This window comes from Schistocerca cancellata, chromosome 5, assembly GCF_023864275.1.
Source record: "Schistocerca cancellata isolate TAMUIC-IGC-003103 chromosome 5, iqSchCanc2.1, whole genome shotgun sequence".
NCBI lineage: Eukaryota > Metazoa > Arthropoda > Insecta > Orthoptera > Acrididae > Schistocerca > Schistocerca cancellata.
The window spans coordinates 86,663,052-86,807,230 of NC_064630.1; the positions used below are offsets into that span (position 1 = coordinate 86,663,052).

The 144,179-nt window shown below is 44.1% G+C and overlaps 1 protein-coding gene across 1 annotated transcript; it reads left to right on the forward strand.

The window, feature by feature from the left end:
* The first annotated feature begins 2,101 nt into the window (after positions 1–2,101).
* On the forward strand, positions 2,102–80,452 carry LOC126188378 (trypsin-1-like). The gene is made up of 3 exons (XM_049929977.1): positions 2,102–2,214; positions 62,927–63,074; positions 80,252–80,452. Exons 1-3 carry the CDS (start codon positions 2,102–2,104, stop codon positions 80,450–80,452), a joined length of 462 nt encoding a protein of 153 aa, XP_049785934.1.
* The last annotated feature ends 63,727 nt before the right edge of the window (positions 80,453–144,179 follow it).

Sequence of the window (144,179 nt, forward strand, 5' to 3'; positions counted from 1 at the left end):
AGACATCGGAGCTTCTACAGAAAGATTTAAGTGTTCGTTTTTCTCGCGTGCTGCTCGAGAGTGGAACGGTAGAGAACTAGCTTGATAGTGGTACGATGAAATCTCTGCCAGGCATTTAATTGTGAATTGCAGAGTAATGATGTAGATGTAGATGACGACAGAATAGGCCTAGAAAGCTAGTGCAGGCATTTTTCGGGGCACATTGTGCAGCGTACGTTGTTGACATTTGATGTCACCTACCAAGCACTTGTCGAATACATACAGAGCAGAATCGTAACTGTATTGCGTTCCAAAGGTCGATCAACACGCTGTTAAGGAGCGGGTAATAATATTTTGATTGATTAATGTAACTCTACGATTAACATTTTGGAGCAAGCTGCAGAAGAAATTCAGTGACAAGAGCGAACATCTGTGTAACGCTAGCGTAAAAGTACGAACACCCATACTTTTTTGCCTACTTCAGTTTGCTTGCGTCATCGCCGACAACACGCCCACCATTCAAATAATACTATCTGAGTATCACAGTTTTGCATCTTTGTATAGAATGAAATATATGTTCTGATGACTTAAGCACAAGAAAAGCATGCAGAATTTGTATTGCTCGCGTGCTTTATTCCTCGCCGTTATGTTCTCTTCCATTTCTTAAAGGATAAACGTTTGATCGTAAACGTTAAACTTCATTCGTTTCCGGGATAAATGAGGGTTTAGATACGCTTGTGTGTGTATCTAATGAAGAGCGCGCACGTCAGTATTCTATGAAGTCTACGTGGTAACCTTGCTAATCGTGTGCTATACACTATGTGATCAAAAATATCCGGACACCTGGCTGAAAATGTCTTTTAAGTTCGTGGCGCCCTCCATTGGTAACGCTCGAATTCAGTTTGGTGTTGGCCCACCCTTAGTCTTGGTGACAGCTTGCAGTCTCGCAGACATACGTTAAATCAGGTGCTGCAAGGTGTTTTGGGGTATGGCATCCCATTCTTCACGGAGTGCAGCACTGAGAAGAGGTATCGATGTTGGTCGGTGAGAGCAGGCACGAAGTAGGGGTTCCAAAACATCCCAAAGGTGTTCTATATGGTTCAGGTCAGGTCTCCGTTCAGGCCAGTCCATTACAGGGATGTTGTTGTCGTGTAACCACTCCGCCACAGGCTATACACTATCAACAGGTGTTCGATCGTGTTGAAAGATGCAATCGCCATCCCCTAATTACTCTTCAACAGTGGGAAGCAAGTAGGAGCTTAAAACATCAATGTAGGCCTGTGCTGTGATAGTGCCACGCAAAACAAGGGTGCAAGCCCCATCCATAAAATACAAGACCACACCATAACACCACCACCTCTGAATTTTACTGTAGCCGCTACACACATTGGCAGATGATGTTCACCGGGCATTCGCCATACCCACACCCTGTCATCGGATGGCAACACTGTGTACCGTGATTCGTCACTCTGCACAACGTTTTTCCACTGTTCAATTGTCCAGTGTTTACGCTCCTTACACCAAGCGAGGCATCGTTTGGCATTTACCGGCGTGATGTGTGGCTTATGAGCAGCCGCTCGACCATGAAATCCAAGTTTTCTCACCTAACTGTCATAGTACTTGCAATGCATCCGGATGCACTTTGGAATTCCTATGTGATGGTCTGGATAGATGTCTGCCTATTACATATTACGACCCTCTTCAACTGTCGGCGGTCTCTGTCAGTCAACAGACTAGGTCGGCCTGTACGCTTTTGTGTTGTACGTGTTCCTTCACGTTTCCACTTCACTATCACATCGGAAACGGTGGACCTAGGGATGTTTAGGAGTGTGAAAATCTCACGTACAGTCGTATGACACAAATGACACCAATCACCTGACCACTTTCTAAGTCCGTGAGTTCCGCAGAGCGCCACATTCTGCTCTCTCACGATGTCCAATGGCTACTGAGGTCGCTGATATGGAGTACCTGGCAGTAGGTGACTGCACAATGCACCTAATATGAAAAAGTATGCTTTTTGGGGGTGTCCGGATACTTTTGATCACATAATGTAGGTTGCCGCTCCATTCGGATAGGGATGCGTTACTGGAACAGTGGGGTACGGCTAGGTAGGTGAGTGTACATGAGGCATCTCCTTCTGCTGCAGGTGTCCGTGTGGTACCGCGGGGCCTTCAACTGTGGCGGCTCGCTGCTCAGTTCCAGCTGGGTGCTCAGCGCAGCTCACTGCATGGCGGGGTGAGTGATCACACACTACACAAAAATCTTCTTCTTTGGCATACCTGTCTTAACGAAAAATTTCGACTGGACGCTCTCGACTTTCCCCTATTGTTTGCCTCACCCTTAATCTGTTCCCCTGTTCTTTGTCTCTTCCTTAATCTGCTGATAATTTTTCCAGCAGTTCAAATCTCTTTCTTCCTCTCTCTCTCTTTTCTATGCAGTCTTCCCATAAATTATTCTCAGCTGCAGGCAATTTCTTCGTAATATACAGGTTGTTAGGTGTAAGTCAAGATGCTGTGATCTTTGGTACCATAATATGTACCCACTTCAGAGTGTTGGTTTTTCGTGCTTCTAAGTGTCTTCCCGCAAACACGCCACATATGTTACTACCTGATGTTTTCTGCACTGTCGTAACTGTGCCAGTAAAGGTACGTTGTCCAAGACGCGACGCACACTAGCGACTGCGACGGGTCGCTATGTGACGTCAGAAGTTGCCTGCTGGCGCATGCGCAGTTCGAGTTTGGGATGCGACGCACGACTGTTGCGGCAGCTGCCGCAGCACTGCACCAGTGAGCAGTGTTGCGACGGAAGTCGGACGACACAAAGACGTGCGGCTGCCAGAAAGATGTCGAGCCAGTCAAGGAAAACTGAAATGAGCCACTCACAGGGTGTGATGCTCTGTGGGCTGGTCTCGCAACATCCTTGCCTTTACGATTTGAAGAACCCTAAATATAGAGACACTATGTTCAGAGACAGAATTTGGGAAGAAATTGGTGCACAGTTGAAACTGGCAGGTGAGTGAAATATATAATATTTTCCCATTAATGCAAATTTTTCAGGCCTGTTATGAAAATCAGTATAATCCATGCAGATGTAGAATTAAAATGATGAAAATGAACTTGAAGGTCAATTTTAGCATTACTCTTTTTTGTGACGATAAAAATTGAAAACGGCAAGTACATTATAAAATGAACAATCTAAAGTACAACGAGAAAGTTACATTTTACAATACCTTCACTTTGAAAGTAAATGGTAGATTGGTGTCTTGATGATACCTTCTAGTTGTGAAAAACCACCACCAGATTGTTGTACAGCTTTCTGTAATCAATAAATGTTCGTTTTTGAGGAAGGCGTTTCTCAACAGATTGCGCAAACAGTATGTTGCAATAAGTAATTTGTCACATTCACTTCAATTCATTGGTAGAAGATGGTGCTCAAAAAACTTGTGCCAAAAGTGCACTACTGTTTTACAAGGCCCTTCTGGTCTGACACAGTTCACAATTGAAATTCGTCTTTTGTAAATCCTGGAGTCATCTTTTGACTGCAGCTTGGCAAGACTAAATGTTCATGTCATCCATAACGATGTATGCTGTCAGAATATAAGAATATGGAAGTTCATTTGGATGGGAATAAAGAGTCAGTCGGCTATGAAAGTTGCCTTAGCTTGTTCCAAAAGTTTCTGCATGGGAGAAACTGACAAGTATAATTTAGGGAAATTTTGTGAACAAGCACGGACATTATTTCTTCCACATTTCTGCCAGTGTATACTGTAGACGTTCAGAATGAAAATTCTAGAGATGTTTAAGGTGTAACCCTATCTTGTTGTCAAGAACCTGAAACAATGCAATGACGCTAGCGTGCGATTATTGTTAATAAACTTATCTTTCATTGGAATGTTAGGTGAAATGTGCAAAAACAGATGGAGGAATATTCGGGACTCGTATCAGAGAATTAAACGAGAAAGAAAGATTGGAACAGGTTCAGATGCCTCAGCAAAACCAAGAAAATGGGTTCTGCTTGATCACTTGGCTTTAAGAAACCTACATTTCGTGGCATTTTAAATGAAATTGTCAAGAGCATATGGAGAAATATTAGTAACTCATACCGGAGAAATATATGACATGAAATGGTTTCATTAGGTCCAAATGTGTCAGCGAAACAAAACAAATGCATTCTCTATCGTGTGATGACCGCACGATTCTCGTTGCGCGACGACAGAACTGGCGGCTAGTCGCAACGCTCCCAGAGATATATGAGTCCAAATCTCGGAAACGGAGATCGATATCATTCTGATCTCAACTTTAAAAATAATTTCGATATGTTAGCTTCTTTTCATCGGCAACGATGTATGACCTAACTTGAACCATACGTACAGTAGCCAGCGACCACATTTTTCACTGTACACAATTCAAATTTTATGCAGTAGGTTACTTGTAAATTAAGTATCGGAATAACTGTGACGAATATCGGAAAAATAGACACCTCATTAACAAGCTGTGATGTGAAACTGTAAGATACGCAAACATCAATTTTTTGTGCCTTTTACTTTCCTCACAATTGATAGAGAAGTAATATACAGCGGAAAAAAAAACACGCAAAACCGGAAGAGAAAATTTTCAATTTTTTAAAGTAAAAGGAGAATCTGTATCGAAAAACTAACTCTGGGAGCCGATGTAACTTTGTTGCATTAACATACAGTATTTTTTACAGCAAGAAAATCGGATTTCATATTTTTCTTATGTATTTGAATCCTCCGCCGCCGACCGGAGCTTGGGAAACGGCGACGTCTCCAGTCGTGTTGCGGCCGTGTCGCCGTCTGCCAGGGTGGGAAAAGAGGAGGGGGCAGCGTCGCAGTCGCAGGCAAATGCCGCGTCTTGCACAACGTAACTTAAGCGGACTATGTCTGTCAATTTAGGCTGTCAGCTTTGCGTCCATGTGCCAGACATTAACCTCTGACGTGCTCCCATGGGAAAATAGGTATTATTGGCTTGCCCTTGCCACATGTACTCGGATGTACCAACCAACTTAAAAACATGCTACTGCTAATAGCAGTAATTATTAATCTACGAAATAAGTAAATAATGATGTAATGTCGCTCACCAATAAACAATATCTGCATTTACACTCCTAACACTTTGTGTACCTCGACCAACACCTTTCTCTTTCTTATTTTTTTGTTTTTGTTTGGGGTTTAAGGGCGCTCAACTACAGAGGTCATTAGCGCCCAGTCACAATTGTTAGAGCACATAGAATCTAATAAAACTCAAGGGGGGGGGACACCAGAAAGTTCTTACAAAGAGGCAGATAAAATAAGTGAAAGAGTTAAATGTCTTTGGACAATCCAGTCAAAGTAATGAAACGGAGAACACGAGCAGCTGCTCGAGCGTCATCCGCTAAAATATCCTGTAAAGTAGATGGCAGAGACAGGACAACACGGAATTGACTAAAACGGGGCACAACAATAAAACATGGCGCACTGTTAATGCATGACCACAAGGGCACTGCGGGGCTGGGTCACTGGAGAGCAGGTAGCGGTGGCTAAACCGGCAATGCCCAATCTGCAACCTGGTCAGAAGGACCTCTTCTCGCCGAGATGGTCGGGAGGAGGTTGTCCAAGCAGTTGGGAACGGTTTGACTGCTCGGAGCTTGTTTCCTTGAAGTGAGGACCAAGTATCCCACCACAAGGACACAAGCCCCTTACAAACAACCCCACTAACATCAGATGACGGGACACAATGGGAGGCTGGCCGAGGCAGGAGGACTGCAGCCTTGGCTGCAGCATCAGCAGCCTCATTCCCAGGCACTCCTACATGACCGGGAACCCACAGAAAGCTGACAGGAGAGCCACCCTCAGCGAAAGAATGGAGGGACTGCTGGATCCGTTGCACCAAGGGATGGACTGGATATGGAGCTCCAAGGCTCTGAAGAGCACTAAGTGAATCAGAGCAGAGTACATACGATGAATGGCGGTGGCGGCGAGCATATTGAACGGCCTGATGGAGAGCAAAAAGCTCGGCCATAAAGCTGGAACATTGGTCGAGGAGCCGGTATTTAAAGGTGACGGCCCCGACGACAAAGGCACAGCCAACACCATCGTCAGTTTTGGAGCCATCAGTATAAATAAAGGTGTGACTGGCAAGTCGCGAGGAGCCGGTATTTAAAGGTGACGGCCCCGACGACAAAGGCACAGCCAACACCATCGTCAGTTTTGGAGCCATCAGTATAAATAAAGGTGTGACTGGCAAGTCGCGCACGAAGTTCGACAAACCGTGAGCAATACACTGCAGCCGGAGTACCCTGCTTCGGGAGCGAACTGAGGTCCAGATAAACATGAACCGGAGCCTGGAGCCAAGGTGGTGTTGGGCTCTCACCCTCTCTGAAGGTGGTAAGGAGGGCAAAATCCAATTGTCGAAGCAGGCGACGAAAGCGGTCTCCAGGAGGCAGCAGGGCAGATACATACAACCCATACTTGACGGTCGAGAGAATCGGCGAAGAAGGACTGATAAGAGGGGTGGTCGGGCATTGACAACAGCCGGCAGGCATACCGACAAAGCAGTACGTCGTGCCGGTAGGTCAATGGTAATTCGGCAGCTTCAGCATAAAGACTCTCGACGGGACTAGTGTAGAAAGCTCCGGTCGCAAGACGTAACCCCCTATGGTGGATGGAGTTGAGACGGCGTAAGAGAGATAGCCGAGCAGACGAGTAGACGAGGCTCCCATAATCCAGCTTTGATCGGACTATGGACCGATACAAGCAAAGCAGGACAGTGCGATCCGCTCCCCAAGATGAACCACTAAGAACTCTGAGGACATTAAGGGAACGTGTACAAAGAGCAGCCAAATAAGAGATGTGCGGAGACCAACAAAGTTTCCTGTCCAGTGTGAGCCCTAGAAACTTAGTTGTTTCCATGAATAGGAGAACAACGGGACCGAGATGTAAGGATGGCGGAAGGAACACTTTATATCGCCAAAAGTTGATGCAAACCATCTTCTCTTCAGAGAACCGGAAGCCATTTGCCACACTCCATGAGTATAGGCTGTCTAGACAACGCTAAAGGCAGCGCTCCAGGAGGCATGTTCGCTGGGCACTGCAGTAGATCGCGAAGTCATCGACAAAAAGAGAGCCTGAGAAATTAGGTGGAATGCAATCCATAATTGGATTGATCGCTATGGCAAAAAGGGCTACGCTCAAGACGGAGCCCTGAGGCACTCCGTTCTCCTGGAGGAAGACGTCGGACAATACGGAACCCACACATACCCTAAAATTTCGATCTGTTAAAAAGGAATCAATAAAAAGGTGCAGGCGACCGCGTAGACCCCACCTGTGCATAGTGTGGAGGATACCTCCTCTCCAACAGGTATCATAAGCCTTCTCCAAATCGAAGAAAACAGCGACCGTTTGGCGCTTTCGCAAAAAGTTGTTCATGATGAATGTCGACAAGGTCACAAGATGGTCAACAGCGGAGCGGCGGCGACGAAAACCGCATGAACATTGGTAAGTAGCCGTCGAGATTCAAGAATCCAAACTAACCGAGCGTTAACCATGCGCTCCATCACCTTACAGACACAGCTTGTAAGAGAAATGGGGCGGTAACTAGAAGGAAGGTCTCTATCCTTCCCGGGTTTGGGTATAGGAACAACGACGGCGTCACGCCAACGCATGGGGACTTGACCTTCGGTCCAGATGCGATTGTAGGTACGAAGAAGGAAGCTTTTTCCTGCCGGAGAAAGGTGTGCCAGCATCTGAACGTGAATGGCATCTGGCCCCAGAGCAGAGGACCGGGACAGTGCAAGTGCACGTTCGAGTTCCCGCATAGTAAAGGGGGCATTATAATTTTCCAGATTCAGCGAGTGGAAGGAAGGTCGCTGAGCCACTTCTGCCTCTTTCCTGGGAAGGAAGGCAGGGTGGTAATGGGCGGAGCTTGAAACCTCAGCGAAAAAGCAGCCGAAGGCGTTGGAGATATCCACAGGATCAACAAGGACCTCACCATCTGAAGTCAGGCCAGGTACCGAGGAGTGGGCCTTAATGCCCGACAGCCGGCGCAGGCCACCCCAGACGACAGAAGATGGAGTAAAACTGTTGGTTGGTTGGTTGTTTTCGGGGAAGGAGACCAGACAGCGAGGTCATCGGTCCCATCGGATTAGGGAAGGATGGGGAAGGAAGTCGGCCATGCCCTTTGAAAGGAACCATCCCGGCATTTGCCTGGAGCGATTTAGGGAAATCACAGAAAACCTAAATCAGGATGGCCGGACGCGGGATTGAACCGTCGTCCTCCCGAATGCGAGTCCAGTGTCTAACCACTGCGCCACCCCGAGTAAAACTGTTAAAGGAGCTGGTGAAAGAGGCCCAACAAGCTTTTTTGCTGTCTTTGATGACTCTACGGCATTGGGCTCGGAGTCGTTTGTATCCAATACAATTCGCCAACGTAGGATGGCGGCGAAAGGTGCGTAAAGCATGTCGTCGAGCATGGATAGTGTCTCGACAAGCCTCATTCCATCAAGGGACGGAAACGCGACGTCAAGAAGAGGCAGTACGAGGAATGGAACGTTTGGTAGCATTGATGATAACAGCCGTGAGGTATTCGACCTTACTGTCACAACTGAGAAAATCGTGGTCCGGAAATGTCGCCAGGGAGGAGTAAAGTCCCCAGTCAGCTTTCGGTATGTTCCAGCTCGAAGGACGTGGGGAGGGGGGTGTGGTGCAGGAGACGAACGACACAGTGATCGCTCGAATAGGTGTCAGAAAGGACATACTACTCGAACCGATGGGCAAGACTGGTAGAACAGATCGAGAGGTCCAAGTGGGAGGAAAGTCGGGGCGCCGGTATTGAGGCAGACGAGATTGAGATGGTTGAAGACATCCGCCAAGAGGGAGCCTCTCTGACAGGATGCAGGAGAGCCCCAAAGGGGATGATGGACATTGAAGTCGCCAAACAATAAAAACGGCGGAGGAAGCTGAACAATCAGGTGCATCATGTCAGCCCGACTAACTGCGGATGACGATGGAGTGTAGACGGTACAAACAGAAAAGGTAAAGGCAGAAAGAGTAATACGGACAGCTATTGCTTGGAGTGGGGTGGTCAATGGGAGGGGATGGTAATAGACATCGTCCCGAACGAGCAACATGACCCCACCATGAGCTGGAATACCATCCACAGGGGGGAGGTCAGACCGCTCCGAGGTATAGTGGGTAAAAGCAATACGGTCAGTTGGGCACAACTTGGTTTCCTGGAGACCAAGGACGAGCAGACAGTGCAGGTGGAGGAACAGTTGTAATTCCTCCCGATTAGATTGAATACCTCTTATGTTCCAATGTAACAAAGCCATCGCTAGTCAGAAAAGAGGGCGAATGAAACGGGTGAAGAGCTGGTCACCTCGACAGCCGTGGAGGGCCAGGTGTCGAGGGAACAACGCTACAACCGGCGGGAGGCGGATCCTGTTCCATCGAATCGTCGCCAGCGGCGGCCGCTTTCCCGGGTTGCGTAGGAGGGGCAGCATCATTCGCCGATGAGGGGCCAGCTGAGCGCCTGGCAGCAGAGCGTCCCGGCGAAACTGAGGACGGCTGGGAGCAGCGACTCATGGATGGAGCGTCAGACGAAACGCGCCGGGGTGGAGAGGGGGATAAAGATTTCTTCTTGGAGGCCTTCTTGGAAGGCCGATGAGGCACGGGGATGGTGGGCTGGATCCGAAGAAGGTCCTCACGTGCGGGGTCCGTTTTGACACGTCGGACCTCGGAAGCTGGGGTCTGGAACGTTTCCCCGATGGATGCCTGAGAAGAGGATCGCTTCTCAGGCGGCGGAGGGGGAGGAGGAGGAAGGGTGGCCCCTGGGGCAGAGGGGGCAGGGGCCGCGAGGGAGGAGTATTTGGAACGGAGGGATTTGGGAGGTGGAGGCATAGACCCCGGATGGGGTGAGGAGGTGGAGGGGGGACAGGATAGGGGTGAGGATACTGTGGAAGGAGTGGACACGACGGAGGCAAACGAAGTTGTCAACGTCATAGGATGGAGGCGGTCATACTTCTTCCTGGCCTCAGAATAAGAGAGACGATCCAAAGTTTTTAATTCTTGAATCTTCTTCTCCTTCTTCTCCTTCTGAGGCGGGATGTAAGGTCGCACGTCGCATCGGTAGCACATCATGTTTACCTTCTCTGTGAGAACGGCACCCTCGAAGGCGAGGATAAAGGCTCCGGTGTCTATGCGACGGTCTTTGGGGCCGCGCTGATCTCGCCAGACGAAATGCACGCCTCGGCGCTCCAGGTTGGCCCTGAGCTCCTCATCAGATTGCAGCAGGAGGTCCTGATGAAAAATAACCCCCTGCGTCCTATTCAGAGCCAGATGCGGCACAATAGACACTGGGATGTCCCCTAGTTGGTCGCACGCCTGGAGCGCCGCCGACTGTGTGGCGGAGGTGGTCTTTATAAGAATGGACCCCGAACGCATTTTACTGAGAGCCTCGATTTCCCCAAAGATGTCCTCGATGTGCTGGACAAAGAACATGGGCTTGGAGGTGGCGAACGTCCCCCCATCGGTCCGAGAACAGACTAAAAAGCGGGGGAAGTACTTCGCCCCAAGCCGGCGGGCCTGTCCTTCCTCCCAGGGAGTGGCCAAGGGGGAAAGGGCAGGAGAACCAGAACCAGAGACAGTACCTTTCTTTTTAAAAGACTCGGCCGCAGGGCGACCTGATACATGTTGACGTTTCATGTGCGAAACGTCCGCCCCGATACCACCCACTCCGACCAGGGGCTCTCCCCACGGGCGCCACCCAGCCTCAGCAAGGGCCACCTGGCAGGATGACCGTTGCCGGGAGTCCCGATGCCCCAAGGAGACGGGCAACTACTCCTTGGCCGACGTGGGGAGGGTGCAGCTCAGGTATTGGCAATACGATCCCTGTGTTGACAGGGGGCTACAACCTAGAGGGTACATGACGACCCCACCACAATGGGCTGGCTACCGTGCTGGATTTCGGGTGCCATGGAAAGTCCATCATGATTGTAGGTGCAGATGGGAACGCACTATGGGCGTAACTCGTGCAACCCATCAGGGGTTTAGGCCCAATTTGAGGAACAATGGGAGTGGTTACAACGCCGTTACAATGCTGAGTGCCAAGGTCTAAGTGCACTGAGGACCAATGATACACCACGTAAGGCGTCCTTCCCCAAAAGGCTCGTACTTCTGTAGAATTTTGAAAAAAGGAGGTCAAACCCCAAGGGGGACCATCACATGGAAGGCCGAAACGGTTGAAACTCCTTTTAGTCGCCTCTTACGACAGGCAGGAATACCTCGGGCCTATTCTTATCCCCGAACCCCCAGGGGGGATTCTCTTTCTTAAGATTTCCACTAGTCAGTGCGAGAACTATCGCACAATCAGATAAATGGCTAATGCATACAACTTACGGACAACTATAAGGTACAGAAGAATGGGAAACAAAACTGAGGATCTCCTAAATGACGATTAGTTTGACTTTCAAGAAGGGCAGGAAACCAGAAAGGCAGTTCTGATGTTGCCCTTCAGATTGAAAGGAAGACTTAAGAGAAATGAACACACATTCATTTGATTTATATACCTGAAGAAAGCATACGAGAGTGTAAAATGGTGCAAATTGATGGAAATTCTGAAAAAATTGGGAGTAAGCTGTAGGGAATGACGGATAATATACAATAGGCACAAGAGCCGTGAGGGAACAATAAGACTGAAAGAACAACAATGGAATGCTCGAATTAAAAAGGGAGTGTAAGAGGAACATTGTCTTCTGCTCTACTGTTCAGTTTACACGTAGAAAAAGCAATGCTGAAAAAAAAAATGAAATGAAATGATCGTATGGCATTGTTGGCCGGGAGGCTCCATTCATTGGAGTTCGCCCGCCGTATTGCAAGTCCTTTTTAGGTGACGCCACATCGGCGACTTGCGAGTCAATGATGATGAGAATGATGATGGACACACAACACCCAGTCCCCTGCCGGGAATCGAACCCGGGCCCCCTGCGTGGTAGGCGGTAACGTTACCGCTACGCTACGGAGGCGGACAAAAGAAATATTAAAGAGTGTGATTAAAATTGTGGGTGAAAGGATATCAATGATAAAATTCTATGATGACAATGCTATCCTCAGTGTAGGTGACGAAGAATTATGGTATCTGTTGAATGGAATGAACAGTCTAAAAACACAGATAATGGACTTAGCGTAAACTGAAGAAAGACGTAAGTAAGGAGAAGTAGCAGAAATGAGACCAGCAAGAAGCTTAACACCAAAATTGGTGATAACGAAGTAGACGAGGTTAAAGAATTCAGCCACCTTGGAAGTAAAATAAGCCATGACGGATGAAGCAAGGAGAACATAAAAACAGACGAGCACACGCAAAGAGGACATCCCTAGTCAAAATAAGCCTACTAGTATCAAATATAGGCCTCCGTTTAAGGAAGAAATTTATGAAAACGTATGTTTGGAGCACGGAATTGTATGGTATGGATCACGGACTGTTTGAAAGTCAGAAAAGATTTGGTGTTATAGAAGGGCGCTGAAAATTAGCTCTATTGATAAGGTAAGCAATGGGGGGGTTCACCGCAGAATAGGCGACGAAAGGAACGTATGGAAAACACTGACAATAAGAAGGGACAGGATTATTGGACACATCAGAGAATAACGACCATGTACTGGAGGGGGCTATAGACGATTAAAACTGTTGGGGAAAACACACACTGGAATGTATCCAGCAAATAACTGAAGACGTGGGGTGCAAATGCTGTTCTGAGATGAAAAGTTTGGCACGAGAGCGGAATTAAGAAGAAGCATCAAACCAATCCGAAGTATGACGACTGAAATAAATAAATAAGTAAATAAATAATTAAATAAATACACAAACAAACAGCGCGCACCTCGCGAACACCTTGCAATAGAAAAAATGAATTTGCCGAATGGAATGGGCTACGGTATCTGCCCCAACCAGTTCAAACATACAGTGCATCGTTGTAGAAACCGTCGTCACACACTGGCTGACCACAAGAGGATTGCCTTGAAGAGGCCAGAGTAACATGTCTCGAATACCTTGTGGACGACATATCAAGGACTGTCCCAAGCATGCTAACAATGCCTGGGGTGGAGCAATACGTTACTGGCTTTTGAAATGAAATCATTGACGCGACTGGACTGTAAGAATTTGTTATTGATTATTTGTCGATGCTGTGCAGAAGTGACTAACTGCACTGCGTTTTTTATTGTTAGCAGTATGGGTTAAAATCTTCACTGACACTATGTGGAGGCGTCTATAATAACGCTGTGTATTTTGGCGTTTTTTCCACATGTGTATGTCCTCTCTTTCACGTATATTAACCGAAGCAGAATTGATCGGGATTTTATACCAGGACAATTAGCTTATTTCAGAAAGATTATGTTAATCACAGAGGACACAGAGGATGCATTTTATGGATTGGGTTTCTTTGAGATGCTTGTATGATTATTAATTTATAAGTGTGTGTCTAATAATACCAGGTGGAATAAACAACATGTTCCCCCTTCCTCAATATGGCTCTGGCACTCAGACTATGTAGCTCAACCAGTGGTTGTTCCCTGGATAATAATCTCTGAAATAGTGCAGAGGATTATCAATGTTGAAACTTCCTGACAAATTAAAACTGTGTGCCGGACCGAGACTCGAAATTCAGGACCTTTGCCTTCTGCGGGCAAGTGCTCTACCATCTGAGCAACCCAAGCACGACTCACGCCCCGTCCTCACACCTTTACTTCCGCCAGTACCTCGTCTCTTACATTCTTACCTCCCCCATTTTGTGGCAAGCTATGTCTCCGCCATATGCTTTCTTCCAGGAGTGCTAGTTCTGCAGTATCTCAGGAGAGCTTCTGTGAAGCTTGGAAGGCAGGAGACGAGGTACTGGCGGAAGTAAAGCTATGAGGACGGGACGTGAGTCGTGCTTGGGTAGCTTAGATGGTAGAACACTTGCCCGCGGAAGGCAAAGGTCCCGAAGTTCGAGTCTCGGTCCGGCACACAGTTTTAATCGGCCAGGATGTTTCATATCAGCGCACACTACGCTCGGAGTGAAAATTTTATTCTGGAAATATCAGTGTTTTTTCATGTTTGGACGTGGTTCGTGCTTTCTCCACACTGCATTGGTTAGCATTATCGCAGCACAATGCGTGTAAGTGTGTCTGCCGCATGTAATCCCGGTTTTTAGTTCGCACTCAGATCTGATGATGAGGCCATTGGTATGTATGTCCGCATATGTTTTGTAGTACGCTGGCGACGACATGCCATTCAGACATACGTGATATTTCCTGTCTTTGTAAGCAATGGTCTTTAGATTGTGTTTATCTAAAGTTATCGCATTATGCCTTGCACTTCGTTATGCATACTTTTCATTGATTTTAGGTTTCACCTTCCACCTGAAAATGGTTCTACAGCTGAAATCATCGCAGTGAAACAAATAAATATTAAAAAACTTGCTGTAAAACAACTGAAATGATCCCATTTAAAAAGTATGTTACAACTGTGGTGCGAGCCGGTGTGGCTGAGCGATTCTAGACGCTACAGTCTGGAACCGTGCGACAGCTACGGTCGCAGGTTCGAATCCTGCCTCGGTCATGGATGTGTGTGATGTCCTTAGGAAAGTTAGGTTTAAGTAGTTCTAAGTTCTAGGGGACTGGTGACCTCAGAAGTTGAGTCCCATAGTCCTCAGAGCTATTTGAACCATTTTTGAACAACTGTGGTGCCCAACGAAGGCAAAAACGTATTTACTGTCCAGCAGCAGATTTTGATTTCGCAGATGTGCACTTTCGAACAAACTTCCTTCACTTCTCTGATCGTGTGGTTTTTATTTCACAGTGAAGTCTTTTTATTGTTTCATAAAGCTTGTTCTTTCATTTCGTGCGCCCCTTGAATCTAAGCCCTCATGCGTTCGTACATTTCTTTCGAATAGCTGATTTTGTGACTATAATTACTGTGTCCTTGTTTGTGAAGTGCATGGACGTGTGTGTGTGTGTGTGTGTGTGTGTGTGCAAATGTGCGGACGCGAAAGAGGAAGAGAGAGTTTTGCATCGTTTGAATTCATTTACAATCCCTGATTAATCGACGTTGTTTTGTTGTGTGTTTAATGGTGATGGTTTATTATCTGCTATCAACTTGTCACTGCCAATAGATCTTTTCGATGATTGAACTTTTCGAAATTAGTGGTAAAATTTCGTAATTGGTTGTGTGTTATTTAGTTTTCCACCATACAGCGTCGAGTGCGGTAGTAATCACATAGCATTTTCAATAGTCCGACCGCTGTTTATTACAGTGGAAAGGTCCATTTTGCACCATGACTTGTGTAAATATGCGTATGTGGACAAATTCGTTGAATCAAAGACACGTTGTACACCTAAACTGCTCGGAGTGAGGCGTTGGTCGGCTTTTTACTACACGTGTAAGTTTCGGTGATAGCGCGTCCGTAACTGTATTCGATCTGAATAACAGCAAAGGGCCATTCTGCTGTATACTGCCAGTGCTATGAATGTTCTTCTAGTTGACTGAAGCGTGGCATGGCTGCGGTTTGTATGCTGTGTGTGTTGTCAAGCACTCTGTAGAATACATTAGTCTCCTCCAGAAGACATGGCACTTATATCGTGTAACACCGCATATTACCTTCGTAATTGCCTCAGTTCGGCAAGTAAGAGAGACAAAAAGTTTCTCCAAGCATGTTATATTCAACTGCAACCACTCATTGAAGATCAGAACCTGTGCAGCTCCCAAATTGGGGGAATGATTATTAGTACATTTCACCTCCTGTTCAAATAGTCCAGGAACATTTTCTATGAGATTATGTTCGCATGGCGTAGGATACTCATCACACAGGACAGAACTTGCTCACCGAGAATGTTGAAATAAACATCATGGATCATGTTTACAGTACCCTAAATGAAGGAATTCAAGCCGTGATGCGAAAACTATCTCCCCAAAACATCTCAGAACCACCTTCAGACTGAACTACACGCTCCACACACACACACACACACACACACACACACACACACACACACACACACACACACACACACAGAGCAGAACATTGGGCGTCTTGTACCATTTGAAAAGAGGCATTATCTCTGCTTCCCGGTCCTCATAACACGCATTCAGAAAGTTGCTCCCCAGGTCCTGTGTTTCCCGTCTTATTGAAGATGTGTCAGTCTCTGTGTTGTTTGGCCAGTTGAAGGCATGCACCACTATGTGATGCTGCGAACAATGACCTTTTGCGACTCCAAATTTGCAGTGTTCAGCCGGAAATAGGTTGAGATGCACCTGCGTTCATTGTGTAAGTAGGCTGTTTATATTTTCTTATTGGCAACGTTACGTAGCGCTCTGTATGAAAATCACTGGCTGTGCTGTGTGCAGCCTGTGGCTGGTTTGCATTGTTGTCTGCCATTGTAGTGTTGGGCAGCGGCAGCTGGATGTGAACAGCGCGTAGCGTTGCGCAGTTGGAGGTGAGCCGCCAGCAGTGGTGAATGTGAGGAGAGAGATGGCGGAGTTTTGTAATTTGTCATGAACTGCTATATATATTATGACTATTAAGGTAAATACATTGTTTGTTCTCTATTAATATCTTTCATTTGCTAACTATCCCTATCAGTAGTTAGTGCCTTCCTTAGTTTGAATCTTTTATTTAGCTGGCAGTAGTGGCGCTCGCTGTATTGCAGTAGTTCGAGTAACGAAGATTTTTGTGAGGTAAGTGATTTCTGAAAGGTATAGTTTAATGTTACTCAGGGCCATTCTTTTGTAGGGATTTTTGAAAGTCAGATTGCGTTGCGCTAAATAATATTGTATGTCAGTTTAAGCATAGTCTTGTACAATTGTTAAAAGAGGACGTTTCATAATAGGAAGCTTAAATTCCTGTCGGATTTGAAAGGCGTGATACACGTCGCTGGTCCTTGTCGCTCACAACAGTATTCCGACCTCTGTTCTTAGGCCGTGTTACATGGTTGCGAATCCTTGTAGGCAAATTAGACAGTCCACGTTGATACACCAACAAATCGGACAATTTCATTGACAGCGTGATCAACGCAACGTCGGGAAAGGGCAGCACCTTTTTCCCTTCCCGTCACGTTTCGTCGTCGAGCTTTCTTACTGCGCTGACTCCATACGACCGGCACATCCAGGGTACCTCGGCCCCCTGGTTCCATTTCCATGCCATCTACAGCGCTGCAAAGCATCTGGTGTGTTCACTGAAGGGGCTAACTCATACTTTGTATGGTGAGATTATTTGCATGATAGAACGTCTGTTACAGTATAGTGTCATGGTTGCACCTCAAAAAATGGTTCAAATGGCTCTTAACACCTTGGGACTTAACATCTGAGGTCATCAGTCCCCTAGAATTAGAACTACTTAAACCTAACTGACCTAAGGACAGCACACACATCCATGCCCGAGGCAGGATTCGAACCTGCGACCGTAGCAGCAGCGCGGTTCCAGACTGAACCGCCTAGAACCGCTCGGCTACAACGGGCGGCTCATAGTTGCACCTCCGCTGTTGCTTAATTAATAAGTACTTACTTTATTACTGTTCGCAAGACTGGCAGTTTTCGGCTTTAGAAGCCATTCTCAACTGCTATAGGTTCCCACGGCATATCGTAATATATCCGACTATAATTAGCAGTCGAAACAAGGCCCCGGGAGTAGACAACATTCCATTAGAACTACTGACATCCTTGAGAGAGTCAGTCCTGACAAAACTACACCATCTGGTGAGCAAAATGTATGAGACAGGCGAAATAACCTCAGAATTCAAGAAGAATATAATAATTCCAATCCCAAAGAAAGCAGGTGTTGACAGATGCGAAAATTACCGAACTATCAGTTTAATAAGTCACGGCTGCAAAATGCTAACGCGAATTCTTTACAGACGAATGGAAAAACTGGTAGAAGCCGACCTCGGGGAAGATCAGTGTGGATTCCGTAGAAATATTGGAACACGTGAGGCAATACTGACCCTACGACTTATCTTAGAAAAAAATTAAGGAAAGGCAAACCTACGTTTCTAGCGTTTGTAGATTTAGAGAAAGCTTTTGACATTGTGGACTGGAATACTCTCTTCCAAATTCTGAAGGTGGGAGGTGTAAAATACAGGGAGCGAAAGGCTATTTACAATTTGTACAGAAACGAGATGGCAGTTATAAGAGTCGACGGACATGAAAGGGAAGCAATGGTTGGGAAGGGAATGAGACAGTGTAGTAGCCTATCCCCGATTTTATTCAATCTGTGTACTGAGCAAGCAGTAAAGGAAACAAAAGAAAAATTCGGAGTAGGTATTAAAATCCATGGAGAAGAAATAAAACTTTGAGGTTCACTGATGACGTTGTAATTCTGTCAGAGACAGCAAAGGACTTGGAAGAGCAGTTGAACGGAATGGACAGTGTCTTGAAAGGAGGATATAAGATGAACATCAACAAAAGCAAAACGAGGATAATGGAATGTAGTGGAATTAAATCAGGTGATGCTGAGGGTATTAGATTAGGAAATGAGACACTTAAATGAGTTTTGCTATTTGGAGAGTAAAGTAATTGATGATGGTCAAAGTAGAGGGGATATAAAATGTTCTCTGGAAATGGCAAGGAAATTGTTTCCGAAAAAGAGGAATTTGTTAACATCGAGTATAGATTTAAGAGTCAGGAAATTGTTTCTGAAAGTATTTGTATGGTGTGTAGCCATGTCCTGAAGTGAAACATGCACGATAAATAGTTTGGACAAGAAGAGAATACGAGCTTTCGCTGGCCGCGGTGGTCTTGCGGTTCTGGGGCTGCAGTCCGGAACCGCGGGACTGCTACGCTCACACGTTCGAATCCTGCCTCGGGCATGGATGTGTGTGATCTCCTTAGGTTAGTTAGGTTTAAGTAGTTCTAAGTTCTAGGGGACTGATGACTTAAGATGTTAAGTCCCATAGTGCTCAGAGCCATTTGAACCATTGAACGAGCTTTCGAATGTGGTGCTACAGAAGAAGGCTGAAGATTAGATGGGTAGATCACATGACTAATGAGGAGGTATTGAACAGAACTGGGGAGAAGAGAAGTTTGTGGCACAACTTGACTAGAAGAAGGGATCGGTTGGTAGGACATGTTCTGAGGCATCAAGGGATCACCAATTTGGTATTGGAGGGCAGCGTGGAGGGTAAAAATCGTAGAGGGAGACCAAGAGATGAATACACTAAGCAGATTCAGCAGGATGTAGGCTGCAGTACGTACTGGGAGATGAAGCAGTTTGCACAGGATAGAGTAGCTTGGAGAGCTGCATAAAACCAGTCTCAGGACTGAAGACCAAAACAACAACAATAAGTAGCAGTCGTGGCCCTTCCGAAAGAGAGGGCATACGTGTGCAAGCGTCTAGTAAAAAAAATATTTACTGAATACAGTAAGGGTACCCGTGGTCTATAGGGCAGTCTCCAGAGAATGCCGACGTGAAATACTTAGTTCTTGTGATGCCGGCACGGTAGCTCAGCGTGTTCGGTCAGAGGGTTAGCAGCCCTCTGTAACAAAAAACTGAGTTACTCGATCAACAACGAACTTAAACGGATGTATTACGACGTCCGCCCCGAGCAGATTCAACGAACAAAAGCGAACAAAATGAGATTAAAAAAAAAGGGGTAGCGTCTTTGATTCATAATGAAAACGTCTTCGCTCCCGGGTTCGATCCCCGCCACTGCCTAAATTTTGATAAATAATCAGCATTGGCGGCCGAAGACTTCCGGCATAAGAAGTCAGCCTCATTCTGCCAACGGCCTTGTCAAAGAGGGCGGAGGAGCGGATAGAGGTTCGGGGCACTCTCTTGTCCTAGGGGTGGGAAATTGCCCCTAAAGGCGGAAGAATCAGCAATGATCAACGACATGAGGATGCAGAAGGCAATGGAAACCACTGCATTAAAGACACGTAACGTGTATCCACAGGATATGTGGCCTGTAACTGAAGAAGTGTCATGATGATCTCTCCATTGGCAAAAGATTCCGGAATAGTCCCCCATTCGGATCTCCGGGAGGGGACTGCCAAGGGGGAGGTTACCATGAGAAAAAGATTGAATAATCAACTAAAGGATAACGTTCGACGAGTCGGGGCGTGGAATGTCAGAAGCTTGAACGTGGTAGGGAAACTAGAAAATCTGAAAAGGGAAATGCAAAGGCTCAGTCTAGGTATAGTAGGGGTCAGTGAAGTGAAGTGGAAGGAAGACAAGGATTTCTGGTCAGATGAGTATCGGGTATATCAACACTAGCAGAAAATGGTATAACAGGTGTAGGATTCGTTATGAATAGGAAAGTAGGGCAGAGGGTGTGTTACTGTGAACAGTTCAGTGACCGGGTTGTTCTAATCAGAATCGACAGCAGACCAACACCGACAACGATAGTTCAGGTTTACATGCCGACGTCGCAAGCTGAAGATAAACAGATAGAGAAAGTGTATGAGGATATTGAAAGGGTAATGCAGTATGTAAAGGGGGACGAAAATCTAATAGTCATGGGCGACTGGAATGCAGTTGTAGGGGAAGGAGTAGAAGAAAAGGTTACAGGAGAATATGGGCTTGGGACAAGGAATGAAAGAGGAGAAAGACTAATTGAGTTCTGTAACAAGTTTCAGCTAGTAATAGCGAATTGCCCTATTCAAGAATCACAAGAGGAGGAGGTATACTTGGAAAAGGCCGGGAGATACGGGAAGATTTCAATTAGATTACATCATGGTCAGACAGAGATTCCGAAATCAGATACTGGATTGTAAGGCGTACCCAGGAGCAGATATAGACTCAGATCACAATATAGTATTGATGAAGAGTAGGCTGAAGTTCAAGACATTTGTCAGGAAGCATCAATACGCAAAGAAGTGGGATACAGAAGTACTAAGGAATGACGAGATACGTTTGAAGATCTCTAACGCTATAGATACAGCAATAATGAATAGCACAGTAGGCAGTACAGTTGAAGAGGAATGGACATCTCTACAAAGGGCCATCACAGACGTTGGGAAGGAAAACATAGGTACAAAGAAGGTAGCTGCGAAGAAACCATGGGTAACAGAAGAAATACTTCAGTTGATTGATGAAAGGAGGAAGTACAAACATGTTCCGGGAAAATCAGGAATAAAGAACTACAAGTCGCTGAGGAATGAAATAAATAGGAAGTGCAGGGAAGCTAAGACGAAATGGCTGCAGGATAAATGTGAAGACATCGAAAAAGATATGATTGTCGGAAGGACAGACTCAGCATACAGGAAAGTCAAAACAACCTTTGGTGACATTAAAAGCAACGGTGGTAACATTAAGAGTGCAACGGGAATTCCACTGTTAAATGCAGAGGAGAGAGCATATAGGGGGTAATAATACACTGAAAGCTTCTTGGCCTTAATTTGACGAATAAATTTCTGAGAAAGTACGTTTGGATTGTAGCATTGTATGGTAGTGAAACATGGACTGTGGGAAAACCAGAACAGAAGAGAATCGAAGCATTTGAGATGTGGTGCTATAGACGAATGTTGAAAATTAGGTGGACTGATAAGATTAGGGATGAGGAGGTTCTACGCAGAATCGGAGAGGAAAGGAACATGTGGAAAACACTGGTAAGGAGAAGGGACAGGATGGTAGGACATCTGCTAAGACATGAGGGAATGACTTCCATGATACTAGAGGGAGCTGTAGAGGGCAAAAACTGTAGAGGAAGACAGAGATTGGAATATGTCAAGCAAATAATTGAGTACGTAGGTTGCAAGTGCTACTCTGAGATGAAGAGGTTAGCACAGGAAAGGAATTCGTGGCGGGCCGCATCAAACCAGTCAGTAGACTGATAACCAAAGAAAAAAAAACTGTAATGGTCATTGTTTAATCTATTGGCATGTTCCTAAACGCTGCATGTACTGATTTTCGTAGTGACAAAAAGAAAAAGGAAACGAAATGAGCCAATAGAAACCGATTGAGAATGACTATTGTTCTAGACCAGGAGCAGTGGTATTGTGTTCACGAAATGTACTTACCGTCAAATATGCAAGTGCGGCAGGAAGAGCACCCTGTACCACCGAAAGTGGTTACTGGTGTGAAGTAATGAAGAGGATTGATTGTTCGCGGCAGCTATACAGCCTCAACACAGTGACGAATAGGGTTAGGCAATAGTATGGCGAAAGTGATGGCGACGTAGATGAGCAACAATTTACAATAATTTATAAACAGGAACTTTATAATATATAACTTTAGTGTGAAGAAGTGCGTGGCAATAGTTCGTCATTCATTCGAACAGATCTGTCGCTAGCTCTAGTACTGAATCCACGGAACGATAACCACGAATGTTTGTAGAATGTACAGTTTGTTTCTTCTTGGTGGCGACTATGATTGAGCCTTGGTGTGTCTTAAGATAATCATAATAATGTGCATTACTGCCGCTGTCATTCGAGAGGAGCCATTTGCCGTCTTATATCCACGATTAGTGGATGGATGTTCACTTGTGGACTACTTGTGTGACGTCAGGCAGATGCATGAAATAGTCCTTGCCGTGTGCCACTCTGCCTGGAAGCTGGCCTTAACTCATCTGCACCTGAGTACTAGGCAGCTCGGCGGTCTAGGAGGCAGCAGTGGACACCAGATATGCATTTACACGCTGGAGGAGGAGGAGATTAGTGTTTAACGTCCCGTCGACAACGAGGTCATTAGAGACGGAGCGCAAGCTCGGGTGAGGGAAGGATGGCGAAGGAAATCGGCCGTGCCCTTTCAAAGGAACCATCCCGGCATTTGCCTGAAGCGATTTAGGGAAATCACGGAAAACCTAAATCAGGATGGCCGGAGACGGGATTGAACCGTCGTCCTCCCGAATGCGAGTCCAGTGTGCTAACCACTGCGCCACCTCGCTCGGTTTTACACGCTGGCTGTCAGGGCTGAACCCTAAAGACTTGCGCCACAAACAGGCCCACATGAGAAAAATTTTAAATTATAATTATATTAATAATGCGGTACCGATAGGTTTGTTTATAAATAAATCTTCTGCTACCAGTCACGATTTTTCCTTTATTTATTTTACTTTTCGCACGTCGCGTTTCGGGAAATAATTCCCATTTTAAAGTGCGTTTTTTGTGCGTTTTAAGCCATTTCTATTGATGTTGTCAATGTGTGAGGGACTGCTTCATTTCGTTGACTTTTACTGCAATACATCAGAAACACGCTATTTTTTAGTTGGGTATCGATTCCTTTGGTGAAGTTAGTGGCGAAATTTAGAAGGATTTGTACGTACATTTTTCTAATGGTCCATTTGTGCAGAGTCTCACACACGCTAAACATCACACACAACTCATCGTACATTTTACTCATCGAAAATATCTTATATAAACAAAACAGTTACAAAGATATTCTTACAGGTAGCCCACAGAGATAACATTATTGGTCTTCCACAGATTATGATATGGTTTCGTACAGATGTTATTTACACTACTGGCCATTAAAATTGCTACACCAAGAAGAAATGCAAATGATAAACGGTTATTCATTAGACAAACATATTATACTACAACTGACATATGATTACATTTTCACGCAATTTGGGTGCTTAGATCCTGAGAAATCAGTACCCAAAACAACCACCTCTGGCCGTAATAACGGCCGTGATACGCCTGGGCATTGCGTCAAACAGAGCTTGGATGGCGTGTACATGTACAGCTGCCCATGCAGCTTGAACACGATTCCACAGTTCATCAAGAGTAGTGACTGGCGTATTGTGACGAGTCAGTGGCTCCGCCACATTGAACGGATGTTTTCAATTGGTGAGAGATCTGGAGAAGGTGCTGGCCAGGGCGGCAGTCGAACATTTTCTGTATGTAGAAACGCCCGTACAGGACCTGCAACATGCGGTCGTGCATTATCCTGCTAAAATGTAGGGTTTCGCAGGGTTCGAATGAAGGGTAGAGCCACGGGTCGTAACACATCTGAAATGTAACGTCCACTGTTCAAAGTGTCGTCAATGCGAACAAGAGGTGACCGTCACGCGTAACCAATGGCAACCCATACCATCACGCCGGTTGATACGCCAGTATGGCGATGAATACACGCTTCCAATGTACGTTCACCGCGATGTCGCCAAACACGGATGTGACTATCACGATGCTGTAAACAGAACCTGGATTCATCCTAGAAAATGACGTTTTGCCATTCGTGTACCCAGGTTCGTCGTTGAGTACACCATCGCAGGCGCTCCTGTCTGTGATGCAGCGTCAAGGGTAACCGCAGCCATGGTCTCCGAGCTGATAGTCCACGCTGCTGCAAACGTCGTCGAACTGTTCGTGTAGATGGTTGTTGTATTGCAAACGTCCCCATCTGTTGACTCAGGGATCGAGACATGGCTGCACGATCCGTTACAGCCATGCGGATAAGATGCTTGTCATCTCGACTGCTAGTGATACGAGGCCGTTGGGATCCAGCACGGCGTTCCGTATTATCCTCCTGAACCCACCGATTCCATATTCTGCTAAGAGTCATTGGATCTCGACCAACGCGAGCAGCAATGTCACGAATCGATAAACCGCAATCGCGATAGGCTACAATCCGACCTTTATCATAGTCTGAAACGTGATGGTACGCATTTTCTCCTCCCTACTCGAGGCATCACAACGTTTCAGCAGGCAACGCCGGTGAACTGCTGTTTGTGTATGGGAAATCGATTGGAAACTTTCCTCATGTGAGCGCGTTGTGGGTGTCGCCCACGGCGCCAACCTTGTGTGAATGCACTGAAAAGCTAATCATTTGCATATCACAGCATCTTCTTCCTGTCGGTTAAATTTCGCGTCTGTAACAAGTCATTTTCGTGGTTTAGCAATTTGAATGGTCAGAAGTGTATCTTAACAACTTGGCTCCTAAATTACTTGTATCGATTTTACAATTCAGCTTATTTTATGTTTTACTATTTTTATTTTAGTATACTATCGAAACATCTGAAGAAATTCACTGCTTCACTTTCAATATTTTCGCTTAATATTTTATCTTCATGTTTTCTGTATTGTGAATATATCTCCAGTTCTTCTAGCAAATCCATTTTATGTCCTTTATTTAGTCGGTGGAGTACTTCCAAATTTCGCCACTAACTTCACCAAAAGAATCTATATCCAACTAAAAACTAGCGTGTTTCTGATGTATTGCAGTAAAAGTCAACGAAATGAAGCAGACTCTCACACATTGACAACATCAATAGAAATAGCCCAATACACGCAAAAAATGGGAATTATTTTCCGAAACGCGTCGTGCGAAAAGTAAATAAATAAATAAATAAAGAAAGAAAGAAAGAAAGAAAAATCGTGACTGGTAGCAGAAGATTTATTTATAAACAAACCTATTGTTTCACAGTCGCAGGCTTTCAAAAACGAATTATAATGGATCAAATCAGAATGTGGTACCGGTCCATTTCAAATTGTAATACGAATATGTTGTTTTGTATGGGCTTCTCCGCCTTGATGTATTATCGAAATGAAGTGGAACGAGTTAGGTTTACATTGTACACTGTACATGAATAGTTTTAACAGTAATGAACTTTTTTTTCATTTCTACAAATGCAGATACATTTGAAAACAAGTTTTTTTATTTCTTTTTGTTAGCTAACTGTCTGTAAACAAAAATTCGTCCCTGTAATTGAAGAAGTTGCCCAGAAGATATTATTTTAGGTTACATTTAACAGCTTACTTTCCTCCATGTGAGATGTTAATGTTATTGCGTAAATCATCAAATGGTTTTGTTCACACATATTGAACTTCTTTTGATGGAGTTTAATAGCTTTAAAAATGGGCAATAAAGGTCATTTTTTCTTCTAATCTCGAGGGTATGGACTTCACTACTGGATTGTTGATGACGAATTTCATCAACAAATATACAGGCTGGTCAGAAACAGTGTGAAAAGATTGTAAGGGTGTTCCGGGATAGATCGTACTGAGAAACAATTGCAAACGAAAAAGTTCGTTCCGTTACGCCGTTTCCGATTTAAGGAGCACTGAAGTTAGCCGAAAGGGCCGCCCGCCAGAGACGGTGTCACCAAACAAAATACAAAATCGGTCATGGGACGCCAGTAAGGATCGAACCCCAAGTCGTAGGCTAACCAGTCCCGTTTCCTATCATTTTCGCTACGAGATCAACTGACACTAATTGTATCTCGCGGGCCACTTGTTGCGTAATTGACTAACTTCAGTGCTGGTTAACTCGGAAATGGCGCAACGTATCGAATTTTTTTTCTAACAATTATTTGTCAGCTCGACACCCTTACAGTCTTTTCACACTGTTTCTGGCCACCCTGTATATTTTGTGATCGTGCAGTTAATATCCCTAGCTCCCTGAAGAGTTACCCAAAAGATATCATATACATGATTTTAAGGTTCTTACTGTTCACTTTTGTGCAGTCAATGCTTTCTATCTACATATGAGTCACCCTAGGAAGTTTTTCCGTTCCATATTACCGAATGGGAACACGCAAAATAGTACCACTTCATAACCAGAATCCAGTCCAAAAGCGAAGGCAGGGTCGTCAATGAAGTACAATGCTTAGGACTGAAAGCGTGTACAGTGTGGACGCAAATGTACAGACAGAGCAGAAGTGAAGGGAGAATGTCGTACAGACATGGAATATTCTAGAATATGCAAACATTAACATAAAAAAGTCGAGAACCAAAAAAGGAAAACGCACTACATACCGCCATAAGCAGTTTCCGGCATTTTCTACTGTTTCTGTTGTTGTGAGACATAAGATTCAAATGGCTCTAAGCACTATGGGGCTTAACTTCTGAGGTCATCAGTCCACTAGACTTAGAACTACGTAAATCTAACTAACGTAAGGACATCGCACACATCCATGCCCGAGGTAGGATTCGAACCTGCGACCGTAGCAGCCGCGTGGTTCCGGACTGAAGCGCCTAGAACCGCTCGGCCACAGCGGCCGGCGAGACAAAGTTGTGTCTTGTGCAGCTTCTGCAAATATCACGAGTTCTACATATTTAAGTATAGTATAACATATTAAAGCTATTTGGAGGATACAGTTAATGTCGAGGTAAATGTATCCTTTTCGGATTAGTTACATAACGTGTGGACGATTATGCCATGCTTCGTCGGTCGTGCGCCATCTTTACCTTGAAACAGCTCTTCTACTACGGAACACGTGACATTTGATAATACAATATTCTCAGGTTTCAAGCCACGTCAAGTGGTTACCTGCCCGTGAGCTTTCGGCGGAGATCTCCTCTGCCATTGTCAAGTGTTTGTTAGCCTCGCTTTTATACAGCCGCGCCGCTGCCAGTGACGTCACTTGCGCCTGTCCGAGGCCTACGAGAAAGACAGGTCGCAGCGCGTGCGTCACAAGGGTAGACCTGAACTAGCTTTTTCCCTCATCTGAGCGGAAGAAATGCGTTTTTAATCGTGTTAACTCTTAACTGTGTGTTTACGTACTAACGAGAATTGCATATTTCAATGAAATCTGCTTTCATAGAGTCTTACTGATAACTGGCACCACAACAAAATACGCAACCGTGCAGTAGCTTTAAGATCTATGCTCTGCATAAATGGTATAACAGCTCGCTTATGCCATTTAGTCTCTACTGCTTAACAGTTCTCACTTCATACAAGATGTACTCCCTCATACAACCGATAAAATTTTATTGTACCCAGTACAGCCGTAACAAATTATTAGCAGGCATATGGACTTCCAATTGCTGTAGGACTAATAAACAATAAGACTCCATAATAGGGGATTCCAGTAAGAGACGAAAATTCTCATTTATACGTAAACACTGAATTACGAGTTAACAGGTGCAGAAGCGTAGTTTGTCTGCTGAGCTGAGCGAGCGAGTCAGGTCTATCTTCGTGACGTACACGAAGTGGCCTGGCTTTCTCATGGGTCTTGGGGCAATGTTCTGGTAGCTCGACCACTGCGTCCGTTTCAGGATCCCAGGCCGTACTCAGTTGCAATCCGCCGTCTTTATTGAGTGTTTTGTGCGATATTTTGATCTCTACTGCTTTATTTACTACGCTATCTCAGAAGCCGTTGTTCCGTTTTATAATAGAACTATTGTCGAATGCAATTCGATGATTTTCCAGTGCATGCTCCTCTACACCTGATTTTTCGGGATAGCATTGACGGAAATACCTCTTATTTTCTATGCAGCGCTGTTTAATAGTGCGGACAGTCTGATCGACATAAAACTGTCTACACCCACAGGTATTTCGTGTATTCCAGGCGTTCTGAGGCCTACACCGCCTTTCACAGGCTTCATTAGTTACTGGATCTTTGCTGGAGGCCTGGAGGCTATGTCCATTTTATGTTTCTTCAGGAGCCGGCTAATCTTCCTTGTTATTGAGCCACAAAACGATGAAAACGCAATCTTCTTTGCGTCTTCTTCGGGGGCCTTCTGCTTTCGCACCTCAGATGAAACTGTCTGCGAAATTTGTCTGTTTTAACAGTTTCCCTTAAAACTTCACGTAAGTGGCTCATTTTCCTCGGCAGGTTTTTCGGCGTCTGAGGCGGATTCAGTTCGATGTACCAAGTTCCTCATGACAGAACGTTTCTGTGCTGGGGATGGCAGCTGGAGACGTGTAGATACTGATCTGTGTGGGTTGGATTGCGGTAACGCTGTGACCAGACACTCGTTGGAGTTACGGCGGATAAGGACGTCCACGAATGGCAAGGAAAATGAAAGCTGTTCCCTCCCACACTATCCAGAAAAATCAGCTGTAGCAGACCACGCGCTGAAAAACGTACACCGAATTGCATTCGACGATACTTCTGTTATCAAACGGACCAATAGCTTCTGCTATAGCGTAATAAGTGAAGCAATGGAGATCAAAATATCGGACAATACCCTCAATAAAGACTGTGGGTGCACCTGAGTACGGTCTGGATCCCATGATTGGGGAGCTCAAATGGATGCGGCGGTCGCATCACCAACACATTACCCTATATGGTGCGGGATACCCCCTAAGTGACGTCACTGGCGGCAGCGTGGCTATATAAGCGAGGCAGCTGCATTTACGCAACAGTCAATCACTTGACAATGGCAGAGGAACTCCCTGCCGAAAGCTCGTGGGCAGTTAACCACTTGATGTGGCTTGAAACTCGAGAATATTTAATTAATGGATATCCCTCTGAGATCACGCATTCATATATGCCAGGGGCGGGCAGGAATCCTGCACATGTGCGGTGCACTTGCACGCGTGCAGTTAACAGGTGTTCCGCGTGCACACAGGGGCAAGCTGGCCACCCGCTTATCTCCCATCCCCACCATACCTTCTGTCCGCTCCTTCCTCTGTAATGCGTTTTGTTTCCTAGCTTGCTTTATTGAGTGAATGAATAAGGTTAGTAGAAGTGCTTGAAAGAAATCATGGTTTGAAAGAGTACCTATTACCTACGATATGTTTTGTTTAATTATCACAGGTGGAGTTTACAATACTTTAATATCTGGAACAAAATTTCTACATACAAACACAAACAGTTACGTAAATTTTCATCACTGATGTTTGCTCTCAACCGAGACTTATTAATTCAGCAAATGGTTTTCCAGCTCTCGCTATATTAAGCGCAGTCTTATAACTTGCAGATACCGCTGGGCTATTATTGTTGTCCTGAAAACTTGAAAACAGTGCTCCATAAAATGTTTAATCAGTTAGATGAGAGACCTGACGAGAGAAAGTCGCAGATCTCTCGTGACAACAGCAACTACGACAAATTCAAGTGGCTCTGAGCACTATGGGACTTAACTTCTGAGGTCATCAGTCCCCTAGAACTTAGAACTACTTAAACCTAACTAATCTAAGGACATCACACACATCCATGCCCGTGGCAGGATTCGAACCTGCGACCATAGCGGTCGCGCGGTTCCAGACTGTAGTGCCTAGAACCGCTCGGCCACTCCGGCCGGCCAACTACGACAGATTCATCTGGTATCGTCAGATCGCTCTTCTTAAGCTCAGTCAATTCCCCATCCGCTCAGAATCCGACAATAAATTGTACTCGTCCTTGTGAAATTTATTATAAATAACATTTCGAATTTTCACGTTTTTGCACAAAGAAAAAATGATTCTCCCATTACTTTTTAAAAGATAGCAAATCTCCACTTCTCCGTTTCTTGAAATACAACGTTCACTACATAGTGCTCACTTCGCATCAACGTCCGCAGCTTAGCCTGGCACTACACTGCCGCAACCTGCCGGCTGTCGCCACTGCCCCGGTCGACGCCTGCACGCGAGCAGCACACGTGCGGCGCTGTGCGCTCATGAGCCGCGTGCAACGTTTGCCCGCCCCTGATATATGCGATATTTGCTCGGGCTTTCTGTAATGTATTAACAATTTTCCTTGTGTTCAAAATGGAAATTTTCATTTAGCTGCCAATAGCTTCTGTTTCAAAATGTTTCAACTTGTAGTTGGTTTTTGATGCTACTTCTTCTTCATTCCATTTCATTATCGGTTAGGGGTGTGTAGTGGAGTAATAATGTACCACACAGACTATGAAATACAGTACTGGCTTGATTTTATGGAGTGTAACACTTTGAAATTTGGATAGAATAATTGTTCCTAGGAAAAGTTTTTCTCATTGGAAAGACTTTATTTTTCTGGAATAATTTTGAATTTAAGAAAACAGTTCAGCGCACATGAAAGCATGATATAGTTTAAAAATGGAATAAGAACATATATCCAACTTCTATTACAGTGCTGACTAGAGGCAGAAATCTTTAAAGTGTTTCAAGATACAACAATGACACTTACATTACTTCTACTAGTTTGCAACATGGTATGGCTATGATTGTGTGGATACAGTACGGTCTAGCAGCGCTGTATTTTTTAAAAAATTTATTTTACGCACGCAATATGTGCCACCGATGATGGGGTAAATGACGAAACACCAGGCCGGTAGCTGAAAGTTTTTAAATGGAGCTCAGGGTGTACAGAAATATGTATTTGTTTCTTTTTGTGTTGTAGGTATGGACAACATTATTCTTTTCAAATTGTGGTGGGTTATTTATGAGAGTCACTCCAAAATAAATGCACACTATTTTTTTTAAACCCATCTTTTATTCTACATGTTTGAAAGTCTTAAAGTGTGTAGATACATCCTTTAGGAACAATATTTTCATTTCTCCACATAATTTCCATCCCTCTCAACCGCCTTACGCCATCTTGGAACCAGCGCCTGTATACCCGCACGGTAAAATTCTGGACCAACCTGTTGGAGCCATTGTTTGGCACCGTGCACAAGGGAGTCATCATCTTCAAACCTTGTTCCACGAAGAGAGTCTTTCAGTTCCCCAAAGAGATGATAGTCACATGAAGCCAGGTCAGGACTGTAAGGCGGGTGTTTGAGTGTTGTCGATCAGAGTTTTTGTGATCGCTTCCATGGTTTTTTGACTGACATGTGGCCGTGGATTGTTGTGCAACAGCAAAACATCCTGCTCTTGCCGATGGGGTCGAACACGACTCAGTCGAGCTTGAAGTTTCTTCAGTGTCGTCACATATGCATCAGAATTTATGGTTGTTCCACTTGGCATGATATCCACAAGCGAGAGTCCTTCATAATCGAAAAACACCATAGCCATAACTTTTCAAGCAGAGGTGTTGTTTTGAATTTTTTTCTTGGGTGAATTTGCATGATGCCACTCCATTGATTGCGTCTTCGTCTCTGGTGAAAAATGATGGAGCCATGTTTCATCACCTGTCTCAGTTCTTCCAAGAAATTCATCTCCACCATTCTCGTACTGTTCAAAAAGTTCGCTGCATACAGTTTTTCTTGTTCCTTTGTGAGCCACTGTCAACATCCTGGGAACCCACCTGGCACAAACCTTTTTTAACGCCAACACTTTCAGTATTCTGCAAACAATTCCTGCCCCTATCCCAATATAGCGTGACAATTCGTTCACAGTGATGCGTCTGTCAGCAGTCACCAGTTCGTTAACTCTGCACATTGTCAGAAGTGTGTGCAGTACGAGGCCTGCCGCTGCGAGAACAATCCTCAATATTGCCGTAACCTGCTTGCCCACCGACTAACTGCACTGCGATCGACAGCAGCATCTCCATACGCCTTTTTCAACCTCTTGTGGATGTTCCCATTGTCTCGTTTTCACAGCACAGGACTTGTATGACAGCACGTTGCTTCTGACGAACGTCAAGTGTAGCAGCCATCTTGAAGAGATGCTGTGACGGCGCCACTTACGGAAACACGTTGAACTAAGTTTGAAAACAAGCGGGAAGGATGTATCTACACACTGTAAGACTTTCACACATGCAGAGCCGGCCGATTTGGCCGAGCGGTTCTAAGCGCTACAGTCTGGAACCCCGCGACCGCTACGATCGCAGGTTCGAATCCTGCCTCGGGCACGGATGTGTGTGATGTCCTTAGGTTAGTTAGGTTTAAGTAGTTCTAAGTTCTAGGGGACTGATGACCTCAGAAGTTAAGTCCCATAGTGCTCAGAGCCATTTGAACCATTTGAATTTGCAACAAACAAAAAATAAATAACTAAAAAAATAAAAAAATGAACACATGGAGAATGAAAACAGTATTTTTACAAAAATAGTGTGCATTTCTTTTGGAGTGACCCTCGTATGACGAATGTCACTAGCCAACACTTACAGCGTTGAACAAAAATTTGGAATCAAGAAAAACAATACATTACCATTCCTAATGTGTCGTTGGAACCCTGTTAGCATTCAACACAGCTTCCAATCGTCTAGTCATGTAAAAAAGCGTCATACTTTCAAGGGATCTTATACCATTCTTCCTGCAAAATTGTGGGAAGTACAGGGAACGACGATGGAGGTGGAGGTGGAGAGCGATCACGTACCCTTCTCTCCAAAGCTGAGATCTCATGACTAATGGGATACCAGTTCGATTTTACACAGAGTAAGCTAAGGAACTTGCCCCTCCTTCTTTCAGCGGTTCCGAAATTCCTTCACCAGGGAAGACGAATGGAATATTCCAGAATTTGAAACACGAACAGCTGCTAGCATGAGTTTCTTAGAAGTAGATACCTTAGGGGTTGCGAAGCAACTCAAATTGCTTGATACGGGCAAGTCTTCAGGTCCAGATTGTATACCGTTTAGGTTCCTTTCAGATTACGCTGATACAATAGCTCCCTACCTAGCAATCACATACAACCGCTCGCTCACCGATAGATCTGTACCTACAGATTGGAAAATTGCGCAGGTCGCACCAGTGTTTAAGAAGGGTAGTAGGAGTAATCCATCGAACTATAGACCTATATCATTGACGTCGGTTTGCAGTAGGGTTTTGGAGCATATACTGTTTTCAAACATAATGAATCACCTCGAGGGGAACGATCTATTGATACGTAATCAGCATGGTTTCAGGAAACATCGTTCTTGTGCAACGCAGCTAGCTCTTTATTCGCACGAAGTAATGTCCGCTATCGACAGGGGATCTCAAGTTGATTCCGTATTTTTAGATGTCCGGAAAGCTTTTGACACCGTTCCTCACAAGCGACTTCTAATCAAGCTGCGGGCCTATGGGGTATCGTGTAAGTTGTGCGAATGGATTCGTGATTTCCTGTCAGGAAGGTCGCAGTTCGTAGTAATAGACGGCAAATCATCGAGTAAAACTGAAGTGATATCAGGTGCTCCGCAGGGAAGCGTCCTGGGACCTCTGCTGTTCCTGATATATATAAATGACGTGGGTGACAATCTGAGCAGTTCTCTTAGGTTGTTCGCAGATGATGCTGTAATTTACCGTCTAGTAGGGTCATCCGAAGACCAACATCAGTTGCAAAGCGATTTAGAAAAGATTGCTGTATGGTCTGGCAGGTGGCAGTTGACGCTAAATAAAGATAAGTGTGAGGTGATCCACACGAGTTCCAAAAGAAATCCGTTAGAATTGGATTACTCGATAAATAGTGCAATTCTCAAGGCTGTCAATTCAACTAAGTACCTGGGTGTTAAAATTACGAACAACTTCAGTTGGAAAGACCACATAGATAATATTGTGGGGAAGGCGAGCCAAAGGTTGCGTTTCATTGGCAGGACAGTTAGAAGATGCAACAAGTCCACTAAAGAGACGGCTTACACTACACTCGTTCGTCCTCTGTTAGAATATTGCTGCGCGGTGTGGGATCCTTACCAGGTGGGATTGACCGAGGATATCGAAAGCGTGCAAAAAAGGGCAGCTCGTTTTGTATTATCGCGTAATAGGGGAGAGAGTGTGGCAGATATGATAACGCGAGTTGGGATGGAAGTCATTAAAGCAAAGACGTTTTTCGTCGCGGCGAGATCTATTTACGAAATTTCAGTCACCAACTTTCTCTTCCGAATGCGAAACTATTTTGTTGAGCCCAACCTACATAGGCAGGAATGATCATCAAAATAAAATAAGAGAAATCAGAGCTCGAACAGAAAGGTTTAGGTGTTCGTTTTTTCTCACGCGCTGTTCTGGAGTGGAATGGTAGGGAGATAGTATGATTGTGGTTCGATGAACCCTCTGCCAAGCAGTTAAATGTGAATTGTAGAGTAATCATGTAGATGTAGATGTGGATGTATCGTAGGTCTCTAGAAGAGGATAGCGTTGCAAAACATTGGAAAGTCATCCCCGTTTTCAAGAAGGGACGTCGAACAGATGAGCAGAACTATAGACCTATATCTTTAAAAGTTGTAGAATTTTGGAACACGTGTTATGTTTGAGAATAATGACTTTCCTGGAAACTAGAAATCTACTCTGTAGGAATCAGCATGGGTTTCGAAAAAGACGATCGTGTGAAACCCTGCTCGCGCTATTCGTCCACGTGACTCAGAGGGCCATAGACACGGGTTCCCAGGTAGATGCCGTGTTTCTTGACTTCCGAAAGGCGTTTGATACGTTTCCCCACAGTCTTTTAATGAACAAAGTAAGAGCATATGGACTATCAGACCAATTGTGTGACTGGATTGAAGAGTTCCTAGATAACAGACTGCAGCATGTCATTCTCAATGCACAGAAGTCTTCCGAAGTAAGAGTGATTTCAGGTGTGCCGCAGGGGAGTGTCGTAGAACAGTTGCTATTCACAATATATATATATATATATATATATATATATATATATATATATGACCTTGTGGATAACATCGGAAGTTCACTGAGGCTTTTTGCGGATGATGCTGTGGTATACCGAGAGGTTGTAACAATAGAAAATTGTACTGAAATGCAGGAGGATCTGCAACGAATTGAGGCATGGTGCAGGGAATGGCAATTGAATCTCAATGTAGACAAGTGTAAAGTGCTACGAATACGTAGAAAGAAAGATACGTTATCATTTAGCTACAAAATAGCAGGTCAGCAACTGGAAGCAGTTAATTCCATAAATTATCTGGGAGTACGCATTAGGAGTGATTTAAATTAGAATGATTATATAAAGTTGATCGTCGGTAAAGCAGATGCCAGACTGAGATTGGAACAATCCTAAGGAAATGCAGTCCGAAAACAAAGGAGGTAGGTTACAGTACACTTGTTCGCCCACTGCTTGAATACTGCTCACCCGTTGTGGGATCCGTACCAGATAGGGTTGGCAGAAGAGAGAGAGAGAGAGAGAAGATACAACGGAGTGCAGCGCGCTTCGTTACAGGATCACTTAGTAATCGCGAAAGCATTACGGAGATGATAAACTACAGTGGAAGACTCTGCAAGAGAGACGCTCAGTAGCTCGGTACGGGCTTTTGTTGAAGTTTCGAGAACATACCTTCACCGAGGAGTCTAGCAGTATATTGCTCCCTCCTACGTATATCTCGCGAAGAGACCATGAGGATAAAATCAGAGAGATTAGAGCCCAGACGCAGGCATACCGACAATCTTTCTTTCCGCGAACAGTACGAGACTGGAATAGAACGGAGAACCGATAGAGATACTCCAGGTACCATCCGCCACACACCGTCAGATGGCTTGCGGAGTATGGATGTAGATGTAAATGTAGATTGCGTTTATCCGGAACACATCATGTCGACTTCCTTCTTTTTTTCTTTCTTCATTTCTCCAGACGCCAGCAGTCTAGCAGTTGCAGTGTCAAAATTGCCTGATGAGCTGAACGTTGCAGTTTCTGTTCGTAGCGCCGAGCGCCGAGTAAGTCAGCGTTCCCACTCATGCGTCCCCGCCCACCGCAACGAGCAATCTTGTCATTTAGATTTTTGTTCATATTTTCAGCAACTGTTTTTGAAGAATGTCGCCAGCCGGGGTGGCCGAGCAGTTCTAGGCGCTACAGTCCGGAACCGCGCGACCGCTACGGTCGCAGGTTCGAATCCTGCCACGGGCATGGATATGTGTGACGTCCTTAGGTTAGTTGGGTGTAAGTAGTTCTAAGTTCTAGGGGACTGATGACCTCAGAAGTTAAGTCCCATAGCGCTCAGATTCATTTGAACCCTTTTTGAAGAATGTCGATGCGACCAAATAGCGTACTAGTTGCGTTAATAATTGTTTTTTAACGCAATTGGTGTTCTGTTTCTTCACATCGTAAATGTCTTATACCATTCACACCACAGTACACTCTGTTCTCTTGTGCCGCATATACTTGCTTCACACAGTCAAAACAAAGACTGCACGTCACCAAAGCTCAAAAAGTAATAAGACTCCTTCGTACAGTGAAAGTAAAATTATGTCCTACTACAGTTTCAAAAGAATAACTTCAGATATTTTCCGAAAATTGTGAAAAAATACAACAAAATAAAAATATCGGCACTCGATATTTCCGTTCTGATATAGATATATCGAGGGTTAATATCGCCTACACATCGGTTCCTTTGGAGAAAATGTCGATATATCGATATTTTAGCAATAGCGCTATCATGCCCTACACCAGCTCACAAACCGAATGATGCACAACAAGAAACGAATGTCGCTCCGTCATTTTACGTGCTACACTGAGCGCATAGTCAGCAATTTGTTAGTCCCATGTTACTGTTTGTGAGTCTCATGTTAAGTTTATTGCTTTTGTAGACTTGGAGAAAGCTTTTGAAAGCGTTGACTGAAATGGTCTCTTAGAAATTCTGAAGGCAGCAGGTGTAAAATACATGGAGCGAAAGCATATTTACAAAAAAAAAAAAAAAGGTTCAAATGGCTCTGAGCACTATGGGACTTAACATCTGAGGTCACCAGTCCCCTAGAACTACTTAAACCTAACTAACCTAAGCACATCACACACATCCATGCCCGAGAGAGGATTCGAACCTGCGACCGTAGCAGTCGCACTGTTCCGGACTGAAGCGCCTAGAACCGCTCGGCCGCCGCGGGCGGCGCATATTTACAACTTCTACAGAAACCAGAGGCAGTTGTAAGAAGTCGAGGCCTGAGGGGGAAGCAGAGGCTGAGAAGGTATTAACATAGGGTTGTAGCCTATCTTCGATCTTATTCACTCTGTAAATTTAACAACCACAGAAAAATTTGGAGTACGAATTAATGTCTACGAAGAACAAATAAAAACTTTTAGGTCGAACAGTCCACGGGTGTACTGCCGGTCCATAGTGTCCAACGGGCACAATATTTCGGCTATCAGACATGTCGCCATAGTCAGGTGCGCTGAGGAACTGAGCTCCTGAGGGCGGGCGGCCGTCTTATATACCTTCCTCTTGCGAGGCGTTCTCTCTGCGGTCCGAGTTCCTACTCAGTGTTTCCTCAATATTCGTCCTATTTTCCCTGACAGTGCGTCAGTATACGGTATATAGGCAGTGGCTATCTCTCTCTCTCCGTGACTTCTTCCGTCTCCACACGCTGTAGAGTAGAGGTGGAGCGGAGAGCGCGTCTGATCTGCCATTCCGAGTACCCGTTTTTCCGGAATACAGTTCTGAGGTGTTCCAGCTCTTGGGGCAGACACTCTACGTCAGACATGGTGCGCGCCCTGTGCACCAGTGTTCTTAGCACCCCGTTCCACTGCGCAGGGTGGTGGCAGCTAACCGCTTGCAAATACAGGTCGGTGTGCGTTTTCTTCCTGTATACCCCACGGCCCAGGGTGCCATCCGCTCTTCTTTTGACCATGACGTCCAGGAATGGTCATCTTCCTTCTGCTTCGGCCTCCATACTGAATTTGATATTCGGATGTATGGACTTCAGGTGTGTAAGGAAGTCCAGGAGCTTGTTCCTTCCGTGGGGCGAGATTACGAATGTGTCATCCGCATAACGTAGAAAACAAGTAGGTTTCCACTTGGATGACGCCAAAGCTGCCTCATCGAAGTACTCCATATAGAAATTCGCGACCACAGGCGAGAGTGGGCTTCCCATTGCGACTCCTCCTGTTTGTTCATGGTATCATCCACTAAAGAGAAAATACGTGGAGGTCAGAACGGGCTTGGAAAGATCGGTCGTCTTTTCGTCAAATTTCTGTGCAATAAGCTCAAATGACTCTCGAAGAGGCACCCTGGTGAATAATAAAAAAAAACTTCAAAACTCACCAGGATATCTGAGTCGTTCAGCTTGAATTTGTCGAGACGTTTTGCGAAATCCACAGAATTACGAACGTGATGAGGGCATTTACACATCAAAAACTTTGAGGTTTGTCGATGACACTGTAACTCTGTCAGAGACAGCAAAGAACTTGGAAGAGTGGTTGAAGGGATTTGACAGTGGCATGAAAGGACAATACAAGGTGAATACGATACTGCAGTTCTGGCATGCATGTCCGAAAGGAACTTTAAAGTGTAAGTCGGAAAAATACAGGCGCTGCAATATCGTATTTCTCTGTTGACACCGGGAAAGCGACTTTAAAGTAAAATGTCTCCGCTGTACTGGATTATACGTAACAGGTGTACGAGTACAGAATGTAGACACATGGCTGACGACATACGGAAGTTGAAACACATATGTATTCATTACCAGCGATGGCGAGGCATGACAGAATCTCTGACCAGAGAGTTATTTATCGTTGCTAGTCTGCGCTTGACCGCGCGAGACGACAGTAGTAGCGTGTAGTGAGTCGGCAGGAACAGTTGTTATATGTAGCGAGTCGGGAGAGGTAGTAGTCAGTCGACAGTTGTAGTAGCGAGTGGGTAGGAGTCGGTAGTTGTCTTGAGTCCGTGCTAGTCGGCGGGAGTCGGCATGCGTCGGCTGTGTGCTCTGGTCGCTACTCTGGTCAGGACTCTGGAGGATGAGTATTGTTGTAGAAGGTAAACAAGCAGCCTTGCGCATATTTAATAATGTATCTTAATTGTAATTAATTTGTTAAAAAAAATTCCCCTATAATAATTTTTTATAAAGTAACTCTTTTAAAGAAAAACATTCATTTCAATTTAAAGAATATTTCCTATGCATTTCCTCCAAGAATCAAAATTAAATATAAGCCAGCATTGCACGAAGCTGTGCCAAAAATTTTTTAGGTAAGAGCAGATATAGATGCAGTTTTTTTTAATTGAAGTAAGAATCTTTTGCTTTTTTTATTCTGAATACAGGACCGAAGGTCAGCGCTGTTGCCCTTATAAAATTTATCAGGTTTAATTATTTCTGTTGAGATGTTACATACGGTTCATGGTCCATTATCTCCAAGAGATGAATACAGTAAGCAGATTCAGAAGAACGTAGGCTACGGTAGTTGTTCGGGGATGAATAGGCTCGCACTGGACAGAATAGCATGGAGAGCTGCATCAAACTAGTCTTCGGACAGAAGACCGCAACAATAACAGCATGTTAGGGAGCAATTTTATGCTCTTGGGCAAACACATTTTCGTGGCGATAGTTTTATTAGGCTTTGCATCTTGGGATATTACTTAAATTAGACATGTTTTCTTTTGTTTCTTTTCTTTTTCCTTTAATTGCCATGTATGAGGGACGTTCAATAAGTAATGCAACATTGTTTTCTGAAAGCAGGTTGATTTTATTCAGGATCCAATACACCATATTACTTCCAATCCTTTTGGCTACAAAACCATATTTTTCGACATAATCTCCATTCAAAACGAAGGCCACCTTACTGGGAGAGTCTATACGCGTATTGTAGTACGGTACCTTTCGACTGGTCGAATTCGGAGTCGACATCTTGATGCGTCAATATCCTTCTCATCATCGACATATGCTTCTTGCGGAGTGCATTCTTTACTGGGAAAACATGTGGAAGTCGGAAGACGCGAGATCGGGGGTGTAGGGCATATGAGGAAGAACAGTCCAATGAAGTTTTGTGAGCTCTAGGGGGAGCAGACTTGTGCGAGGCCTTTCATTGCTACGGAGAAGAATTTCTTTTGCATTTTTGTGGTAAATGAAAACGTCGTGTGACTAGAACCTCCTGTCGGGTAGACCGTTCGCTGGGTGCAAGTCTTTCGATTTGACGCCTCTTCGGCGACTTGCGCGTCGATGGGGAGGAAACAATGATGGTTAGGACACCACAACATCCAGTCCCTGAGCGGAGAAAATTTCCGACCCAGCCAGGAATCGAACCCGGGCCCTTAGGATTGATATACTGTCGCGCTGACAACTCAGTTATGGGGGCGGACATTTTGTTGGTGACAAACACGGTGAAGTCGTTTCTTCAGTTTCCTTAGGGTAGCGCAGTAGACTTCTGAGTTGTCGTTGCAACACGAGGGAGGAGATAAAATAGAATAACCCCTTCAAAGTACCAGAAGAGGGTGCGGCTTGCAACTTTTCCTTCGGAGGAGAGGTGATGTGACGCCACTCCATGAATTGCCGTTTTGTTTCCCGTTCGAAGTGATGAACCCATGTTTCGCCGCCTGTGACGATGTTCGACAAAAGTTGTCACGATCAGCCACATCATGTGCAAGCAGTTCCGCACAGTTCATCTTCGTTGCTCTTTATGAGCTAATGTTTAGGCAGCAAGGAACCCAGCGATCACCCACCTTCTAACACCCCAATTGGCGGACGAGTGTGTTAGCACTACCAACAGAGACGTTCGGTCGTGCAGCGAGACGTTTGATTGGCATCCGTCGATCACCACGAGTGAGAGTGTCAGCACGTTCCAACATTCCAGGAGTTACAACGTTGCGCGGGCCGCCGGCACGGAGAAGTGGGACCAGGTTTGCGCGACCTTTCTGCGAAGATTAGAGGCACCTCACGCAAAGACTCACTGTGCTTTTGTTCACTGCCAGGTCTGTTTTAGCATTCTGCAAGTGCCTATGTATATCTGCGATTCTCTGGTTTTCTATCAAAAGAAACTCAATGACAGTTCTCTGCTTGGACTGCACCTCTGTTACAGGGCCCTGTCACCATGTCCCTTCTTTTCAGTGTTTTCCATGCGTATCTTTCTTTGCCGATTCTGCGTAGGACCTTCATATTCTTTATCTTATCAGTCCGCAACAGCCTTCTGTAGCACCACACCTCAAATTCTTCGGTTCTCTTCCGTTCTAGTTTGCCCACTGTTCAAAATTCGCTGCCATGCAATACTGTGCTCCAAACATACATTCTCAGAAATCTCGTCCCCAAATTACGACCTATGATACCAGTCGACTTCTGTTGGCCAGGGATGCCTTCTTTGCTTCTGCTATTCTGCTTTTTATGTCCTCCCTGCTTCGTCCGGCATGTTATTTTGCTTCCAAGGTAACATAATACCTTAAATTAGTACACTTCGTTGACTAATTTTGATGTTAAGTTTATTGTTAATCTCATTCCTGCTACTCATTATTTTCGCCCATAGCCGGTGTACGTTCAACCTATATTCTGTATTCATTAGACTGTTCATTCCATCAACAGATCCTTTATTCTTCTTCATCTTTACTGAGGGTATTAGAGCAAATCTTACAATTGATCACCCTAAATTTTATTCACTTTCTTTAAACTTTCTCTTATTTTCCTCATTGCCTCTCCAATGTATAGATTGAACAGTAGGAGCGAAAGGCTACATCTCTATCTTACAGCTTTTTGATCCGGCCACTTCGTCCTTTGGCCTTTAGTCTTAAGGTTAGAAATATTGTATATTACCAGTCTTTCCATACAGCTTGCTCCTATTGCGAACATCTTCCGCAATTTTATAATGTCAAAAGGTTTTTCTAAGTCGACGAATGCTACGAGTGTGTTTTGATTTTTCTTCGTTCTTGCTTGCATTAACAAGCGCAGTCTCAGAACTGCTTCTCTCATGGCTTTACATTTACTAAAAGTCAAACTCATCGTCATCTAACAAAACCTCAATTTGATCCTGCAGCTACACAGAGGAATTAAAGTCGTGCATTTAAGTGTAGCATTTGCAACAATCAGAAAATGAAAGAATTAGTTGTGCCATATGCAGCAGTGAAATAAAGATACGTACTAAATGCTTTTGCTTCGACTCGAGTAACACGTTTTGGATTATGGCTAAACTGATTTTTGTTACCTCTGAAATCAAAAGAAATGTAATTATCCCTAATTGACGAAGTCTCTACTTCATATAGTAATGTGAAAGGCATCTTTTACACAACAGTTCACTGTGGCAAGTATCGGCAATTACTTTCTGCAGCATGAAAGGTAGCCACGATGTTAAGTTCTGTCTATCAAGTACAATAAGAACGTTATGTGTGCTGCATCCTGTACGTCGATCATACGATGTCGCGTCGATGTGCAAGCATAACATGTGCGCTGTTTCTGATGGGGAAAATCGTACACACTGCACAAACGTTAAGTGATTGACACACTGCAAGAAACAGATGTAATTTTTGCGCCCGAATACATCTCAATTACTGTTCATATTGGAACTGTGAGTCGTAACCTATCTTCTCGGCCACCTTACCACACATGTTGCTGTAACGAATCGCCGACAGCTGTCAGTGCGAACAGCTGAGTAAAAGACGCCTTTAAGTTGGTTATGATGGTGAAACCGTCGAAATGACTAGTGGATGAAGTCCTTCTGACTGATGAAGAAGTACAGATTTCTTTCATTTTCAATTAACATTTGCAGTCCACATAGCATAGCAAACAACGGATTGAACTGTTAGTCGTTAACTTTTCAAATTTATTTAACGGCTTATCTGAAACGTTAAAAGAAAGCGACGTTTGTGCACCAGAAACCAAAAACTTTACCGACCGACTGTCTTCGACTTCTTCATATAATATGTAAATGTCGGTGCCACGAAATGAATTTCCTAAAGCTGTGCGATGCACCTCTAAAAAGCCCTTGAAGAATCGCCTTTCGAGATTTTCGAACCCTGTTGAGTGAAGTAATTACGCAAATTTTCAACAGAGCCCTCCTCAGCGGTGTACTTTAGATCTTAGTTCTATAACAGCGAGACCGATAGTTCAATTCTCCCTACATGCAATTCATTTTACCTGTTATTTTCTTTTTCCGCTTTCTATCAAGTTAAAAAATTATTGAAAAATAATGTAAAATTTTTTAATACCTAAGTATAGTTAATTTTTAATTCCTAATCATATGCAAGTAGTTACTACTGTAATTACGTGGGTAGCACAGCTAGACTAAAGGACGGGATCGGTTGAGGGGACAAATCCTGAGTCGTAAATTTGGCCGGCCGCGCGAATGCTATAGTCGCAGGTTCGAATCCTACCCCGGACATGGGTGTGTGTGATGTCCTTAGGTTAGTTAGGTGTAAGTAGTTCTAAGTTCTAGGGGACTGATGACCTCAGATGTTAAGTCCCATAGCGCTCAGAGCCATTTGAACCATTTTTTGTAAATTTGATAGTGGAGATTAGCGTGGGGGAAAAATTGTAAACGGTGACTAGGGTTTGGTTAGAGAGAGACGAATGCTTTGCTAGTGTAAGCAAGTCCAAATGAATGCAAGTTGTAGAAATTGCGAGAAGATGAAGATGCTTGCACAGGACAGACTAGCATACAGAACTGCAACTAACCAGGCTTCGAACTAAAGACAACAAAGACTGCATGAAAATACGATTATCTATCATTAATTAAATTTGGTACGAAGATGAGAATCATCCCATTGTCAAATGAAAAATGCCTTTCGCCGGCAAGTGCTCTACCGTCTGAGTTATCCAAGCATGACTGACAGCCGGTCTCTTACTTTCGCCAGAAGCTCTTTTCCTACCTCCCAGACTTCACAGTTTTCCTGTATTCATTGCGGGACTAACACTCCTGGATGAAATGACATTGTGGAGCAATGGCTTACCCAAAGCCCGGGGGATTGTTTCCAGAATGAATTTTCACTCTGCAGTGGAATGTCCGCTGATCTGAAATTTTCTGCCAGATGAAAACTGTATGCCGAACTGGGCCTCAGATCATGGAAAGGTAAAACAGAAGATACAAGCGAAAATGAGCCTATGAGGGCACGTATGAGTTGTGTTTCGACAGATTCTTCAGTAGAGCACTTGCCCGCGAAAGGGAAAGGTCCCAGTTTCGAGTCCCGGTGCGGGAAACAGTTCTGATTCGCCATAAAGTTTCAAATGAGCATACACTCCTCTGCGGATTGAAAATTCATTCTGGAAACGGTCTGTAATAGTGTTCCGTTATAGGACTGTCCTGGCTGAATTTTCAGGGCCACCGTGTCCCTTCACGTTGCTATGGCTTATGATAGCTGCAAGGCTGCTGGCATTCCAACGAACGGCAGCATGGCATTCCAACGAACGGCAGCAGGTTATTTTGTTCCACCTTCTCCGTGGAGTTCAGAATAAAAAATATCTGACGCCCACCTCTGTGAGGCCAGATTACGAACGTACCATATATGTAATAAAGGAAGCAACAAGGTTTGCGAGCTACTTAAGTGCTTCCTCTCCAGATGCCTCCATAAGCACTTTGATTACCACTGCGGATAATCTGCAGCGTATGGTCAATCTGTCGGTCAGTTGGTAGTAATTTTTGTCCAAAGAGAAGAAGAATGAAGTGAGCTTCAATTTTTCATCAGTGACGGCCCCATAGAGGAGGAGCAGTCTTTTTTGTAGTTACGGGGGCAACTATCTGCACGATTGTTTGATAAGCCCTTTAACATTAGCCATCTCAAACCAAGGGGAAGCCGGCCGGAGTGGCCGTGCGGTTCTGGGCGCTACAGTCTGGCACCGAGCGACTGCTACGGTCGCAGGTTCGAATCCTGCCTCGGGCATGGATGTGTGTGGTGTCCTTAGGTTAGTTAGGTTTAATTAGTTCTAAGTTCTAGGCGACTGATGACCTCAGAAGTTAAGTCGCATAGCGCTCAGAGCCATTTGAACCATTTGAACCAAGGGGAAACTGCAGCCATAATTTTTCCCAAAGACATGATGGTACAATATTCCGGAAGTGATATAGTCACCCCTTCGGATATCCGGATGGAGAACGTTCAGGGTAATGTGATCGTCTGAACAAAACAACTGTCTACAGGGAAACATGTTGACGGTTACATCTCTCAATCAAAAAGTTAGGTCAGAGAACTTTAAAAGAGAAATTACTTGGTTTAAGACAGTTATAAGGAGATCTAGTGAAGTGCGATCGTCGGACGAACGGGATTTCCGGCGATCAGAGCACAGGGTTTTCAACAAAAAATCGGACGGCGTAACGCAAGGTAATGTCTGATGAACACAAAAATAGGACTGCGGGTACACTACTAAGCACAACGTAACGAATGGATTATCATACCCAAGACAAACACAAAGCAAAGACCCACCATCGCAGTGCTATTGTTTATGGCTACTAGCTTCACAGATGATGAAAAAGGTTTTGCAAAATGCATGATGAAATAAAAGGAATTATTCAGTACCTTAATGGAGGTTATGAACTGGAATCATATGGAAGGAGAAGGCTGAGAATGTAAAACGGTAAAAGCATATGGACTGGGGAAAGTATTGAAAGGTGACGCCACCCAGAAGAATTTTGTACAGAGCATAATTTAATAATTTATAACATTTGTTTTTACAATTATGCTAGAAGGCTGTATATGTCGAAGAGATATGGAGACACTGGAAGATTATGTAATATCCAGAATGAGATTCAAAAGGCAGATTTCCAAGTGAAAAATCTTCTTAAAAAATGGCTTTGAGCACTATGGGACTCAACATATGAGGTCATCAGTCCCCTAAAACTTACAACTACTTAAACCTAACTAACCTAACGGCATCACACACATCCATGCCGGAGGCAGGATGTGAACCTGCGACCGAATCATCTTCATGGAAAACTAATCACTGTAGTGGCATGTACAGTAATGAAGAAGGGAAACATACTTCTTGTAAGTATCACTTCTGTACAAATCTTACAATTTACTTCTAAGAATAACACATCTCTACCATGAGGTTGTCAGATATAGTATATAAAGAGCTTACCCTCAGACTCAAAACTTAATAGAGTCCTAATCACTTAGACTGAATACAAGACAAAAAAAGCAAATATTTTTATCCATCCACAAAGAGTACAAAAAAAGGGCGTAACTTATTACCGAAAAAAATTCTAAAAGTAATAGAGTCATAAATGAACCAGCCATGTCAGACTGACACGATAAAAGTTGAATGCTAAACACTAACAACAAACTGTCGCAGTTCATCTTGCAAAACCGGTCGATGTAACCGAGCGGTTCTAGGCGCATCAGTACGGAACCCCGCTGCTGCTACGGACGCAGGTTCGAATCCTGCCTCGGGCATGGATGTGTGTGATGTCCTTAGGGTAGTTAGGTTTAAGTAGTTCTAAGTCTAGGGGACTGATGACCTCAGATGCTAAGTTCCGTAGTGCTCAGAGCCATTTTTTTAACTTTTAATTCAAGACAGTTCACGACTACTACTTTGTTAAATTTTGCAATAGAGTTAATTAAACAAACTAAATTATTTGACTAATTTGAAATGTTGAAGTAGAACGAAATTGTCTTCGTAGCAGTTCGTATTACAGAGTCCTGCATTTCAAGGCCATTACTGTCCACAATATAACGCTTCACTTAGTTTTGTGTTTTGCTTTCTGTCTGTGACAGTTCACAATTATATTTTCATTCGGTATTTAATTGTTCGACTTTCGCAGTAACATTTCTTTTGTGAGTTTCAGGTGGAAGCTATCATGGTAGGTCACATTGTCACACTCTTTCCTTTCTCCATCCTTCGTCTCTCTCGCGCACGTAACAGTCCCACTTGTGTTGCTACCGCTAACCGCAATCGCAGCGTCGTCTGGTACATTAATGGAATTACAGTTTAAATTTTAGTCAGCCGATTCCATGATAACCACAGTCATACGTTATTTTAGAAATTCTACGTACTGGATTTAATTGGATCAACATATTATTCAGTAATTTCACAACGCTAGTATTATAATCGTAAAACAGCTAACAAACGACTGTCACTTTCCGCTCACACTCAAATAAAAAAACTGGGCACACACATACGGTGCCATGTCCTCTTGTTTCCGTTACAAAATAACGCAATGAACTTCTAGCCCAGGCGGGCAGTTTTCACGCGTGAGTTACGAAGTTAACTCTCAGAAACTTTTTCCAAAGTTACATCGCTGCCAGCCGCACCTATGTGTGGCTTTTCGCTTTTCGCGAAATTCGTCGTCGTGTAGAATTCTCATGAACAGGGCTGATGGATGAGAGTGCTCAGATGCTCGTTAAGCGCAAACTGTTTCGCTGCTGGCGAAATTTTTGCGTTTTCAAACTTTCACGGAAACAAGGTGATAACTACAAATGGACCAGATGCGTTGAAATTCCAAATAAAGCTAAAACAAAGCTTACAGTTAGACAAGGCCATAAGAAATTTAACGAAAATTTTTCAAAAATACAGTCGACAACTGAGTTAGGTAATGTATGGTTTGCAGTTGTCTAACAAATAACTACAACTTACTTTAAGCAGGAAAAAGGATCTTAAGATACATCCATCTAGTATACTGTCAACATTTATCTTCATCTCTTTGTAGTGATTAAAACATTAATTACATGGTAACGCATAGACAAGTTTCTTTGCGGCTGAACTAAATTAGCAGCGTAAAGTTAGAAAAACGTGCATTTTCAGTTTACAGATCGGACGTGAGAAAATAGTTTGAAAGTAAGAGAAAGCAACAGTGCCCTGTTCATGTCAATATTAATATTCTGCTTAGAAATTATATTAACTCTCGTGCATCATTCAAGTTGCGGAGAATTCTTAATTCTTCAGAAGTTAGCTGACCTGTAGGTGTTTCTTCGGATCAGTCATGATTTCTCTATAGAAACAGTACGCTACTGAATAGTCACCGCTACGTAACAGTAAGATCTCTCACTATCCAATTCAAAGAACGAACCAATACTTCGAAATTCATTTCTCTCAAAGATTCATCTTGTACAGCGTCCACCTCCTCTAACGTGAAAACTCCTACATGAACAATAACAATCATGACCAGCTCATAAATTGAGAGGCCAAGAGCGATTAAAGTACTCACTCACGCCTCGAAAGTAACTGATCGACCATACGTGTATATTCTTAGGAGAACGGTTATATTTTCTCCCTCACAAAACGTTAGTGTTTACCGAAGCGGCAGTGACCGCCATGCCAGCACTCCAGTTCTTCATTCGTCAGGCCGCTTGTTTTATTGTGCTACTTGTTCTCAACAGAGAGACAACAACGTTCAATTTATTTTCGTAGTGCAAGAGGTGAATTACATGCAGCGGTATTGAACCTCGGTGAACTTTGTCCAGACTCCGTCGCACAAGGCCTTCAGCAAAATGAATAAATAGACCTTCATGCGAAAGACTTATTACAAAACCGACACATAATGTATCCTTGATTTCAATGTGAACGGAGACGTATCTGAATCTAAAGCTGGGGCGTACACAGATCAGGAAAAGAAGAGTCAGAAGAAACATGTCAGCAGAAATCCCGACGTTACTATAAGGTCGAAACTGTACGTGTGGTTTAGGGTATTGGACATACGGTAGACATCACAATGTTCATCATAAGGGTGCATTTCCTTCATGGAACCTCCAGGGCTAAGTGCCAATGACTCCCCAGCTTGGTTCGTGTGGCTCAACGCTCAATGATGATTTAAACCACACGTTATTTAGGTGTGAGAGCTATTGCAATCGCTAAGTAATGTTGTACAAGAGGATAAGCAACTTGAAACATCTCGTATGCTGCTGCGACTGGAGGGATTCTTTAAGTAGCTTTGCGTAAATATTCTCACTTTCTTCTCCTTGGTAACCTTAAATATAAAATGTTTGAATAAGCTAACGAATTAAAGAGGGTATTTGTAAATGAATGGTGCACTATTAACAATCAAGAATAAATCCATTTGTTACTTTATCTGGGCAAACCTTACAGCATAAGCAGTGGCAACTGTCCAAGATTTTGATGCATTAACCAGAATCCTTCAATATGCGAACCTTCGGTCGCACGGCATACACCTATACGGTAATCAAATTCTTCTCGTACTTGGTGATGGTCTGAAGTGCATGCTTTATTCGATCGTACACTTCATCAAGGGACATGGGCATTGGCAGTAAACAAACTCTGTCTTTCACAAATGAGACGCCCGCTAAACACGCTCGGCAGAAGGTAACAGGATCGTGGAAAGGGCCAAATAGGTTGAGATCAGTCCCACCTAATTGTAATTGAATAACTTTTACAACCAAAGCGGCACATAGCCGGACCTTTACCGAATGTAACTCTTTCACGGCTGAAGGCCTCCAAACAAGAAATCTTAAATCAAAAAGATGAAAATCCAATTAAGATAAAAAATGGCTCTGTGCACTATGGGACTTAACATCTATGGTCATCAGTCCCCTAGAACTTAGAACTACTTAAACCTAACTAACCTAAGGACAGCACCCAACACCCAGCCATCACGAGGCAGAGAAAATCCCTGACCCCGCCGGGAATCGAACCCGGGAACCCGGGCGTGGGAAGCGAGAACGCTACCGCACGACCACGAGATGCGGGCCCAATTAAGATAGCAATAAAATAATTTAAAAAATTATCACAGCAAAGTAGATAGAACCAACATATGCAAGGTGCAATATCAAAGGCTGAAGGCCACAATTAAGTTTCAGAATTTTAAAACAAATTACCATAATCATTTAAAGGCATAAGGCCGCAATGTTAAAGCTTGCAAGATAAATTTAAGAATTAATTTTGCAAAATTTTTAAGAAAAAGGAAAAATAACCGTAACTTTGAATTTTAACTAGCTAAAAACATAACTAAACATCGCTAGCACTCAGAAGCCTCCAGGGAGGCCGGTCTGCCCCTGTTCACTTCGGCGAGACGTGTGGTGAGCCCAGCTACACTTGATCCGTCGGAACCCAACCAGGGGACAGGGGACAGCCACGGACCGACCGACACAACGACTTTCTTCCCATCAATCAGTACATGAGAACTCAAACAGAAAAGGTTACAAACGTGATAAATGGCAATGGAGTATGTATTAGCTGTCAAAATTACACACCGTGTTGGACAGCAACAACAGGTGAGGAAAGGACGCTGCCTGCAATTACGTCAGTGGCCAGTGCAAGTAACCGGAACACTAACGGCCACAAGGCAGAAAATTCCACTGGTGCACTCTAATTATAGTTAACCAAAATAGTTAATTGCACCGCATGGTGGCTAAATTTCAGCAGTAGAAATACTCTATGTTGCTCGCAGCAAAACCTCCCCAATAGCAAACCACCGAAACGAACCACCACAACATGAAAGGACGTGGCTTGGGTAGTTGAAACCACTACTCAACTTTGACGCCCTGGGTCGGTGAACCACAGAGCTCGTAGCGATCGGACAGTTCCACACACGCTCCGACACTGCGCAGGGGCTGTCAGTGGATCCAGCCGACTGGACCGCGTGAGATAACTTAGCTCGTCCGCAACAACCGACAGACCGCCTGCTGGTCCGTCCGCGACTGCTGCTCCGTCACGACTGAACTGCTGGTGCGTCTCCCACTCACTTCCAGACACACGACGGCGGAAGTACTGGCTCGAACCCAACCATGCAGAGGAAGCCCGGCCACTGGCTAAACGACATCCATGCAGCAGGAAGGACTGACCAAAGTTCCACAAGATGGTAACTGAAGGGCCCCAGAAGGGCTCGGAGAACACGTCGCCGCATGAGACGACCAACCTCTCATATACAGTACGCCGACAACATTCAAAATGACTTGTGAAAGGAAATAACACCAACTACACACACAACTTAAACACTTTCACGAAGACCTGAACGATACCGAACAGTACCTAAGCACGCACTAAGACAAGTCGGGAGTCGATGCGCACACACAGCCGACTCATGAACGATCGGCGAGCCAAAACGCGTCTTCCGGTAGGACGACCGACCGACGATCCACCAAGACCGTGGCCCGGGTCAAGTGATGCTTGGCGGCAATGGTCGGGCGAGCCATGTCGACGCAGATCTCACTGCTGCTCCAACCAGACTGCACTGGTGCCGCATTGCAACTCCCGACTGGCAGTTCCGGACTGCGCTCCAGACACGTTCCAGCTGACTAACAGACCCGAACTCGCGACAACAGGCAACGACCGGGAAGTAATAGCAGTCGAGCAAAGATACTACGAAAGGGGATATATCGATACGCACTGCTAACGCCGCTCACAGTCAGGCAAAGCAGCAACTCAGTGACAGTGGTAATTTAAATTAACGTAGTGAGGTGGAAGTACGTTAAAAAAACAGGTTCTAAAATACATGATGGTATGAACATGAGCCACGCACAGCTCAACAAACATCCACAGAAAGAAACCACAGGGTCTTAAATCCGGCGAACAGTGTGACCAGAGGAGAAGGTTGTTGTCTGCTGTTGCAGCACGTCCAATCCAGCGTTGATGAAGAGCACGATTAAGAATCTCTCGTACATTCCTGTGAAAATGGGGCGGAGCACCGTATAGTTGTAAAACGTAGACATCATAACTGGTGTTCAGTTGTGGTAACAACTATGTTTCCAACATGTCACCGTTTATTGTTCGATGCAAAATGGGCCGTGCACTTTCTAGCGCTACACTGCAGAGAAAACGTTCACTTTTGGAGACTGAAGCTGTATGCTCTGTCAGCGTATGTGTTTTCTCATTTCCCCTGATGCGGACATGGTTTGTGTTCACCTCGCCACTTACATGGAAAATGGTTTCATCACAGAAGATGAGTCTTTCTAAGAAACGAGCGGCCGCAGCTCGTGGTCGTGCGGTAGCGTTCTCGCTTCCCGCGCCCGGGTTCCCGGGTTCGATTCCCGGCGGGGTCAGGGATTTTCTCTGCCTCGTGATGCCTGGGTGTTGTGTGATGTCCTTAGGTTAGTTAGGTTTAAGTAGTTCTAAGTTGTAGGGGACTGATGACCATAGCTGTTAAGTCCCATAGTGCTCAGAGCCATTTAAGAAACGAGCGTACTTCACTTTTAACTGCAGCTCTTCACGCCTTCTCATTTTGTCTGGTGGTGTAAGCGCCTCCACTTATTCAAGTTTATACGGTTTAAAACACAGCCTCTTACGTAACACCTCCCACACCGTAATCTTGTGCACGTACAATTCCCTACTTGCTTTAATAAGCGACTTCCGTGGACTTCGGTGAAACGCCTCGCGCACCCTTTTGACGTTTGCATTAGACACGCGAGTTCGAGCAGCACTCTTCCCCTCACAAAGGTTTCCGGTTTCCACGAGCTGTCGGTACTTTCCTTCGATAATATTCTTGTGTAGTGGGTCTTTCCTAAACCGTGCACGAAACTCACGCTGCATTGTAAGCATAGATACGGACAAAGGCGGAGCACAAAGAAAGCCTTTTCCTGTTGCTACGACAGCTTGGAAACGGACGCTACGCCTGCGCAGTAACCATGACAAGCGAACAGCGAGTAGCACATCAGAACCTTGGGCAGTAGTCGCCGCTTATGCTGTAAGGTTTGGCCCTAAAAGTAATAAATCGATTTATTAATTTTTTTTAAACTACACTACCCATTTATAAACACCTTGTACAATCGACGCCAACTTCTGCCACTGAAACTGGCGTAAGAAATCTTTTCGTAGCTTTGCGTCAATATTCTCATTTTCTTCTGCTTGATACACCTTAATATAAAATGATTAAATAAGTTAATGAGTAATGTAGGCCACGTCGAAATATTTTTCAATTCACCGTGTTTACTCTTCCAAAACTGTTACAAAACAATAGCGCACCTCTATTTTCGTCCGCTCCGTTGCACGTATGTATATGGCCTAACAGATAACGTCGCAAGTTCCATGAGGTTTTTAGCGGACACTATCGTATACAGAAATGTTGCGGCGCTAGAAAATTGTAGCGAAATCAGGAACAAATGTAGACGATCGACGCTTGATGCAACAAGTTATAGTTGACCCTCAACATAAGTAAATGTTGCGTATTGCGAATATGTAGACAGAAAGATCCTTTACCGTATTATTACAAAATTGCAGGACAATCACTGGAAGCAGTTACTTCAAATCAAATGTCTAGGAGTATGCTTACGGAGCGATTTCATGTAGAACGACCACATAAAATTAATCGTTAGTAAGACAGATGCCACACTGAATATGTTCCTGGGAAATCTCACCAAAACATCATCAGTTTATACTGCAGGACCGAATCCAAAAGCAGTCGTTATACCCCGGACATTTTTGATGGTCGATATTTCAGGCGAAGTGCAGACCAATAACGCAGTGGAACCCGTCGTACTTCAGAAACGCTAGCACATTCTATGTCACATGTGACCGTACACAATCCTGCTGAAATTTAGTTTGTGTACTTGTCTGAAAGACGGGCGCTACAAACTTCCTGGCGTTGTGGCTGCTGTTCATATAAAACTGAAGCGCCATAGAAACTGGTATAGACATGCGTATCCAAAAACAGACATATGTAAACGGGCAGAATACGGCGCTGCGGTCGGCAACGCCAAAATAAGACAAGTGTCTGGCGCAGTTGTTAGATCCCTTACTGCTGCTACAATGGTCGGTTATCTAGATTTAAGTGAGTCTGAACGTGGTGTTATAGTCGTCGCACGAGCGATGGGACCGAGGTAGCGATGAAGTGGGGATTTCCCCGTGCGACCATTTCACGAGCGTACCGTGAATATCAGGAATCCCGTCAAACTTCAAATGTCCGACATTGCTGCGGCCGGAAAAAGATCCTGGGAGAAAGGGAACGACGACGACTGAAGAGAATCGTTCAACATGACAGAAGTGGAACTCTTCCGCAAATTGTCACTGTGCGAACCATTCAACGAAATATAATCGATATGGGGTTTTGGAGCCGAAGACCCACACGTGTACCCTTGATGACTGCAGGGCACAAAGCTTTACGCCTTGCCTGTCAACACCGACATTGGACTGTTGATGACTGGAAACATGTAGCCTGAGTATCGAGTATCATGTCGATTTTGGAAACCCAGAATCTACTATGTAGGAATCAACATGGATTCCGGAAACAGCGATCGTGTGAGACCCAACTCGCTTTATTTGTTCATGAGACCCAGAAAATATTAGATACAGGTTCCCAGGTAGATGCTACTTTCCTTGACTTCCGGAAGGAGTTCGATACAGTTCCGCACTGTCGCCTGATAAACAAAGTAAGAGCCTACGGAATATCAGACCAGCAGTGTGGCTGGATTGAAGAGATTTTAGCAAACAGAACATAGCATGTTGTTATCAATGGAGAGACGTCTACAGACGTTAAAGTAACCTCTGGCGTGCCACAGGGAGTGTTATGGGACCATTGCTTTTCACAATATATGTATAAATGACCTAGTAGATAGTGTCGGAAATTCCATGCGGCTTTTCGCGGATGATGCTGTAATATACAGAGAAGTTGCAGCATTAGAAAATTGTAGCGAAATGCAGGAAGATCTGCAGCGGATAGGCACTTGGTGCAGAGAGTGGCAACTGACCCTTAACATAGACAAATGTAATGTATTGCGAATACATAGAAAGAAGGATCATTTATTGTATGATTATATGATAGCAGAACAAACACTGGTAGCAGTTACTTCTGTAAAATATCTGGGAGTATGCGTGCGGAACGATTTGAAGTGGAATGATCATATAAAATTAATTGTTGGTAAGGCGGGTACCTGGTTGAGATTCATTGGGAGAGTCCTTAGAAAATGTAGTCCATCAACAAAGAAGGTGGCTTACAAAACACTCGTTCGACCTATACTTGAGTATTGCTCATCAGTGTGGGATCCGTACCAGATCGGGTTGACGGAGGAGACAGAGAAGATCCAAAGAAGAGCGGCGCGTTTCGTCACAGGGTTATTTGGTAACCGTGATAGCGTTACGGAAATGTTTAGCAAACTCAAGTGGCAGACTCTGCAAGAGAGGCGCTCTGTATCGCGGTGTAGCTTGCTGTCCAGGTTTCGAGAGGGTGCGTTTCTGGATGAGGTATCGAATATATTGCTTCCCCCTACTTATACCTCCCGAGGAGATCACGAATGTAAAATTAGAGAGATTAGAGCGCGCTCGGAGGCTTTCAGACAGTCGTTCTTCCCGCGAACCATACGCGACTGGAACAGGAAAGGGAGGTAACGACAGTGGCACGTAAAGTGCCCTCCGCCACACACCGTTGGGTGGCTTGCGGGGTATAAATGTAGATGTAGATGTAGATCAGACGAATCTCGTTTCAAATTGTGTCGAGCGGATGGACTTGTACGGTTATGGAGACAATCTCATGAATCCATGGACGTTTTATGTCAGCAGCAAACTGTTCATGCAGGTGGACGTTCTACAGTGGTGTGGGGCATATGCAGTTGGAGTGATATGGGACCCCTGATACGTCTAGAGACGACTCTGACAGGTGACACGTATATAATCATCCTGCCTGACGACCTGCGTCCATTCATGTCCATTGTGCATTCCGATGGACTTGGGCAGTTCCAGCAGGACAATGCGACATCCCACACATTCGGAGTTGTTACAGAGTGGGTCCAGGAACACTCTTCCGAGTTTAAAAACTTCCGCGGGCCACCAGACGCCCCAGAGAAGAACAGTTTTGAACATATCTGGGATGCCTTCCAACGTGCTGTTCAGAAGAGGTCTCCACTCCCCTCGTACTCTTACGGATTTATGTACAACCTTGCAGAATTCATGGTGTCAGTTCCCTGCAGCACTACTTCAAACATTAGTCGTCCTGTCATATTGCCACACTTCTGCGTGCTCGCGGAGCCCTACAGGCTGGTGTACCAGTTTCTTTTGCTCTTCAGTGTACATATCATGACAGGTAATGGTGTTATAACACACCCCTGGGGCACGCCCAAAGTTAATTTTACATCTGAAGATTTCTCCCTGTTAAGGATGATATGCTGTCTTACGTTTGCTAGAAGCTTTTCTGTGCAGTCTCGCAGTCTGATATTCATGCTCGTATTTTGTCCATTAGGCAGCTGTGCGGAGCTGAATCGAATGCATTTTGGAAGTCAAAGGACACGCTATTTACCTTGGCGTCTGTATCTACTGCTTTCTGTCTCTCAAGTCTGAACAGAGGGAACTCGGTTTCACAGGAGCGTTGTTTTCGGATGATGATTCTTACAGGGGAGGTTTAGGTCTTGAGAAATGTCAAACAGGGTTATTACAAATGATTGAAGCGACATCACAGCTCTACAATAACTTTATTATTTGAGATATTTTCACAATGCTTTGCACACATATACAAAAACTCAAAAAGTTTTTTTAGGCATTCACAAATGTTCGATATGTGCCCCTTTAGTGATTCGGCAGACATCAAGGCGATAATCAAGTTCCTCCCACACTCGGCGCAGCATGTCCCCATCAATGAGTTCGAAAGCATCGTTGATGCGAGCTCGCAGTTCTGGCACGTTTCTTGGTAGAGGAGGTTTAAACACTGAATCTTTCACATAACCCCACAGAAAGAAATCGCATGGGGTCAAGTCGGGAGAGCGTGGAGGCCATGACATGAATTGCTGATCATGATCTCCACCACGACCGATCCATCGGTTTTCCAATCTCCTGTTTAAGAAATGCCGAACATCATGATGGAAGTGCGGTGGAGCACCATCCTGTTGAAAGATGAAGTCGGCGCTCTCGGTGTCCAGTTGTGGCATGAGCCAATTTTCCGCGGGCTACGCGTGAAACTTGCCCGTACGCGTTCAACCGTTTCTTCGCTCACTGCAGGCCGACCCGTTGATTTCCCCTTACAGAGGCATCCAGAAGCTTTAAACTGCGCATACCATCGCCGAATGGAGTCAGCAGTTGGTGGATCTTTGTTGAACTTCGTCCTGAAGTGTCGTTGCACTGTTATGACTGACTGATGTGAGTGCATTTCAAGCACGACATACGCTTTCTCGGCTCCTGTCGTCATTTTGTCTCACTGCGCTCTCGATCGCTCTGACGGCAGAAACCTGAAGTGCGATTTAAGCCGAACAAAACTTTATGAGTTTTTCTACGTATCTGTAGTGTGTCGTGACCATATGTAAATGAATGGAGCTACAGTGAATTTATGAAATCGCTTCATTCATTTGTAATAGCCTGTATATGCGAGCATGAAACATATTACAAAATTCTACAAAAGACTGACATCAGAGATATAGGCCTATAGTTTGTTCAAATAAACTGCAATTTGGAAAGCAGTCGTTACATTTCTGACATGGTAGTGCCTGTGGCTGTTTCCTATCTTTGAGATCTCTGTGACGTTATCTTTCAACAAGATGACGCAAGGTAGCATATCCCCCATCCTATTCCGACCCGTCTCGATACAGAGTGTGTTTAACTTTTGCTGTGGCCAGTGTATTCTCTGTATTTCTTACATACAGAAAACATCTCGTAAACGTTTGCTAAGAGACTATAGTTGGAGTCACAAACGATGGCGGTCGAGTTTCGGCTTGTTCTGTGCACCTGCGTCACGCATACTCCGACAGCCAATGAGCGCTCTGTGTTCTGAGCGCTGTGCTCTGAATGCCGAAGCTACACCGAGCATTAAACGTGATAGTAGCGAGTTGTTTAGTGAATTTATATTTCATTTGTTGCGAGTTGTTTTCGCTGGTGGTGCCGGTAAGTGACAAATGCTACAGAAGCAGGCGAGAGACATAATTTGCAGGATATACACTTCCTTCAAGCGAAAAACACGCGCATGCGCGTACCGCAACTGTCGTTTGGAATCGTCAACAATGTCATCCCCATTCATGCCTCGACATACGCGAACCGCAACCCTTCGAGCATTGGAATATAGCATGCCACACTGGCCATCCACTACAACTGATAAACTGTTAGTGTTGAAGTTACATGTGATGTATCCACCTATGACATCTAAATTCAGGTAGACTGGGTGTCCAACTGGGTTCGAGTCATTGTTGCTGTCAGAGGTAGCAGCTCTGTGTGCTAAACTTTATAGCTTGCATACAGGGCCTGTCCCAAAAGTTTCCAGAATGATTTTTGGTAATTGGCAATGATGGCTGTCAGGGCAGAGCTTCGAAACAAGACCGGGTCCAGTCGCCTGCGGGCAGTTGTTGAGACAGGCTCATACTCCGTGCAGATGTATCTACCACACCATCGTCGAGCAAAATAAAAAAGACCAGCTTTTTGAGCAGCGTTATGCAATCAAGTTATTTGTGAAACTGGGGAAAACCGGGGCGGAGACGCTCGAAATGCTTCGGGAAGCCTACAGTGACGGGGCGATGAAACAAAGCCAGACGTTCATGTGGCACAAGATGTTCCGGGAAGGTTGGGAGCGCCCGCATCCCGTGGTCGTGCGGCAGCGTTCTCGCTTCCCACGCCCGGGTTCCCGGGTTCGATTCCCGGCGGGGTCAGGGATTTTCTCTGCCTCGTGATGGCTGGGTGTTGTGTGCTGTCCTTAGGTTAGTTAGGTTTAAGTAGTTCTAAGTTCTAGGGGACTTATGACCACAGCAGTTGAGTCCCATAGTGCTCAGAGCCATTTTTTTTTTAAGGTTGGGAGCGACGACCACTCGGGATGCCCGTTGACATCACAGACGGACGACTCGGCGCAAAAACAGTGTCAAGTTGGGGACAAGGACCAACGACTCAGTGTTTGGATCATTGTAGAGGACTGTGAAATACCCAAAACAATGATTGACCGCATTTCAATTGAGGATTTTTAAATGAGGTATGTCTGCATGAAAATGGTGCCAAAAGTCCTGACGAGTGAGAAGAAGGAGCAGTGTTTGTTGAAGTGCCAGGAATTGCATGAGTGCTACGAAAAGGACCAAGAATTTTTAGACACAGTGATCAGAGGCAACGAGATTTGGATTTTTGAGTGCCATCCCGAAACAAAACCTCAGAGTAGCGAGTGACACACCTAGGAGTCTCCTCGCCTGAGGCAAGCAGGGATGAGCAAATCGCGAATCAAGCCAAAGGTCATCGTGTTTTGTGACAGAAAAGGTTTGGTTCACAGTGAATTCGTACCACGAGGATACACCGTCAACAAGGAGTTTTATTGTGAAGTCATCAAACTGTTCCGCAAACAGGGTTCGACCTCTGCAAAAATAAATTTGCGACAATTGTATCGTGCACCATGATGATGAGTGAAGCCAAACCGCGTTCATTGTCCCCGAGTTTCTGGCCGAGATGGGTGTGGCAACGCTGCCCCAGCCGTCCTGAAGCCCCGATCTTTCACCAGCAGACTTCTTTTTGTTCCCAAGGATGAAAGAAACCCCGAAAGGGACTCGGGATGGGACGTTGGTGGCGGTAAAGGCAGTTTAGACTACCCACTGAAGGAGATTACCGTTGATGACTTCTAGGGCGTCTTCGCTGTTTAGCTGAAGCGTTGACAATGGTGCATCGAAGCAGGGGAAGCGTGCTTTGAAAAGTTGTGGAAAGATTGTAAGCTGATACTGATAAATGATTAGAAGAATTCATTCTGGGAACTTTTGGGAAAGACCCTGATGTCCAAATTACCTACAAACTATGGGTTTGTTTACGAGGGTAATCCCAAAAGTAAGGTCTCCTGTTATTTTTATAAGTACAGAACTCTGTTTGTGTGGCAGTTGGTCACACTGTTATGAAGAGTGCTTCACTTGCTGTGTGTAAACACGCGAACGACGCGTTGAGGCGCTCAGTCTTGGCTTGGCAGTCGTTGAGAATGGAGCTCCAGTTGGATGTTACGGCCAAGGGCGAATTGCGCGCAGATATTCAGTTTTTGAACGCAAAGGGCACTGAACCGATTGAAATCCATCGTCAATTGACGGAAGTGTATGTTGAGTCGTGCATGGATGTCGAAAATGTTCGTAAGTTGTGCAGAGAGTTTGCAGCTGGTCGGACCGAAATTCACGTCGAGCAAAGGAGCGGGAAACCGTCAATTTCTGAGGAGACAGTGTTGAAGGTTGAGCAAAGCATGTGTGAAGATCGGCGGATCACCCTGGATAACCGGAAGGTGTGCTCAAGATTGGTGCCACGCATGCTGACTGAGGACCACATGTGGCAAAGAGCTGATCCTTCCCGCGCATTTCTTCACCGCTTTGCAGCCGAACAGGACAACTTTCTGGACTCAATTGTCATGGGTGACGAAACCTAGGCACACCACTTTACACCTGAGACCAAGCAACAATCAAGCCAGTGGCGGCATCCTTCTTCGCCAAAGCCGCGGAAATCCAAACAAACACAGTCTGCCGGTAAAGCCATGACAACCGTTTTTTGGGATCGGAAAGGGGTATTGTTGGCAGACTTTATGCCCACTGGGATTCAGCTCCGACGAAAGGGTGAAAGAAGAGGTTCATAACTTTCTGAACAGAATGGCGGCGAGCTGGTATGTTATGGGCATACAAAAACTGCCACAACGTCTACAAAAATCCATCGACAGAAATGGTAATTATGTCGAAAAATAGCTAAATGTTCAACTGTAAACTTATGTAAACAATTGTAGAAATAAACAGGTCTATGTAATTATAAAAAACTAGGAGACCTTACTTTTGGGATTACCCTCGTGTAAATAACATTTCTGCTACTAGTCACAATCCGTGTAACCTCATGTCACCCAAACGTCCATAAACAGGCATGCCATAGTTCAGTGCTACATAGGGCAGATTGTCTTTGAATCAAGAAGACATGCAGCAGGAAAAGAAATACCATGGTGAAATAGACTGTGGTTGTCAATGACTATACTACTTCTATAGCCGACACAGTCGAGACACAAACACCACACAAGGAAAGTTAAAAAGTGTATATCTAGCACTCCATAGATTAGCAGTATATCACAGAAAATTGCAAATATTTTCAAAAACCACAAAGTAGTATTTCATGTAAAGTACACTCATGACCCATACTCAGCATCTGGAATATACAAAGTACGATACGAGGAATGCTCCATGTTCTGCCTAGGGCAAACAGGGCGAGATTCCAACCCGTTTTACAGAGCACATTAAAGTCTGCACGCGCACACACACACACACACACACACACACACACACACACACACACACACAAACACACATATCAACGATATCCACAACCTACACATTACAGGACACTAGTTTGGAAAAGTAGAAAAAAATATCCAAGAACTCCACCAACTAAATAAAGGATATAAAATGGATCTGTTAGAAGAAATGAAGATATATTCACAGTACAGAAAATACGGAAACAAAATGTTAAACGAAAAATTTGGTGACTCAGTGATTTCCCTCAGATGTTTGACAGTACACATAAATGAAATAAGTACATAACACAAAGAAATAACCAACACTATAAACAGGTATAAACAAATTATAATTCAGATAAGATAAATACCCTCTGTAGAAACGTATGACGTACTTAATGCCGGCCGGTGTGGCCGTGCGGTTCTAAGCGCGTCAGTTTGGAACCGCGTGACCGCTACGGTCGCAGGTTCGAATCCTGCCTCGGGCATGGGTGTGTGTGCTGTCCTTAGGTTAGTTAGGTTTAAGTAGTTCTAAGTTCTAGGGGACTGGTGACCTCAGTAGTTAAGTCCCATAGTGCTCAGAACCACGTACTTAATGGCAAACTTATCTTATTATTTCTGTTGACTGCGTCTAGAAATATCTTTGAAAATATTTTCAAAAACCACAAAGTAATATTTCATGACACTCATGACCCATACACAGCCTCTGGAATGTACAAAGTGCGATGCCAGGAATGCTCCATGTTCTGCCTAGGGCAAACAGGGCGAGATTTCAACCCAGTTTCACAGAGCACATTAAAGCCTGCACACACACACACACACACACACACACACACACACACACAACATCAACGATACCCACAAGCCCACGGTGGGCGCCAAAATGTAGTAAACTTAGGAACTCAAATGCAAATGACCCCATCCCAGGCGCCAAAAATGTAGTAACTTCAAACCAATAAAGCAGACAATACATTTGTTCATATTATGTACAACTCATCAATACAAAAAAAGTTAGGTCCAATTTAAATAGATAGGCACACACACGAGTCAGTAAATGGACAAGCAGGAGAGAGATTAACCGCTTTATCTCATCACATGAGTCAATCAGTGTTACATGCAGGCGTGGGCGGCTTGTGTGATGTCGGCGCGACGTATTGATCACTCGCGAAATGTCTTGTTGTGTCATGTGGCTGCCTGTTGACAGCCGGCACCTCTCATCTTCACTTAATGTGCCTTTGGATGATGATATTTGCTTCCTGGGGCCATGATGGCCATGATGGCATCGTCAAAACATATAAATATAATCAGCACAGCATCGTCACCTGGTTCTAAAATAAGGTGTAGAATAGACCACATCGTCCACATAGTGATTATTGCAACTGGCTACTTATCACTATGTGGACGATGTGGCCTATTCTGCACCGTATTTTAGATCCATGTGACGATGCTTTCCTAATTATATTTATGTTTTGACGATGCCATCGCTGCCTTATCACTTTAGGACATGATGTAAAGAGATCTGAGGATAGTCATTACGCACTGAAACCGGTCATCGTCTAAAGAATTGCTATTGTGATCAGAGACAGGAATAAAAAACATTTGACAGTATCGGATCACTGTTTGTGTACGCGATTACGTCGCAGCTGGTGAATATTTTGTTACATAAATGCAGTGCTGGAGAACACTAAATCATTGACTGTACTTACGTCAACCTTGCAATTATCGTATGAATAAATTTTCAAAATCGTTTTCACAGAAGTACAATACTTCTGCTGTGTGCGCTTATGAAGCCTTTGTTTTAGCATGGCGTTGGGAGTCCGATATGCTCACGGTCATTACTCGTAATTAGACGTGGTATACAAGAAGTAAATGCTGACGGCTACGTTACAGTCTCGTGATAGAATGGTTGTACTGTAAAAAGAAATCGTAAGCATACTGTGTAACATGATGTGTCATGTCTTTTGAGAGAGGGAGCAGTGCTTGAGGACTGTGTGTTCCAGCTGGAGTCACCGCTGGAACTGGGCGCTGAACTGCGTCCTGTCTCGCTACCGGGTCCCCAGCAGGCAGTCAGCGCCGGCACCTCTGCGCTCGTCATGGGATGGGGCTACGCATACGTAAGGCCGGTATTACACTATCAAATTTCTTTGTCAAAGATTTGATCAAAGATGTGATCCAATATTCCGTCCAATATATTTGACAAAGATCTTTGACGTAGCGCTAGAGGGGGTATTACACTGTCATCAAATTTTTCGTCAAAGTTCAAGATGGCTGACAACAACTTGTTACTAACCGCAGCAGTTCTACGTACTCCAATTGCATTGTGTGCACATGCGGAAAAGAAGGGGGGGGGGAAATGGAACCATACATACGAGGTTGACAGTCTTAATAATCCTGGGATTACAACTTGATAATAAATTCAGTTGGGAGGAGCACACCACAGAACTGCAGAAACGCCTTAACAAATCTGTATTTGCAATTCGAGTGTTAGCAGACATAGGAAACATAAAAATGAAAAAGCTTGCATACTTTCATTCCATAATGTCATATGGGATAATATTTTGGGGTAAATCTTGAAGTCAAACAAGTTTTCAAGGTCCAAAAGCGTGTAATACGTATCATTTGTGGAGTAAATTCACGGACCTCCTGCAGAAACCTCTTCAAAGAACTGGGTATACTAACTACTGCCTCTCAGTATATTTACTTCTTAATGAAATTTGTCGTAAATAATATATCTCTTTTTCCAACAAACAACTCAGTTCATACATACAATACCAGGAACAAAAATGATCTGCACAAGGACTTAAAAGCGTCTGTGATCTATTCTGTTACTCGTTTTTATTCTCTGTGGGTGTTTTTAGTATTTGGAAAAAGGGACCGATGACCATCGCAGTCTGGTCCCTTTAATCCCACAAACCAACCAACTTACTTTAGTTCAAAAAGGGGTCCACTACTCAGGAACACTCATCTTCAATAATTTGCCAGGAAACATAAAAAATTTAGTTAGAAATAAATATCAGTTTAAAAGGAGCCTGAAAGACTTACTATTGGCCAACTCCTTCTACTCCATTGGCGAAATTTTTAATAGAAACAAATGATGTATTGTATTTATTCATACTATTAGTATTGTTATTTCAGCTTAAAAAAAAAATCGACATGTTCCACATCCACGAGGCTCTCCTCAGCACGGATCTATGGAACGAAAAACTAATCTAATCTGGGTGAAGCCGTGGGTTTTACGACGACACGATAAAAGCATTCAACAAAACTTGTTACGTGAGCTTACAGTGGAAGACGTCAAGTCGTACATCAATTACTTAAGAATGGATGAGCATACATATCTGTATGTGCTCAATGAAGTGTATCCTCATATCACAAAGCACAATATTCACTTAGGCCGGTATTACACTATCAAATTTCTTTGTCCAATATCTTTGTCCAATATCTTTGTCAAAGATATGTGATAGTGTAATAAGGACTTTGTCAAATGTCGTCCAATATTTGATCAAATCTAGGGCCTCGCTGTATATTTGATCAAAGAAACCGCTTGTCTTCTGTTCACTGTAATGTGACATGTTACCATATGGAGCGCTAGCATCGCTGCAGCGTTCTGTCGTCTGTAGTGTTTTTATAACCATTGCCGGTAAATACAATTGGTGTGTGCCGACAACTACAAAATTAATAAAGATGTCTGAAGCTGATGAGGCGCTTTACAACGTGAGGCACCCTGAATACAAAAATAGATTAAGAAGATTGGAGACCTGACCAGAACTGACCTGACCTGACCTAACCTAACCTAACATAACATAACATAACATAACATAACCTTCTCCTGTAGCAAGGAATCGGAGTGTTACAGCGAGCCTGTCTTCTGAAGATGTAGCAGTTCTTAAGTGAATATTGTGCTTTGTGATATGAGGATACACTTCATTGAGCACATACAGAAATGTATGCTCATCCATTCTTAAGTAATTGATGTACGACTTGACGTCTTCCACTGTAAGCTCACGTAACAAGTTTTGTTGAATGCTTTTATCGTGTCGCCATAAAACCCACGGCTTCACCCAGATTAGATTAGTTTTTTGTTCCATAGATCCGTGCTGAGGAGATCCTCGTGGATGTGGAACATGTCGATTTTTTTAAGCTGAAATAACAATACCAATAGTATGAATAAATACAATACACCATTTGTTTCTATTAAAAATTTCGCCAATGGATTAGAAAGAGTTGGCTAGTAGTAAGTTTTTCAGGCTCCTTTTAAACTGATCTTTATTTCTAACTAAATTTTTTATGTTTCCTGGCAAATTATTGAAGATGAGTGTTCCTGAGTAGTGGACCCCTTTTGAACTATAGTAAGTGCTTTTAAGTCCTTGTGCAGATCATGTTTGAACTGAGTTGTTTGTTGGAAAAAGAGATATATTATTTTCGACAAATTTCATTAAGAAGTAAATATACTGAGAGGCAGTAGTTAGTATATCCAGTTCTTTGAAGACGTTTCTGCAGGAGGTCCGTGAATTTACTCCACAAATAATACGTATTACACGCTTTTGGACTCTGAAAACTTTTGTTTGACTTCAAGATTTACCCCAAAATAATATCCCATATGACATTATGGAATGAAAGTAGGCAAAGTATGCAAGCTTTTTCATTTTTATGTTGCCTATGTCTGCTAACACTCGAATTACAAATACAGATTTGTTAAGGCGTTTCTGCAGTTCTGTGGTGTGCTCCTCCCAACTGAATTTATTATCAAGTTGTAATCCCAGGACTTTAAGACTGTCAACCTTGTATGTATGGTTCCATTTTTACCCCACTTCTTTTCCGCATGTGCACACAATGCAATTGGGGTACGTACAACTGCTGCGGTTAATAACAAGTTGTTGTCAGCCATCTTGAACTTTGACGAAAACTTTGATGACAGTATAATACCCCTTCTAGCGCTACGTCAAAGATCTTTGTCAAATATATTGGACGGAATATTGGATCACATCTTTGATCAAATCTTTGACAAAGAAATTTGATAGTGTAATACCGGCCTTAAGAACTGCTACATCTTCAGAAGACAGGCTCACTATAACACTCCCATTCCTTGCTACAGGAGAGGGTTATGTTAGGTTAGGTTAGTTTAGATCAGGTTAGGTCTCCAATCTTCTTAATCTATTTTTGTATTCAGGGTGCCACACGTTGTAAAGCGCCTAATCAGCTTCAGACATCTCTATTAATTTTGTAGTTGTCGGCACACACCAATTGTATTTACCGGCAATGGTTATAAAAACACTACAGACGACAGTACGCTGCAGCGATGCTAGCGCTCCATGTGGTAACATGTCACATTACAGTGAACAGAAGACAAGCGGTTTCTTTGATCAAATATACAGCGAGGCCCTAGATTTGATCAAATATTGGAAGACATTTGACAAAGTCCCTATTACACTATCAAATATCTTTGACAAAGATATTGGACAAAGATATTGGACAAAGAAATTTGATAGTGTAATACCGGCCTAAGTAGCTACACACCGCGCACTCCATACCCACTTTAGGATTCTATTTCCGACGGCGTTTCCGTTCGCAGAGGATTTACTCATTTCAGTCTCACTTAACCACTGAATCAGTAGTAAATCAAGCTGTCACCAAGCGGAAGATGGAAGACTGGTCAGAGACCACAGTTTCACAAGGCGTAGTCCCTTTTTTCAAGCTGAGTTTTGCGTCTTTTTGAGTTTTAGAAAGAACAGTTAAGTTATATATAGAGTGATTTTTCCACCGTGTGCAAACTCTAGGGATTGATCGATGAGAGGATACAGAACAAAAAAGTTCTAATGAACTTATGTCCGGAAATGCATGGTTTCCATGCTAGAGACCGTTTATTCAATCACACTTCGTTACAGCGACAGCGGTCTAATACGCGCCGTACCATTCAGCCACAGTTACAGTACGCGTGGTTTCCTCCTAGAGGGTGGTACTGTTCCTCATACGTCATGCTCTAGCACCCTCTCCTACCATAGTAATTGGTAGTGTTGTGTCCGATTCACTTCTTCTTGCTGACTCACATTGAAGTGGATGTGATACAGTGTTGTACACAAACAACAGCCACAGTATTCAATGATTGCAACAGTGTTTTGCCATTTGTCTGAGTCAGTTTCAGGAAGCAGGAAATCGTGAAGAATGTAACCGAAACGTTCGGACATCAGACTTGGAGGAACAAGTGATTAACACTGTGTAAGGCGACCGCCGTGTCTGTGCCAGGCGGTTGGTCCACCAATACAGGGTAAGCCAGACGACCGTATGCAACGTTCTCCATGACAATTATTGCTGCCCTTATCACTTACAGGGCTATTACAAATGATTGAAGCGATTTCATAAATTCACTGTAGCTCCATTCATTGACATATGGTCACGACACACTACAGACACGTAGAAAAACTCATAAAGTTTTGTTCGGCTGAAGCCGCACTTCAGGTTTCTGCCGCCAGAGCACTCGAGAGCGCAGTGAGACAAAATGGCGACAGGAGCCGAGAAAGCGTATGTCGTGCTTGAAATGCACTCACATCAGTCAGTCATAACAGTGCAACGACACTTCAGGACGAAGTTCAACAAAGATCCACCAACTGCTAACTCCATTCGGCGATGGTATGCGCAGTTTAAAGCTTCTGGATGCCTGTGTAAGGGGAAATCAACGGGTCGGCCTGCAGTGAGCGAAGAAACGGTTGAACGCGTGCGGGCAAGTTTCACGTGTAGCCCGCGGAAGTCGACGAATAAAGCAAGCAGGGAGCTAAACGTACCACAGCCGACGGTTTGAAAAATCTTACGGAAAAGGCTAAAGCAGAAGCCTTACCGTTTACAATTGCTACAAGCCCTGACACCCGATGACAAAGTCAAACGCTTTGAATTTTCGGTGCGGTTGCAACAGCTCATGGAAGAGGATGCGTTCAATGCGAAACTTGTTTTCAGTGATGAAGCAACATTTTTTCTTAATGGTGAAGTGAACAGACACAATGTGCGAATCTTGGCGGTAGAGAATCCTCACGCATTCGTGCAGAAAATTCGCAATTCACCAAAGGTTAACGTGTTTTATGCAATCTCACGGTTTAAAGTTTACGGCCCCTTTTTCTTCTGCGAAAAAAACGTTACAGGACACGTGTATCTGGACATGCTGGAAAATTGGCTCATGCCACAACTGGAGACCGACAGCGCCGACTTCATCTTTCAACAGGATGGTGCTCAACCGCACTTCCATCATGATGTTCGGCATTTCTTAAACAGGAGATTGGAAAACCGATGGATCGGTCGTGGTGGAGATCATGATCAGCAATTCATGTCATGGCCTCCACGCTCTCCCGACTTAACCCCATGCGATTTCTTTCTGTGGGGTTATGTGAAAGATTCAGTGTTTAAACCTCCTCTACCAAGAAACGTGCCAGAACTGCGAGCTCGCATCAACGATGCTTTCGAACTCATTGATGGGGACATGCTGCGCCGAGTGTGGGAGGAACTTGATTATCGGCTTGATGTCTGCCGAATCACTAAAGGGGCACATATCGAACATTTGTGAATGCCTAAAAAAACTTTTTGAGTTTTTGTATGTGTGTGCAAAGCATTGTGAAAATATCACAAATAATAAAGTTATTGTACAGCTGTGAAATCGCTTCAATCATTTGTAACAACCCTGTATAGCAAGTGCAGGGCTTACTAGCGACAGATTTTCCACATCAGGAGTAGTTTTGTCACTGGTTTCTTCATCAGGCAACCACGATTTCGGGACTTGTGTCACCCATCCTATTCGGAGATGAGGCCACTTAAGCGGAGTGATATTTCAGCTTTCATAACAGTCATCTGTGGGACAGTGCGCAGAACCCTCACGGTTTGGCGGCAGCGAATCATCAGCATCGGTGCAACCGGAACGTGTGGGCCGGCATAACTGGCGACCGTATTTTGGTAACAGTCTTCGTTCCACGTCACCTAACAGGCCGGAACTCTTGGCGTTTCTTGCGGGTGAATTTGCCTCCCCTGCTGGAAGAAGTGACACTGATGATTCGAGGGGTTCCGTTACTGCTAGCTGATGGTGCTACAGCCCACTTCCCCGCTAGGGTCCGGACGCATTTCAGTCATGTCTTTCCTGGTCAATGAATCGGACGAGGGGGTCAAGTTACACGGCCAGCTCGTTCACCGGATCTCAACCCGCGCGATTTCTGGTTGTGGGATCGTGTCAAAAATATCGTGTATCCAGAGCCTATTCCAGATGTGGAGACACTGGAGCAGGGTATTCGTGCTGCCTTTGAAATTGTTCAGCACATGCTGTAACTGTGGCTGCACAGTAAAGCACGTATTAGACTGCAGTCTCTGTATCAATGTTGTTGTTGTGGTCTTCAGTCCTGAGACTGGTTTGATGCAGCTCCCCATGCTACTCTATTCTGCGCAAGCTTCTTCATCTCCCAGTACCTACTGCAACCTACATCCTTCTGAATCTGCTTAGTGTATTCAAGTCTTGGTCTCCCCCTACGATTTTTACCCTCCACGCTGCCCTCCAATACTAAATTGGTGATCCCTTGAAGCCTCAGAACATGTCCTACCAACCGATCCCTTCTTCTGGTCAAGTTGTGCCACAAACTTCTCTTCTCCCCAATCCTATTCAATACTTCCTCATTAGTTATGTGATCTACCCATCTAATCTTCAGCATTCTTCTGTAGCACCACATTTCGAAAGCTTCTATTCTCTTCTTGTACAAACTATTTACCGTCCATGTTTCACTTCCATACATGGCTACACTCCATACAAATACTTTCAGAAACGACTTCCTGACACTTAAATCTATACTCGATGTTAACAAATTCCTCTTCTTCAGAAACGCTTTCCTTGCCATTGCCAGTCTACATTTTATATCCTCTCTACTTCGACCATCATCATCTATTTTGCTCCCCAAATAGCAAAACTCCTTTACAACTTTAAGTGTATCATTTCCTAATCTAATACCCTCAACATCACCCGACTTAATTCGACTACATTCCATTATCCTCGTTTTGCTTTTGTTGATGTTCATCTTATATCCTCCCTTCAAGACACCATCCATTCCATTCAACTGCTCTTCTAAGTCCTTTGCTGTCTCTGACAGAATTACAATGTCATCGGCGAACCTCAAAGTTTTTATTTCTTCTCCATGGATTTTAATACCTACTCCGAATTTTTCTTTTGTTTCCTTTACTGCTTGTTCAATATACAGATTGAATAACATCGGGGATAGGCTACAACCCTGTCTCACTCCCTTCCCAACCACTGCTTCCCTTTCATGTCCCTCGACTCTTATAACTGCCACCTGGTTTCTGTACAAATTGTAAATAGCCTTTCGCTCCCTGTATTTTACCCCTGCCAGCTTTAGAATTTGAAATAGAGTATTCCAGTCAACATTGTCAAAAGCTTTCTCTAAGTCTACAAATGCTAGAAACGTAGGTTTGCCTTTCCTTAATCTTTCTTCTAAGATAAGTCGTAAGGTCAGTATTGCCTCACGTGTTCCCATATTTCTACGGAATCCAAACTGATCTTCCCCGAGGTCGGCTTCTACTAGTTCACTGTATCAATGTATGAGTGAATAAATGGTCTATAGCATGGAAACCATGCATTTCCGGACGTAACTTCATTAGACTTTTTTTATTCCGTATGCTCTCATCGATCAATCCCTCGAGTTCGTACGCAGTGGAAAAAAACACTCTGTATGTATTAGTAAATGTCATAATTATTTAATTATTTGGTGTATTAGTTGCTAATAGAGTAGATGTCATGTGACGTGGGCCTCCCGTCGGGTAGACAGTTCACCGGGTGCGAGTCTTTCGTTTTGACGCCACTTCGGCGACTTGCGCGTCGATGGGGATGAAGGGATGATGATGAGGACAGCACAACACGGAGTCCCTGAGCGGAGAAAATCTCCGACCCAGCTGGGAATCGAACCCGGGCCCTTAGGATTGGCATTCTGTCGCGCTGACCACTTAGCTAGCAGGGGCGGACATTAGTGGCTAAAGACTGAAGGTATACAACTGTTGTAAGAAAATCCTTTTGCTGGTTTTCGTGCAGCTTACATGCGAACAAAATGCAATTTATATCCTCTAGCTCGAGGGGACTTCAAAAAAGTAAGGTACACATTATTATGGTAGGCCTAGTAACTCTTATTGAATGCTGCATGGCCCTTCAAACTGGCACATGTAGGTGAAGGTGTTTTTCAACACAGTCACCAAGTCTCTGTGAACAGCGCTCTGAAAGTTCTACCAGTGGTTGAGTTCATCGACGATAGGAATCCGCTGCGTTGAGTGAGCGTCCTCATCGCCGAAAAATCTAAGATTACTGCGAATTAGTTCCTCAATTCGCTGACATTGTGGTCGATGTCGACGGTGTTTCTTCCAAATCAACATAACCTGCGAATATGCTACCTTGGTCAAACTGTTGGTACTATTTCACTACGACTGGAGGCGACAATGCATTTGGTCGATGTACCACAAGAGTTTCACGGTGAATTTGTCTATGATTTACTTACACTGTGATGCACGTATTATCCATACCGTCGCAGAACTATGTCTGCAGGGACATCAGAAAGTAAAGATTATTTCGTACGTCTATTCAGCGAACATGTGCTCCACAGTAAAGATTATTTGGTACGTCTGTCCGGTGAAGACAGCTGAGGAATGATCAATAACAACATCGAATTCAGTTTATGGAACTTATAATTTTTTTTAGCATTAGCTATGCGGAGGGAATATTCGATTGCTTGAGGAATAGTCAGAAATTATACTGAAAGACAATAATTACATTGAAGACACCATCATTCATGATGGTCTGCTGGACATTACGAAAGTCGGGACTTGGTTGTTGACGGGGTGTATGAGCAACACGGACAGAAATGCCTGCTCTGCAGAGTGATACCATACTGGCCACAAGGTTGGTAAGATGTCTCTGTGGTAGGGCGTTCCATTTCTCCACGAGCGTGGCTGACAACTGGATGGTCGTTGGCGCCTGTACATGTGCCGCAAACGTCTCCCCACCGCATCTCATACGTGCTCGATGCCATGTAAGTTCGGGGTCGGGGCAGGCCAACCAATTCGCTGAATATCGTCTCGTTCCAAGATCTCCTCTACCTGCGCTGTTCGATGTGATTACTTGTGTTCATCCATAAAAATGAAGTAGGGGCTGAATGCACTTCTGAAAAGAAGCACATGGGGAAGGTGGACAGTGTCAGAATAACGTTAACCAGTGTGTATATCGTGTTCAAAGATTTGGAGGTCAGTGCTCCTTTGCAGTATTATGCCTCCCCACATCAGGACAACCAAACCGACAATGTTCCAGGGTGGATTACATTTTTCACTTCTCGTCATATGAGGGAATGAGGATATGTCCAATCTTTGAACATGGCACACTCATGTTATTTTCGAAGAAAGGAAACTGTGGAGAAACGGTTTAATCCCAGCCTTGGGGAGTGTTTCCAGAAACTTCAATTTGTGAAGTCTGAAATGAAAGGAAAGTAATTGGCAGAAGTGAACCTATGACGGCGGGTCATGAACGTGGATAGCTCACTTGGTAGGGGTATTGTCCGCCAAAGGCATGCTCCCACATTCGAACCCCGATACGGTATACATTTATCATCTGCCAGGAAGTTTCGTCAAAACCCGTAAATGAACGATGCACATTCTCGTCGGGTTTGGAGAGCTACCTGAGGTCTGGATGAGTCTGCTCGTGTGTATGAGTAACGGCAGCGGCGGTTTCGGGCGCACCTGAATGCGTGGTTTACTAGCCGTGCAGCAGAGCGCTGTATGCGCGAGTGCCCACACAGATGCGGGAGCCTGCATTCAGGGGTAGGCGCTGCATGCATGCTCACGAAGCGTTACGCAGGCGGTGTGCGTGGGAGGGGAGGCAGCCGCATTGTCCGTCAACTGGCGGCGCGATGCGGGAAGCCGTGCCTGCCGCTACTGTTCCCCTTTATGCACATGGTTCCCATGTGTGACGACACACTTGGATGACGTTACACGAATGGGAGCATCCAAAAGGATAATGGGGATTGCTTGCGTCACTGAGGTACACCTTCTGCAAGTCACAACGTTTTAGTATTTAAGCTAATTTTAATCTAAGAGTAACATTCCATTAATAGCTGACAGCAATAAACATACGCGTACAGATTTTCAGCAATTATGAAAAAGTTCGAACTGAAAATTGACATTTTTGAAAAATCATGATTTCTCACAATAGTTGTACGTTGCGTTATTAAAACTAGCAATTTCGGCAAAACAACAGACTTACTGCACTGTAGGTTTATAGGAGCAGCAATTACTGTCAGTATGTGGAGGTGAAAAGTCAAAAGACGGTTGCTAAATGCTTTAGAGAGAGGCGAAATGTCCTTTTTCATCAAATAATGCTGTTGCGATACTCGGCTCTCTCTTTTCGTCCATGAACTTCAGAGCGCAGTAGCCATCGGCGCCTGGATTGACGCTCTCCTCCTTGACTTTAGGGAGGCAAAAAAAATAAATTGGTTCAAATGGCTCTGAGCACTATGGGACTTAATATTTCAGGTCATCAGTCCTCTAGAACTTAGAACTACTTAAACCTAACTAACCTAAGGACATCACACACATCCATGCCCGAGGCAGGATTCGAACCTGCGACCGTAGCGGTCGCGCGGTTCCAGACTGAAGCGCCTAGAACCGCTCGGCCACCAGCGGCCGGCTTTTAGGGAGGCATTCGGATCAGTTACAGACTGCCGTTTGTTGAAACAAATACGTGCTTACCGTACCAGATTTGCAGCTGCGTTCGGGACTTCCTTGCAGATGCAGTTCAACATATCGTTCTTAACCCTTTGCGCCGGCCGTGTGGCCGAGCGGTTCTAGGCGCTACAGTCTGGAACCGCGCGACCGCTACGGTCGCAGGTTCGAATCCTGCCTCGGGCATGGATATGTGTGATGTCCTTAGGTTAGTTAGGTTTGAGTAGTTCTAAGTTCTAGGGGACTGATGACCACAGAAGTTAAGTCCCATAGTGCTCAGAGCCATTTGAACCATTTTTTAACCCTTTGAGTGCCAGCAATATAGAAAAAACAATTTAAATTTTTCACAAGATTCGCCTTTATCATCAAACGGTGTACTCAGAACACTGGTTCACTGGGCACGAACTCTGTCAGATCCGGATAATTTGGGGACGGAGATAGAACATCTACAATCTGTGTTCTACAAAAGTGGGTACTCTTCTCGAGATCTTCAAAGGGCGCTGCGCCCTGTTTGTCCACGAGAGGTTCCTGAAGAGATACAAGAAGAAACGCAAAAGGTTGCACATTTGCATTTGGGGCGATATCTGACAAAATCAGCAGAATTCTCCGCAAACATAACATTAAAAGCGTGTTCCATCTACCCATCAAGATTAAGGCTCGGCTAGGGAGTGTGAAGGATGACGTGCGTCTACAGAAGCCGGGCGTTTACCACGTACCATGTGAATGTGCTATGGCATACATCGGCCACACGACCAAGACGGTTGACATCTGGTGCAAAGAGCACCAAAGGCACACAAGACTGAGACAGGCAACCAAGTCAGAGATTGCAGAACATTGTTTAGAATTCAATCATTCTATGAAGTATAATGATGCCAAGATTTTAATACAAACATCGAAATACTGGGGCAACGTCATCAAAGAATCTATTGAGATTAAGATTGCGCAGAATCTCATTAACCGGGACACCGGTTTCCAGCTGAGCTCAGCCTGTAATCCAGCACTCGATCTTCTGACGACGCAACGTAGACAACATCAAGGGACACAAGTATAAGGATGAAATTAGAGATGACAGCCTAGTGCATGTAACTAAGGACGTACGTGAAGTGGCACCTCAGACAACAGACAAAGTATCTGAGGACGCTCTTCCGAATCTCGAGGGACGATTTGAGCACAATCGGCCTGAAAATGACGCCACAGCCGCTCCTGGGGTGCAAGAACTTCGGACGGAACGCATAACACGACACAGCACTGTAACAGAACGTCCTAATTCACAGAAGGATTCAAATGTGACAGTCGGAAGATAAAACGTCTAGCACAGGTTGAACGCCATTCAGAACTTAAATCAGCTATTTTGACAACGGTAATAACCACAAAGTACCCGCACAGCGTTCGGAACAGCCGCGACTAAAAGAAAATGCTACAGGCGTTGCTATTGGTCGGCGCACACCACGGACAGAGCGCCAGACGCGGCGCGGACCGCAGAGGGAACGCCTAACACAACGTAGGCATAAATACCGGTCTCGTTCCACACTGGGATCTCTACACCCTACATCTCCTTGCCCAAGGCAGCTTCCATCAACTCCCCCTCCCGGATGATGCCCTCTCTCCCTCCATTTATCCTTCCTATCAACTCTGATCCTCACCCCCCCCCCCCTCCTTTCCTCCGTCCTTTCCCTGGGCTCCCTCTTCCTCTCCCCCTTCCATCCTGTGTTTTCTCCCCACCTACCCTCTCCCTATCTTCTTTCTCCCCCCCCCCCCCCGGTGTCCTTTTAGACTCCCCTCCTCTGCCTTCCCCACTCCCAGGCACGTCTGCTCAGCAGCCCCCCCCCCCCCCCCGCTCTTATGTATCCTCATCTTCAATTGGCTCCTTTCCCCCCTCCCCCTTCACTTTTCCTCTCCTTGCCCCCCCCCCTTTTTCCCGTCATCTGACCAGTCTCCCCCCACCTGCTCTCGAGTGTGGTATGTCATATTTGTGCCATTTTTTTTTTAGTGCATTGCTTAAGTGAGTGTCAGTGTTGTGCGTCTTTCCACAGTGTTGCGAACAGAAATCATGCTGTCGCTGGGTGTGCATTTTATCTCTCTTGCGAACAGAAACCAGACTGTCGCCGTGTTTTTTAGTTGTCTGTCTCTTATTTTTTCTGCTTCCTGTGTATTTTATTAGCATCATCCACCCTGTGTTTTTATGTTTTAAGCTCCAGTATTTTCTGCCATTTTACCTTTACGTCGCCGATTTTATCGCCAACTGTTATTATTTTTATTATCTTCCTCTTTTTAAAACAAATTCTGTAGGCTGAAGAGCGGCGTAATAAGCTGCTGCCAGCCCGCCCCCTTTAGGGGGAATCGAAAACTCAATAAATGAAAAAAAAACACACTGGAATCAGTATCAGGCAACACCTGAAGAAAACTGCGAGTCACGCAGTTGAAATATCGTGCAGGAAAGCCTCGAATAACCGGCAGAAACCCGATTAATCAACATGACAATACTTAAGAAAATGTATTTTTTGCGCAAACATACATTTTTTAAATGGAACAATGCCTACTGACATTAAAAATCTCAGAGTAGGGTGAGTTAGAGTGTCAGTGTCGTTACTCGCAGGACTGCAGTGTGAGTCGTTTACGAGATATCGCATATTGAAAGTTTCCCACACCGACCCTTGTACAGTACCTGTGGTAGCGCACACTAAAGAACAACACAAATGCATGCATTAGTTATGTGATATCTGGCCAATAACGACACAAAAATCACAGGTTTTGTTCAAAACGACCACCGACAGCGCCAACACACGTTTCTAGTCTGGTATGACACGACCACTGCAGACGTGTTAGCTTTTAAGCGACGAGTAGGTTGCAGTAATACGCCGTTGCTTATCATCGGGTGTAGTCTGCTTGTCCTTGTATGCGGGGAACGAGCCGGCCTAGGTAGAGGTCCTCTGCGTCCCATCCAAAGACATGGAAACAATTCGTGAAGACATGCAGTAGTATTTCGTGCACTACGGGCTGGACAGCCGTCATGTTGCCACTTAGTCTGCAGAAGAACGTCTTATAGCGTCCGTGGAATATGGTCTCTTAGGAAGCTGCGATACTTTCGCGTGTGCAGTATTTCGTCTATGAAAAACGGGCGTATGAGCTGATGATCCACTATCCCACACCACGCATTAACACTCCTTGGATGCTGATGTTCCACCTGGCGAAGCCAACTGGTATTGTCAACAGACCGCTAGCACATGTTTCAAAGGTGGCTTACTTGGCCATGATAGTTAGATATGGCTTCATCACTGAACGTGAAACACGATACATATGGAGTATCCTGTCTAAATGCTCATGTACAGAAGTTAACACGATTCTCATAATGGGTTCCATGCTGCTCTTGACAGAGAGAGATGTGACAGGGATGGAATCTGTGACGATGGAGAATGATTAGGACACTTGCCTGTCTGATACCACTTCCTCGTGCGATTCCCAGGGAACTAATGTCGGGTCAACTGGAACAACAGCAAGAACATTAATTTCCTTCTTTTCTGTCGTCACTTGTTTCCTTTTGTTACGTTGTCTAGGTGGTATACTACTACTTTTACATAGCCGATTGAAGAGGTTGATAAATAATAACCGAGCGTCTATTGGGGTATCCTGCCGCATACAACATACAAGAGCGCATTCTTCCTACACTCTCCATACACAATGAGCATTCTGGATTGATAAATACCATTGTCCACTCACGACGTACTGCTTGGACTGTCACACGCTAACTGACTAGCAAGTTGCAGTGCACTCAAGGAAAACACAAGCACACTGTAAGTAAATATAACAACATTGTACCTAGCAATTGCACAGGTTGATTGGCTCGAATGGCTCTGAGCACTACGGGACTTAAATTCTGAGGTCATCAGTCCCCTAGAACTTAGAACTACTTAAACCTAACTAATCTAAGGACATCACACACATCCATGCCCGAGGTAGGATTCGAACCTGCGACCGTAGCAGTCGCGCGGTTCCAGACTATAGCGCCTAGAACCGCTCGGCTACTCCAGTCGGCCAGGTTGATTGGCACAAACAAGTGTCGGTGTGGAAGCTTTTCAAAATACGATATTTCGCAAACTTCTCTAACTAGAATCCCGCAACTAACACCAGTGACACTGTAATTTATCCTACTTTTAGTTTGGTATTGTCAATAGGCATTGTTCCATTTACAAAAATGTATGTTTGCACAAAAAATACACTTTTAAAAAAATATTATTACAATCTGTTTATTGGCTAAAAGTACAAAGATTCCGACTATTAATGCATTCTGTAAAAACCGCACATCAATAGCACGTACCATTTCCGCAGTACTTGTCATGTTTCAGTGCAGGTTCTAGGTGATACGCCCTATACATACAATATCGTGCAGAGCCCCCACGACGTGGCACGGACTTCCCTAATGTCAGAAATAGTGCTGGAGGGAATTGACACCATGAATCCTACAGGGCTGTTCACAAATCCGTAAGAGTACGACGGGGTGGTGAGCCCTTCTGAATAGCCCGTTGCAAGGCATCCAAAGATTTACTCAATATTGTTCATGTCTGCGAAGTTTGGCGCTCAGCGGAAGTGTTTAAACTCAGAAGAGTGTTCCTGGAGCCACTCCGTAGCAATTCTGGCCGTTTGGGATGTCGCATGGTCTTGCTAGTTCAAATGGCTCTGAGCACTATGCGACTCAACTTCTGAGGTCATCAGTCGCCTAGAACTTAGAACTAATTAAACCTAACTAACCTAAGGACATCACACACATCCATGCCCGAGGCAGGATTCGAACCTGCGACCGTAGCGGTCACGCGGTTCCAGACTGAAGCGCCTTTAACCGCACGGCCACACCGGCGGGCTGTCCTGCTGGAATTGCCCAAGTGCGTCGGAATGCACAATGAGCATGAATGGATGCAGATGATCAGACAGGATGCTTACGTACATGTCACCTATTAGAGGTCCTATATCACTCCAACTGCACATTCTCCACACCACTATAGAGCCTCTATCAGCTTGAACAGTCCCCTGCTGACATTCATGGTCCATGGACTCATGAGGTTGTCTCCATATCCTTACACACCCATCTGCTCGATACAGTTTGAAACGAGTGTCGTCCGACCAGGCAACATGTTTCCAGTCATCAACAGTCCGCTGTCAGTGTTGACGGATCCAGGCGAGGTGTAAAGCTTTGTGTCGTGCAGTCATCAAGGCTACACAAGTGGGCCTTCGGCTCCGAAAGCCCATATAGATGATGTTTCGTTGAATGGTTCGCACGCCGACTCTTGTTGAAGGCCCAGCAGTAAAATTTTCAACAATTTGCTGAAGAGTTGGACTTCTGCCACATTGAACGATTCGCTTCAGTTGTCATTGGTCCCGTTCTTGCAGGATTTCTTTCGACCGCAGGGATGTCGGAGATTTGATGATTTACCGGATTCCTGATATTCACGGTACACTCGTGGAATGGTCGTACGGGAAAATCCCCACTTCTTTCGCTACTTCGGAGATGCTGTGTCTCATCGCTCGTGCACCGACTATACCACATTCAAACTCACTTAAATCTTGATAACGTACCGTTGTAGGAGCAGTAACCTGTCTAACAACTGTGCCAGACACTTGTTGTCTTACATAGGCGTTGCGACCGCAGCGCCGTTTCCATATCTCTATATTTGAATACGCAAGCCTATACCAGTTATTTTTTTTTCCTTTATTGGATTTCGATTCCCCCCGAAGGGGGTGGGCTGGCAGCAGCTTAGTACGCCGCTCTTCAGCCTACAGAATTTTTAAAACATAAGAAGATAAGGAGCAATAAAAACAGGCGATAAAACAGTGACGTAAAATGTAAACCGGCGGAAAATTGTGTAAACCTAAAACATAAAACTAATGGTGGGTAATGATAATAAAATACACAGGAAGCAGACAGGGAAAATGTAGACAGACAATTAAAAAACACGGCGACAGTCTGGATTCTGTTCGCAAGAGATATAAGAAAAATCACACCCTGCGACAGCATGATGTCCGTTCGCAATACTTCGGAAAAGACGCACAACACTTAACAATCACTAGGAACACTGCACTAAAAGGTTGGCACGAAAATGACACTCCACAGGAAAGGGCAGATGGGAGGGGGGACCTGGACAGAGGAGGAGGAAGAAAAAGGGGGGTGAGGGGAGGAAAAACGAAAGGCGGGGGGGGGGGACGACGACGAAGGGAGAGGACTCTGAAGGGGAGAGCAGGGTAGACGTGAGAGGGAATGCGGAAAGGCAGAGGAAGGAAAACGCAAAAGGACTCGGGGGAGAGAAGGGAGGCAGAGAGAGGGAAGACAGGGAAAAAACATTGTGGGGGGGGGGGGAGGGGAAGAGGGAGCCCGGGAAAAGGACAAAGGAGAGGACGGGGGGGGGTGAGGATATGAGTTGATAGGAGGGGTAAATGGAGGGAGAGAGGGCATCATCCAGGAGGGGGAGTTGACGGAAGCCACCTTGGAAAAACCAGTTCCTCTAAAGCTTCAGTGTATATGCCTATAGTCAGTAAATTCCTCTGCAGTTACCAACTGCTTTTTGAAATGTAGAGGTTTCAGATCTTGAAGAGATTGTTGCAGCTGATGCCAGTGTTACTGCAGACCAACAGCGGCGTGGTGATGGGCCGGCTGCAGGTGGCCGAGGTGGCCGTGTACTCGCGCAGTGACTGCAACCGCGCCCTGGACGGCGCGCTCACCTCTATCAACCTCTGCGCCGGCGCCCCAGAGGGCGGCAGGGGCAGTGCACGGTGAGTGGCAGCGCACCTCAGCTGAAGGCCGGCAGGACCAAAGTGCATCTAGAGAGCTCAGGCCAGCCACGGCACCATGAACTTTCGTGGCGGTACCTACTTTGCTCCTTTATGTTGTTATAGCAGACGGTGATTCGTATAGTGTTTATCACCTTGGATTGGGCTCGTTGTTTATGAAACATAGAAACTCAACGGAATTATAGTACATATCCCTCATAATGGATCACACTATTTTTAGTAATCTCTAATAATGACCTACCGATAATCTAGAAAGCTCCATGGAACTACCACCGTTGATGCTATTGTATATTCAGGGTGGTCCATTGATCGTGACCGGGCCAAATATCTCACGAAATAAGCATCAAACGAAAAAACTACAAGGAACGAAACTCGTCTAGCTTGAAGGGGGAAACCAGATGGCGCTATGGTTGGCCCGCTAGATGGCGCAGCCTTAGGTGAAACGGATATCAGCTGCGTTTTTTTTAAATAGAAACCCCCATTTTTATTACATGTTCGTGTAGTACGTAAAGAAATATAAATGTTTTAGTTGGACCACATTTTTCGCTTTGTGGTAGATGGCGCTGTAATATTCACAAACGTATAAGTACGTGGTATCACGTAACATTCCGCCAGTGCGGACGGTATTTGCTTCGTGATACACTACCCGTGTTAAAATGGACCGTTTACCAATTGTGGAAAAGGTCGATATCGTGTTGATGTATGGCTATTGTGATGAAAATGCCCAACGGGCGTGTGCTATGTATGCTGCTCGGTATCCTGGACGACATCATCCAACTGTCCAGACCGTTCGCGGGATAGTTACGTTATTTACGGAAACAGGAAGTGTTCAGCCACATGCGAAACGTCAACCACGACGTGCAACAAACGATGATGCCCAAGTAGGTGTTTTAGCTGCTGTCGCAGCTAATTCGCACATCAGTAGCAGACAAATTGCACGAGAATCGGGAATCTCAAAGCGTCGCTGTTGAGAATGCTACATCAACCTCGATTGCACCCGTACCATATTTCTATGCACCAGGAATTGCATGGCGACGACTTTGAACGTCGTGTACAGTTCTGCCATTGGGCACAAGAGAAATTACGGGACGGTGACAGATTTTTTGCACGCGCTCTATTTAGCGACGAAGCGTCATTCACCAACAGCGGTAACGTAAAGCGGCGTAATATGCACTATAGGGCAACGGAAAATCCACGATGGCTGCGACAAGTGGAACATCAGCGAACCTGGCGGGTCAATGTATGGTGCGGCATTATGGGAGGAAGGATAATTGGCCCCCATTTTATCGATGGCATTCCAAATGGTGCAATGTATGCTGATTTCCTACGTAATGTTCTACCAATGTTACTACAAGATGTTTCACTGCATGACAGAATGGCGATGTATTTCCAACATGATGCGGTTGAAGCGGTATTGAATAGGATATTTCATGACGGGTGGATTGGTCGTCGAAGCACCATACCATGGCCCGCACGTTCACAGGATCTGACGTCCCCGGATTTCTTTCTGTGGGGAAAGTTGAAGGATATTTGTTATCGTGATCCACCGACAATGCCTGACAACATGCGTCAGCGGATTGTCAATGCATGTGCGAATATTAAGGAAAGCGAACTACTCGCTGTTGAGAGTACTGTCGTTACGCGTATTGCCAAATGCACTGAGGTTGACGGACATCATTTTGAGCATTTATTCCGTTAATGTGGTATTTGCAGGTAATCACGCTGTAACAGCATGCGCTCTCAGAAATGGTAAGTTCAGAAAGGTACATGTATCACATTGGAACAACCGAAATAAAATGTTCAAACGTATCTAGGTTCTGTATCTTAATTTAAAAAAACCTACCTGTTACCAACTGTTTGTCTAAAATTGTGAACAAATCTTTGTGACTATTACAGCGCCATCTATCACAAAGCGAAAAAAGTGGTCCAACAAAACCATTCATATTTCTTTACGTATTACACGAATATGTAATAAGAAATGGGGGTTCCTATTTTAAAAAAACGCAGTTGATATCCGTTTGACCTAAGGTTGCGCCATCTAGCGGGCCAACCATAGCGCCATCTAGTTTCCCCCTTCAAGCTAGACGAGTTTCGTTCTTTGTAGGTTTTCCGTTTGACGCATATTTCGTGATATTTGACCCAGTCACGATTAATGGATCACCCTGCATAACATTACAATCTGCAAACGTCCTGCATCAACCGAAACGGGCTGTAACGGTCATCGGCTTTAAGTCGTGATGCAACTATGTTAAGTTAAGCGACATCATGGTTGCCGGCGTATTTGAAGTGGACCGTGTTTGAAGAGGGCGTTTTTAGTATGTTGTGCTGCTCTCTGGTGTTCAGTGTCAATCTTTCAAATTTACTTTTGAATTTTGTTTTTGGGATACAGGACAAGTGTAGTGTTGTTTGTCAGGCGTTGTATACTAACTATATACTTTGTAGTGGAATTGTATTTGTGGAACTTGTTAGTGAGTTACCACAGTGTCGGTAGCTACTGGCTACAGATTTGTTTCCTGGTGTGGAATTGCTAGATCGCCTTGGTGTAATGGTTGGAGATTTGATTTTGCTTTGTATTTGTTTCGATGAGAAAATCCACCAGTATGTCGCTTAGGATGACTGTTTATAATATTGCTTTACTTACTTATTAAATGTGTTAGTGTGTGTGTGAGCTCTTTGTGCCATGTACATTTACATGATGGCTGATTTCCGTCGGTTATTATGTGTCAACATTTTTTATTATAAGAAGTATGGTGTGAATTTACGTGTGTTTAGTTTATGTGCGTTATTATGTTTTGTTTGTATACGGAATTTTTTTGTGAATATGTATGTTCTGTTATTACTTGCAGTTAATAATTATTAATTAAGACTGATGCGTAGCTTCGAGATTGGTCTAACTTATGGTTAAGTCAGGTTTTGAATAACAGTGAGATGAATAAGTTTTTTTGCGTTGTTGAGCATGGTCTAGTTGTGTAGGTGATGTGAAGGTTTTTGTGCCAGTTTTTGGAACAAGTTGTGGTATCGTGGTATCGTGGACTTCGTTTGATCTACAGAGATCAAGTGAAGTTTTCGATGCTAGCCTTTGGAGGTAGTTGTGGTTTCATGGCATCGTGGTCTTCGTCCGAGGTGAAGAGAATTTCCGATACCAATTTTGTGTATTTCGAGCAATGTTGGCTTACTGAATTTTTGAGTACGTTTTTGGAAATAACTTGACAAAGGGATATGAACCACGAACAGCAGCCCTTCACGACATCGATGTAAACGTATTAACTGAATCAGACGATGCATTAAAGCCGTGGAAAGAATATTTTGACGACTTATTGAACACCCCGGCACCAGAAAACAACCTGGACGAAACTTACCCTACAACAACTGAACCTTTTGTAAACGATCTAACATTCGAAGAGGTAACCAACAGTTTGAAAAAACTGAAAAACCACAAAGTGGCAAGAACTGATGGAATAGCAGGGGAATTTGCTGAAATATGGCGATCATAAACTTCACGAGAAATTGTTTCGTCTGATTGTTAAAATTTGGCAAGATAAAAAGATACCAGATGAATGGAGGGAATCAGTCATTTTTCCTACACAGAAGAAAAGAGATAAACGAGACTGCAGGAATTGCAGAGGAATATTACTACTGGTCACTGGATACAGAGCACTGTCATATATGTAAGACTCACCCCCTATACATAACAGGGGATTACGAGAATGTGCGACGTAACGCGCTCTTTCGCACATCGACGGCGACATAAATTGTCCACCTACCTCGATACTGCTGCAGATCTGTACACGTAACTCCTGACTGCAGCTACTTAAGAGATCTCAGAAAAGCATTGGCGAAGAAACTGAAATTTCATAACTACACGCCGGAGGTCGCTATAAGTACCAAAAGCTGAAAATAGTCTTGTGAACTCTAAAGAACAAATCGGAAATGGGTTGCTGTTCAAATTTCTAAGTTCAAAGGTCCTTTTAAACTTGCCTTAAGATTTTTGTATTGCTATTAAGCATGATGATCAGCCCACATGTGTTCAAATCATTAAAGCTTCTGTCCACAGTCCTCGTCACACTGAAACAGTCAGAACTTTTTCTATCCAATCCCGAAATCATTTACGAGAGTAACACAGTCAATTAACTGCTATTTACTTTTGCACTCAGCATTCAGTGGTTGTCCTTAAATAAAGTTTTTGCTCACCATATATACTCAGTAAAAAAAGTTTACATAGTACCGCCACGCTTTTAGTTCAAAGTTTACACACGCGATTTTCTCCAGAGCAAAATATCTCTCGACTCTTAAAATTTCACATATAGTTAATGGTAAAAACCAGCTACCTTTATCACTGTACCGAAACGCGGAAGTCACAATATCACTTCATTTTCCACATAATGGGTTCGGACACTTTCAGCATGACCGTCTCCTTTGAAAGCTAGTCCACCACTTCCTTCATCTCTCTCGCCTTCACAAGCACCTCTGTCTCCTGCGTTAAGTGGCAAACCGTCTCACTTCTTATTCGCTGTACAGAATTACGGCCAATCAGAACTGACTTTCAGGGCAGCTCGCGCCAAATCTAGCAAGAATCAACCACTGCTCTCAGCTCATTGACGTGATTAAAATAAGCAACTCAAAACTCTCTTGTTAAACAAATAAAATGAATTAAACCTTAAGCTGTACTTTACGTTTGGAATTTAACTATATAGTCGCGAACGTTCTGGCTGTCTCTTACATATTCAAATTTGCTTGGACATCCGTCATCCACTAGTAGGGGAACCACTGGTGGATTCGTTCCCACGATACAAAGCTGGAACACTTGCAAGTTCCTATAGAGAATTACAAACTGAAAATTTAGTATTGGCGAATGTCCCACATACACTCACACAAGTACTCTCTTTCACACTCACCCAAACACTAAACATAAATATCTACTTGAAATTCTTAAAGTTATTACTACAGCAAAATTACGAAAGGTTTTCTGAAATGAGAACTTTCCAAATTTGAAACTAAACACTGAAGGTGCTATCATATCTTTTCAAATAGTCACAGTTGGTGAACTATTAACGTATATATATATATATATATATATATATATATATATATATATATATATATATATATATATATATATATATATATATACAGGGCTATTACAAATGATTGAAGCGATTTCATAAATTCACTGTAGCTCCATTCATTGACATATGGTCACGACACACTACAGATACGTAGAAAAACTCATAAAGTTTTGTTCGGCTGAAGCCGCACTTCAGGTTTATGCCGTCAGAGCGCTCGAGAGCGCAGTGAGACAAAGTGGCGACAGGAGCCGAGAAAGCGTATGTCGTGCTTGAAATGCACTCACATCAGTCAGTCATAACAGTGCAACGACACTTCAGGACGAAGTTCAACAAAGATCCACCAACTGCTAACTCCATTCGGCGATGGTATGCGCAGTTTAAAGCTTCTGGATGCCTCTGTAAGGGGAAATCAACGGGTCGGCCTGCAGTGAGCGGAGAAACGGTTGAACGCGTGCGGGCAAGTTTCACGCGTAGCCCGCGGAAAATTGGCTCATGCCACAACTGGAGACCGACAGCGCCGACTTCATCTTTCAACAGGATGGTGCTCCACCGCACTTCCATCATGATGTTCGGCATTTCTTAAACAGGAGATTGAAAAACCGATGGATCGGTCGTGGTGGAGATCATGATCAGCAATTCATGTCATGGCCTCCACGCTCTCCCGACTTAACCCCATGCGATTTCTTTCTGTGGGGTTATGTGAAAGATTCAATGTTTAAACCTCCTCTACCAAGAAACGTGCCAGAACTGCGAGCTCGCATCAACGATGCTTTCGAACTCATTGATGGGGACATGCTGCGCCGAGTGTGGGAGGAACTTGATTATCGGCTTGATGTCTGCCGAATCACTAAAGGAGCACATATCGAACATTTGTGAATGCCTAAAAAAACTTTTTGAGTTTTTGTATGTGTGTGCAAAGCATTATGAAAATATCTCAAATAATAAAGTTCTTGTAGAGCTTCACGAAATCGCTTCAATCATTTCTAATAACCCTGTATATTGATTTAGTTTTTTAAGTGTCGGATAATTACGTTTTTTACTGATTTTTTTGTAACTCCCATATTATGACAGTTATTGATTTCAGATTTTGACAGATTGTTCGTTTACACAACAGAAGGTTATGTACCTAATATGAAGTTCCTCAGGCTATTTCTAGATCAGTTATTAATTTTTATAATTCCAGAGAATGTAACTACTCTGTAAGCTCCTCTCCGCTACTTTCACACGCTGCAGTCACGCCATATGGTCATGACGCACGACTGCAGGACACAGCTCGCCCGTTGCAGATCGTATAAGATTCTGACTGCTTACACTGGAGCCCAAATACATTCATACAAGAAAGCTTTAATAGACAAATTGGCGATTGCGCCCTAGCTGCGACACCTCAAATGGTATTCGGAAAAATAATCGCAAATCAACAATCGATGGATATTCTCCATCAGGACCATCAACGGTAACATTTGGCAATACGACAAGAGCTTTTATTACCTGTTCACAGACTTTCAGGAGACCTACGATTCGGTGCACAGAGCAACTTTTTGGGAAATCATGGCAGAATATGGATTCCCCAAGAAATTCTTCAGTTTGTCAAAATATGTATGGAGAAGGCAGTAATCAGAGTGACATACTGTGGCTCATTATCGGACTGTTTCGAGAACAAAACTGGACTGAAGCAAGATGATGCGCTATCGCCACTTACCTACAACCTTATCATGAAAAAAGTGATAAGAGAAACCAAACGAGAAACAAACGGAAAAATTACAGGTAAACAACCAAAAATACTGGCCTATGCAGATGCCACAGTTTTAACAGGAAACTGCAGTGGTGAAACTGAAATGCTATTCAGGAAGCTAAATGGAACCGCCATGAAAATAGGTCTAAAATTTATGATGAAAAAACAAAATACGTGATTATACGAAGGGGAATATGAATACAGGGCAATGCGATAACGTTCACATAGAAAACTACACTTTCAAGAACACTCTCAACTTCAAATATGTTGGTGTAAATACAAATAGCTGTAATAGAAGGCAAGTAGAATACCAAAACCAGAATTCGGAACGCAAAAAAAGTTTATTTTTTTCCTCCAAAAGCTTCTATCCTCCAAGCTCTTGACCAGAAAAACCAACACGACACTTTATAATAAAATAATGAGGCCAGTACCGCTATGCGGAGCCGAACCATGGAGCATGACCAAGAAAGAAGAGCACCAACTCTCAGCCTTCGAAAATAAGGTTTACAGAAAAATCTTTGGGCCAAAATTTGACCAAGCAACACAAAGAAGGATTTGGAGACCCAAGGAAGAACTAATCAAGCTAGCCGGTGAACCCTCGGTAGTGAAACGTGCCAAAACGAGACGTATGCAATGGGCGGGCCACGTTGTCAGAAGGTATCCCAGCGGAATAGTCCGTCACGTATATGACAAGAAGATTCAAGGCTCAAGACCACCTGGTGGACCTAGAAGCAGGTGGCAACAGGAGGGGACCACCGACTCCAGAGTACTGGGTACCTCTGATTAAGATGTGGCTCCACAAGACAGGAAAAACTGGAAGCAGATAATGAGAGCCGCGCCGCATCGTCACGTCCAGAAGAGCCCAATGAAGTGAATGAGTGTTTTTGTTTGGGTACGTATTAACTATTAGAAACGTCGTTTGTTTTATTTACCCTGGCCAAAACTCCCCAATTCGCGCAGTTGTCCTTTCAGTTTCATCTTCTTGTAATTATTTTTATTTCATATAAAGGGATTGTTTTCCTCTGTTCCCGTCTTGGACGCGTGATACCATCATGTGTGTGCATAAGACTGAATGGCGGTGTCCACCACCTTGTTGACACCACAAGTCAAAGTTGATGTCCAGTACCGGAAGTTTAGGCTATTCCAACGGCCACATGGACTAGGTAACTGCTCTACCCACGTTTGACAAGTCGCTTAGAATTAGCAGTGCTAGAAAATTGTAGCAAATTATAGAAAGACCTGCAATAGATTGACGCTTGCTCCAGGGATTTGCAGTTGACTCTGAACATAAACGAATATAAAGTATTGTGCATGACATCTACATCTACAGCTACATGGTTACTCTGCAATTCATACTTAAGTTCCTGGCAGAGGGTTCATCGAACCATTTTCATACTACTTGTCTGCCATTCCACTCTCGAATGTCCCGTGGGAAAAAGGAACATCTAAATCTTTTCGTTCGAGCTCTGATTTCTCTTATTTTATTATGATCAGCGTGGCATTTGCATCGTAGTCGTTTCCCAACTCCAGCGCCTTTGTACTCGCTAGCGTGTGAGACGTCTCATCTCCTTTCAGCCACTTCCAATAACACGCTGTCTCAGGCGATTGCGCTTGCCGTCTACATCATCGCCAGATGCCACACAAGCGCGTGAAATGGGTTGCCGGGCTGCTAGGCGCTGCAGGCCATCTGTCCCGAGCCCACGTCGGTGCCGTGGTAGAGCGCTCGCTCCTGGTCGTTGCAGCCCACACCGTACCCCACAGTTTCAACATTTGATCGAGACTATCAAGTTACACCAGTCTTTCCGTCGTTACCTATGACTGTTCATATTCACCATATTCGAAGAGAGACGACGACCTTGTTGCAAACACAGCTCTTTGTTAATATAGAGCAGGCCGCGGTGGCTGTGCGGTTCTAGGCGCTCCAGCCCGTAGCCGCGCTGCTGCTACAGTCGCAGGTTCGAATCATGCCTCGGGCATGGGTGTGTGTGATGTCCTTAGGTTAGTTAGGTTTAAGTAGTTTTAAGTTCTAGGGGACTGATGACCACAGCAGTTGAGTCCCATAGTGCTCAGAGCCATTTGAACCATTTTTTGTTAATATAGGAACTTCGTCACAAGTGAAATCAGAGTCCAATGTACCTGAAAGTAGTGTGATAGGGCCGCTGCTGTTGACGTGTCTTTATTCTGCTCCACACCGGAGTGAACTCAAGCGAACGAGCAGTAGCGAACAAAAATTCTGTCTGGTGTAAACGGTAGGCGAGCGCGAATCTAACAGCATTCGGTCGCGCTTGGTTTACCTTCATTGGAGTTAGCTCGTTTTACGCTGCCTGTCGGTATTTTAGTAGACCATCACAGGAAGGGCGTATATTCTCCGCTTGGGCACTAGCAGCACAAAGAGCATTCGCCTATTATTTTGCGCGTGAACTGTTTTGTTGACGACACTAGTTACGTGAGTGGTGGTCCGGTCTGAAGCGAATGTAGTGTTGGCGATAGAAAAATATACAGCGTGTTAATTTTAACTGACGACATTCAAATATCTTGAAAACTATATATCGAATCAAAAGAAGTCATAATTCCAATTTGTTTGTCTAGGAGGGGGACATCGAAGATACCATCCTTGATGCTCCACCTGTGCGATGGTGGCGGGAGTGCAACTTTGAAATCTTCAGTAGGAACCCCCGTTTTCTTACTGCAGATTACGATTCTACTGCAAACTCTACAAACGTTTTGTCTAAAGTATTCTCTTCGTTTCGCCACAGATGACGCTGTAGTCAGAGGAACAGAAATGGTACCCAATCGTAATTAGTGACATACTACTCAATGGCCCTTGAATATCCAGTGGCACGTGGAACCACCACCTGCATGCTGCGACTGTACGAGAAGCCAGTAATTCATAACTTCTAATTTTAACCTTTTCGTAACGTTGTATTCCTCCGACATATCGAACAGCAGACTACTAGACGCTCCACTGTGGCCGTGGCTCGAGGCGAACGCTGCTCTACTTTTCCAATCGGTGTAAGTGTACGCTATCTTCAGTATACTTATTGATCCTTTTTCAAATGACCGTACACAGAACAAAGCATATCTGCGGAAGTGTCAGCTGCTTTGCTACACCGAGGATATCTACTTCCATGTTTCTCATCTTGGCAGTTGTTCTTGATTAGAATTCAGGAATATTTACTTCGTCTTCTTTGGTTAACGGAGTTTCGGAAAACCGTGTTGAATAACTCTGCTTTAGTGGCACCGTCATCAGTGACTTCACCGTTGTTCTCAGGCAGTGAAGGTATTGATTGCGTCTTGCCATTAGTGTGCTTTATGTATGACCAGAATCTCTTTGGGTTTCCTAGCAGATTTCGAGACAGAGTGTCGTTATGGAAATTATTAACAGCATCTCGCACTGAAGTACGCACTATATTTCGAACTTCTGTAAAACTTCGCCAGTCTTGGGGATTTTGAGATCTTTTAAATTTGGCATGCTTTCTTCGTTGCTTCTGCAGCAGCGATCTGACCTGTTCTGTGTGCCGTGGGGGATAAGTACCATCACTTATTAATTTATGTGGTATATATATCTTTCAATTGCCGTCGATACTATCTCTTTGAAATCATTCCACATCTTTTCTACAATTACGTGATCAGATCGGAAGAAGTGGAAACTGTCTCTTAAAAAGGCGTTAAGAGCATTTTTATCAGCTTTTTTTAAATAGTTGTATATTGCGTTTCTTTTTTATAGTTGTGGGTGGTACGGTATTCAGCCTAGCAATTTACAACTACAATACCGATCGTTTCTACAACTACCTTACTGTATTTCACCTGCCCCCTTTTAGATGAACATCCTTTCTTTGGTTTCCTGAGACCCTCCATCCTAAAAAGCCACCCGGTCGCTTCCACGCAGCACTCGCTACCCTTGTAGCCGCTTCCTGTGTGTAATGGATTCCTGACCTATTAAGCGGAACCTGGGAACCCACCACCCGATGGCGCAAGTCAAGGAATCAGCAGCCTACACGGTCACAGAACCGCCTGAGCCTCTGATTCAGACCCTCCATTCGGCTCTGCACCAAAGGGCCAGAGTCGGTTCTGTCGACGGTGATGCAGATGGTGGGCTCCTCATTAATCTCTCAAGCAAGACTGGCAGTCTTCGCCATTTCCGTTAGCCGCCCTAAACTAGAAAGAATCTCCTCCGATCTAAAGTGACACCCGTCATTGGTGCTGACATGGGCCACCACCTGCAGTTGGCTGCACCCTGTACTCTTCATGGCATCCGGAAGCACCCTTTCCACATCCGGAATGACTCCCCCCGGTATGCATACGGAGTGCACACTGGATGCCTTCCCCTCCTTGGCAGCATGCTCCTAAGGGGCCCCATTACGCGCCTAACGTTGGAGATCCAAACTACCAGGAAACACACCCTCTGTGAATGCCCAGACCTTGCTGGCCGAGAAGCTTCCTGTGGAACAGGGTGGACGACTGTATCTGGCTCAGAAGCTTCGTCAGCCACAGATAACGCCCGAAACCTGTTAGTCAGACGAACCGGGGACGTCCTACTAATTCTGTTCGCAACAGTTTTCGCTGACGTTATCCACACTTGCCACTGAATGTTGCTACAAAAATATATCATTGTAGGACACATAATTCAGGAGATATGACGTCATTAACACTGATATTCATGAGAAAGTGCTGCATCATGAATGACATTTTAATTTATTACCTCTTTACTACTAACTCTAGTCACAATACATTTCGCAGACAGCAGCACATATACCACCCTGAGTCTACCTGCAAAGTTATATCATTGTATGGCACATAAGACACGAGATACGAAGTCATAAACATCAAGCTGCGTCAAAACGAAACTGTAGGGCTAAATTTGCTTGGTATGGAAGTGAAATATATGTAAAAATACGATTGAAATGTGTTAAATATGTATTAAATATATTTCACATGTGCTTATGTGAGGAAAGCTAGGAATAAAAAACTCATCCTAAACCCCAGAAACCATTTCAATCGAATTTGGTACACATATGAGTTACAATCTGGATGGAAATATTGCGGGGGTAAGAACCACCAGCCTCCTATTGAGGTGGGTGTGGATAAAGAGATGGACAGACAGCGTGGGGGGAAGGAGAAGATCGGTACAGATAGGGGGTGGAGTGGACAGAGACAGCGGAGGGGAAAATTGACAGAAAGAGGGGAGAGGAGGAGATGGAGAGAAGAAGGAAAGGTGAGGAGATGGACAGACAGAGGAAGGAAGAGTCAGGCAGAGCACTGGGGAGGAGGAGGTGGACAGAAAGAACGGGAGGAGGAAATGAACAGAGAAAGGGAAGAGGAGGAAATGGGCACAGAAAAGAAAGGGGAAGAGATGAACAGGGAGAGGAGGAGGAGGAGGAGATGAACGGAGAGAGGGGGTATCGTGTATCGTACTGGGGACCTAGAAGCGACGGAGAGGCTTCGTCCTATTGTGGCCTCAGTGGTTTACACCCCACAAAAGGGCCACAGCAGTCCATCCACCCCACCGCCGCCCCACACCGAACCCAGGGTTATTGTGCAATTCGGTCCCCAGTGGATCTCCCCCCCCCCCTCCCCCCTGGGAACTTCTCATACCAGACGAGTATAGCCCCAAATGTTTGCGTAGTAGAGTAATTATGGTGTACGCGTATGTGGAGACAGTGTTTATGCAGCAATCGCCGACATAGTGTAACTGAGTCATAATAAAGGGAACCAGCCCGCATTCGCCGAGGCAGATGGAAAACCGCCTTGAAAACCATCCACAGGCTGGCTGGCACACCAGACCTCGACACTAACCCACTGGGCGGATTCGTGCTGGGGACCGGCACGCCTTCCCGCTCGGGAAGCAGTGCGTTAGACCGCGCGGCTAGCCGTGCGGTGGTGGGAGAGGGTGGTGGAGACGGACAGAGATATGGGAAGGACGAGATGGACTAACAGAAGATAGGAATAAATTCTACATACACAGGCAATCCGTGTAATCAGCTAATTACTTATAGACTTTACAGGTATTCTGCACTAACTTTTAGATTGTTTTTGTCATTAATAATTTGAACATTTGTCCCTTATTTGATTTATATGTTTTCATTTGATATAGTATATGTAAAGGATAATTCGCAATGTCCTCTACGTCACTAAACACCTCCGCTACTACCTTACCTAGTCGGCAGTGCAGATCTCCCGCATCGTGGTATTTGACCCCTTTAGTCTTAGAATCTAGACATACTCACGTATACTCAGGCATTACTGTATGAGAGTAACGACGTGCTATACAGCTTACCTTTTAATATTGCTATGTCTCGTATGTCACAGTTCCAAATAAATAAAATTTATTTACAGATACCAGAAGCAGATACCAGTGGGCACACACTGAATGAAACTCCGTGTGTAAAGTTCCAAACAATATAAGGGGGATAATAAACTTTGGTGGACCAGTACGTGGATAAGTTAAAGAAATATCTCAGCTTTACCTGTCTTGCACTTAGGAGTCCCCTTTATTTTGCCGAGTTACATATTTGGCGTACTTTCCCTCAGTAATTCTGCGTGGCGTAACTTCCTTTGACAATGCAGCTTAGGTAAAAAATGTTTTAATTTTACAGAAGCAACCAGTAAGAATTTTTGTAAATATGATAACTAAAGAGCTTGCAGTAGCCTCCTTAACGGTCTTGGGAATTTTACACTTACTATTCTTACATTTACAGGCTATCAGTTTTTGTGATGAGATTGAGTTTAGGATGAACTTGAAATTCAAAACCACAATACTAGAAGAAAAATTAATTCCACATAGAATGTATATCTCTATGTAGCGTTCAAAATGGAGTTTAGTTTCTGGCTGATGGTGGATGGCTCAGGTAGTGTGGCAGCCATTGAAATCAGGCATGTTATGTTCAGCTGCATGTTGAGAGGCAGGTTGTCTACTTTTCTCTTCGTCATAGTTTGTCAGCGTTCGTTCATCCTGGCTGGGAGTCATACCAACATAAAAACCGTGCGATAATTGGTGCATCCTAGCGCATGCTCTAATTGCCCTACTGCTAATAGAAAGATAGTTATTTCGATATTTAGTTTCACAGTTTCCGTGTGGCATTTAGTGCTTTTTGCAACTTATCCTCATTTCCCACACAGCTACTACGAAACTTTGATGCAAAATTGATTTACACTCTCACAAATTAAAAAAAAGACCTTAGTATTTATTTGACAGATGGCAGTTCCGTTTTAGTTATTCATGCGAGTAATACCCCAGTAAGTACATTTTCTCATAAATTATCTGAAGACGAAGTTACTGCGTTACTTACAACTGCTACCTTCCCTCACAAATGCAAGACGACTGGGGTGGTTCGGGTTGTGTCGTGTCCGCCGCTCGTGGTCTCGCGGTAGCGTTCTCGCTTCCCGAGCACGGGGTCCCGGGTTCGATTCCCGGCGGGGTCAGGGATTTTCACCTGCCTCGAGATGACTGGGTGTTTGTGTTGTCCTCATCATTTCATCATCATCCAGGAAAGTGGCGAAATTGGACTGAGCAAAGGTTGGGAAATTGTACGGGCGCTGATAAACACGCAGTTGAGCGCTCCAGAAACCAAACATCATCTCGGGTTGTGTCGTAAATGAAACGTCAAGGTTCGCTCTTACTGTCTGTTTATCTTGCTTGGGTGCAGTCTGTGGAATAATAAAGCACTAATTTCAGGGAACTAACATAAATAACGTGTCTACTTTAGGCAATAAAATGTTTTAGTCATTGAGAAATATGATTTTGCGAAAGTGATAGTTTTTCTTTTTTTCTTCGACTTTCACATTCTGAGGGCCGTGAGACGCCACCTCCGTTTATCCTTCTGAGTCACAAATTTCATTTTTCTATGTAGCTGGCCCAAACTGGTGAGGTAGGGGGGAGGGGGAGTGGGAGAGCCTAAGAAAAATCACAAAAATTTCGGAAATTGCCTTGTAAGAGTGATTCAGTGTATCTGTTTCATCAAACGTAGTTTGTGTTGTATCTTTTGGTGATTCCATATTATAGGCTTTTTTCACCCAGGTGAAGTTACTTTCACAGAAACAAGATAGTGAAATCATAATTACATTATTACTCTGTAATGCGCCGCCAGAGATCAACGGTTTCTTGTGCCAATATAGTCAGAAAAAATCTCTGAACAACCTCTGAAGCGTTCTCGGTGAAATTCGGATTCATCCTGTGTAAATTTGTAATTTAGTACAGTTTTTAATTTTCAGTTCTACTTTACTAGTATAATCATCTTGTGGTGTTGCATTTCCTACTTCTTATCTCCGTGCCTGCTATGAAAATAGCACGAGGAATTCTGCCTTATGCGAGACACTTGTTCCGTTTTGTTTTACCCAGACATATTTCAGCACTTTTTGTTCTATCTTCAGCGGTTATTTTTATTTTCTTACTATAAAATTGTTGTTACATATTAACATTTAGCGACACTTTCGGTACATAATATTTACAATTGTGAATAAATAATTGTTATAAAATATTACACATTATATGTTCATAGTTGACAGCTGAGATATGTCTTAACGACCTAATGATAAAAGATTATGTCTAAAGTTCTAGTTATAGCTTAATTGGCAACAGAGTGGATGTATGTATTAGTTTACGTACCTTACATGATGCTATTGGATATTTATGTTGGTAGCTAGTCTGCTACACAATATACAACTTCTCATCTGCAAACAGCAAAACGTAATTTTTATTTTATATCATTTTTGTTTATTATGCATGAGACAGGGTTATAGCCTCTTCCCGACGTTATTCAATCTGTATATTGAGCAAGCAGTAAAGGAAACAAAAGAAAAATTCGGAGTAGGAATTAAAATCCATGGAGAAGAAATAAAAACTTTGAGGTTTGCCGATGACATTGTAATTCTGTCAGAGACAGCAAAGGACTTGGAAGAGCAGTTGAACGGAATGGACAGTGTCTTGAAAGGAGGATATAAGATGAACATCAACAAAAGCAAAACGAGGATAATGGAATGTAGTCGAATTAAGTCGGGTGATGCTGAGGGAATTAGATTAGGAAATGAGACACTTAAAGTAGTAAAGGAGTTTTGCTACTTGGGGAGCAAAATAACTGATGATGGTCGAAGTAGAGACGATATAAAATGTAGACTGGCAATGGGAAGGAAAGCGTTTCTGAAGAAGAGAAATTTGTTAACATCGAGTATAGATTTAAGTTTCAGGAAGTCATTTCTGAAAGTATTTGTATGGAGTGTAGCCACGTATGGAAGTGAAACATGGACGATAAATAGTTTGGACAAGAAGAGAATAGAAGCTTTCGAAATGTGGTGGTACAGAATAATGGTGGAGATTAGATGGGTAGATCACATAACTAATGAGGAGGTATTGAATAGAATTGGGGAGAAGAGGAGCTTGTGGCACAACTTGACAAGAAGAAGGGGCCGGTTGGTAGGACATGTTCTGAGACGTCAAGGGATCACAAATTTAGCATTGGAGGGCAGCGTGGAGGGTAAAAATCGTAGAGGGAGACCAAGAGATGAATACACTAAGCTGATTCAGAAGGATGTAGGCTGCAGTAGGTACTGGGAGATGAAGAAGCTTGCACAGGATAGAGTAGCATGGAGAGCTGCATCAAACTAATCTCAGAACTGAAGACCACAACAACAACAACAACAAACGATGCAATTTACAAACGGAAATGAGTACATATAAAGTTTTTTGTGTGTAACTTTAGACATAATATTATAAACAACACACAGTGCATCAGGTCGTTAATACATATCTCAACTGTGAACTATGAATAAATGAATGTATAACATTTTACAACAATTCATTACAATTGTAAATATTATGTACCAAAAGTTTCACTAAATGTTAATATGTAACAACAATTTTACAGGAATGAAATAAAAAATAGCCCGCTGAAGATAGCACAAGAAGTGCTGAAACATGTCTGGGTAAAACAAAACTAAAAAGGTGTCTTGCATAAGGCGGAATTCCTCGTCCTATTTACTAATACAGTTGTGTGATGAATGAACGTATCATGGCAAAGCATTCTCAGAACGGTGGGCTCATGTACTTAAGAGTTTCTTGTGTGCTGTGTCACTCCGAACGGTCCCTGTAAAGTTTAAAAGGTGGCACCACTTCAGTTGCGACGATGGAGAGCTGACGCGGAATGTCCTGAGAAGGCTCTTTACGCCGAAAACCCGTGAAGCTGCGAAACAGCGCGTAAAGCGGGCGTTTAATGAGGGGTGAGTATTTTTGTGAGGCGACATGAATCTCTGGAGAGGCCTTTCACGGGTTGTCGCCCGCCCGCGAAGGAGGGGCGCAGAGAAATTATGCTAATTGCCGGCGCTGCGCGGGACGGCAGTCTGGGCCGAGGCGCCTCTGCTGCAGAGCCGTTCTCCAGTCTGAATGCGTAATCTCAGCCGGCGGTATCACTCTGCTCCCGTCTCCTGTCCTGTCCCGTCGTGTCCTTCCAGGCCTCCTCTTAAACTGGAAGCAGCAGCAGGGAAATCTCTGCGACCACTTCTGCCTAACGAAGCTATCCACTGCGGCCTCTGTAGTGAACTCCTTGTTATGGGGAGCTGCCCCCGATTATTATCAGCTACAGTAGCAGGCTGACGATTACCTCACCAAATTTTGTTAGCAAAAAGTGAAGTAATATTTAAACTGGCGGAAAAAATCGTGTCACGAAGAACGAATTGTCTGACGTAAACGAAAGCCGGTAGGCGTGGTCCAAATGGTTGTGAGCACTATGGGACTTAACATCTGAGGTCATCAGTCCCCTGGAACTTAGAACTACTTAAACCTAACTAACCTAAGGACCCCCTTGAAACCTCCGGGCTGGTAGGCCGTGGTCAAGGTATAAAACTCTCTCCTGACGTTAGTTACCATGATTCCGGTAAACGAAGCTATCTTATGCATAGCGGATATTTTTCCTACAGATATTGTGGCATTATTACGACACTGCCTCACCACAACCTACTTTCAATACAATAATAGCTTTTATGAACAGATATGGGCAGTCCTCTCAGTCCTGCTGTGGCAAACTTATTTATTGAGACTTTTCAACAACGGGCGTTGCAGAGTGCCAGTAAGAGTCAAGCCGGATGGTATCGCTATGTCGATGACACGTTCGTAGTATGGACAAACTGATACTTCCCCTTAGAACAATTATACAAGACTGTCCTTAAACTGACACACAATACTTTTAGCGCAACGCAATCTGACTTTCAAAAATCCCTACAAAAAATGGCCCTGACTAACATTAACCTATACGTTTCACACATCACTTACCCCACAAAAATCTTGGTTACTCGAACTATTGCAATACAGCGAGCGCCACTACTGCCGGCTAAATAAAAGATTCAAACTACTGAAGGCACTAACTACTGATAGGCATAGTTAGCAAATGAAAGATTTTAATAGAGAACAAACAATGTATTTACCTTAATAGTGTTGAAAAATCATAATATACATAGCAATTCATAATATCCAGTATTACAAATTTCAAAACTCCGCGTGCCCGCATCTCGTGGTCGTGCGGTAGCGTTCTCGCTTCCCACGCCCGGGTTCCCGGGTTCGATTCCCGGCGGGGTCAGGGATTTTCTCTGCCTCGTGATGGCTGGGTGTTGTGTGCTGTCCTTAGGTTAGTTAGGTTTAAGTAGTTCTAAGTTCTAGGGGACTTATGACCACAGCAGTTAAGTCCCATAGTGCTCGGAGCCATTAGAACCATCAAAACTCCGCCATCTCTCTCCCCACATCCACCACTGCTGGCGGCTCACCTCCAACTGTGCAACGCTACGCGCTGTTCACGTCCAGCTGCCCAACACTACAATGGCAGACAACTATGCAAACTAGCCACAGACTGAACACAGCACAGCCAGTGATTTTCATACAGAGAGCGCTACGTGGCGGCGGCGTTACCAATAAAAGAACCTAAACAGCCTACATATAAGAACCTAAACAGCCTACTTACAACACGGAGCAGAGGAGTTGGTTGACACATTTAAACAGCATTAATCCGAAAATCCAATTCACTATGGAGACGGAAAGGAATGGGCAATTAAATTTCCTGGATGTGTCTGTGGTTAGACGACGGGACGGAACGTTGGGCCATAAGGTGTATAGAAAGCCCGCACATACTGATCGTTATCTACACAAAGATTCAAACCACCACCCTACACAAAAAAGAGGTGTAATGAAAATTTTGGTAGACAGAGCGTACAAACTTTGTGAACCTGTTTATTTAAAACATGAGATTGAACATCTACGGTCAACTTTCGTGAAGAATGGCTATTCTAGCAAGGATATAGATCGAGCACTTCGCTCTAGGCAAAGAATCAGGAGTAACGACGAACAACAGTCGCCCAAGGGAAAAGTTTTTCTTCCGTTCATTAGTAAGTTAACAGATCGCATTGGGAAAGTTTTAGGCAAGTATGAGGTGGAAACTATTTTCAGACCCACTAAGAAAATAAAAGAATTTTTAAGGTCGGCGAAAGATGCACGACACCCTTTGGTTACACCGGGGGTATATAAAATTCCTTGTAGTTGTGGACAGGTTTACATCGGTATCACAAAGCGAAGTGTGAACACCCGTCTTATTGAACATAAGAGGAATTGCCGCCTGGGTCACACGGATAAATCGGCCGTAGCGGAAAATGTTTACCAGGAAGGTGATCATGAAATAAAATTCAGCGAGACCAGCGTCATATCAAAAACCTCGCATTATTATGCACGATTGTATAGAGAGGCTATCGAGATTGACAAACATCGCATTAATTTTAACAGGAAAGACGAAGATGTTAAACTGGATAAAATTTGGATGTCAGCGTTGCACCGCAAGCGTGACGATCGATTACTTTCAATCGAGAATGTTGGCATTACCAGAGACAATCTCGTAGCCGACGCCACGTGATCGACAGTGGCGCCCTCTGTACTGCCTATATGATCAGCGCTTCCTCGAGTTCTCTTCGCAGTTCGCCGCTTTACCTCAGAGGATGTCTCCCGCAGTCGGAGACGAAACGTCAGGAGAGAGTTTTATACTTCGACCACGGCCTATCAGCCCGGAAGTTTTAAGTGAAGACAATACCGGCAGTGAAAGCTTACATTGTATAATTAACCTAAGGACATCACACACATCCATGCCCGAGGCAGGATTCAAACCTGCGACCGTAGGGGTCACGCGGTTCCAGACTGAAGCGCCTAGAACTGCTCGGCCACCTAGGCCGGCCCCGCTAGGCGGGTTTCTACACTAGTGGCCATTAAAATTGCTACACCACGAAGATGACGTGCTACAGACGCGAAACTTAACCGACCGGATAAAGATGCTGTGATGTGCAAATGATTAGCTTTTCAGAGCATTCACACAAGGTTGGCGCCGGTGGCGACACCTACAACGTGCTGACATGAAGAAAGTTTCCAACCGATTTCTCATTCACAAACAGCAGTTGACCGGCGTTGCCTGGTGAAACGTTATTGTGATGCCTCGTGTAAGGGGGAGAAATGCGTACCATCACGTTTCCGACTTTGATAAAGGTCGGATTGTAGCCTATCGCGATTGCGGTTTATCGTATCGCGACATTGCTGCTCGCGTTGGTCGAGATCCAATGGCTGTTAGCAGAATATGGAATCGGTGGGTTCAGGAGGGTAATGCGGAACGCCGTGCTGGATCCCAACGGCCTCGTATGACTAGCAGTCGAGATGACAGGCATCTTATCCGCATGGCTGTAACGAATCGTGCAGCCACGTCTCGATCCATGAGTCAACAGATGTGGACGTTTGCAAGACAACAACCATTTGCGCGAACAGTTCGACGACGTTTGCCGCAGCATGGACTATCAGCTCGGAGACCATGGCTGCGGTTACCCTTGACGCTGCATCACCTGCGATGGTGTACTCAACGACGAACCTGGTTACAAGAGTGGCAAAACGTCATTTTTTCGGATGAACTCAGGTTCTGTTTACAGCATCGTGATGGTCGCATCCGTGTTTGGCGACATCGCAATGAACGCACATTGGAAGCGTGTATTCGTCATCGCCATACTGGCGTATCACCCGGCGTGATGGTTTGGGGTGCCATTGGTTACACGTCACGGTCACCTCTTGTTCGCATTGACGGAACTTTGAACAGTGAACATTACATTTCAGATGTGTTACGACCCGTGACCCTACCCTTCATTCGATCCCTGCGAAACCCTACATTTCAGCAGGATAATGCACGACCGCATGTTTCAGGTCCTATACGGGCCTTTCTGGATAGAGAAAATGTTCGACTGCTGCCCTGCCCAGCACATTCTGCAGATCTCTCACCAATTGAAAACGTCTGGTCATTGGTGGCCGAGCAACTCGCTCGTCACAGTACGCCAGTCACTACTCTTGATGTATTGTGGTATCGTGTTGAAGCTGCATGGGCAGCTGTACCTGTACACGCCATCCAAGCTCTGTTTGACTCAATGCCCAGGCGTATCAAGGCCGTTATTACGGCCAGAGATGGTTGTTCTGGGTACTGATTTCTCAGGATCTATGCACCCAAATTTCGTGAAAATGTAATCACATGTCAGTTGTAGTATAATATATTTGTCCAATGAATACCCGTTTATCATCTGCATTTCTTCTTGGTGTAGCAATTTTAATCGTCAGTAGTGTACATCTGAAAGATGATGTCAGGCCAGACGCCGCTGTGAGGATGCAAATCACGTTTGCCTTAAATACGAGGTGCATTCAAGTTCTAAGGCCTCCGATTTTTTTTCTAATTAACTACTCATCAGAAATCGATGAAACTGGCGTTACTTCTCGACATAATCGCCCTGCAGACGAACACATTTTTCACAACGCTGACGCCGTGATTCCATGGCAGCGGCGAGGGCTACTTTAGGAGTCTGTTTCGACCACTGGAAAATCGCTGAGGCAATAGCAGCACGGCTGGTGAATGTGCGGCCACGGAGAGTGTCTTTCATTGTTGGAAAAAGCCAAAAGCCACTAGGAGGCAGGTCAGGTGAGTAGGGAGCATGAGGAATCACTTCAAAGTTGTTATCACGAAGAAACTGTTGTGTAACGTTAGCTCGATGTGCGGGTGCGTTGTCTTGGTGAAACAGCACACGCGCAGCGCTTCCCGGACGTTTTTGTTGCAGTGCAGGAAGGAATTTGTTCTTCAAAACATTTTCGTAGGATGCACCTGTTACCGTAGTGCCCTTTGGAACGCAATGGGTAAGGATTACGCCCTCGCTGTCCCAGAACATGGACACCATCATTTTTTCAGCACTGGCGGTTACCCGAAATTTTTTTGGTGACGGTGAATCTGTGTGCTTCCATTGAGCTGACTGGCGCTTTGTTTCTGGATTGAAAAATGGCATCCACGTCTCATCCATTGTCACAACCGACGAAAAGAAAGTCCCATTCATGCTGTTGTTGTGCGTCAACATTACTTGGCAACATGCCACACGGGCAGCCATGTGGGTGTCCGTCAGCAATCGTGGCACCCACCTGGATGACACTTTTCGCATTTTCAGGTCGTCATGCAGGATTGTGTGCACAGAACCCACAGAAATGCCAACTCTGGAGGCGATCTGTTCAACAGTGATTCGGCGATCCCCCAAACCAATTCTCTCCACTTTCTCAATCATGTCGTCAGACCGGCTTGTATGAGCCCGAGGTTGTTTCGGTTTGTTGTCACACGATGTTCTGCCTTCATTAAACTGTCGCACCCACGAACGCACTTTCGACACATCCATAAGTCCATCACCACATGTCTCCTTCAACTGTCGATGAATTTCAATTGGTTTCACACCACGCAAATTCAGAAAACGAATGATTGCACGCTGTTCAAGTACGGAAAACGTCGCCATTTTAAGTATTTAAAACAGTTCTCATTCTCGCCGCTGGTTGTAAAATTCCATCTGCCGTACGCTGCTGCCATCTCTGGGACGTATTAACAATGAACGCGGCCTCATTTTAAAGCAATGCACATGTTTCTATCTCTTTCCAGTCCGGAGAAAAAAAATCGGAGGCCTTAGAACTTGAATGCACCTCGTACGCCTGAAACGGTCGTTAGCGTTGAGATTGGAGATGGTGAGTTGATGTGGGTCAAGACCGCTTTTGAGGCGATAAAGATGCCATTATCAGCACCTCACTGAGTATGAATGAGGTCGTGTGACCGGAGTACGAGAAGCTGGATGTTATTTCTGCGACATTACAGAAAGTCTTGGTAGGAATGTAGCCATTGTACATGACTGTGGCAGCGGTGGTCACGAGAATGTACGGTTGGAAGAAGATCGGGCAACGGACGGCCACGTGGCGCTACCGAGAGAAAAGACCATCGTGTCCGGAGTAAGGCTCTGGCGCATCGCACTGCATCTGCAGCAGGTTTGAGCAACAGTTGACACCACAGTGACATAACGAACCACTACAAATCAGTTACTGCAAGGACTGCTCCGAGCCACGTGCCATGTAACGTGCATTCCCCCCCCCCCCCCCCCCCTCTCTCTCTCACTGGTCATACCGGACTCGAGAGTCCATTACCGCAGCAACGTATTTTCGCCATCTGTCCCTGTCTTAGTCTATTTCCTTCCATTCACCTTCAATACCTAGGCTCCTCAAAGCAGCCTTCACATTGTCCTCCCATCTACGCCTCCGTCACCCCACAGGACGTTTTCCCTCTAAGTGCCCTACCAGTGCTCTGGGAACTGCCCTGCCCTCATCCATTCGAGCTAGGTGACCCGCCCATCGCAGCCTACGTGATTTAATAATACTGATTATGTCATGGCTTGAACAGAGTTCGTGAACCTCTTTGTTATGCAGTTTTCGCCACTCTCCGCTAATGTCACCCCTTTTTGCTCCGAAAATTTTCCTCAATATTTTGTTTTCAAATACTCGAAAAGGCTTTTCATTTTGCATAGTGAGAGACCAAGTCACACACCCATACAGCATAACTGGTAGAATAATAGTTTTGTATATTCTAACCTTTAAATTCCTAGACAATATCCGTGATAAAAGTAATCTATTCAGTGAGAAGTAGCACGCATTTCCCGTCCGCAATGTCTTCTTCAGTTGGGATACAATCTCATTTCTCGAAGTGATGTCCGCGCCTAGATACTTAAATGTGTGCACTTTTTCAAACTGCATGTGTCGAACTCTTAACATTTCCTGATCTACTGCTGTTGGCATTCTAGTAGTAACCAGGTATTTAGTTTTGTCTTCACTTATCCTTAGACCTACATCTTGATTAACGCATTCGCATTTGCTGTTACAGATTCTTTCCTATCGCTAATGATGTTTAGATCATCTGCTCCCCTAATATCTTAAAATTTGCATTTAACTGCACACCCTTTGAATTATCTGCTGCCATTCGTACAATATATTCTAGGACTAAATTAAAAAAAGTATCGGAGACAGGGCATCTCCCTGCTTAAGTCCGTTCTTTATTACAAATTCTTCTGACTCCAATTTCCCCACGCTTACTCTACCTTTTGTATTTTTCAAACTCGCTTCTATAAGTCTAACATACTTCTTTCGTATTCCAAGTTCCAAAAGAATTCGGTACAATTTTGATTGCAATACTGAATCATATGCTTTTGTAAAATCTGTGAACGTGCATTCCACTGAACACAAACGACTGCCGTTTGCGACTGCGGTGGTGTTAAGCGAGAGCTCATTGGAGGGCAGGGTAGACGTCGGTTGTATTTTCTGATGAAGGCTGGTTCTGCCAGTGGTGGCCTTGTGTTGGTTAGAAGGGGGCCAGTTAAGGGCCTGCAACCAACCTGACTGCGTTCTATACTGGAACTACACCTGGCGTTATAGTCTCGAATGTGATTTTGTATGACAGCAGGAGCACTCTCTTGTTTATCCCAAGTATCCTTTCTGCAAAATTATTTGTCAGTCTAGTAATTCGACCTGTTGTGCTGGAATTCATGATGAGCATTCCAGGGGGTGTTTTCCAAAAGGATAACTTTCGCCCACCTACAGCTGTTGTAACTCTACATACTCTACAGAGCGTCGACTTGTTACGGCCTGCTCGATCACCTGATCTATGTCCACTCCAGCACATATGGGATATTATTGGACGACAACTTCAGTACCATCCACAGCCAGCATTAATCGCCCCTATATTGACCGACTAACTGCACCAGGCATGGAACTCCATCCCACTGATTGACGTCCAGCACCTGTACAACACAATGCACACAACTTTGCATGCTTTCATTCAAAACGGTGGCGGATACACCGGCTGTTAATGCACCAGCAATTCACATTTGCAATGAGTTATCCGGTGCTTACATTATCCTGTGATCTTGCAATAATAAACACTTAAATATATTACCTAGACATACGTATTCCTGAAATTTCATCATTCTTTTGGTGTTGCGACTTTTTTTCCCATCAGTGTTGATTCCCTACTCGGTGTACAGCGTCGCAAGTTTGTTTCGAGCGAACTTTTGGTTTAGGATAGCTAGCTGCATGTAACATTGGGGGCTGACATCTGCTGGCCTAACCGGGAGACACGGGCATCTGTCACTACCTGCCGTGGGAAAGCTGTCCTATGTCTCTTACTGGACGCGTGCATTCACCACCTATAAGAACCTAAATAAATGACATTAAATATTACTCAATCATTTTCAAAATCGGTACACTACCTTTTGATATTTAGGGGAAGATTGTATCCAAATTTCAGCGTTATAACTATCATAGTTATAGAGATAGAAAAAATTGCTAAAAAAAGTCAAAAACCGACTCTTAGCAAAACTAAATTCAGTTAGGAAATATAATAGTCTATCTTTTGGTGTAATTGGAAAATATGAACAGAACTCTCAGTGTGCAGAATTAATTAATTGAGATTTTCATATTAAAACTTTAATTACTTTTCGTTTTCGTAATATACGAATTAGACAAAGTTATTATTTGTGTCTAATATTGTTGTGGGATTAAATGTGAGTGAATGAGAATGTGTACGTGGGACATTCGTCAAATTTTAATGTTGCATTACATATCGTCTTAAGTAACATGCAAAAGTTACACAAGCCTGTCGTGGGAAAATGTTCATAGGGAAATTACCCACTTTGCTGATGACGCATGTCTAGGTGTGATTGCTACTGTAACAGAGCAGGCAGAAAGTCTCTGGAGTAAAATCTGTATCTAAAGAATATTTTCAGAATTATTGCCTTTTCGTTTTCGTTTATCAAACATTAGTTTTTGTATGTCAGAATGACGCAAATGCGTCTGTGTATAAGGACTGAAGGATTGGTGCAAGCCAGTTTTGGCTCGAGTATTATCATGAGTGAGCATTCTGACTGGCAGTCAGTATTCATCAGCCAATTTGAACTGAGACGGTTCCTGCTCGTTACCTGGTAGTTATAATGGGAGTGAGGCTGCAAGAAGGGACTCTCTCGCTAGATTTTTAAACGCAGATGGTCATGTTACTAGTGCGAGTCAAAATAATGTGTAAAACGAAGGAATGTTGAGTTCCTCGCGTTTGATACGTGTTGTGACTAATGCTGATGTAATTACGGACAGTTTTGTGAAGTTTGGAAGTTTTAGAACTATATTGTTGGAATGATATTCGCGTGTGAAAATTTGGCCTTTGTAGTATCCGTGTGGCATGTTTCAGTATTCAACCACTGAGCATTTTTGGGGAGTAATTTCTTTTTTGAAACCCACCAGAAGAACCGAATGTAATAACTCATGTTAGTGGTGGAATTAATGACTATGGAAACGTTCTTCAACTCGTGTCGGATTTGAACACATTTTTGGCTGCTGTGCATGCAAAATGAGTGTACGAATTGTGAATTTGACGAAAATAACCAATAGTTTAAATGTGGACTGAATAGTACAGTTTCTTTGGTTATAAGAACAAATAAACATTTTTGTGTGGAAATTTCGGACTTTATTTTCCTGAAGTCAATCCATTGCCTTACCGCCCGATAAATTTTTTATTGATAGTTTTTCTATAGAACTTTATTTCATTACTAGAGATGCGCGGCCTCAGTAATTGTAGATATTAGATGGTTTTTTTTATGAGTGCTGCTTTTACATCATCTTGTATCTGCGTTGCCGAGTGAAGGGACCTCGAGCAGACGCCGTTCCGAGGTAGGTGAATTCCTAATTTGCAGCCTGCACATCACACGGAATTTCAAACCCTGCCACGCCGCATGTGGTGTTTTCAGCTACTGCTGCTGCTGCTGCTGTTGTTGTAGCTACTACTGAAACACTATGATTCAGATGCGATACGACACTGAAGAACTTTTTTTTCTTTTTTTACGAACAGCGTAGTATTTCACGGTAGATGTATAACGGAGATTTTCTTCTCTGTCTATAAACACCATATATTTTAGGACAGACCTCGTGATTAACGTATATCCAGGATAACTTGCATGGTATTAAATTTTTTCTGTACGCACTTACGTGTGTATCAGTGTAAACGTAAAGAAAATGTAACATAAGTGTATATACACTCCTGGAAATTGAAATAAGAACACCGTGAATTCATTGTCCCAGGAAGGGGAAACTTTATTGACACATTCCTGGGGTCAGATACATCACATGATCACACTGACAGAACCACAGGCACATAGACACAGGCAACAGAGCATGCACAATGTCGGCACTAGTACAGTGTATATCCACCTTTCGCAGCAATGCAGGCTGCTATTCTCCCATGGAAATGATCGTAGAGATGCTGGATGTAGTCCTGTGGAACGGCTTGCCAAGCCATTTCCACCTGGCGCCTCAGTTGGACCGGCGTTCGTGCTGGACGTGCAGACCGCGTGAGACGACGCTTCATCCAGTCCCAAACATGCTCATTGGGGGACAGATCCGGAGATCTTGCTGGCCAGGGTAGTTGACTTACACCTTCTAGAGCACGTTGGGTGGCACGGGATACATGCGGACGTGCATTGTCCTGTTGGAACAGCAAGTTCCCTTGCCGGTCTAGGAATGGTAGAACGATGGGTTCGATGACGGTTTGGATGTACCGTGCACTATTCAGTGTCCCCTCGACGATCACCAGTGGTGTACGGCCAGTGTAGGAGATCGCTCCCCACACCATGATGCCGGGTGTTGGCCCTGTGTGCCTCGGTCGTATGCAGTCCTGATTGTGGCGCTCACCTGCACGGCGCCAAACACGCATACGACCATCATTGGCACCAAGGCAGAAGCGACTCTCATCGCTGAAGACGACACGTCTCCATTCGTCCCTCCATTCACGCCTGTCGCGACACCACTGGAGGCGGGCTGCACGATGTTGGGGCGTGAGTGGAAGACGGCCTAACGGTGTGCGGGACCGTAGCCCAGCTTCATGGAGACGGTTGCGAATGGTCCTCGCCGATACCCCAGGAGCAACAGTGTCCCTAATTTGCTGGGAAGTGGCGGTGCGGTCCCCTACGGCACTGCGTAGGATCCTACGGTCTTGGCGTGCATCCGTGCGTCGCTGCGGTCCGATCCCAGGTCGACGGGCACGTGCACCTTCTGCCGACCACTGGCGACAACATCGATGTACTGTGGAGACCTCACGCCCCACGTGTTGAGCAATTCGGCGGTACGTCCACCCGGCCTCCCACATGCCCACTATACGCCCTCGCTCAAAGTCCGTCAACTGCACATAAGGTTCACGTCCACGCTGTCGCGGCATGCTACCAGTGTTAAAGACTGCGATGGAGCTCCGTATGCCACGGCAAACTGGCTGACACTGACGGCGGCGGTGCACAAATGCTGCGCAGCTAGCGCCATTCGACGGCCAACACCGCGGTTCCTGGTGTGTCCGCTGTGCCGTGCGTGTGATCATTGCTTGTACAGCCCTCTCGCAGTGTCCGGAGCAAGTATGGTGGGTCTGACACACCGGTGTCATAATGGATATGACGGGGTAGTAGCAATATAAACTTTCAAGAAAAATAAGAAAGACGCCTGACTTCTATGCTATTATACTTAAGAAGTATAAATTTGGTGAATTCATTGCAACTCGTTATGTGTATATATATTCGAGAAATTCGAAGATCTGAAACAATTGTTGCCAAGAACTTCGTACGTTTATTTGCATGTTGTCAGTTTTGAAACTAAAATTGAAAGTTACCGGGAAAAATGTGTTGTGGAATTTTCTAAGAGAAAGTACACCTTCATACATTTCGTCATCCATATCTATATTCACATTTTGAGTCACTTTGTTGCTTTCAGTTACACATTTATAGTACTACAGACGACAATCATGTCCAACTGCGTACCAAAATACTTCACCAACAGTTTCTGAGCCGGCCGCGGTGGCCGAGCGGTTCTAGTCGCTTTAGTCCGGAACCGCGTGACTGCTACGGTCGCAGGTTCGAATCCTGCCTCGGGCATGGATGTGTGTGATGTCCACAGGTTAGTTAGGTTTAAGTAGTTCTAAGTTGTAGGGGACTGATGACCTCAGATGTTAAGTCCCATAGTGCTTAGGGCCATCTGAAACATTTTTGAACAGTTTCTGAACGTCAACCACTTGTGCCTCTACAACAGGGACGCTCATAGCCAATGAATGGATTTGGGTCCACAGAAACCGATGTTTTACATTTCTTTAGGATATGGTCGTCTAGGTTCCTTCCTTGGTTCACCTGGGCTACGTTCGCGTAACAGTCCGTGCACTGACGACCTTGGGTGGCAACTGACTCAGTACAACTACAGCTCACAACAGAGTGACTGACGCTTGCTCTCACACCCTAGGAATAAGGTAGAAAAGTGGCTTGACCTGGCACGAAGCATTATGATTGATGTACACACATTGTAGGTTTTGAAAGAAAAGGAAATGAAATGTTCACGTTTCACGATTTGAACCTCTCCCCAATATTCGAAGCTTTTTTTTACTGCAAGTAGTTCACTATGCAACATCACTTTTGAGAACATGGTATAGTTTCATACTGGTAACCGGACAGCATGCGTAAAGCAGTGTGACAGAAACTGTCACGTGGTAGGATCTGAAACTCACCCCCTCACACGTAAAAGAGAGTGTTTTGGTCTGATAGAAAAAAAAATTAATCTCTGCAATTTCTTGTTAAGGTGAAAGCGAGAGATGAAAGTTATGAGTTTTCCTGGTATCTGGATGTGCAAAGACTTGCCGGCCGCTAGTGGCCGAGCGGTTCTAGGCGCTTCAGTCTGGAAGCGCGCGGCCGCTACGGTTGCAGGTTCGAGTCCTGCCTCGGGCATGGATGTGTGTCATGTCCTTAGGTTAGTTAGGTTTAAGTAGTTCTAAGTCCCATAGTGGTCAGAACCATTTGAACCATTTTGCAAAGACTTACAGGAGGAACATGCCGTTTAATTAGTTGTATGTCCATCCTTATGGCTGGCGGTCTGCAGAACTTCAGCCGTTCACTGACATAAAAAAAAAAACGACTGCTGCAGGATCTGCAGTCTCTTAACGTTTAATTAGTGGGAAAGAGTGATAATTTTGTGGAAAGGAGGCAGTTTTCTCTACAGTAACAATCGTAAGAAAGTGACAGCACTGAGACAGTGTAAACAGATTTAGAACGCATAAATAGTCCAAATTAAGAAATTAAAAACAGTTTTCGTCTCCCAGCCCAGCGAATCATTGTCCCATACTCTTTCTAAAAGGTATAAGCGAAGTCTAAAAGGCAAGACGGCGCACCAGACCGGCAGTGGGAATAAATAGAGTTTCGCTAAAATAATTTGTTCATTTGCAAGGTAGCTCACTGCCGTCTTATCGTTTTCCCACTGCCCATCGGACAACTGATGCACTGCAGCTCCCTTCAATGTTAGTCACGGCAGAAGATACTTTTCAGGTGAGCAAGCAAATGAATTTCTCTGGTGGCAGCCATTATTCTCGGCATATCAGTTACTGTTTACTTCTAAGCCGAACAGTAGCTGGCCGGCCAGAGTGACCGAGCGGTTCTAGGCGCTACAGTATGGAATCGAGCGATCGCTACGGTCACAGGTTCGAATCCTGCCTCGGGCATGGATGTGTGTGATGTCCTTAGGGTAGTTAGGTTTAAGGAGTTCTAAGTTCTAGGAGACTGATGACCTCAGTAGTTAAGTCCCATAGTGCTCAGAGCCATTTGAACCATTTTTTGAGCAGTAGCTACGGACATTAACTAGAGGAGGACAACAGTAAAAGACAATACAGATAGTGTCGATTCTTCATAATATAAGGTCCAGTCACATTAATTTGACCACCGAGCGAGGTGGCGCAGTGGTAGCACACTGGACTCGCATTCGGGAGGACGACGGTTCAATCCCGTCTCCGGCCATCCTGATTTAGGTTTTCCGTGATTTCCCTAAATCGCTTCAGGCAAATGCCGGGATGGTTCCTTTGAAAGGGCACGGCCGATTTCCTTCCCCATCCTTCCCTCACCCGAGCTTGCGCTCCGTCTCTAATGACCTCGTTGTCGACTGGACGTTAAACACTAATATCCTCCCCCCCCCCCCCATTAATTTAACTACTGCCTATGTTCGTTGTCAACATTCAATAATCACACACACCCGGTAAGTGGCAGTCCAGAGCGGCGTGATCATTGGCTTTCGGGCCAGGGGTGGAAGCATTTCCGAAACGGCTGAATCTGTAAACGGTTCGTGTGCAGCCGTAGTTAAAGTATGGCGGGCATGGCGAATCGGCGCTTTCCAAAACCCGCACCGAGGCAACTGTTGTGCACCACGGGCCATAAATGAAATAATGATTCCGATGTGTTCTGTTTCATGATTATTGCACAGTAATAACGATTGTCCAATTTGACTCCAAGTTCTTTGATCAGCAGGCGTCTTTGCAATTTGAACCACCACTTCTGGTGACCTCTAACACAGAGTATAGAACATTAATGTCCGTTTATGAACAGTAACTAACCCCTCTCTTTGAATTTGCTGCCTCGTTAATATGGGTAAATAATATCGTAGATATTTATAAATGTAGTGCTCTAATATGAGTGACATTATTCCTTCGATCACATGATGCATTATCGCGAGATATATCCTTCTGTTAATGGTTACCGGATGTCTGGTAACCATTATACCAATCATTAAGAAGGATTTTTATGGTTATCCGTCTTATATATGGGAATTTGGCTCTACATTGTGTCGAATCTCGTATATTTGGATTGATTCCCCTGATGGGAATATTTTTCCGTTTAGTATTGATTACAAGACATGTAGTTCATGTTTCTGTACTCGTTTATATGTGCTACGGAGGTCACCATGTTGTTACTTCGAAAAAAGAACAAGCCTCCCTTAGATGGAATATATACTTGACACATTATCATCTTTCGTTTATACGAGTCAGTGCTATAATCCAGTTTTATCGTAATAATTTGATGGGCCTTTTATTCAGAATAATTTTACACCCACCTCCCATGATCTTTCTCGTAAATGAGTGCATAGTCAATACATTTAAACTAGTAATTTTATACAAGAAGAGGTTTATAAGGATAGGAGGAATGAGTGAGTACTTATGGTGTAGTGATGATATAAATATTAGACTTTAGTCGTCCAGCCGACCTGGGTGGTCGAGCGGTTCTAGGCGCTACAGTCTGGAACCGCGCGACCGCTACGGTCGCAGGTTCGAATCCTGCCTCGGGCATGGATGTTTGTTATGTCCTTAGGTTAGTTAGGTTTAAGTAGTTCTAAGTTCTAGGGGACTTATGACCTCAGAAGTTAAGTCCCATAGTGCTCAGCGCCATTTGATCCATTTAGTCGTCCAAGTAAGTGGGTGATTAGGCGTTTCAATGAATGTTGTTGATTTATGTCAACTCTTCACTAGGTTACGTATAACAATACGAGAGTTATACGTTTTATATCTTCTACATCTACATATATACTTCGCTAGCCAACAAGTGGTGCGTGGTGGAGGGCACAATACGCGCCAAAGTCATATTTCCCCACCTCTATTCCACTCGTGGATCGCGCAAGCGCAAAGCGACTGAACGCCTCAGTACGAGCTCTTATTTCCCTTATCTTTGAATGATGATCATTACGCGATTTGAAAGTTGGTGGTAATAATATATGCTCTACATCCTCGGTGAAGATTGGATTTCTGAATTTAGTGAGGAGCTCCTTCTGTTTAGCGCGTCGTCTATCTGCAAGTGTCTCCCACTTCAAACTTTCTATGAGATTTGTAACGCTCTCGCGATGGCTAAATGTATCAGTCACGAATCTTGCTGCTCTTCTTTGGACCTTCTCAATCTCTTGAATCAGACCCAAATGGTAAGTATCCCATACAGACGAACAGTACTCTAAGACTGGACGAACTGACTTATTGCAAGCTATTTCCTTTGTTGAAGTACTGCATCGATTCAGGATTCTACCAATAAACCGCAATCTAGAGTTCGCCTTACCCGTTACTTGTGTAATCTGATCATTCCATTTGAGATCATTTCGAATAGTCACACCCAGATACTTGACTAATGTTACCGCTTCCAAAGACTGATCATTTATTTTGTACTCATACATTAATGGGGATTTTCGCCTTGTGATATGCAGTAGGTTACACTTACTAATATTGAGAGTTAACTGCTAGTCATAACACTATGCATTTATTTTCTGCAAATCATCATTGATTTGTTCACAACTTTCGTGTGATAGTACTTTCCTGTGGATTACAGCATCATCGGCAAACAGTCTAAAGCCGCTGTTAATACCATCAACCAGATCGTTTATGTAAATCGTAAGAAGCAGAGGACCTATTACGCTGCCCTGGGGCACACCTAAAGTTACTCTTGTCTCTGTTGAAGTTACCCCGTTCAGGACGACATACTGCTCCCTGTCTGTTAGAAAACTTTCTATCCAACCGCATATGTCATTGGATAGACCGTAAGCGCGCACGTTTTGTGGCAAGCGACAGTGCGGAACTGAGTCGAACGCCTTTCGAAAGTCGAGAAATATGGCATCAACCTGGGAGCCGGTATCTAGGGCCTGTTGTATATCATGCATAAAGAGGGCCAGCTGTGTCTCGCATGACCGCTGTTTCCTAAAACCGTTTTGGTTTCTGCAGATGAGCTTCGTAGAGTCTAGAAAGGTCATTATGTCTGAACACAAAATACATTCCATGACTCTACAACAAATCGATGTCAGTGAAATTGGCCAGTAGTTACGTGCATCCGATTTTCTACTCTTTTTATAGATTGCTATGACCTGGGCCTTCTTCCAGTCCCGTGGTACTTTCTGCCGTTCCAATGATCTCTGACAAATGATTGGTGCTATATTTGTAGCGTAGTCAACATAAAATCTTACTGGGATACCATCTGGGCCAGATGACTTTCTGGCGTCTAAGGATCTTAACTGTTTTACAATCCCAGATACACTAAACACTATGTCAGCCATCCTTTCGTTTGTTCGATAATTGAAAGGAGGAATGCTGCTGCAGTCCTCTATCGTAAACGAGTTTTTGAAAGATAGGTTTAGAATTTCGGCCTTCTGTTTATCATCAACAGTTACATTACCCGTACTGTCAGCAAGAGAAGATATTGAATTATTTGTAGCGTTCATAGGTTTTACGTACGACCAAAATTTTTTGGGGTTTATTTTTAGAATCTTCAGATAAAATATTGCTTTCAAATTCGTTAAAAGAGTCTCTCATTGTCCTTCTGACAGCTGCTTTCATTTCGCATAATTTCTGTTGTCAGCGGGGCAGTGGCTACGTTTAAAACGACTGTGCAATTGCTCAAGGTTGTATGTTGAGAGCGCTCCTACAATAACTTCACACGAATCTTTGCTTCCGCCCCCTGTGATAAACGTGTAATTTTCCCAGTGGATGCTAGATTAAAGTCTCCACTTATAACTAATGGGTAATTTGGATATTTACTTCCTACGTACTCAAGACTTTCCCTGAAACGTTCTGTGACGTTTGTTGCGGATGCTGGTGGTCTATAAAAACATCCTAATACAATGGTTAATCGTTGTCTGTTTGATAGCTTTATCCAGACTATTTCACAGTCCGTCGCAGTATCGATCTCAACTGCGTTTAAACAGCTTTTAACTGCAATGAACACACCACCACCTATAGCACCAGTCCTATCCTTACCATGTACTCTTCCTTAGTAATTAGTTATCAGAGGAACTGTAAGTGTTTTACATATGTGACGAACTGTTTTGACTGACAACACCCTGTTTACTTCTATTTGGACCACTATTATGTACTTGATCGTTCTTTTACTAATGCAGGCCTATTAGAATTAGATTACTTTTGACCTGGGTTACGGCCACAAATGAAGCACCGACGTTGAAATGGTACATTTTGGTGGCATGTTAGCGTACATTTCTCTCGTTGGAATGAGTAGATTCTTGAATTGACTCATGTGTAGTTATTTTACACCATTGGCTACCTTATAATATGTTAACTGGGTTCCATACCATTCTTCCAGTTCCTCCTCACTTGCGTTTCGTCTCGTTATGAATGATGATGTTTAAGTAACCTATTTAACTTTGTTACTTTATAATGATGACGATACAGTGTTATGCAAACGTAACTCCTTTCCACCTTTCCCACCTTTCACTATTTATAACTAGTGGAATCATACCTTACATATATCTGATTGCCAATGCATATTTTCCTTCCTGTTAATTAAATTGCGCACACAAAGAAGGGTTTAGGGGATTATTATTCGCTTTTAACACAATTTTAGTACTGTTTCATGCCTATATTATTATCTCTAAGAGTAACGGCTTGTCACCTAGACTTATATACAACCCCATTTTATTCAAAGATCTGGTATTGATCTGTAGTGGAAATAACCGTGTATATATAACCTCATTTGTAGTTGTTTGTACCATATAAATTGATAATGTCAAGGTAAATTGCATCTTAATGAAAATGAACGAAATGTAGCTACTTTTAATGAAGTTATCCTTTATATATTATGTTTATTATACAGGGTGATTCAAAAAGAATAGCCGGCCGCGGTGGTCTAGCGGTTCTGGCGCTGTAGTCCGGAACCGCGGGACTGCTACGGTCGCAGGTTCGAATCCTGCCTCGGGCATGGGTGTGTGTGATGTCCTTAAGTGACAGAGCACTTCATCACTGGCCTCCAAGAAGCCCTGATCTTACCCCCTGCGATTTTTTCTTATGGGGGTATGTTAAGGATATGGTGTTTCGGCCACCTCTCCCAGCCACCATTGATGATTTGAAACGAGATATAACAGCAGCTATCCAAACTGCTACGCCTGATATGCTACAGAGAGTGTGGAACGAGTTGGAGTATCGGGTTGATATTGCTCGAGTGTCTGGAGGGGGCCATATCGAACATCTCTGAACTTGTTTTTGAGTGAAAAAAGCCTTTTTAAATACTCTTTGTAATGATGTATAACAGAAGGTTATATTATGTTTCTTTCATTAAATACACATTTTTAAAGTTGTGGTATTCTTTTTGAATCACCCTGTATATTTATTCTGTACAATAGCTCACAGAATACTGATGTCTCACATTGTTTGTTCTATTTATGGTGTGTTATATAGGGCCTGAAGATGAGGCTGATGCAACGTCGAAACTAGTAGCCAAATAAATATGAAATCTTAAGTACCGCTGGAGGAGTTTCAAAATGACAGGGGTGGGCGACAGGTATGGAGATGTGTACAGAACAATACTCAAGGCAACTGTTGAGCAACCTGAGGCTCAGAAGACTTAAGGGGCTACCAACAGTGATTCTTCAACGACTGTTCAGCAAACGTTGCTGCGTACGCATGTTTCATACAGTAGTGCTGACTGCTGTTCATCGGCGACGAAGGCTGGAATTTTCACGCGAATACCTTAACTGGACGTCCAATGAGTGGCGAAGGTGGCCTTTCCAGATGATTCAGATTTGATACTCTATCAGACAGATGGTGGTTGACGTGTACGGAGTGAGAGGTCTGGAAGCAGATACACTGAAACAATCGTCGGAAGGGTCTTGGCCGAAGGAGGGAGCGTTATGGTCTGTGGAATGTTTTAATGGAGTTCCCTGAGTTATCTCATCAGCGTGGAGCGCATAATGGATGAATAGAAGTATATATATCTATCCTTGCGGACTGTGTTCACCACTACATGTAGATTGGTTCCTCTCCGCACGATGGTATCTACACTCATGGACATAAATTAAGGATAATTGCAGAATGTGGTGCCACACAACGTGGCACTACACAAAACAGGCGCTAATAGCATAGGTACATAGAGGGAACACACATGGCAGAGATCTGTAAGTCCACGGTATTGCTGATAAGTTGAGAAAACCGTCCCGAAACACATGTGCTACAAAACGCCACTGTTTCCTGCGCATGTACCCCTACATAAATATATGATCACCATGCACATATAAACAGGCCGCACAACAGGTTGGCATAATCTGGATCAAGTGGTCGAGCAGCTGCTGGGGTACAGCCTCCCATTGTTGCACCAGTGCCTGTAGAGCTCCCGAGGTGTTGTAGGGGTATGAAGACGTGCAGCAATACGTCGACCGAGAGCATCCCAGACGTACTCGATGTGGTTTAGGTCTGGAGAACAGGCAGGCCACTCCATTCCCCTGATTTCTTCTGTTTCAAGGTACACCTCCACGATGGCAGCTCGATGGGGCCGTGCATTATCATCCACCAGGAGGAAGGTGGGACCCACTGCACCCCTGAAAAGGCGGACATACTGGTGCAAAATGACGTCCCGATACACCTGACCTGTTACAGTTCCTATGTCAAAGGCATGCTGGGGTTTACGTGCACCAATCACAATCCCACCCCACACCATCAAACCACGACCTCCATACAGGTCCCTTTGAAGGACATAAAGCGGTTGGTATCTGGTTCCTGGCTCACGCCACATGAAAACCCGGCGAGAATCACTGTTCAGACTATACCTGGACTCGTCCGTGAACATAACCTGGGACCACTGTTCCAATAGCCATGTACTGTAGTCTTGAAACCAGCCTTACGGGGTCTCCTGTGACCAGGGGTCAGTGGAATGCACCTTGCAGGTCTCCGGGCGAATAAATCATGTCTGTTCAGTCGTCTGTAGACTGTGTGTCTGGAGACAACTGTTCCAGTGGCTGCGGTAAAGTCCCGAGCAAGGCTACCTGCAGTACTCCATGGCCGTCTGCGGGCAATGATGGTGAGATATAGGTCATCTTGTGGTATTGTACACTGTGGATATCCCGTACTATAGCGCTTGAACACGTTTCCTGTCTTCTGGAATCGTTGCCATAATCTTGACATCACACTTTGTGGCACACGGAGGGTCTTTGCAACGACCTGCTGTGTTTGACCAGCCTCCAGTCGCCCTAGTATTCTCCCCCTCATAACGTCATCAATATGTATTCTTTGAGCCATTTTCAACGCAGAGTCACCGTTAGCACGTCTGAAAACGTCTGCACACTTACTCGCTGCACTGTACTCTGACATGCACCCACATACCTCTGCGTATGTGGACTGCAGAGCGTTGTTTCACCATGTATCAGCACTATCCTTCCGTGTCAGACGGCTTGCAGTGTACGTGCGTGGTTCGAAGAACACGAGGATGAGAGTACGGTACCCCCCCCTGGCCACCACACTTCCCGGATTTAAACCCAAACGAAAATCTGTGGGACCACCTCGATCCGGCTGTTCCCGTTATGGCTTCTCAACCGAGAAACCTAGCGCAGCTGGTCACGACACTAGATTCGGCATTCCTCCACCTCCGTGTCGCTACCTTCCAGAAGCTCAATAACTCTCCTCCAGCGGGCCGCGCTGCTAAAGGAGGTTATTCAGGCTGCTGACAGGTGGACACATTAATGCGACTGGACAGTATAACAACGAATCTGGCGAGCGGCAGGACTGTTCCTTCCTCTGTGACTTTGAATTACAGCTTTGGAAAACTTCCCTCCTCGAGATGTCGTTCCCTGACTGTGTTGTTGTCTGAGACTGTGTGGCAATATTCTGCCTCCAACAGTGCTTCCGTTGTTGGTTTTGTTACTTTTTTTCAGCTGTTAACTTGTATAGCCATGTTTCGTCGACCTGAAACCCTGTATTTTACAGAATGAACCCAAACGCCCACAAAATTTCCAAGGTTGTTCAGGGACATTTTCGGAGTATTTTTCGAAATGGACTCATGGTCTCCGGTGGTTTGTAACAGAATAATCTTATGATTGCAATTTATTCAGTTTTTTATCCCAGTTACCTGTAGTGGAAATAACCGTGTATATATAACCTCATTTGTAGTTGTTTGTACCATATAAATTGATAATGTCAAGGTAAATTGCATCTTAATGAAAATGAACGAAATGTAACTACTTTTAATGAAGTTATCCTTTATATAATATGTTTATTATACAGGGTGATTCAAAAAGAATACCACAACTTTAGGAATTTAAAACTCTGCAACGACAAAAGGCAGAGCTAAGCACTATCTGTCGGCGGATTAAGGGAGCTATAAAGTTTCATTTAGTTGTACATTTGTTCGCTTGAGGCGCTGCTGACTAGGCGTCAGCGTCAGTTGATGCTAAGATGGCGACCGCTCAACAGAAAGCTTTTTGTGTTATTGAGTATGGCAGAAGTGAATCGAAGACAGTTGTTCAGCGTGCATTTCGAACGAAGTACGGTGTTAAACCTCCTGATAGGTGGTGTATTAAACGTTGGTATAAACAGTTTACAGAGAATGGGTGTTTGTGCAAAGGGAAAAGTGACAGAGCACTTCATCACTGGCCTCCAAGAAGCCCTGATCTTACCCCCTGCGATTTTTTCTTATGGGGGTATGTTAAGGATATGGTGTTTCGGCCACCTCTCCCAGCCACCTCTGTTTCTATGAAAATACCTTCACAACGATGGAAAAGCCTGTAATACACAATCACTAAAACGTACTCCACAAAACAAAATTGCAGGAGTACTGCTGCGTGGTTGCTGTCTTTGCGGGAACAGCTTAGCAAAGGGCCATTGTGTCGTTCTTCCATTGCTTTCAGTGAACCCGTACGAGAGGTGCACATCAGTCAAATATCCGCCAGTATTAAAGCTATCCGTACTGCTGTCTATAACTGTGAATATGCGAGTAATACTGACGGAAAAACAAACATGTAACATCTAACAATACCACCACTTGCAAAGTAGGTTAGAAATCAGATTAATAATGTTGCTCACGCAGGATATGATCGCTTTATCGGGCAACAACAAATTTATTGACTGTGGATGGTATCGTCAGAATGGAAATAATGAAGTCACTGTAAAAAAGTCATTACTTTTGGCACTTATCTTGAATGGATTCCCACGTAGATTTCGTCAAAGTTGTTATGGCTCATCTTGTCGATTCTAGGGTGATTCCACTTTGACTGCTAGAAGGTCCAGATCTGTATTTTAGCAATATTTGAAGACCTAACAAATGCGTTTTTCAGGAAATTCTTAATGATCAGAACAATGGTATGGTATAAATAATTTTTGACTTGGTATTCACGATCCACATTTTCATTAAACTCCTTGTTAATTCACATCATCAAGAAAACAGTTTTGTATCAATCTTCATATATTTAAATTCCACTTTAACCAAACACAAGACTTGACTGTTCTTTTACAAAGTGAAATAACAACTTAACTTCTGCAAAGTGAAACAAAGACTGCTCTGTGCGCATTCGCGCCAAAACGGTTACAAGTAAGTCAAAGATTGTGACAGTCTCACAGAAATGAATACACACAAGAACCATATCACTGTAATATATCGATACATCGGACTACCTATACATTAATAAAACCAAATGTGAATATACTCACAAAGATATGTCTGTTACTTCTCAGAAAAGTAGTACGATATTACTGGTATCGAGAACTGGGTTTGGAGTGCCGTAATGGTCACGTAAATAAATAACCATTACAAACAGAATCGAGCAGTACTGAACTCACTCTTGGGGACGAAAATTAGAGTGGGCATTACTATAGGCCCTGATAAGTACTGTGAGTGGATGATTCAAAGTAATTCCATAGAAGATAGACAGCGCATATAGCCGACATTGCAGATATTTTCTGTGAGATGCAGATACGAAGATAGATGGGGGCAAGAAATAAAACGAAGCGAAATAACTCTGTAATGAGTCACTCGGGGCCACTCATTAAATACCCCTGAACAATCACAGAAATTTGTCGCTGGAGTTAGATTTCACCATGCAGGATTGTAGAAATCATATATATGTTGAAGATATGACATCTGTAAAATCTCTGTCCAACTTTGTCCTCATTTCTACGTTTAGGATTTTTATGTGTTTATTACAAAAATTTAGGATAATTCTCCGACCAGCGAAGATATGCGATAGTTAAAAGATGGCTTCACGCAATTGCTCGCGAATTTATCACGATCCTCAGTATTGCCACAGTTCTAATGGACTATAGATTTTTGAGCCTGTATTGCAGCACGTTTTGTTCAGCAAGTCTGAGTGAATGTATTACACCAATTCTCTTAATAAGTTTCATTCCCTTTACCGTCAAAGCGGCTCTCTGTAGTGGAGGAAAGACGAGGTTTGGAAATGGAGCTATGTTGGAAGCTGAATCATTCTAAATTTATACAGATTACGTGTTTATTTTGAAAGGGAATGGGGTAATGGCGGTCCTTTGATATCAATCAGTAACGTAATCACCAGTACCACTGCTGCCCTAGTGTCACTGAACTCGTCTGAGTTTAAATTAAAACAGAAGCCAAGGATGAAGTAGAACCTTTACGTAGCGAGATAAGCGAAGACTGCTACCAAAGTTTCCAAATGAATAACACCGGAGAAATTCAAGTACAACGTGAACCACCTGTTAAATGAGATCAAAGCGTAGACCGAAGTATAGGATGCAAAATGAGAAACAAAACCAAATACGGGATATTTCAGACAGAATGCTCGTATTTTGAATACAAACAACCAGTTTTGTAACGTACCACTTTTTATCAGCCGGTGTGGACAGAAGCAGTGGTCGCGATGACAGATACTCTCTCATTTTGACGAACCCTGTGTTTCCGTTTTCCCTGGAATCAAGGTTTTCATTTGATATGTTATATGTAACATTTTCAAACAATGTCAGGTCTGAACATTTTATCGACAAAAGCCTATTTTTGCTACAGTTCGCACCAAAACATAGTCTCGTCTCATCCGAAGGAGCCGCACCTTTTCAAAGAAGTCTTTAACCCGCCAAGCAGCTGACCCTCTGCAAACACTGACTTCTTATTATTTAATGCATACTTAGTTGTTTCGAAGTTACCTCTCGCAGTACAAATTTTTACTAAGGTTTTGTCGTCGATAACAGTCTTTATAAACATACGAAACATTATAAGGTTAACAAATAGAACAAACAAAAGTTAACATACATTGAAATATTAGATATATTCTAAAGTGTCGCACTGTTACGCTGATATAATGTGTAACTACTAGCACCGTCTGGCAAAGGTCGGCAAGTTAGTTAGCAGCTGTCAGGGATCTTGTAACGTTTCACGGAATCACATTGCATTCGCAGGAGTTTATAGAATATGCACTGAAGTGTCGAAGAAACTGGCATAGACATCCGTATTAAAATACAGAGATACATAAATAAATACGGTGCTGCGGTCGGCAACAACAAGATAAAACGACAAGAGTCTGGCGCAGTTGCTAGATCGGTTACTGCTGATACAATGGCAGGTTATCAAGATTTATGTGAGTTTGAACATGGTGTTATAGGCGGGGCACGAGCGATGGGACACAGCATCTCCTAGGTAGCGATGAAGTGGGGATTTTCTCGTACGACGATTTCATGAGTGTACTGTGAATACCAGGAATGACGTAAAACATCAACTCTCCGACGGAAAAAGATCCTGCAAGAACGGGACCAGCGGCGACTGGAGAGAATTGTTCAACGTGATTCAACGTGACCGAAGTGCAACCCTTCCACAGATTGCTGCAGATATCAATGCTGAACCATCAAAAAGTGTCAGGGTGCGAACAAGTCAACGAAACATTATCGGTATGGGCTTTCGGAGCCGAAGACCCACTCATGTACCCTTGATAACTCCACGACACAAAGCTTTACGCCTCGCCTGGGCACGTCAACACCGACATTGGACTGTTGATGACTGCAACATGTTGCCTGGTCGGACGAGTCTCGTTTCAAATTGTATCGAGCGGATGGACGTGTACCGGCACGGAGACAACCTCGTGAATTCATGGACCTTGCATGTCAGCAGGGGACTGTTCAAGCTGGTGGAGGCTCGGTTATGGTGTGGGACGTGTGCAGTTGGAGTGATATGGAAGCCGTGACACATCGAGATACGACTCTGACGGGTGACATCTACGTAAGCATCCTCTCTGATCACCTGCATCCCCTTACATCCACTGTGCATTCTGAAAGACTTGAGTAATTCCAGCAGGACAATGTGATACCCGTCACTTCCAGAATTGCCACAGAGTGGCTGCAGAAACACTCTTATGAGTTTAAACATTTCCGCTGGTCACCAAATTCGGCAGACATGAAAATTATTGAACATATTTGGGATGCCTTCCAATGTGCTGTTGAGAAGAGATCGCCACCCCCTCGTACTCTTATGGATTTATAGACAGCCCTGTAGGATTCATGGTGTCAGCTCCCTGCAGCACTACAGACATTAGTCAAGTCCATACCTCGTCGTGTTGCGGCCCTTCTGCGTGCTCGCGGGGGCCCAACACGATATTAGGCGGGTGTACCAGTTTCTTTGGCCCTTCAGTATATACGAGGGTTGGTTTTTAAGTAAGGGCCGTTTGCGCGTATAGTCCCGTAGTTCGCGCGGACGCCGCAACAAGCCACCGCGCCTCTTGCCGGCATCCTTCCCGTTCACACTGATGCAAGTTGCAGCTCTGTAGCTGACGTGTACGCATCGCTTTGCTACTTTATAATGTTTACGATTATTGAATCGCCCGCCGCGTGTGAGATACCGTCAGTGATACGTTTTTTGACCCCGAGAAGCCTATCAGCTGCAGAAATTCATCGTCAGTTAACAGAAGTTTATGGCTTGAATGCAATGAGTGAAGGTAAAGTGCGTCAATGGGTTAGAGAGTTTAAAAATGGCCGTCAAAACGTCCGTGACGAAGAACGCTCGGGCCGGCCCTCTGTGATCACTGATGATTTGGTGGCTGCAGTCGAAACAAAGATTCGTGAGGACAGAAGATTCACAATTTCCCCTCTTTCTTTGGAATTTCCACAAGTTTCAAGATCGGTTTTGTACAAAATTGTGTCTGAAAACCTAAACTTTAGGAAACTGTGTTCTCGGTGGGTACCCAGACTCCTCACAGAGGACCACAAAGGGAAGAGATTTGCCACTTCATTGGACTTTTTGATTCGTTACGAGGAAGAAGGGGATGATATGTTGAGTCAAATTGTCACTGGAGATGAAACATGGGTATCCCATATCACTCCCGAAAGCAAGCGACAATCGATGGAATGGCGACACACAACCTCACCCGTCAAGGTCAAAGCCAAACAGACGCTGTCAAAGCGCAAGATTATGGCAACTGTGTTATGGGACCGGCGCGGTGTTTTGTTAGTGGACTTTATGCCACGAAGAACGACAATCAACTCAGATGCCTACTGTGCAACTCTGAAGAAGCTCCGCAGAGCCATTCAAAACAAAAGGCGCGGTATGCTGACAAAAGGAGTTTTGCTCCTGCACGATAACGCTAGGCCTCACACCTCTCCGACTCGGGATTAGATTGATTCTTTTGGCTGGGAAGTTTTGGACCATGCACCATACAGCCCCGACCTTGCTCCTAGCGATTTTCATCTTTTCCCGTACCTGAAACACCATCTTGGCGGGCAGCGCTTCAATGACGACGATGAAGTGAAAGCGGCCGTGAACTCTTGGCTGTCGGAGCAGGCGGCCGAATTCTTTGAAGAGGGAATTAAAAACTTAGTTGTACGGTATGACAAGTGCTTAAATAAACAAGGCAACTATGTAGAAAAATAGGTAAAAGTGTGTAGAATCAGAAAATAAAAGTTTTTTTACAAAAGTACTTGTATCTTTTTTTAAAAATAAAAACGGCCCTTACTTAAAAAACAACCCTCGTAAATCATGACAGGTAATGTTTTTATAACACACCCCTGGGGCACGCCAGAAGTTAGTTTTACATCTGAAGACTTCTCTCTGTTCAGGATGATATGCAATCTTACATTTGCTAGCAGCTTTTCAGTCCAGTCTCACAGTCTGATATTCCATATGCTCGTATTTTGTTCATTAGGCGGCTGTGAGGAGCTGAATCGAATGCATTTTGGAAGTCAAAGGACACGCTGTTTACCTCGGCGTCTGTATCTACTGCTTTCTGCCTCTCAAGTCTGAGCAGAGGGAGTTCGGTTTTACATGATAGTTGTTTTCTGAACTCGCGTTGATTCTTCCGAGGGAGATTTTAAGTCTTCAGAAATGTCACATATGCGAGCATGAAACATATTACAAAATTCTACAAAGGACTGACATCACAGATAGAGAGGCCTACAGTTTGTTCACATAACCTGCAATTCGGATAGCAGTTGTTACATTTATGATATGTTAACGCCTGTACTCACGTCATCTATGGCTGAGGCAATGGGTGAAGTATGAATCTATGGGTGAACGCGGGTGTGTATGTCAGGTGCGTGAATGACAAAAACGGTGCAAATGAGTCACTATAATAAACCTTCTGATAAAACCGCAAAGGTGAGTGGCTGTGCCTAATTGAATAAACCTGATGAGACGTGATGATGATAATAATAATACTATCAAGGGATATTCCTGCTGGTGGATTATATCATTTCAGTTAAAATGTTTCCCAAATCATGGCAGCTACATTGAATGAACAGTAAAAGGTTATTTCTTTTTGTTGTACTTATGAAAAAGCAAAGTCTTCCGAAAATTAACATCTGCAACTGATGATATTATACTAGTCTTTTGTTCTACGCAGTTGTAATTATTATATCTGTGAAATAAGCGACATTTGATTGTTTCATTCTTTTTGTCCTGGCTTCGGCGCACTACAGATGTGAATCTATTCAGAGTATTAATTGCCAATAATTACTGAACCATTATATTTTAAACTTGGTTTTATTTTATGAAATGATTATTTTCTCAATTCTCCTGCTTTAATTATTCACTGAAGCAACAAAAGTCATTTGACAGTGTAGGGAAGCAGCCTACTCACGCCGTAATAAATTTACTGCATTCTTTCCATTGTGTGCCAGCCAGTCTGCTGTAACTAGCTCTGACGTCATAAATGTTGCGCAATACTTTAAAAATGAAGTAAATAAACTACAATGTTTCTAGCATGTCAGGAGTAATACCAAATTAATATGTGTTGAATATCAGTTCGATAACTTTAACCATTTTCGAAATTTGGATGTTTTTCTGTAAAAATCATTGGCTCAACAGAAAAGAGCTAGAAACTTAAAAATTTATATTTAGAGTTCTTTTTCATAATAATTTAATAGGAACAGTAATTTGGATCTCACAAAGTAAGATTTTAGTTGAAATTCAATATTTTCTGGTTTTTGTCTTAAAAATTAAGGAAGCAAGATAGATTAAGTAGGCTAATAAATAAGGCTAGGATGTTTATATTTAAGTAGTATGGAGATCCGCTATAATAATAAAGAGGTGAGAAGTTTCATTTGAATACCTATAAAACTCTAGCGATAGCGTATCTCCAAAGGGCCAGTTCAGAGCTCGTCTACTGCGTGTAGTGTAATTAAATTAATTCTCTCGCCCAAAATATTTTACTTAGCCACGTCAGACTTTTATTATGATTACTTACCTGTGTGCTGAATGCGCATTTAAATTGAGAACTTCATCGGCCATCAGCAAAAGAAGCTATGATTTATTTAATAACTTAATGTGGTGCATTACTAGCCCAGCGGCTAGTCGGGAGAGCCGAATTGATCAGGCGTTCCGTTAGCCGTCCGCACCGCGGCTTTATATATAAGTACGCTGCGCGAGGAAGCAAGGTCCCAGTTCTCTCCAGACGCTGAATAGCACACCGTCTGTGTCGGGAGTCGCATCGCGTCGGTATCATTGCTATAAACAGCCTCGGATGCCGTATTAAGTTACTCGGGATACGCGTAACCATGAAATCGATTTCGAGTGAAGTGCTAATTCTGGGATGACTTTAATTATCTATCTTCAGTTTGCGTATGTCGTATTTTCACGTGCCGTCGCGGGACAGACATTCTACCATTATTTAGCGTGGCGTTTGATGAGCATATTCATCAAATTATGGCGAGCATTCATTTAAACATTTAATTTGGACAGTTATAGTTGCATCAGCGCACTAGACTCTGAACTGCTCTGTTAGTCAGGTTGTGTGGATTCTTTTCTTTTCATCCGTGACTTTCAGAATACAGAAAACATTTTTTTTTCACGACCGTTTTTAATTAGAAGTCCCAGACAATCTCCTAATTCCTCAGAGCTATAAGCTGTAACTATAAGTGTATTCTCAGATGAAGTGGGCACTAGGAATTCTAATTACAGGCTTCACGTTTTGCTAATCACTTGCTGGTTGCCAATATCGTGGTTAGAGAGCCAGTGTTGAGAACGGCGAAAGACAGCATAAATAACATTCTAAATAATAGGAAATGTTTTTACATTCAAACATTTATACAACAGTAAATTTCACCACCTGCCCCCCCACAACAGCGATATGTAAATATACAGGTAGCAGTAGTATCGCGAACAGAAGTTATAAAAGGGAAATGCATTGGCGGTGCTGTCATTTGTACTCAGGTGCTTCACGTGAAAAGGTTTCCCACATAATTATGGCCTGAAGACGAGAATTAATAGACGCTGAACGTGGAATGGTGGTTGGAGCTAGACAGACGAGACATTCAGTTTCGGAAGTCGTTAGGAAATTCAGTATTCCAAGATCCACAGTGTCAAGAGTGTGCCGAGAACACCAAATTTCAGGCACTAATTCTCACCACCGAAACGCGGTGGCCGACAGCTTTCACTAATGACCGAGAGCAGCAACATTTGTATAGAGTGGTCAGTACTGACAGGCAAGCAACACTGCATGGAATAACCGCAGAAATCTGTCCGCGAATTACGAAGACAGTGCGGTGAAATTTACCGTTAACGGGCAATGGCAGCAGAAGACCAACAAGAGTGCCTTTACTAATAACACATCGCCTGCAGCTCCTGTCCTGGGCTCGTGAACATTTAGGTTGGACAATAGAGAACGAAAAACCGTGGCCTGGTTAGATGTGTCCCTTTGTTACTTGGTGATGGTTGGGTTCGAGTGTGGCACAGACCCCCACGAAGCCGTGGACGCAAGTTGTCAACAGGCGACTGTGGAAGCTGATACCGTATCCGTATGGTGTGAGCTGTGTTTGTAAGTAGGCTGTTTATGTTTTCTTATTGGCAACGTTACGTAGCGCTCTGTGTGCTAGTTTGCATTGTTGTCTGCCATTGTAGTGTTGGGCAGCGGCAGCTGGATGTGAACAGCGCGTAGCGTTGCGCAGTTGGAGGTGAGCCGCCAGCAGTGGTGGATGTGGGGAGAGAAATGGCGGAGTTTTGATATTTGTAAGAATGGATGTTATGAACTGATATATATATTATGACTTTTAAGGTAAATACAATGTTTGTTCTCTATTAAAATCTTTCATTTGCTAACTATGCCTACTAGTAGTTAGTGCCTTCCGTAGTTATTTAGCTGGCAGTAGTGGCGCTCGCTGTATTGCAGTAGTTCGAGTAACGGAGGTTTCTGGTGAGGTAAGTGATCTGTGAAAGGTATAGATTAATGTTAGTCAGGGCCATTCTTTTGTAGGGATTTTTGAAAGTCAGATTGCGTTGCGCTAAAAAAAAAAATATTGTGTCTCAGTTTAAGCACAGTCGTGTATAATTGTTCTAAGGGGACGTTTCATATGTCGACCCTTAGCCTAGGATACCTCACTGGAATCTTCTGATTTTTTTCTTGTAGTTTGTGTAATTAGTGTAGATTTTGTTTATTGCTACTGCGTAATTGTAGAGAGAATCTCCTTTGTAGTTGCAGTCTTTCATTGTTGTACAGTAAAACAGTTGTGGCATGCATGTAGATTTGCACCAAGTATTTCGCAGCTGCGCTTGCAATTAACTAGATATTATTTTCAGTGCTATGTTAATGTGTTCTCTTATTTTTGCTCTTCAAATTGTGTTTTTTTGTGTTGTCGTGTGAAATATTGTGACAATAATGGCGTGTGAAAAACGTAACACTAGGCTCCAAAGTAAACTGAGAAATGACAGTGAAGACGAAAGCAGTGTGTTAACGCCACCACGTAATGAATTAACTAATATTCAAAGCAGTAATTTGGTAACTGTGCATAGGGAAATGGAGCGGGCGTCAAATAATGGTGTAGACAGTGAAACAGGTAGTAAACAGGGATGCATTATCGATCGATCGGTCGGCAACAGCTTGCCTCAGGAATCCGAAATGACAGGACACAATCTTGCAAATACTGTAGATTCAGGTTTTGCGTCGTCACCCTTTTCTCAAATAAGTCAAAACACATTTTCTGCTTTTCAAACTGCGAATATTGCCGATTCAAATGCATTGCCGAATAGCACTGAGGAACATGTTTCAGATACCAGTGCACTGTTATTACAGTTAATGCAACAAATGGGACAAAGGCTACAAAAGTTAGACACAACGCTTGAACAAAATCAGAAACAAATGGGACAAAATTTTCAAAAGTTAGACACAATGGAACAAAAGCTTCAAAAGTTAGACTCAGTGGAACATAAGCTTGAACAAACACGTGAAGATTTAACTACTGAATCGAAATGTCAAAAAGTCTGTAATGATGTAAAAACACAAATTTGTGAGCATTTTCAACCTATTTTTTTGCGGCATGAAAATGCATTACAGAATCACGAAGCAACCATAAAAGAACTGCAAACCATTGTTCATGAAAATCATGAGACCTTGTGGGCTAAAATTGACTCAGTTGCATCTACCGATTCGGTTACGCAACTTGCAAAAACTCAGGAAAACTTAAAGGACACAGTAGATTCGATTTCAACACAAATGGACACTCTGAAACTTGGTTCAGAAAAACACACTGAGGAAATGTGTTCACTATCGGAGAAAGTAGCCGAACTTTCGGATCAGTTCACTAACTTATCTACAAAGGTAGATGATGATCTGAATGACACAAGACCTGTAGCCATCACTGACACAAAAGAGTGCGAACAAATTAGGAAATTCAAACAAAATCAGAATCAAATTAATACGCAACACCAAAGAGAAATCCGGGAAGTACAAGATCAGCTGACACAGGTAATACAAGAATTACGTATTTCAGAGGCCACTCGCGCTCCAATACGGGAAGAGGGACATAGAAATACGGAACAGCTACAAAATAATAACTCAGGGCACTTCGGAAATTATGAAAGAAATTGGCAAGGTACACCGAATTTTGAGATGGAACCGCCGACACGACGTAACAATGACCGATATGCTACTCGCCGACACGATGATTTTGACTATAAGCTGTTCATTACTACACGTAAATTCAAAACGTTTAAGAATTCTGCCAACGACATTCATCCACAAGCGTGTCTCCATCAATTCTCTCATTGTTTTCCTCCCAACTGGTCATTAGAGCACAGATTAGAATTTATGTGTGGCTATTTAGAGAATGAACCAGCTGTAAGAATGCGATCGGTCATTCACGATTGTCACAGTGAAGGGGATTTTTATCATGCCTTCCTCTCAGCATATTGGTCTCAAGCTACACAAGACCGAGTAAAACATAGCATCATAGTGATGAAACATTTCGAACAATCTGAATTTTCCAGTCTTGTGAAATATTTTGAAGACATGTTGCACAAGAATCAGTACCTGTCAAACCCATACAGTCCCTCAGAACTCATCCGCATTTGTTTAATCAAACTGCCTGAACATTTGAGACATATTATTTTAGCAGGACGTTGCAAAGACGACATTGAAGCTTTTCAGGGACTGTTACAAGAACTGGAAATTGACACTGACAATCGCGGAACGCGAAAACAGGAGCACAACAATTACAGGTCACATCCGTCACAATTCCGTGATGAAAGAAATAATAACTGGACGTGACAAGGCTATTCTCACAACACAAAACGTGACCAAAACAGACACCACCCATATGACAACCACTGGCAGAGTAATAATAGTTACTGAGAAAGATCGCATTTCCGTAGTAATGAATATGACAGAGATTACATTAGAAAAAGACAATATGGGAACCAAAACAATTATTATCAAGGGAGCCAGAATAACTTTAGACGCAATGGTCCAGCGCGCAGTTACGACTCAGGAAGAAATTTTCCACCACATGACCGACAAGAAAGAAATTATGAAATCTACCGACATGACGACAGACGACGTAATCATAACGACAGATCTGAATTTCATCAGAACTGGCGGGATTCAAACAGAGCAGGGCACTTTCGACAACGTGAATTTGTAGAAGTTGGGTCTCCTAATCCCAATAACGACGCGCGCCAACAAAGGAAAAGACAATGCAGGCTGTTTATGTTTTCTTATTGGCAACGTTACGTAGCGCTCTGTGTGCTAGTTTGCATTGTTGTCTGCCATTGTAGTGTTGGGCAGCGGCAGCTGGATGTGAACAGCGCGTAGCATTGCGCAGTTGGAGGTGAGCCGCCAGCAGTGGTGGATGTGGGGAGAGAAATGGCGGAGTTTTGATATTTGTAAGAATGGATGTTATGAACTGATATATATATTATGACTATTAAGGTAAATACAATGTTTGTTCTCCATTAAAATCTTTCATTTGCTAACTATGCCTACTAGTAGTTAGTGCCTTCCGTAGTTTGAATCTTTTATTTAGCTGGCAGTAGTGGCGCTCGCTGTATTGCAGTAGTTCGAGTAACGGAGATTTTTGGTGAGGTAAGTGATCTGTGAAAGGTATAGATTAATGTTAGTCAGGGCCATTCTTTTGTAGGGATTTTTGAAAGTCAGATTGCGTTGCGCTAAAAAAAAATATTGTGTGTCAGTTTAAGCACAGTCGTGTATAATTGTTCTAAGGGGACGTTTCATGTTTACATGGAATCGACTGGGTCCTGTGGTTATCTTCGATTACTTGAAGACCATTTGCAGCCATAATGAGATTTTCACTCTACAGCGGAGTGTGCGCTGGTATGAAACTTCCTGGAAAATTAAAACTGTGTGCTGGACCGAGACTCGAACTCGGGACCTTTGCCTTTCACGGGGAAGTGCTCTACCATCTGAGATACCCAAGCACGACTCACGCCCCGACCTCACAGCTTCACTTCTGCCAGTACCTCGTCTCCCACCTTGGTAGAGCACTTGCCCGCGAATCGCAAAGGTCCCGAGTTCGAGTCTCGGTCCAGCACACAGTTAAATCTGACAGGAAGTTTCATTTGCAGCTATTCTTGGACCTCATGTTTCCAAATAGCGACTTTTTACATTCACGGGCCATAATCTAGGGATCAGTTAGTGCACAAAATTCTGCACTGGCAACATTTTCGCAATTGTGGATGGCTACACTGCAAGGGATTACGACGACTTTTGAGTCCATGCCACGTCGCCTGCTCCACTACACAGAGCAAAAGGCGGTCCGACACTATATCAGGAGGTATCCCACGACTTTTGTCATTTCGGTGTACTAGACAAGTAATTTCTGGCCGTTTAAATTAAGCTGGAAACGACTTATATGGTGACGCACTGATCGAGCACCGTAAGAGCTTTATTGTTAGTTGTTTTACTATTTATAAGTCAAACCTGCAACTTATTTCGAATTCCGATTTGCTTTTTACAAAGTAACACCTTTACTGAACAACATTTGCTATGTACACGGTTATACGTCATTAAGCGCGCCATTCATGAAAAATGACCAGTTTTGCGTAATCTTAGTTTTCATTCAAGTTATTATAGTAAATGAACTTGATTCCATTTACAACAAAAGTAATCAGCATTTACGACAGTTTCAGTTGACATGAGATCAGTTGTGTAACTCATTTTTTATCGCCTTTGAAGTGACTCGTTTCCTTTGAGACTTTATGATACGATACTATAATCTGGAAAATTAATCCATTTATACGAAAAGGCCCACTTCGTCACCTACGATCTAAGTAGTGCTACTGATATGACTGACTAGCCGACCTTTGCCAGACCGTGCTAGTAGTTACACATTATATCAGCGTAACAGTGCGACACTTTAGAATATATCTGATATTTCAATGTATGTTAACTTTTGATTGTTCTATTTGTTAACCTTATTATGTTTCGTATGTTTATAAAGACTGTTATCGACGACAAAACCTTAGTAAAAATTTGTACTGCGAGAGGTAACTTCGAAACAACTAAGTATGCATTAAATAATAAGAAGTCAGTGTTTGCAGAGGGTCAGCTGCTTGGCGGGTTAAAGAATTCTTTGAAAAGGTGCAGCTCCTTCGGGTGAGACGAGACTATGTTTTGGTGCGAGTTGTTGTTAAGAAATATTAAGATGTTTTATGATCCGGAAAACACTGCTTTGGCGTATGTACGACGTACTTTTGTTCTAGCTTTGGAAAGGCACTATATTGAAATGTTATTGTGTGTTAAGAGATGTGGAAAGACTTTTTGCATTGGTGAGAAGATTTTCCTGATACTTTCTAAGATGGGTGAACACGTCGCAGATACCTCTGGTGCTTAACACATGAGCCCTGAGTTAAGTGTTATTGTGGTTTGGCTGAAGAATAAGCAGAAACAAGAAGACAGCCTTACCACACCTTAAGATTGCCTTCTCAAGTGCTCGGAGAAGTAATAATGATATCACGAATGGAAACAGGTGTTTACTTGGTATCTTGGGATATTCGTCGTACGTTTTAGAAGTACCTATAGTGCGACAGTGATTAACACAGATACGAACTAGAAGTTTGTTTAATTACTGATTGCAGTTCTTCACTCTAAGTCTTTCACAGAGGCTGTGTGTAAAAGTGAGACTTGTTTGTGCTTTTACATTGTCACTAATATACACACATCAAAAAAAGTTTTGCATCACCTCGGTTCCTAGAGTTCCGGAACCTGTACAGCAAACTGGAACAGAGATCAACATAAACATCATTTCCGCCCTTTTTATTCCTCATGAAAACCACACACTGCATGCTGTACCACCATACAGCGAGACCTTCAGAGGTGTTGGTCCAGATTGCTGTACACACCGGTACCTCTAGTACCCAGTAGCACGTCCTCTTGCATTGTTGCGTGCCTGTATTCGTCGTGGCATACTATCCTCAAGTTTATCAAGGCACTGTTTGTCCAGATTGTCCCACTCCTCAACGGCGATTCGGCGTAGATCCCTCAGAGTGGTTGGTGGGTCACGTCGTCCATAAACAGCCCTTTACAATCTATCCCAGGCATGTTCGATAGGGGCCACGTCTGGAGAACATGCAGGCCACCCTAGTCGAGCGATGTCCTTATCCTGAAGGAAGTCATTTGCAAGATGTGCTCATTGGGGGATGGGGGGAGGGGGCGAATTGTGGTCCATGAAGACGAATGACTCGCTAATATGCTACCGATGTGGTTGCACTAACGGTCGGAGGATGGCATTCACGTATCGTACAGCCGTTACAGCGCCTTGCGCAACTAGCAGCGGCGTACGTCGTCCCCACATAATACAACCTCAAAACAGCAGAGAACCTCCACCCTGCTGCGGGTTGCCTCCAAACACGTCTCCGACGATTGTCTTGTTGAAGGAATATGCGACACTCATCGGTGAAGAGAACGTGATGCTAATCCTTAGCGGGCCATTCGGCTTGTTGTTGAGCCCATCTGCACCGCGCTGCATGGTGTCGTGGTTGCCAAGATGGACCTCGCCATGGACGTCCGGAGTGAAGTTGCGCATCATGCAGCCTATTGCGCACAGTTTGAGACGTAACACGACGTCCTGTGGCTGCACGAAAAGCATAATTCAAAATGGTGGTGTTGCTGTCAGAGTTCCTCGGAGATATAATCACGAGGCCTCCTCACAGCTTTATTTCACCCAGTACTTCATCCCCTACCGTCCAAAAGCTGTGAGGACAGGTCGTGGTTGTGTTTGGGTAGCTGAGTCGGTAGAGCACTTGCCGGCGAAATGCAGAGGTCCTGAGATCGAGACTCAGTGCAGGACACGCTTTTAATCTGCCAGGAAGTTTCTAAAAAAATAGTGTATACATTTTATCTTGTTGCTTTTGACGGGTGGGGGGGGAGGTGCAGGGTATGGGAGCTGCAAGTGTCGCTAGGGAGATGAATGGAGGGCAGGAAGCATGTTTTGTAACTAGTGTCTGTCATTAATGTGGATAGCTTTCTTTCTGAGATGGAGTTGCAGGTTGCACTAGTGACATATTGACAACTGCTTCCTCAGAGAGGTTGTTAGGAATAAGTTGTAACTATTGTCCCATTGACTCATTAGTTCGTTGTTTCATAAAACGCCCACAAAAACGAAATATAATTTATCTTCTCTCATTTTAGAAATAAATGCGTTGATGTATAATTCTTTTTCATCCTATAATTAAGTAGATTGATGATGGTGGACGGACGGGGGGGGAGGGGGGAGGGAAGGAAGTAGACTTGCCACCATCTGGTCACACTCAGGAGTAATGGTCTCAGAGAGATTGAGAACCACGACTGCCTCGGACGATTTCAGCTCTGGCACGAGCTCTGGTTGTCTCACCGAGAGAACTAGTTCAGGGAGATTAAACCCCTCCTATGGCTTGGGCTAATTCCTCTCGTCTATCTCGTCGGGAGGAGATAATAAACTTCTAAGGAACAAAAGTTTTGTGATCACTGACGGAAATAAAATAAATTTATGCTACAATTCCTACATCACTGTTTTAATCCACGATATGTCTCAGCTTGTGGAGGTAATTTTTACTGGACATTATCTTGACAACCATTGTCATACACTCCTGGAAATGGAAAAAAGAACACATTGACACCGGTGTGTCAGACCCACCATACTTGCTCCGGACACTGCGAGAGGGCTGTACAAGCAATGATCACACGCACGGCACAGCGGACACACCAGGAACCGCGGTGTTGGCCGTCGAATGGCGCTAGCTGCGCAGCATTTGTGCACCGCCGCCGTCAGTGTCAGCCAGTTTGCCGTGGCATACGGAGCTCCATCGCAGTCTTTAACACTGGTAGCATGCCGCGACAGCGTGGACGTGAACCGTATGTGCAGTTGACGGACTTTGAGCGAGGGCGTATAGTGGGCATGCGGGAGGCCGGGTGGACGTACCGCCGAATTGCTCAACACGTGGGGCGTGAGGTCTCCACAGTACATCGATGTTGTCGCCAGTGGTCGGCGGAAGGTGCACGTGCCCGTCGACCTGGGACCGGACCGCAGCGACGCACGGATGCACGCCAAGACCGTAGGATCCTACGCAGTGCCGTAGGGGACCGCACCGCCACTTCCCAGCAAATTAGGGACACTGTTGCTCCTGGGGTATCGGCGAGGACCATTCGCAACCGTCTCCATGAAGCTGGGCTACGGTCCCGCACACCGTTAGGCCGTCTTCCGCTCACGCCCCAACATCGTGCAGCCCGCCTCCAGTGGTGTCGCGACAGGTGTGAATGGAGGGACGAATGGAGACGTGTCGTCTTCAGCGATGAGAGTCGCTTCTGCCTTGGTGCCAATGATGGTCGTATGCGTGTTTGGCGCCGTGCAGGTGAGCGCCACAATCAGGACTGCATACGACCGAGGCACACAGGGCCAACACCCGTCATCATGGTGTGGGGAGCGATCTCCTACACTGGCCGTACACCACTGGTGATCGTCGAGGGGACACTGAATAGTGCACGGTACATCCAAACCGTCATCGAACCCATCGTTCTACCATTCCTAGACCGGAAAGGGAACTTGCTGTTCCAACAGGACAATGCACGTCCGCATGTATCCCGTGCCACCCAACGTGCTCTAGAAGGTGGAAGTCAACTACCCTGGCCAGCAAGATCTCCGGATCTGTCCCCCATTGAGCATGTTTGGGACTGGATGAAGCGTCGTCTCACGCGGTCTGCACGTTCAGCACGAACGCTGGTCCAATTGAGGCGCCAGGTGGAAATGGCATGGCAAGCCGTTCCACAGGACTACATCCAGCATCTCTACGATCGTCTCCATGGGAGAATAGCAGCCTGCATTGCTGCGAAAGGTGGATATACACTGTACTAGTGCCGACGTTGTGCATGCTCTGTTGCCTGTGTCTATGTGCCTGTGGTTCTGTCAGTGTGATCATGTGATGTATCTGACCCCAGGAATGTGTCAATAAAGTTTCCCCTTCCTGGGACAATGAATTCACGGTGTTCTTATTTCAATTTCCAGGAGTGTATATTAAGTAGCTTCCCCGCACTACTACGACCTCACTGTAACGAACCGCTGATGGGGGCCACATTCTAATCCAGTGTTGGATTTTTAACCCCTTACACTTTAGCGTATGTTTGTCACCTGACATATCTGAGGTTTTAGCGGATGCAGCACAGGCTGTAGAAGCGTGCATTTGTTTACTCGCCGTACCTACATGGCAGAAGAGGTTGAACTGTCTACCGTGGACACCGGATGTCCTAGAAATTCGTAACGATCAGCCCCCTGAAATAGGAGGTTGTAATAATTTTTTCCTTTTGTTTTCGAGCTATGCTTGTTGCTTTTTAATTAGCGTTCCATTCACACTATCATTATTTGTTGTATTTTCTCCGACCTCCTAATGCCTTTAGCCTCCTGCTTGTCAACTAGATTCAAGCACCACGGGGTATTTTCCCTATAAAACGGCCCATTTTGAGTAATGATTTGGGCACTTAGTCTGATCTGTTTTGCGTTCTGAAGTCCCAACAAACAAACAATGTATATTCACAATTTTAGTTTTGAATAGAAAGTTTATTTTGATCCCTTTTTGTATCCACATTAAGTACGTTTAATGTCACTATAAATGGTACAATTTCTGAGTTTTATTGTCCACTGGTAATTGAGGCTAATCTTTTTCACGGATTTTATTGTGATAAACAAACAGATTGCTGTCCTAGTCCGATGGCCTTATCAGTAAATAGCCGCATAAGTCACATTGTCTTCTAAATAAATGTCTTCTCATACCCAGCTTGAATAATAAGTATTTTGCGGAGATTGAATTGACTGCTTCCTACCAGTTAACTTGAAAGTTTAACTTCATCATAAGAAACTGTCGTCAAATGTGGCACTGGTTGTTACCGTCAATGACTACTTTTTACTTGAACATTTACAATTACTTTATTTCAGACAAATTATTTCACCATTACAATTTCGTCATTGAATTAAAAAAACTGGAAACTGGTTGGATCAAAAACCCAGCTGACGAGAAAAATATCCTCAAAATGTTGAGTGTTTTTTACTATAAAAATGTTTGCTTTCTATTACTACTTCACATACCATCATCTTTTGTTTCCAGTAAAGTACCTTTCTCGAATTCGTTGATGCCTTTGTCACTTTTCAAGTTGTTATGCAGTCAAATGTCACACTATTTGAGTCCGTGAATGCTTGTACTACGCACACATAAAAATTTTTTATGACAGTGTGAATTTGAAAAGAAATTCTGAAGAGGGTTTCCGTGTCCCCTTCACTGTTGCTAACAGCTATGAGATGTTCTACGCAAACTTACTGATCGCTTACAAATTTTCTGTTCGCGTTTATGAACGTCTTGCGTTTTAAGTTCTGTGACCTCTAAGACCTCCAGCAGGCGGTCAGAGCGAAAACTTTTTTCTTTAGTTACTGTTCAGCTTCCTGCCAACAGCGAGGTCATTAGATTGTGACCGAGAGCTATAGTAGAGACGGTGAAGATATTAGACGAGTATGTGGGAGGAAGAGTGTCCGCTCTACCTGATCTAAGATGAAAACTAATTTCCTTAACCTACGCCAAGTTATTAAATTAACGCTTTTAAAGCGTAATCTTTGTTATTAATGTAAGCAAAGATGAAACAGCAAAAGCTATGAAAGACTATAAATAAATACTCAGCACAAAACGATGATACACCAAGGAGGATATTAAAATTAATCTTTCCATTACAAACTATCATGTTCTCCTAAACAAATTATTTACTTACCGATCGTTCCCTCGCCTTTAATAACATTGTCGTCGATGGGATGTTAAACCCAAATCTTCCTTTTTCCCTTTCTTTTTTCTCCCTTCTTTAAGGGGGACTACATTGTGATTAAAAACAGTGTGCAGCGGGAAGAGATAGCTCAAGTATACAATAATACGACGTCTGCTCCCCCAGGAAAGAAATTCTCGCTACTTTTGGATCACACCTCGGTAAGGGACATACACGTAAACACAGTGTAATGCTCAAAGCAGAAACGCTAGGGGTCTCGCGTTGACTATCGCACAAAAAGAGAGAAATGTATAGCACTTTTATTCATGTGCTAGATTTCATCATCATTCTTGTGTTTTGATATGCCATTCCCCGCCCCAAGATTTCCTCTCCTACGCTAGCGCTTAACGTCAGAGTAGCATGACTTATTTGTTGTACATATGCTTCCTGGAAAAAAGTGACGCACACAGAAAACAAGAGCGAAAGTCAACGTAATGTTGTACACGTACACCATCGGTGGATACGGAAGAAATTCTCTGTGACAGGTACAGGGGATAGGCAAAATAGTGTGCATACCTGTACTTACTTGGGAATGGTTTATTAATAAGGGATTGAACCCCCATTTGCCCGCAATACAGCTGCGATTGTTCTTGGAATACTGGCATATAATGATTGTGAAGTCTCCAGAGGAATGTTACGTCACTATTCAATCAGAACCTCTTCTAACTTCTGTAGTGACGAGAGAGGCGGAAATCTGCTCCGGAATCTGCGCTCCAATGCCGCGCACAAAGGTTCGATAATGTTCAAGGCGGGGGACTGCGCTGGCCAGTGAAGAGTCTGCAGTTAAGCTGCATGCCCCTCATAGTACGATTGTACAGTCGTGGCCGTGTGAATGGGAACATTATCGTCCTGAAATATGGCATAATTGTTGGGGAAGAACATTTGAATCGTAGGAAGCCCCACTTAAAATGTTCACACAATCATTCGTTGTAACACGGCCTTTGGGGCCAGCAGAATACCATGATATGGCTGCCCACCTCACCAAATTTCCACCTCCATGCTTAACTGTTGGAATCAAGCAATCAGAATTGTAGGCTTCTTTCGGGGTGCTACAGACGTAAACCCGGCCCGATGTTGGAAATAACAAAAATGTTGACTCGTCGGACCATATGACGTGTTTTCACTTATCAGCCTGTAACGCTGGAAATGCGTATCCTCCTATTTCCATCTATTGCACTGCAAATTTTTTTCCTTATTTTGTTACCTGAAGATATAACATTTCTGTGTCTTTGTATATTGTAATTGTTTTACTATTTGTATACACATGCATTTATGTCGATGTATAATTGGTTTGTTTTGTAAATACTATTTGTATTTTTACGCTGGGTCTGGCCTAGAGAAAACTATGCTATCGAACGATTACATCGATAGGTCGTGTGGAGAACGAAAGTGTTTAGGATCTTTGGTAGTGTTAACTCTGTCGCGTGGAGCGCGGGCAGAGCAGAGTCTGTCTGGAGTAGTGCAGTGGAGCAGGTGTGTTGTGTGACGCTCCCGCGAGTTGCCGCGCTTTCGGGGTTGGGCAGCATGTAATTGCGATCGATTTGCTATGATAGTTTCTGACACAGTGTCGCGGACGGGAAGTATTAGCTGGCGCACATCAAGAGCCCGTTTCGCCTGGTGACCGTGTCGAGAAGAAGGCGCGCCAACATCCAGCTTCTGCAACAGCGACGGCCTCGATCGACGGCTTCAAACCTTCAATCAACCAACAAGGAAGACTGGAAGCACGTAAAGTTTTAGAACTGTATGGCAGACCTCAGCTTTTCAAACTGATCCATTTTCATAACTAAATTACAGCAACATAGCATGAACCTTTGTTGCTCATTGTCCCAATTGCATTACCAACCAGGGTCCCTTCCCTTTCTGGAATGAACCAGAGTGTCGTTGAAATTCAAACGCCAGCATCATTCGATTTCACTGCTTTAATTTCAAAGTTCAGTTAAGGTATTCATAGCTCGCTACAATATTTAGATTACACAAGCACAAATTAAGAGTGCGAGTTTTGTTACCGTATTTTAGCTTACCTGTGACTGCAGCTCAGCTTGGTACGTACTAAATTTTACTATTGTTAATTGTTCAGAATCATTTAATTCAAGTTCAAAGTTAAATCTCTTATTTCTAAATTGCGTAGATTCAAGTAGCTTCTGAAATGATTGTTGAGGTAATCTAAGACTACTGAATTTCGATGTGCTTCAGAAAGAAAGCTCACTATTAACTTCAGTCACTAAATTAACTTTCGATTCTCCGGTTTTATTAATTCTTTTGCTAAATTAAGTCAGAGTGTAGCGAAATTTATTAATTCTGACAAACTTTCAGTTTTCACACTACACGTGTCAACCTTCAGTTGCCACGCTTCTAGTACTAATTATATGTGTAATAACCTTTCTTTTTCAGTTACTATAGTAATTGTCCATAGGACTGGCGACCGTAATTTCTCCCAAATCTCAGATATCTAATTACCGCTAGTTAATTGTTAACGTAATGGCCGCCCATTTACTTTCTTTATTAACTTTACCCCTTTTCAAAATTAATTTCCACCAATTTCATTTGCATTTTTCCTTTCATTAAGATGTAACCCTTTCCTCCCTCTTTACCGACAGATTAACTTCGGTGACGATTGCTTTTCCCAAATTTCCATTAGGTACACACGGTTTAATTTTTCACTGTCATTAAGATCGATAAGTGAGGGGGAGGTTACAAGCCGTCTAGGATTTATGCTCTGGACACCATTTGCGTTGGTTGTCATCACTAATGGATTCGGCATAGCAGCTCGTCCATGAATATTCGCTTTACGGAGTCCTCGGTGGACAGTGTCTATAGGAACGGGATCTCGAAGTTGGCTATTGAGCTCTGCAGTCACTTTAGCCACTTTAGTTTTGCGTTGTTTTGACACAGTTCGTGTTAGCATACGACAATCTCTGTCAGTTTTGATTTCGTCCACTACTACGTTTACGCGATGGTGTCTTTCTATGTTTTGTGTAGGCTGTCATGACTGTTGAAACAGTTTCTCTTGAAACATTCAGTAAGTTGGCGGTCTTGGTTACTGATGCTCCAGCTAATCGAGTCCCCAGAACCCACCTTTTTTGGAACTCTGTTAGGTCTTTCATTGCACGTCGACCTCTGCCTCTGAATGCAAATAAGAAGCGTGCAGGCCGGCCGCAGTGGCCGAGCGGTTCTAGGCGCTACAGTCTGGAACTGTGCGACCGCTACGATCGCAGGTTCGAATCCTGCCTCGGGCATGGATATGTTTGATGTCATTAGGTTAGTTAGGTTTAAGTGGTCCTAGGGGACTGATGACCTCAGAAGTGAAGTCCCATAGTGCTCAGAGCCATTTGAACCATTTGAAGCGTGCACTACTCATAAAGAACCTGCGCTGATGCCTAGTCTGTATTGAACACGCACAGTCCAGTGCGACACGTGCATTACCTGCGTTGTTGACCATCAGACACAGCTATTCCTTTACTACCACTGTTCACATTATTTCGCCTATACCCTGTGTAATGGCCACCAGAGTGCAGTAACGAAATACGGGAAATGCTAAGGAAGCAAAGACTGTTGCACTCTCAGTTCAAAAGAGGACGCGCAAATGACGACAGGCAAAGATTATCAGAGATTCATGCATCTTTGAAATGATCTATGCGCTACGCGTACGGCAGCACAGTAAGAAGCATCCCTTCATAGAGAAACAACTATAAGCCGTGCGCGGCTCGTGTTCGTTCCGTTTATTGCTTGACATCTTCTCCTTGCGGTACTGCCGTCCCGTTTCTTATTTGATTTACTGGCGACAGTAAATTGCTGGCTTGCCTACCTGTAAGTGGCAGCAGCAGCGCTAATCGATAAGATCACTGTCGTACTATCTTTGGAGCGACTGCTAGTATTTCCTGTGTCGGGAGTTCAGTCGGGATGGAGCAGCAGTGAGGTCCGGACAGCGATGACTCGCCCACCGTTGCCGACATACAGGGTGTTTCAAAAATGACCGGTATATTTGAAACGGCAATAAAAACTAAACGAGCAGCAATAGAAATACACCGTTTGTTGCAATATGCTTGGGACAACAGTTCATTTTCAGGCGGATAAACTTTCGAAATTACAGTAGTTACAATGTTCAACAACAGATGGCGCTGCAAGTGATGTGAAAGATATAGAAGACAACGCAGTCTGTGGGTGCGCCCATTCTGTACGTCGTCTTTCTGCTGTAAGCGTGTGCTGTTCACAACGTGCAAGTGTGCTGTAGACAACATGGTTTATTCCTTAGAACAGAGGATTTTTCTGGTGTTGGAATTCCACCGCCTAGAACACAGTGTTGTTGCAACAAGACGAAGTTTTCAACGGAGGTTTAATGTAACCAAAGGACCGAAAAGCGATACAATAAAGGATCTGTTTGAAAAATTTCAACGGACTGGGAACGTGACGGATGAACGTGCTGGAAAGGTAGGGCGAACGCGTATGGCACCCACAGAGGGCAATGCGCAGCTAGTGCAGCAGGTGATCCAACAGCGGCCTCGGGTTTCCGTTCGCTGTGTTGCAGCTGCGGTCCAAATGACGCCAACGTCCACGTATCGTCTCATGCGCCAGAGTTTACACCTCTATCCATACAAAAGTCAAACGCGGCAACCCCTCAGCGCCGCTGCACGAGAGACATTCGCTAACGATATAGTGCACCGGATTGATGACGGCGATATGCATGTGGGCAGCATTTGGTTTACTGACGAAGCTTATTTTTACCTGGACGGCTTCGTCAATAAACAGAACTGGCGCATATGGGGAACCGAAAAGCCCCATGTTGCAGTCCCATCGTCCCTGCATCCTCAAAAAGTACTGGTCCGGGCCGCCATTTCTTCCAAAGGAATCATTGGCCCATTTTTCAGATCCGAAACGATTACTGCATCACGCTATCTGGACATTCTTCGTGAATTTGTGGCGGTACAAACTGCCTTAGACGACACTGCGAACACCTCGTGGTTTATGCAAGATGGTGCCCGGCCACATCGCACGGCCGACGTCTTTAATTTCCTGAATG

Coding starts and splice junctions, on each gene's coding strand:
- LOC126188378 (XM_049929977.1), top strand. CDS start 2,102: ATGAGGCATCTCCTTCTGCTGCAGGTGTCCGTGTGGTACCGCGGGGCC. Junction 2,215..62,926: donor GCAGCTCACTGCATGGCGGG/GTGAGTGATCAC, acceptor ATGTCTTTTGAG/AGAGGGAGCAGTGCTTGAGG. Junction 63,075..80,251: donor TGGGATGGGGCTACGCATAC/GTAAGGCCGGTA, acceptor TTTGAAATGTAG/AGGTTTCAGATCTTGAAGAG.